General features: G+C 35.9%; 8 protein-coding genes and 1 long non-coding RNA gene across 14 annotated transcripts; 6 read left to right on the top strand and 3 right to left on the bottom strand.

Moving 5' to 3' along the window:
- Nucleotides 1–5,867: 5,867 nt before the first annotated feature.
- On the top strand, nt 5,868–7,259 carry LOC114544809 (probable ATP-dependent DNA helicase RecQ). Its single transcript, XM_028563326.1, has 3 exons — nt 5,868–6,394; nt 6,523–7,024; nt 7,233–7,259. The coding sequence occupies exons 1-3, from the start codon at nt 5,868–5,870 to the stop codon at nt 7,257–7,259; spliced, it is 1,056 nt and encodes a 351-aa protein (XP_028419127.1).
- Nucleotides 7,260–8,086: 827 nt separating this feature from the next.
- Nucleotides 8,087–10,076, bottom strand: LOC114515642. Its single transcript, XM_028534940.1, has 3 exons — nt 10,005–10,076; nt 9,444–9,707; nt 8,087–9,338 (listed from the first exon to the last, which is right to left on the bottom strand). The coding sequence occupies exons 1-3, from the start codon at nt 10,023–10,025 to the stop codon at nt 8,157–8,159; spliced, it is 1,467 nt and encodes a 488-aa protein (XP_028390741.1). The 5' UTR covers nt 10,026–10,076; the 3' UTR covers nt 8,087–8,156.
- A 3,718-nt stretch (nt 10,077–13,794) lies between these two features.
- LOC114515650 (tolloid-like protein 1) lies at nt 13,795–17,770 on the top strand. 2 transcript variants are annotated; one of them, XM_028534950.1, is made up of 4 exons: nt 13,795–13,840; nt 16,022–16,075; nt 17,251–17,390; nt 17,502–17,770. In XM_028534950.1, the coding sequence occupies exons 2-4, from the start codon at nt 16,024–16,026 to the stop codon at nt 17,718–17,720; spliced, it is 411 nt and encodes a 136-aa protein (XP_028390751.1). In that variant the 5' UTR covers nt 13,795–13,840; nt 16,022–16,023; the 3' UTR covers nt 17,721–17,770. The 2 variants fall into 2 exon arrangements, with proteins under 2 accessions (XP_028390751.1, XP_028390752.1); XM_028534951.1 differs by lacking the exon at nt 13,795–13,840 and having other exon boundaries at nt 15,959–16,075.
- An 883-nt stretch (nt 17,771–18,653) lies between these two features.
- LOC114515652 lies at nt 18,654–20,939 on the bottom strand. Its single transcript, XR_003686214.1, has 3 exons — nt 20,793–20,939; nt 20,318–20,425; nt 18,654–19,332 (listed from the first exon to the last, which is right to left on the bottom strand). It is a non-coding gene; the product is annotated as an uncharacterized LOC114515652 (long non-coding RNA).
- Nucleotides 20,940–21,069: 130 nt separating this feature from the next.
- Nucleotides 21,070–23,145, top strand: LOC114515651. The gene is made up of 3 exons (XM_028534952.1): nt 21,070–21,427; nt 22,616–22,849; nt 22,952–23,145. The coding sequence occupies exons 2-3, from the start codon at nt 22,633–22,635 to the stop codon at nt 23,050–23,052; spliced, it is 318 nt and encodes a 105-aa protein (XP_028390753.1). The 5' UTR covers nt 21,070–21,427; nt 22,616–22,632; the 3' UTR covers nt 23,053–23,145.
- Nucleotides 23,146–29,635: 6,490 nt separating this feature from the next.
- On the top strand, nt 29,636–42,138 carry LOC114515645 (fibroblast growth factor receptor 3-like). Its single transcript, XM_028534945.1, has 12 exons — nt 29,636–29,774; nt 29,883–30,078; nt 36,376–36,539; nt 37,294–37,432; nt 37,754–37,918; nt 39,013–39,129; nt 39,357–39,556; nt 39,882–40,007; nt 40,208–40,278; nt 40,848–40,888; nt 41,167–41,263; nt 41,650–42,138. Exons 4-12 carry the CDS (start codon nt 37,327–37,329, stop codon nt 41,807–41,809), a joined length of 1,083 nt encoding a protein of 360 aa, XP_028390746.1. The 5' UTR covers nt 29,636–29,774; nt 29,883–30,078; nt 36,376–36,539; nt 37,294–37,326; the 3' UTR covers nt 41,810–42,138.
- A 2,051-nt stretch (nt 42,139–44,189) lies between these two features.
- On the top strand, nt 44,190–65,492 carry LOC114515639. Of its 3 annotated transcripts, none has more exons than XM_028534932.1 (23): nt 44,190–44,401; nt 49,460–49,549; nt 50,934–51,284; nt 53,090–53,419; nt 53,833–54,015; nt 54,437–54,535; nt 55,005–55,190; nt 55,590–55,682; nt 56,090–56,434; nt 57,049–57,237; nt 57,979–58,074; nt 58,328–58,507; nt 58,684–58,925; nt 59,141–59,252; nt 59,398–59,571; nt 59,666–59,782; nt 60,667–60,860; nt 61,815–61,937; nt 62,977–63,047; nt 63,467–63,507; nt 63,637–63,733; nt 63,857–63,956; nt 64,799–65,492. In XM_028534932.1, the coding sequence occupies exons 1-23, from the start codon at nt 44,341–44,343 to the stop codon at nt 64,910–64,912; spliced, it is 3,588 nt and encodes a 1,195-aa protein (XP_028390733.1). In that variant the 5' UTR covers nt 44,190–44,340; the 3' UTR covers nt 64,913–65,492. The 3 variants fall into 3 exon arrangements, with proteins under 3 accessions (XP_028390733.1, XP_028390734.1, XP_028390735.1); XM_028534933.1 differs by lacking the exon at nt 44,190–44,401 and adding an exon at nt 46,168–46,395; XM_028534934.1 differs by lacking the exon at nt 44,190–44,401 and adding an exon at nt 47,116–47,197.
- Nucleotides 65,493–67,549: 2,057 nt separating this feature from the next.
- On the bottom strand, nt 67,550–69,940 carry LOC114544802 (glycine-rich RNA-binding protein 1-like). Its single transcript, XM_028563319.1, has 2 exons — nt 69,871–69,940; nt 67,550–67,878 (listed from the first exon to the last, which is right to left on the bottom strand). Exons 1-2 carry the CDS (start codon nt 69,938–69,940, stop codon nt 67,550–67,552), a joined length of 399 nt encoding a protein of 132 aa, XP_028419120.1.
- Nucleotides 69,941–71,613: 1,673 nt separating this feature from the next.
- Nucleotides 71,614–103,117, top strand: LOC114515640 (fibroblast growth factor receptor 4-like). Of its 3 annotated transcripts, XM_028534935.1 has the most exons (23): nt 71,614–71,740; nt 73,992–74,081; nt 75,443–75,793; nt 77,611–77,946; nt 78,386–78,568; nt 79,016–79,114; nt 79,581–79,766; nt 80,569–80,661; nt 80,865–81,209; nt 81,838–82,026; nt 85,275–85,370; nt 85,631–85,810; nt 85,986–86,227; nt 86,437–86,548; nt 86,695–86,868; nt 86,960–87,076; nt 88,130–88,323; nt 88,729–88,851; nt 89,052–89,122; nt 89,517–89,557; nt 89,687–89,783; nt 89,908–90,007; nt 102,825–103,117. In XM_028534935.1, the coding sequence occupies exons 2-23, from the start codon at nt 73,997–73,999 to the stop codon at nt 102,915–102,917; spliced, it is 3,507 nt and encodes a 1,168-aa protein (XP_028390736.1). In that variant the 5' UTR covers nt 71,614–71,740; nt 73,992–73,996; the 3' UTR covers nt 102,918–103,117. The 3 variants fall into 3 exon arrangements, with proteins under 3 accessions (XP_028390736.1, XP_028390737.1, XP_028390738.1); XM_028534936.1 differs by lacking the exons at nt 71,614–71,740; nt 73,992–74,081; nt 75,443–75,793 and having other exon boundaries at nt 77,944–78,022; XM_028534937.1 differs by lacking the exons at nt 71,614–71,740; nt 73,992–74,081; nt 75,443–75,793; nt 77,611–77,946 and having other exon boundaries at nt 78,483–78,568; nt 78,811–79,114.
- The last annotated feature ends 4,365 nt before the right edge of the window (nt 103,118–107,482 follow it).

The following is a 107,482-nucleotide window of genomic DNA, read 5'->3' as shown; positions in this document are numbered from 1 at the left end:
GCAGGAAAACGGGTGATTTCACTTCACCTTTACGACTGTATTTGTTTCCGAAAAATCTGAAACATCAGCTGTCGGCTTTACATTTAGGACATTTCATATTATTGAAGGTTAGCTCTGGCTAGCACAGGAAATATTTTGCTTCGTTCGAAATAGCGAGGGGCTGCTGCATGCATGTATTTCTAGTATGTATATTTTAAACTTTCGAGAGATTTAATGTCATCGAAATTTGTCAAATGCAAATTTGAGAGCATGCACAGTCAATCGATTATGATTTTATTTTTTTCAACACCTTATTAGTATAATGTCTTTCAATCACCCGGCCCAAATCTTGTTTATGTATACTCTAAAATAATTATGGGGAAACAGTTTAGGTGCTATCTCTTGATTAAATAAACAAGACGCCCACTCTGGCGTTAGCTTGCGATGCGAATTCTAGGCTGTAGTTACGAACAATATAGCTACGATAGCACCACAATTAGATTGTACTAAGGGTTCGATTACATGGTGCAATTACAGAAGTAGCTGTTGATGTATGGAAATGAGAAATATTGATTCAAAAATGCTGTTTTTCATTTATATTACGTTCTTAGTTTTCATACACCAACAGCCTCTGCGGAGTCGAAATGTCCGCCCAGGCTTAAGGCGGATTTCCACTTACAGCGAAATCGTTCGCTAGCGAAATATTTGCATATTTTCTTTTGAATTTTAACAGCATAAATAAATTAGTGCGACTTGACTGTTTTCAATTCAAAAGAAAATATGCAAATATTTCGCTAGCGAACGATTTCGCTGTAAGTGGAAAATCGCCTTTAGATTGCACCGAGTGCTAAAATAATATTTCGCGCTAATAGACCGCAAGTAGTATTAAATATGTCATGCATGATGATTTATTTGTACGTGGATAATTATATTTAGCTACCAACACCAGATCAGTGACAAACACTAATTATAATCACCCGAAAAAGGAGTTTTAGTCATGAACTACCGTAGTTGTACAGCATACCTTCAGGTTTTGGCGAACAATCTCACCAATAGACCAGATTCACTGTAAATAAACCTTGATTTTGTTGTATGCCAACAAATATATTTGGCCAGCGCGAGTTACAAACTATAGTAATTGTGACGTTACCTTATAGGAAGTTACTTCGTGTGGAGAGTATATACCGCTTCTATTATAGTAATGAGCCCGTTGAACAAACGGCAAACAGCTTCACGATCATAATATATACACTAAGCATATATCGAAATATGTTCACAAGTTTTGGCGTTCAAAAGGCTTAATAAACTTTGAATAGTTATTGCTGTTTTACACATAGTCTAACTGGTGTTAATACGTGGTATACGTGGCCATGCAGTTTTACGATGCTATAAACGTCAATGTAGAGATTCTAATGCCAACGCACATTATTTCCTCTAATGTACCATCACATGCATGCGTAAACAAACGTATCCCACTCCCATAATCCATGCCAAAGATGACAGTTATGTTAATAAATAGAGGAAAGTCACACTACTTCACTGAGCTTCAGTGACTTCAGTGATGCTTTTTTTAAATGATGTATTATACTATACTCTGAATTTAATACACAAAAATACCATGAACTCCAGCAAATACTAGGAATTACTGTACAAATAAATGGTATATAAATATAGAAAGGACTCCGATTGAAGGTCTTTGGTCTGTACAATAAACAACACTATAAACATCAATTGTATTCAGTGCCTAAGCAGAATCTATTCAGTTGTATCGGTTTAACTTTTCCGAGACAAGTTATGCTACAAACTGAATATGAGAATTATAGATCCAAAATTTTACTTTATTCTTCAGCTTTTTTGCAATTAAAATTTTGGACCCCTGTAGTGTTTTTTGACCGAGTGCTATGACCAAGTCTATACAAATAGCACAGCAACTAAATAAGGTAAAGGTACAGAACCAAACAACAACAAATCATGTGAATGCGGATAGAGGCACGCGTTTCAACCAACTTTGGTCATGTCGTCAATGCTCGCTGGCTGAAAGGACATCCGACCAGATAACTGTAAGCCTCCGAACAGACAATTCTATCCATTGTTTGCAAAATGTAAAATCGTGTCGTACAGGGAGCATAGACGTTAGTCTATAGTTAACAAAAAGCCTTTTAAAACGAAGTCCAGTGCAAACGCTTGATGTTTTACAACGACGCATGCGCTCTGTATTACACGCACGCTTGCTAAATGTCTCCCACAAGCTACCCGAAACACAATAGTCACGGTAATATATACGAAGGCGTTACGTATATCTGATGAAAGAATGATGAAAGATCATTAGCGTCGTGTTTTGACTGTGACGGAAGCTACGAAAAACTCCGAAAAACTGACGACTGTATGGTGTGATACTAAATATCCGGGGGGGGAGGTCAAACAGCTAAAAGATGTAAGACTTTTGGCTGAATAATAATCAGTCGCTTGAATAATAATGAGTTGCTGAATAATAATTATACCCCGTGGCCGAGCGGAGGTCTACTATCTAGAACCCAAAAAATAAAAACAAAAAAAAAAAAAAAAATGCCCATTTTAAAGCTTGCTATGCTACGCATCGCAAGCAATTAAACTTTAATGACAAAAACATACATATTTGCATAATAAAGTCCTACCAGGTTCTAGGATAGATATTTGTAATTAATCAAACATTGACAACATGCCTTCATTAGGTTTATCATCTATAACAATACATTCAATATGGAAATCACATGCGAAAGATTATAGGTATTTTATATACTGCATAAACATAGTTACATAAACCAAAGATTATATTAATTTTTAACCTGGATATAGCTTAGTGCAGCATATTAGTTGGCCGGATGTTGTAAGATGTGGAATATTATCACTTTCTACATTATAACTATTTATTTAAAAATGCTATCAACTACTAAAGTTAACTAGGATATGATTGAAGTGAAAACCAGACTTATGCTTAATAAAACACTCCTGATGGTTCATTGATAAAATGGCAAATAAAAATTTCTTATGTATATATATGATTTATAGTTTAAGCACTTCTTGCAATTTATAATTATCTTTGTTTTGCTACCATGGCTCACATATGGAACTGGCATATCTACAAATATATTACAAAAAGCAAATCAGAGTAATATCTGGCCAGATCCATTTCTAAACAAATTCAAATTCAGCTCGGTCAGAGTAACACCTTCATAACAGTTGGATCTAATGGAAGGGAACCAAAAATAAATATGTGTAACTTTAAAAGAAATTTAAAAGATTGCACAGCATAGAAGCTAGAATTTGGTCAACTTCTCCCACATTTGACAATTCCTAACCATGAAGGGCTAAGTTTTAAAACAGTTGTTTTTGATAGTCTCTTGCATTCTGGCACTGACTGGTAACCCCTTCTCTAAGACTGATATAAAGATATCACTAGCAAGTTGCTTTGCTTGGACAAAGCCTACTTCTTCTAACACTGCAAGAATGGTAAGACAAAAGTAAAGAGGTGATGCATGGCAAGAAATGCAGGCCAACATGGCCGCCAAGCATGCGATACCGGTGCAATGCTTGCTCGTGGCAAGAGCCTTGCACCGGCATCTCAATTGCAAAAGCGTAGTAGTTGCTAACTACCGGAGTACCGGTAGTTGACTCATTTTTCATCAACTGTTCCTGGCTTGAATTTGAATTGTTTATAATTCTGCTCGAAATTAAGACCCTTTCAACGTCTTTTGGTTCGTGTTCAAAAATTGGTATCTGACCAGCACTGGTGCGTGTCATGGCTGGCATCGTATTTTTGAGTGGGACAAGTCAAGTTACCAAATTTGGGAAAGGTTTGTCAGAAAATGTTACCATACATGGCGGAGTACCCAAAGGAAGTAAATCAGGACCAGTTTCATTTATTCAGTGTATACAAAAATGGTCTACCATCAGTGTTGAAACAACCTGAAAGGAATGTTGATGAAGATTTGGGATGGATGACGATGATGTAATCACTATTTGTAATTGACACAACAATCTCCGAAATTATATAAAAAATCCTACGTCTAGTGATGACATTGGTATAATGCCACGAGAAATATATCTGAAGTTCTTCCCAAAGTTTTAAAGTCATATCGTGCAAGTTCTGATGAAATAAGAAACTTTTAAATCGTTGTTATCAGGCGAGTCCTCGAATATGGTGCGCAACGGTGTTGCATGGAAGAATAACAAACGACCAATGTAAAAAAATGAAAATATATACAAAAACTGAAAATGGTCTATAAATGCGATGACCACGAGAAAACTGCATATATAGAAAAGTAAAGTTAGGAAATCGACGAAATCGCATAATTATGTGTTGAATTAATCAGGGATAATTATATGACGAATGTGGACGAAAAATTGCAAAATGAAATTGCCACAAACACTGAGGTTGTTAGATCGAGGGAAACTAGATAAAACAGTCAATGTTCTATGCCAATGTTCAAATGTTCTATAATTATATACCAACATCCCCTAATTAAATCGCCATGTAGAGACAATGGACTAAGATATCGTCATCCCGCAATTACAGAGCTTGCTTATTCCTGTTCGCGACGCATACCGGCAAAGTCAAGATATAAGCAAACGAGATGAAGGTAGGTCACTATGTAATAATTTGCCCTGTAGATTTACACAAATGTTACCAAGAAACTGAGTCGAAACATTGGCCATCAGCGTTTTCAGACCCAGCTGAAATAAAGCCAATTTGTACAAATCTGACACTTGGATAGTTCAGCCGTTTTGCTAATGAAAGAAGCTGCCTTCTTTCTTCATGTACACTACCCTCTTTTAGTTTTCATTATACTCGGCACGGTCAGCAATCGGTTTGTCTTGGTAAGGTTGATATAAACCGTCATGTGTAGGCGTACTGTCTCTTAAAGCAACACTATCGCATCGTCTTCAACTTCCAATATTAACAATACATAATCCGGGATGAATTAGATATCCGAATGAAGTTGGCTGTCTAAGTTGTCGGAAGAACTTGACGACGTCGTTTCAGCGAAAAACGAACCAAAAAGTTTATACACAACAATATTTCTATATTTTAAAGCGTGTTTCTTGTTTACAAAATTAGCGTGTTCTCCAATGTACGCCACTTCCGGTGAAAAAAGGGCAACTATAGTTCCCAGTCGCAGCACCTCACGTTCAAACACGAAAAAAGCCAACTTTGAGGCCCGAAATGTACATGAAGATCAAATTTTTGTCTTATCAAATACATATATTGCAAATGTTCTTAAAATCGTCTGATCTATCTAAGTAGGTTATTTCCCTGAGGTTGATATTGGCACTTTTATCTTTTCAATTACAATGCAATACTGAGAAAAAAAGCAGTAATTTAGATGAATAATTTTTTGTTTATCATGCAAGTCATAATCTTAGATCTCCTGAGCGTTTAAAGATTTTAACAAGATCGAAACTGGATCACGCAGTTCTTGGTCCACTATAGTACGATCGCACTTCTATGCATGTATAAAGGCGCTACATTTTGCTCCCAGAAATCAATTTGTGTGCTTCTGAAAACTGAAAATTCGCGTCGCGTTGCCTCATCGCGTTTCGTCTGTTTCAATATTTACGCTACCTGCAGCACATGCTCCTCCTCAACCCACTCGATCTTGTGCCTAAAATATCAATTACCTGTCTGTTGTAAATAACACTAAGCGGTTGCATCCACGTCATGGATTAGACTGACGCAATTTAAACTCGCTATATTTTGAATGACCTTAGCCTGTGCCCCAGTCCATACACGGAAAAGTATGGACTGTGCATTAATCTCAAATTTCGCGTCCGAGCGCTTTCAAGCAAACGGGGAAAATTTATTCAAATTATGCGGAAAATATGTATAATTAACTAATATGCAAATCAACATGGCCGCCGCGCATGAAGGATCGCAAATTGAAGATGCTCTATTCGAAGAAGCTTTGGACTTCATTAAACATGTATTCCACATAAATGAATTATACCATGAGCAAATACAATTGATAAAAAGCTTTTGTAAAGGTAAAAATATATTTTTTAACGCTCCAACTGGGTATGGAAAGTCAATTGTTTTTCAATCACTTCCGTGGATATATGACATGGTTTATGAGCAAAGTATAGGATTTTCAACATTGATCGTTATTTCACCTCTGCAATCGTTAATGGAGGATCAATGCAATCGAATGAAAGAGATTGGAATCTCTTGTATATGCCTATATTCCAAAGAATCCTTGAACTCAATGGCAGAATACGAAACAATTTTAAAGGATGTGAAGGACGGTGTTTATTCGTTGGTATATGCTTCGCCTGAATGCATGCTTGGGAAAAACGAGTGGAGAAGAATTTTGTACAGTGAAGACTTTAGGGATCATTGCATTGGTGTGGCCTTTGATGAAGCACATATAATAGCACACTGGTAGGTATATGATATTAAAGTAAATTTGGCATCTTTGCCTACCCAGTACCCAGTTAAAAAGGTTCTGCATGTCCCACAAGTGTATGTGAGTGCAATGGTTTAATAATATACGATTATTTTTCTAACAGGGGATCAGATGTAACAGGAAAAAAGCCATTTCGAAAATGGTATGGGGAACTCCATGAGTTTAGATGTCTTTTAGCTGAAGAAGTAAAATTTGCTTTATTTACTGCTACTGCCACAAAACAAACAAAACATAAAGTTTTTGACATGTTAAATATTAGTGAATCAGAAACATTTTTTATTGAAAAAAACCCGGAAAGAGAAAATATTAGATACTGTGTTGAATATGTTGAAAATGACAAAGACTTTGAAGATATTTTTCATATCATCACATCTGAATTGCTGGAGAAAAAGGAAATGTGTTCTCGAAGACTCATATATACTCAAACGCGAAAACAATGTGCAAGCATTTATAATTTTTTTTCATCTGTACTAGAAGATAACATTTATATGAAAGATGAACAAAATCCTAGATTTCGACTAGTGGAAATGTTTCATGGTGGAACACCAGAAAGTGCAAAAAAGCATATTGTCAAGCAATTTGCTAATCCCGACAGTTGCCTGAGGGTGCTGATATGTACTGTTGCTTTTGGTATGGGGGTCAATTGTTGCAATGTTAACGAATCTATTCATTTTGGAGCTCCAAAAAACATAGAATGCTATATGCAAGAAAGTGGCAGGATTGGACGTGATGGTACAAGTAGTATCAGTAGAATACTATACAATGCAAAATTACTGAGAGGTTCTGAATCCCAAATGGTAAATTTTATTAAAGGATCCAGTTGTAGAAGACAAGGACTAACAAAGAATTTTGAAAATTATCAAGAAAAACAATTTACTGGTTGTCAATGTTGTGACAATTGTGCAAAGCTGTGCAACTGCTCCAAATCTTGCTGCAAGTGGACTATGATGATCTCAGCTACAAAGCAATTAACTGTTACTGCTGCTGATAAAAAAAAACGGGCTGTTTCAGACCAGCAAAAAACTGAGCTACACACACTCCTTCAAGAGTATAAAATAAACTTCACCAAGGATGCAACAATATCATTGTCAAGTGTTCAGAACGAATTCAGCAGTTTCCACATCAATCAGGTTTTAACAAACTGCGAATACCTGTTCACAACTGATGATATCACACATTATGTTGAGATCTGGCGTAAGGTCTATGCTCATGACATTTTAGTAATCCTAAATAAAGTTTTTAATGATATAAAGATCGAGGATATGTCATCACTTAATGTGCTAAAGTTGGATGAATCAATGGAAACTAGTTTCCATGATGAATGGCTTAGCATGAATGACTCTGTTAATGACAACTATTCATTTTGGGATTCCGACTTGCTACAATCCTTTGACTCAGTAGCTGATTGTTCTTACAATTTGACTGAATATGAGGAAACAAGTATGGATGCTTCAGAACAGTCCTCATTTTGTTAAAGTTGTATATAAATAGGGTTTATATATATTTATTTTATTTTGTATGAAATATATAAAATATATATACATATATATATGAAAATACTGAAATTGCAGCCAGGAGTAATCATTATATATAAGAGAAAAGGTTGACACTGGCTATAGAAACGTAAGACAACGTTTATTAAAAAAGTTAAAAGGCATTTCGGTTGAAAATCTTTAATGTTTTTCATTATGTTACAGGCCATCGCCATGTTCACACATGGAACTTTTGTGAATTATATTAACGTGCCTTTCTTTTCTTAACTGTGTCATCTTTGTGCTGGTTTATCCAGTCGTAAAAGTGGTGGAAATTGAAATCAGCAAGCATGCTTGGCTTGATATTTTTATACACAGCATATTTTCTTTTTGGTTGAGGAACTAAAGCTTTCGAATTCATGAGCTCTTCTACAATTTTTGCTTTATCATTTGAATCTGACCTTTTGTAATGTCGTCCAGATCTTTGTATAATCCCAGTGTAATCATCAAAATCTTCAAGCAAATTCTTAGTAAATCCCAGTGCCTTCATGTACCGCTGCAAAGTATTCTCGTTTGTCTGATTAGGACCAAGTTTTCTCTTTAGTAGTTTTACTATACGTATGTAATGTTCCATCGCTAAGTCAATTGGGATATTACCGCCAAGTCCCGATTTCTTCTTGACACTTCTATTCCAAATGAGTCGGTAGGATTCTCTAGCAGGCAACAAACAATTAACTTGGAACAAGAGATATAATCCCTCTAAGCAATACTTTCTACTCGAAGGACCGTCGGCTTTTAAATACAAAAGAAAAATTTTCCAACAACGTAGAATACGTGCGCCATCTCCCTCCGACACACCATCTTGAAAATTTTTTAGTAGCATAAGATACTCCAACAACGAACATTGATAGTTATACATATCGTCATCATTATTATCAATTGACAGGACTGCTTTCGCTTTTACTATGCCATGTGCTTTCTCCTCATGATCTCTCTTCCTCTTTCCGTTGAACCGAAACGTTTTTTTGCAAGAAGGTTCTTGGCATCTCAACTTTCCATCAGAGGTTGTTACCAAAGATAAACGTTCTTCTTCTAGGTCTTCTTTTACTTGTAACACGTGCGCAAAGGTCTTCTTTTGTAGAATAAACTCATCAACAACTTTAGCAGCTAAATCGCTCAGAAATCTTTTACGTTCTGGCTTTCCTAAGTTGCTCAATCCATGCGGGACAACAGATTCGTCTGGGTTTTCATCCATTCTTTCAATTCCTAGAACTGTTAGTGTTGCTGCTAGCACTCGCGATTCGAGTGATAAGCCTAGAAATTTCTTAGTAGCTGCATAATTTTTCTTCACTTCTGTTACAACATTGCGTCGATTGATGATGACTTTGTCGCTACCCAAAGTGCAACGATCGAGACATCCGCTCTTGTAAAAATGGTCCATGCAAAGCTAAATGAAGAAAAAGAAAACCCTCACATGAATCTCTATTTTTGGCCTTTGACAAAAAATTCAACTGTCACATGAGTAACGTACAGTATAATATATTTTACATACTTGCATGAATTTCATTTCCGAGTGAAAATCAGCAATTTCAAAATGAATGTCGTCGAATCTCTCTTGGGGCGTAAAGCCATTTACCAAATTAAATTGGGCATTCGCTCCTCGTTCCACAGATAGCTGATCACCAATCACTCCTTGCTTATTGTATATTCTTTTCTCATCATCACCAACAAAGACCTGATATTTTTGAAAGGTTGTTAATATTTCATTTATTCCATCCTTGTCGTTTTCGTCGGCAGGTAGTAAGTGAAGAAATGACTAAAGGACAAAAAAGACCTGTCAATGAAACATGGTAATAACAAACACGGTAATGCTTGCATGGCTTGCCAGTTTTGTCTTTAAAATAACAATTTATTTCAGTCCCTTCGATCACCCTCAAACTATCTACGTGAGACCTGGTAATATAAGGCAAACTTTACCAACAACCCGTGATAAGAAATGAATTGATTTTTGAATTTCTTTCCGTTGCTAATTGTCGTTTAAAGACAAGTCAAATGAAATGGAATTTTATAATATGGGGGCGGGGGGGGGGGGGTTGTAGTTTAGTAAACATACCATATCACATTTCTTTGCCATCTCCCTGGAATGTAAATGAATGATATGTTTAGTGACAACATCTTTGAGAGATTGTAGACACTCTATATCATTTGTAATAATTCTTTCCACCAAAACAATGTAATTGTCACGCTGAATGTGATGATCTTCTTGACTACACAAGAAATTGGCGTTGTCAAATTCCATCAGTGCTTGTTGAGGAGCTTCCATCCCCAAAGTGTTATTGTTCACACGGTTGGGCACAAACGAGACTGCACAATCATGGGTGTCAATGTTTTGATTTGCTTCCGTCATATTGTGCACCTTTATGTAAGTGTCGACGTTGTCAAAACATAGCTACAATACAATACAAAAAAATTAAATGAAGTGAAGATAATTATATATGGCAACAAATGTCTAATTTTCTAGATACCTATTGGCAAATACAATAGAAATGCAGTACCTTGTAACCCTTAGAAACAATTGTTTCCACAGGGTCTTTGGCAACATCAGTTTCTTCTGACATACATGTATTTGTGTTTTTCTGTATTGCTGGACTGGATTCTTAAAGGAAAAATGTTCACTCTCAGTAAAGAGATCATGCAAATTATAAATGTATACAAAGCAATAAATATTTATACTATACACTAAAAATTTTATCAGTCCAAATAGATTTGAATCTAACAACATACGAATGCATTGTTTCATCGCTGGTATAGCGAAATCAATCTCCAGGTCAGAGTGAAACTTGTCTTCAATAAGTGCAAGGCGTTGCTCCAATATTTTTTTTGATGCTTCAGACAAAGATGAATTCCCCTCATTATCAGTTTGGTCCTCATTTTCCTCAACACAGTGATCATTTTGTGATGGGAATTTTTCATGCAGACTTTGTTTTTCCAAATCCATCATTTCCATGATAGCATCATCATGACCATGACCAAACTCATCCAACTTTTTGTTGAAAAAAGTGTGTGAAACAGCAAGCCTCATTTGCTTTAAACGAATTAAGGTTGACTAAAATGAAAGTAGTTAAATAGCATCAGACTAATTTTCTAGAAAGTTTCTCAATACAAAAAAAAGGTTATGGTGACCTATAGTATTTCTCCATGTTGGATGAAAAACATTTTGATGAATTTCAAAAGGATGCCATAAATTTCAAAATTTACTGTATTTTTCATCCAAATAGCCATGTGACTCATTAATGCTAGTCACCTGTAAACTTTATTCAAATCAGGGTTGAAGGAACATTTTCGATATTAGGAGGCACCAATGTTTAAATTTTGAACATCTAGATAATCAGTATTCAGGGACAAAAAATACTTAAAAATTAGAGGGACCATCTTTACTGCTTCCCAGCTTTCTGCAATCTTGATTTAAAAGATATAAATAACAAAAGGCTTGATACAAAAAGCTTTAGGTGTTACGTACTTTTCATAAATGTATTAAGTACAATATATTTGTACTTACTGTGTATGATGAATGGTTAATTATCAATGAAATTAACAGCTGTACGGCTGTCATCCTCTGGGATCGATTTTTAAGGCATACGGATGCAGCAGTCACAATTGCTGTGGTTAAATAAATGTCTGTATCTTCTGCCCTAGAAGAAGACATTGATGCAGACTTTAAGATGCTCCAGAATATAGGACACCTTTCCTTCATTTCTGACTCTGCCTTTTCAAAACTGAATGACGATAGGTCTTCCTTGGATGTCCTTTTGAATATACTTCGAACATCCTTTTTGAAAAATTTCTTTTTTCTGTCATTCTCAGTGCCACAACCTTGATCTTTTCGTTTCTTAAATGGAAAAAGATTCCTTCTGCTCTTTGGCTCTGTGGCTTCTGATGTTTGCTCACTAACCGGGACCTTGACACTTTCTCTACACATACCCTGACACTCTTTATTCACCTCTTTTTCAATAAGTGGGATCAGTTGAGCCCTTATTAGTGGGTGTTTCAATGCAAATTTGGCCATGTTTTTATTTTGTGTTCTAAGTAAATATATTCCCATTTGTGTGAGGTCAGATGGGAGTTGTCTGTAGCGTTCACCAGTTGGCCAACATACATGAACAAACACAACTGTCTTCTCAGAGGTGTCGATCGCAAATGACATGTTTGTTTGGGTGGTTTTGTCTGTTTTCATTGTATCATACCGGTCCAGTGTTTTCTCGTGATTAACTCCACACAGGTTATTAGCAACATTCATCTCGCATGAATAACCAGCTTTTAAGTGAAGTTCATTCAGCTCTCTCTCTAGTTTATGCATTTTATCTCGCGCTTGAAACCAAGCCTTTAAACTGGCTTTACATTTTTGGCAAATATATGCCGAATTGCTTTGAACTTTAAAAGGCAACTGGACAATGAAGTCTATCGGCCGAAATTCGCTCGTGCCAGCAACTAGATTCATATCTTTCCTATTAACCAATTCACTTCCACAAATTTTACACGTCTTCATAATGTATATAATCGCAATAGCCTAGTTTAACGATTTAATCCTTTCCTTTGGCATAAAACTGGATACGTCTCTCTTTGCGCGGCGGCCATGTTGATTTGCATATTAGTTAATTATACATATTTTCCGCATAATTTGAATAAATTTTCCCCGTTTGCTTGAAAGCGCTCGGACGCGAAATTTGAGATTAATGCACAGTCCATACTTTTCCGTGTATGGACTGGGGCACAGGCTAGAATGACCTTGACTGCCCAACTTTGAAATATCTCGTCAAAAAAGTATTTTTCCGCGTTGACGAATGTCCGTATAGCAACCGAAAAATGTAGAGCTAGTTAATTATCGGGAACTCACAGCGAGCAAGCATCGAAGAAGTCAACATTTTAATGTTGGCTGGTCACTAACTTTAAGATCGATGCATCGCCATCTTATTTAGGCGTCGATTTTCCGAATAACCTCAAAGACTTAGCTACAAATTTACATTAGCGATAATTGGGGGGAGGGGGGAGGGTAACATATCCATCTATTCTTGTTATATATGAAATTAATAATATTGCACAACATGAATATATTAATGATATGAATATCGGCCATCTATTGCATGGTCTATCGCAGAGCTTATTCCTGTTCGCAACGCAGACAAATTAATTCAAGATATATAAGCAAACGAGTTGAAGGTAGGTCACTTCATGTAATAATACATTATTTTTCTATACAGGGTGAGTAAAAAAAACTGACACCTTTGAAATTCAAATTAGCTGTGAACTAATGGCTGGAATATGACAATTCCCATGTACAATCAACAAAAACGATTTGATAAAACTGTTCTTTTGTATGTACAGAGCTTAGAATGCATTTTAACTCCCAATGCATGGGAACAAACTTTATGTTTTAGGTTAATTAATATGATATGCTTTGTATACCTATGAAATATTTTAAGCAACTTCTATCACATTATTGCCGCTATCCGGCTAATTTGAATTTCAAAGGTGTCCGTTTTTTTTTACTCACCCTGTATATCGTACTTTGGCCTAATGTATGTTTGAAAGTCCGACGGGATCTGACCACGAAAAAACTGCAAATATAGAAAAGTAAAGTTAGAAAATCGACGAGATCGCATAATTATGTGTTGAATTAAGGAGGGATAATTATATGACGAATGTGGACGATAAATTGCAAAAGGAAATTGCCACAAAGACTGAGGATGTTAGATCGAGGGAAATGAGATAAAACAATCAATGTTCTATGCCAACGTTCAAATGTTCTATAATTATATAGCAACATCCCCCATTTAAATCGCTATGTAGAGACAATGGACTAAAAGATCTTCATTCCGCAATTACAGAGCTTGCTTATTCCTGTTCGCGACGCATACCATTAAAGTCAAGATATAAGCAAACGAGATGAAGGTAGGTCAATATGTAATAATTTGCTCTGTAGATTTACACAAATGTTAGCAAAAAACTGCGTCGAAACATTGGCCATCAGCGTTTTCAGACCCGGCTGAAATATAGCTAATTTGTACAAATCTGACACTTGGATAGTTCAGCCGTTTTGCGAATGAAAGAAGCTGCCTTCTTTCTTCATGTAGACTACCCTCTTTTAGTCTTCATTATACTCGGCACGGTCAGCAATCGGTTTGTCTTGGTAAGGTTGATATAAACCGTCATGTGTAGGCGTACTGTTTCTTGAAGCAACACTATCGCATAGTCTTCAACTCCCAATATTGGCAATACATGATCAGGGATGAATTAAATATCCGAATCAAGTTGGCTGTCTAAGTTGTCGGAAGAACTTGACGACGTCGTTTCAGCGAAAAACGAACCAAAAAGTTTATATACAACAAGATTTTGCACTTTATTGTCGCAATATTTCTATATTTTAAAGCGTGTTTTTTGTTTACAAAATTAGCGTGTTCTCCAATGTACGTCACTTCCGGTGAAAAAAGGGCAACTAGTTCCCACTCACAGCACCTCACGTTCAAACACGAAAAAAGCCAACTTTGAGGCCCGAAATGTACATGAAGATCAAATTTTTGTCTTATCAAATATATTGAAAATGTTCTTAAAATCGTCTGATCTATCTAAGTAGGTTATTTCCCTGAGGTTGATATTGGCCCTTTAATCTTTTCAATTACAATGCAATACTGAGAAAAATAGCAGTAATTTAGATGAATCATTTTTTATGATGCAAGTCTTAGTCTTAGATCTCCTGAGCGTTTATCGATTTTCACAAGATCGAAACTGGATCACGCAGTTCTTGGTCCACTATAGTACGATCCCACTTCTATGTATAAAGGCGCTACATTTTGCTCCCAGAAATCAATTTATGTGCTTCTGAAAACTAAAAATTCGCGTCGCGTTGCCGCATCGCGTCCGGTCTGTGTCGATATTTATGCTACCGGCAACACATGCTCCTCCTCCAAACCCACTTGATCTTGTGTCAAAAATATCAATTTTCTTTCTGTTGTAAATAACACTAAGCGGTCGCTTCCACGTCATGGATAAGACAAACGCAATTTAAACTCGCTATATTTTGAATGACTGTGACCGCCCAACTTTGAAATATCTCGTCAAAAAGGTATTTTTCCGCGTTGACGAATGTCCGTATAGCAACCGAAAAATGTAAAGCTAGTTAATTATCGGGAATGCACAATGAGCAAGCATCGAAGAAGTCAACATTTTAATGTTCCGAAAAATCGGCTGGTCACTAGCTTTAAGATCGATGCATCGCCATCTTATTTAGGCATCGATTTCCTGAATAACCTCAAAGACTTAGCTACAAATTTACATTGGCGATAATTGGGGGGAGGGGCACATATTCATATATTCTTGTTATATAAGAAATTAATAATATTGCACAACATGAATATAATAGTTATATGAATATTGGCCATCTATTGCATGGTCTATCGCGGAGCTTATTCCTGTTCATGACGCAGACAAATTAAGTCAAGATAATTATATAAGCAAACGAGTTGAAGGTAGGTCACTACATGTAATAATACATTATTTTTCTATATATCGTACTGAGCACTAATTTATGTTTAAAGGTCCTGCATGAACTTGATATTGACACACTATAAATATTATAAACAGTGCATGTACAACTATGATTATTTTCCATAGTGGATTTAGTTATTCCCGCGCTGTTGAGTTTTTAACACAATTGTGAGCAAGAAACTGCGTCGAAAAATTGGCCATCTGAGTTTTTAGACATTACATAATTTATAGTTAATTTGTATATTACTCAATAATTACGTTACATGTGATTGGCAAGAGTGTTAAAATGGCGCAGTATATCTGAACTGTTATGCATAAAAAAATGTACGAAAGGGAAGTGTGACACTGTCATGGTTCGTGCAACTCATGTGGCAGCTATATATACAACAACATCCCCTTTTATAAGTCTGTTCACACGTTACTATATATATCTTCTCTGATGCAATTCACTTCGGACGAATGAATTGTGCCATTGTCTGGTTGCGCATCCAATAGTATGATAATGTAACACATGAATATATGAACATGTGCTCCCGCAATTGTCGTATCCTGTACACACTTATTCTTTATATTTTTAATATTTTGTAGTGATGATTGCTTTCATAGCGACTCGACTTCTCTGTGGCCTAGTATTCACACTAGGTACGTAATTTTTGCTTCCTTTATTTCTTCTTGTACTTTGTTTGTGCATGAAATCAGAATCTAATATATATGGCCGCGATGTTGCGTTTAGTTTTTGGTCATTTTACCCACTGCTTTAAGGCAAATAACTGCGACATGTTGGCGCCTTTTTTAATCCGTTATGTAATTACATTAAACCATATTTTTTGTCAAGAATAAAAGCCCAACAAGACATCAAAGAAGGCGCATGAGTACAATCAACTTCATATGATTACAGCGCACTCACTAAAGTTGCGTAAATATATATCATGGGTATATAATTATTGCGTAAATATAACTTAGCACCAATGTCTTCAACCAGACAATCGTCAGCGTTCGCACCTGTATGTTCACACAATGCTAAGTTCCGTTGTGTAGTAATTTTGAACTGTAGAAATTTGGTCGATTATTTTGTATGTTAAATGGAAAAAGCGCGTGGGTTGAGTTGGGTCCACAATTTAGATTCGGAAGACGACATTTAATAAAGTTAGAGTGCTTCAAGGTTCTAAAGGAAATTGAAACACGTTCAGAAGTTTATCAAATTATTATTATTATTATTATATATTTGATTTCCCTTTAATGCTTAGCTCTTAAAAGTAAATTGCGTGCTTAAATATCGTTAACATAATTTAAATTCTTAACCTGTTATTCACATTTGATCGAGCAATCAATTTTGACATCACTGATTAATAATTATATAAAATTTATGAGACCTGGTATACACTGAATTATCGTAGTCAATCAGATTATGCATGATCGCAACATTCTCTCGAGTTATTTCAACATCGCGCCGACTTTCCGTTTAAAGATGTTATATATATAGTCTTCAGATTATGTCTTGCTTTGTATTTTGTGAAATTGTCAGATGGCATTGGTTTCTTATCTCGCTTGTACGTCTTATTAATTTATTTTGTCATAGACTCATAGTAAGTAAGCGTAACATCGAGTCCCTTTTTATCAGGATATTAAAGTATACTTCATTGTATGAACTGTAATATAAATCGGGACTTGTCTTTCTTCCTTTAATAAAGGCACCGCCACGTCTTCAACAACACCACGTAAACTCCTATTTTTTAATGAAAAAGTAGCTCATGAAATCAAATCAAACTTGAAATAGCGTTTTCATTGCAATACATTATTTTTCTCTTTTCTTGCAGATCCATGTGGTAATAACCATCTGTATACTCCTGCTACACTTAAAAGTCCTGTTTATCACAGTTTTTACTCTATAGACTGCAACTGGATTATTTCTGCCACCAATGGATCAAGGATTCTGTTAACGTTTTCATATTTTTCGGTAGGTTATAATTAGGTAACTCTTACAAAGCTTGACCCCACCAGTGGAATAAAACTTCCGTTTAATGTACTGAAATACGGCCAACAAATTTTATTTTTGTTTTACTTTTAGTCGCAAAGTCAGTCACGTTGTGATTATAATTATTTGGACGTTTATGATGGTGGCTCCTCGTATGCACAAAAACTTGGACGATATTGTGGAGACGAATCAAAACTAAGTCTGACATCATCTGGATCCCACCTCTTTATTGCATTCCACTCGGATGGTATTATACCAAAATTTTTTTTGAATTTCTCAAATACAGTTGGTAAGTTTTACTTACAAATTTAACGCTAATGGCGAACATTGAAAACGCATACATGTATAAACTGTCTGATTTTTTAATAATATAGCGAACTGTGTTCGATCATGCCCGCATCGATTATATCATTCACTAAATAGACAAAGCCATGCTGTTTTCATAGTAACCGGATTTATAAATTTTTTCTTATCTAAAGACGAGTCTGCATCTTTTAGCGTTTCAAAGGCCATTACATGTAACTGCACTATTAGTGTGTTGTCTTAATGCCGTTATATATACAACGCCTTCCAATGAAATTTGTCATTTTCCAAACTTTAAAATTCCGCCATAATTAGCCAAATTTTGCTAAATTCTGCGGAATTTGATTTTTTTCCGCAAAAATATCATTGAATTACTAAATCCAGCGGACTTCACTGTCAGTTTCATCATAAAAGTCATTTTTTTGCGGATATATGTTAAAATTTCGTTGGTGAAAAAGCCTATTTCTCGCGGACTAAGAAAACTGTGCCCTCGTTTTTACTGTTTTTCGAAAATCTTAGCGGAGTGAACCAACTATGGCTCCAAAATCAATAAAAAGCGAGAAAATCTGAGGAAAAGTTAGTACTTACGAAAACTATACTTACCAGTAGAATTTTTACAAATACACAAGGGTGTCCGAATTTCGGAAACCCCTATATCTCGATGCGAGAGACATATAGGGGTGTCCAAATTTCGGAAACCCTTATATCTCAATGTGAGAGACAAATAGGGGTGTCCGAATTTCGGAAACCCTATATCTCAATTTGAGAGACAAATAGGGGTGTCCGAATTTCGGAAACCCTTATATCTCAATGTGAGAGACATATAGGGGTGTCCGAATTTCGGAAACCCTTATATCTCAATGCGAGAGACATATAAGGGTGTCCGAATTTCGGAAACCCCTATATCTCAATGTGAGAGACATATTGGGGTGTCCGAATTTCGGAAACCCTATATCACAATGCGAGAGACAAATAGGGGTGTCCGAATTTCGGAACCCTTATATCTAAATGTGAGAGACATATAAGGGTGTCCGAATTTCGGAAACCCCTAGCTATATCTCAACGTGAGAGACATATAGGGGTGCCCGAGTAACGTAGTGCACTGTATCTACAATGGGTTAATATAAAAGCTCAAAACAATGCAGTCCATACTTAGGGAGTTTTTATTATTCATATCAGTGATTATTCCTGAAGATAAATGAGTCATTTGAATGTTGGCATACATTTTAGTTAGCATGCGATAATGATATTGAGGGTAATATTCTCCAATGGTTCTGCACTTAAAAATTTAGCATCTTGCGTCTGTATAATTATAGGTACAAGCGTAGAAAATATTTTGTTTTTTAAATTAATCCAGACCCTTAGCCCTTTTAGCTTCCTCCCGATACCACCGTTTTAAATATTTTCTGGTATTTTCTTGGAGATGTCTGTTATCGTCAAGTTCGAACGAGCAGAGAATGACTGAATCTTTTAGAAGAGTGTCTGTCCAAGGTATTTCACCATCTTTGCTCGTAACCATAAAGGGTTGCCAGGTCGTGGTATATGTACCTTTCCAGTAATGCAACTTGAATTCAAAACTTCACAAACCAGTCTCGAGCTAATTCCTCCGAATCATTTTTTACTGAAATATGCGCAAAGAAAATATCTTAGTCCTATTGAAAATTTTGACATATTTTGAGAGTTTTAAAATATTACTAAAAGTTTAGTTTGGCGCGACTGATAGCGTATAAATTATCCGTTTTGTCATTTTAATGAATTTTGGCATTTTGATTTGAATTAAAGATTTTATGTTTATCATGGTGTCCCTGAACTACATGCATTTATCCGCACCCTTTATATGTATAAAATATCCAGTTCTGGGTTTAATCATATAGTGTTAGCTGTTGTTGGTGACACATTTTAGCTTTGTATGTATTGGCGGAAAAACTGCATGTCATCATCGAATTGCAAGTTGACATGCATTAGCAGTGCTTAGATATATACAGCCCCGATTGTTTTATTTTACTTTAAAAATCTAAGCGCGCTTCGCCCGTAATGGAAAAACGCCTTATCCTAAAATCGAAAGTATCCATTCTCATTTACATGGGTATGGTGTTCCATTTATCCCCACGTGTGTCTTTAAAATAATTAATTTAAATGAGTACTCTAGCATGTATGAAGTTATGTGCCAATATAACCAGGGAGCAGCGTGGCAGGGTCTTCAAACGTATAATTCCACCCGAAGTAAAGACCCTTTGAACTTTAGAACTTGATCGAGTGCCAAAGATCATAAAAATCCGCTTAATATTCACTTAAATATTCATGAATATATTGGTGATTGCGTTTTTTTACAGCCTGTAATTCATTGGTTTATATATTTAACAATCTTTACGCCTTTCTGGTCTTGGGGAACAAAATTATAATCTAACATATTGATTCACGCACAAACAAGCGCCGGGAATAATGTAACTGTAAATCCTCAGTGACCAGATATTTTAATTGTTGAGCGCACGCAAAGTCGGCTTGGTATATGAAAATTTGCAGAATGGTGTCTGACTCAGGATACAGAAGTATTATTATCGCGTGATAAAATCACTTGCAAAATATCATAAAAATTTATCGCTTACCACTGCTATCGGTTGAATCGTATTGTAAAGCTCTCTAGACTTTTTTTGGGCTCCTACTTGGTACATATGCTAACGGCGTATCGTGTGGCAAACGATTACACGAAAGATCTAAAATCAAATAACAAAAATTTGCATTCTTATTTCACATAATAGAGCACAAATTAAGAAATCGCTCTGAAACCTGAAACCAAATTTTCACTCAAAAACCAAATATGATAAAATATATAGCAATCGCCAATGCCTTTCTATTTAGATTAGTTTCATATAAGATCATAAAGGATCATAAAGGATCTATTTGCGTCGCTACTTAACCCAACAGAAAATGGTGAAGAAAATTCTTCGGGCAGATCTGTACTAGTTGGGATTGATGAAGGAGAAGCTTCAAGTGAGTTTGAAACTGTATACATAAGATAGGGAAAAAAAATTAAAAGTATATGTATAATTATATGGCATTATTAATTCATGATGCTCTTACTTTTTGCCTCTGAATCATGAGAGGAGATGATTTTTCACTGTCACTAAATCTTATATCAAAACCGGGTGAGCTGCTGGTGGCTGACGCTGGTCCTTTCTTATTCGTAGATAACAAAGACAATGCTGGTGATATTGGTTCATATATATATATATATATATATATATATATATATATATATATATATATATATATATATATATATATATATATATATATATATATCAGTAAATTGCGCCGAAGCTCGAAGGTGATTCCTTGTTGTCTGACAACCTGTTTTATTTTTCAGTCCACTGATTGGATTAGGATATTCCTATTAATTAACTCTCTGACAACGGAAAAAACTTTTCTTTGTTATTGGTTGAGTTTACCGCTTTGACCAGGTGTAATGTTCATATAATATACTTCGCACGCGCGCTCTTCCCACATCCAACATATTGAGCTTCAATTGTCAATGCCAGTAGTTTTGTGAGGGAGTTTATATATATAGATATGCCACAAATGAAAAAGTGGTCGGTTCGCGTAAGGCAAGGAAAGGCGTATGTATATGTTGCTGGAAAGCCGCTAGCAAAGACAGGCGTCGAGTATCATCAGTGCTGCCGGCGTGAAAAATGAGGATAATAAGCCTCTCAATTAAGGTATGTATTAAGTTTCGATATTTTGAAACCTTTTTGATATTAGCTAGCTTTAGGCTTGTCGGATTTATAGTAGGTAGAAAGAAAAAACCCTCCTTTTTAAGAGCAAAGCTATAGGCTGGAAGAAAAATATAGCATATATAAAGGCTTTATTTAAAGGCATGCTATGCACATGTATATATAGTTATATGTGTGATCAAATTGCTTGAGACTGTCGTTATCTATATTTGGTTACCGCTGAAATTCCATTTTCGCGCTGCGTTTTCATTTTGTTTCATTGGCGCTTCGTATATGATCCCTGTTTGCCCGAGAAAAAACGAAGTAGGCATGTCATTATTTATAGGGATTGAATAAAATGACAATGTCGGTGTCGTAGTACGAGTAAAGTACGAGTATGCAGCTGAATGTATGCAGTAGCGTAGGCAGCCCGACGATTTGTCATGCTATGCTAATATTTTGGTGTTCATTGACTGTGAAAACAATGAATTTATAAAGGCAGGAATAATTATAATAACTTGAAATTTAGATAGCGGGACAAAATCTTTAGGCTGGCTACGCCACTGCATGTATGTGATCAATGTATATAAACACTCTCCTTATTATACAAGACCCTTGTCCCGGCGAGACTGTTTTGATACCAATAAAGTACTATATATAAATTAATAAATGCCTTTTATATAGCCTTGCGCTTAAGCGATATGCATACAGGCAATGCGTGAATGCCATGAAAACACAAATTTAGGTTTTTGTGGGCAAAAGGGGAACGTCATGAGTATTGAAAAGTTTTTTGTAAATTAAGGGGCGTAAAAAATAAATTTAAACAGATGATAGTTAGTAATTTGTTAGGCAACCGCCAACCATGTGGTGTGTGTTCCTGATTGTTCCAGTTTGTGGAGTATATATCCACAATCAAGCGTGATTTTTGGCACTTCACTTGATGCACGTAAATTTTAGAGGTTTCGATGCACGTAAAAGCGTAGCCTGCCGGGGACCTATAGTTGACTCATTTTGCTTTAATTTGAATTTGAAGTGTGTATAATTTCACTCGCAATTTCCTGTTATTTTGACAAACACAAGCAGAGCGACTGGCCTCCTTCTGTCCAAACAATGCAGAAAATGTTACTGTGTACGCAATTCATGTAGCAGAATACTGTAGCTAATGGTTAATCGTTGTCCTTTTTCACTCTGTAGGGAATATATTAGCAGGCATGAACGAGACTGTTGAAGGACTTGAAGCATTTGTTGTCTTCATGCATGCTTCGGTATCTGGGCGAATTCTGCCAGAACACTTCAACTTCACGTTTGGCAAGGTCCCAAACTTCATTTGTGTCAATTCGGCAAACAGAGAATTTGAGACATGTTTGCGGCTGGTAGAAATGTTCAGTCACTCGGGTGACTGGATATTGGATGTTAATTTACCCGAAGGTATATATAATACGTTATATATATGTAAATAATATAATACGTTTCCCGCCTGGTACAGTATTGAACATTTATTATCATCTTTGTCAAATCTTTTTCTTGCAGCTGGCGGTGTTGCAGCAGTCACGATCAAACGCAATTGCCTCATTCTGGTAAAAACAGAAGAGGAGGAACGAGAGGCCAGGCGAAAGTTGAAAGAACTTTAGAACCTATAAATCTATATATATATTATATATCTTCATTGTGTGCTGGGTATTCCCGGCTCTACGTGCGAAAACATACAATAACGAAAATTTAATTAAGACAACTTACTTTTTAAATTGTCAGAATATTCCTTTGCAATTTACAAAATATACTTCTAAATTGGTTTCACTTGACCATTGCCCATTCGACTTGCGTAGAGAATATAACCCGAATAATTGTAGATACAATGCACTGCGTAACTCGGACACCCCTATATGTCTCTCGCATTGAGATATAAGGGTTTCCGAAATTCGGACACCCCAATATGTCTCTCACATTGAGATATAAGGGTTTCCGAAATTCGGACACCCCTATATGTCTCTCACATTGAGATATAGGGGTTTCCGAAATTCGGACACCCTTATATGTCTCTCACATTGAGATACAGGGGTTTCCGAAATTCGGACACCCTTATATGTCTTTCACATTGAGATATAGGGGTTTCCGAAATTCGGACACCCCTATATTTCTCTAGAATTGAGATACAGGGGTTTCCGAAATTCGGACACCCTTATATGTCTCTTGTATTGAGAGACAGGGGTTTCCGAAATTCGGACACCCTTATATGTCTCTCACATTGAGATATATAGAGTTTCCGAAATTCGGACACCCCAATATATCTCTCAAATTGAGATATAGGGGTTTCCGAAATTCGGACATCCCGCCTATCTGTTTGAAACCGACTGACAGTGGAATCCTTATACCTCTAAGACAAAAATCCTTTTTATGCGGACAGTGGAGTTGTGTCCGCAAAAAAAGCTATTTTTAAAAAAAAAATTTAAAAATCCGCAGAATTTTGTTAATTTCGCTAATATATGCGGAAAATTACAAGTTTGGAAATGTTCAAAATTCTTTGGAACACGTTATACGATTTACAGGTAGAAACGTTATATAATCTGTATAATATATAATAATTACACTTTCAAGACTCCGGCATTGCATTATATTGCCAAATTAATCCACAAATCTTCAAAGATCATTGGTCGTTGTAACAACTGCCTGTGAGGAATTTCCTTTAACTAAGATTAACACCTTAAGGTGGTACAACACAAGAAGATAATTTCCATATTGATTTATGAAATTTGAAATATTGAAAAAATATGTTGAAGTCGAAATGTCAGATTCACGTGATAAGTTCGCTTCAGCAGTCTTTTCGGGGTTTAGATACACGTCAGAAAAGAAAGAAATTTTTTGCGCAATCCTACCGAAGTTAATTTGAGTATATTGCGGCAAAAACTCTCCCTCTGTTCTACCATAAAACGAAGCTCTCAAACGACTAAAGCATACTTGGCACACTGGTGTCTGTGCTGTTGACTAGACGCTAAAAAACAGATATTAAGTATTTAAGATATAAGAGAAAACATACTCCGAAAATAAACATCTTCTAAACCCAAGATATGAGTTGTTAAAAACAAGACACAATATTCAAGGTGATATTTCGACTCTATTTCAAAGTCATTGTCAAACCTAACTATTTACAAGCAAGCTGCGATCTTTATGCAAATATGTCAGGAAGTAACGATGACGTAAAACAGCGAGTTAATAAGAAATACGAGAACATGGCATCACGAGATATTTGCATGCATATGGTGATACAGTCTAAGGAAAGACTATAAGTTCCTTTGATGCCTTTAAGCCGCTATTGAGTTCTGGCTTTTTAAATTTTATATGCAGTGCCTCGAGGAACAACAACAGATTAGAGTTTGTGTGGTAGACAACAATACTCCAGTCTCTCTACCACAAAACTCTAATTTGTTGTTGTTCCTCGAGGCACTGCATATAAAATTTAAAAAGCCAGAACTCAATAGGGGCTTAAAGGCATCAAAGGAACTTATAGTCTTTCCTTAGACTGTATCACCATATGCATGCAAATATCTCGTGATGCCATGTTCTCGTATTTCTTATTAACTCGCTGTTTTACGTCATCGTTACTTCCTGACATATTTGTATAAAGATCGTAGCTTGCTTGTAAATAGTTAGGTTTGACAATGACTTTGAAATAGAGTCGAAATATCACCTTGAATATTGTGTCTTGTTTTTAACAACTCATATCTTGGGTTTACAAGATGTTTATTTTCGGAGTATGTTTTCTCTTACATTTCGCAAAACTGTCTGCTGGAAAAGGTTTTTAAGTATTTAAGATATTTCGATATTTTCAATTTTATAAATACGCCTTTTTTGGTGTACCACCTTAATAGAAAATATGGTTGGCGCGCCGGTGTAAGATTAAGGCCATAAAATGGTCAATAAAATATTAATATTCCATAATTATATATTAGCACGTAATCCCCAAGCGGGCGCGGAGCGCCTTCGAGGGTACTAAGTACGCTCGGAGATTAAGAATTACACCCGGAACCCGGGAAAACATAGGGGAATCCAAAGTTGTCCAAATTCTATGTCATGGACGGTCGACGTTGGGTGTTTTATTAGTTATGCGCATGCGCGTAATTAACAAACATTCTGATTGACTAAGACAGAAAGTTTATATTTCAATGAGAACGTCAGCAATTTAACCGTCATTTCGTAAAAATTTTTGTAAAAGCGTTTCATAAACTTTGTGCAAAGAAAGTAAAACGAGAAGAAACAGGGGCGCCGGAATATCGATAATAACGGGGGCAGATATTCATATATTCGTGTTCTGCATTATTAACTCCTTTTAAAATCGATTGTTTTTACGATCTGTAAACACGAATATATGAATATCTGCCCCCGTTATTATCGATATTCCGGCGCCCTTGAGAAGTAACAAGATATATGAAGCATGACAGATAGCAAAGATGAACATACATGTAGATACAATCAAGACAAAGCCGTGTAAGAGGATAATTCATAATCTGCAAGCTTATAAATGTTTTCAAAGGGTACATGTTTACTTTGTTTATTTCGTATTTGTTTCGCGGTGTTAAAGAATGAGCTGTATTTGTATACTTTTCAGCTTTGTATGCCGTTTATTTGTTAAATTTTCAACTTTGTATAATTTTCAGCTTTTTATACAAAGGCATAAACCTGTGAAAGTTTATTACACCTTTGCTTCAACTTCAAAAAGTGTTTTTTGAAAGGCGTAATTTGAATTTGGCATCAAAAATACAAACTATATTTATAAAGTATAAAACTTTTAGCCGCGGGCGTCGACTGCAGTTGCAAAATAAAATAAAATTTGAAGTTTTTTCTTTGTCTGTAAAGATTTTGTACTGTTTTATTCCTTTGAAACTTCCATTTTAAACCGTTACTTAATTGCTGGCATGGTATAATGCAGCAAAATATAACGGGCAATGTTTACACTAGCCTTAGGATTATTTTTTTATATTGAATGGGGGGAACATTAGCTATAATATGCTCGATAAATATAATAAGACTGATTTGAGTTTTGTGTCATTTTATAATATAAGTTTAGGTCATGTTAACTCAGGAAACTGTGTACTTGGTTCAAAATGGCGAGGGGTTGCTGCACGCATGTATTTCTAATCTAGTATAATTATCTACTCATGATTACTATGTTTTGGAATTGACTGTTGATCAGTTCTTTTTGACCGCCAGTTTGTAATGTAAATTGTTTTGTTCAATCACATAGGCAAGAATTGTTCCAAAATTTATTATTAAAGCATAGTTAGTTCCAATTGAAACATAGTCAGTATATTAAAACATTTGAAACATATTAAGTACATAGCTAACAACATTGATTTAGATATTTCTGGCTTATATGACAATAAAAACTGGGAGAAAAATTAACCTCGAAAAGCGGGAAAACGTTTTGTAATACCCTCATTTTTAACTGCTTGCGCAAAGAAAATGAGAGGATGAAAATCCAAGTTCATTCAGAGAGGTGAAAGTTTGGACTCTTGTGCAATGTATCACAACCTCGTTTTATTGATGCACAAGCGGTTAAATTTTACAAATCGTCCCCCGCTTTCGAAGTTAATTTTCTGCTATATTTTTTTCTCTCAGCTAAGCCAGAGGATCAGTAAAGTACTTTAACATAAATATATATTTTTGAGATATTTTGATAAAATGATAGTTTTCTGGGCATTTTAAAATCCTGTAGTTTTTTCTGATACACCCTGTATAATCATAAAAAAGGCTGCTGTCGTGCAGGGGCGTAGCCAGCCTGACATTGATTTGGGAATGCTATACAAATTTCAAGTCATTAGAGTTAAAGTGCCCATGTCATAAAATTGGAATTTAGATTTTTAGAATCTTTGTTTGAAATGAGTTAGTAAGTTCTAAATCAAAACTGAAATTGGATTTTTATTTTTCGAGTTATTGCCATCTAAACATTGATTTTGGTGGAATAAAAACTCTGAAAACCGCGCAAATGAGACTGGTGCGAAACAAGGTGTTTGACGTCACAATATAGGAACTCGTTGGCCGCGACAATTTAGTAACTCTATTGCATGGAGTAATAAGTAGAAGCTAACCGCGCAAAAAAGTGGTTGTTCTTACTTAACACACAAGTCTGTATAAAGTGACTCATATTATTATCAAAATGTGTTGTGAAATGGCTTTAATAATTGTACGTTCCTGGCAAAAGTCGTGCAATAATTGCAAATACGCCGTGAGTCATGACCAATTGAGTCACTGTGTTTTAATGTACCGAACCTTTATCTGTTAACTGAAACACTGCAGATAAAGGTTCGGTAAATAACGTCTCAAAAGATGCGAGTGCACAAATTTTAGTAAAGACAGCTAAAGAATGTTGGTAAAAAAGTTGCCATAATAAAAGCGAAATGTACTAGGTTATATTTATATATACACATGATTTGATATGTTTCTTTTGCGCAAGACGTGTTAGATTTTTCAGTTAATATTGATAACTCTCAGTCTCTCATTGAACTATTTTTTTTGAAAGCGCATGGGAACTCCACTCATACTCTAGCTCAGTTGATTTGTAATGAAAATAAACCAGAGAATCACACAGGCATGCGTAACTTAACTACACATAAACACGTTGTAGAAATACCGGCACTCATGAGCCACAGGAAAACCTCAATCATGCTATTAATATAATATTTATATAGGGCAGTAAAATACATTAGGTGTCCGCGTCCGCCTTTTATCTACACTCGGGTGAACTGTATGTGCGCAATTACGAATGACGATCAACTAGGACGAAACTTTAGAATTAAGTTAAGTACAATTGCCAGATTACTACCATAGAATCTATTTGTAATTTGAATACTGTATATCTAGCGTAATGATATTATGTTCTGGGGTCACGGAAAGCAAGTCGCGCAATCAAGATAATGAGAAAACATTTGGTATTTACTGACGCCGACGATCAAGTCTTCGTTGTAGTTTCGATGCCATGATCGTTGCACGATTGCTCCGTTTTGCGATAGCTTTTCAGTTTATCATCGGCATCTGGTTCGTTAATGGACCCTTAATGTATGGTCCGAAGTGTTTTTACTGCCCGACAAGGCTGACATTGACCCGCGTTCATGGTCTTAGCTTTTGTTCTTTCTTAGTATTGCATTGGCAGGAAAACAATTTTAATCGGTGTCATTCCTTTGGTAACTTCTGAATAGCTAAACTTGATGAAGACATATTTCTGCCACGTTTAATAACCGAATTTAGCTGGCATAAAATCGCTTCTCTTGTACTACATACTATCATTTATCTAAAGGCGCAAAATGCGAGTTCCTATTGTGACGTATTACTTACCAGTTTCCGACTGTCGCAGAATTCAAAAACTTTTGCCGTTAAAATTTGAAATTTTCAAACTTTATCGCTTTATTTCTCTGGGAAAACAAACTCAATTTCAAATGTGATTACTATTTTCGTAATCTACGTTTCACGGCGATTCCAATGAGATAAATTCCAATTTTATGACATGGGCACTTTAAATTATTTCGAAATTCATTGTTTTAACAAATAATGAAAACCAAAATATTAGCATGACTAAAATTGTCGGGTTGGTTACGCCAATGTGGTCATGTAATATTTGTTTTCACTCTCATAATCATAATTACACTAAAATATGCACTTCAATTAAACCCAGAACTACGGCAGTGTGGCGTCAATTCTGATTGCGATACCAAAGACGAACCTGTAAATTGCCTGCTGTTAAATCAAACAGTTCGCTGTAAATGCAATGGAAATTTAATTGGAAAAGGAACGCATTGCATAGAACCAGTGAATAGTGAGGAACCTATAATTTATAATTGTTTCCATTGCGGCGACTTTCCGTTTAAAGATGTTATATATATAGTCTTCAGATTATGTCTTGCTTTGTATTTTGTGAAATTGTCAGATGGCATTGGTTTCTTATCTCGCTTGTACGTCTTATTAATTTATTTTGTCATAGACTCATAGTAAGTAAGCGTAACATCGAGTCCCTTTTTATCAGGATATTAAAGTATACTTCATTGTATGAACTGTAATATAAATCGGGACTTGTCTTTCTTCCTTTAATAAAGGCACCGCCACGTCTTCAACAACACCACGTAAACTCCTATTTTTTAATGAAAAAGTAGCTCAGGAAATCAAATCAAACTTGAAATAGCGTTTTCATTGCAATACATTATTTTTCTCTTTTCTTGCAGATCCATGTGGTAATAACCATCTGTATACTCCTGCTACACTTAAAAGTCCTGTTTATCCCAGTTTATACCTTAACTCTATAGACTGCAACTGGATTATTTCTGCCACCAATGGATCAAGGATTCTGTTAACGTTTTCATATTTTTCGGTAGGTTATAATTAGGTAACTCTTACAAAGCTTGACCCCACCGGAATAAAACTTCCGTTTAATGTACTGAAATACGGCCAACAAATTTTATTTTTGTTTTACTTTTAGTCGCAAAGTCAGTCACGTTGTGATTATAATTATTTGGACGTTTATGATGGTGGCTCCTCGTATGCACAAAAACTTGGACGATATTGTGGAGACGAATCAAAACTAAGTCTGACATCATCTGGATCCCACCTCTTTATTGCATTCCACTCGGATGGTATTATACCAAAATTTTTTTTGAATTTCTCAAATACAGTTGGTAAGTTTTACTTACAAATTTAACGCTAATGGCGAACATTGAAAACGCATACATGTATAAACTGTCTGATTTTTTAATAATATAGCGAACTGTGTTCGATCATGCCCGCATCGATTATATCATTCACTAAATAGACAAAGCCATGCTGTTTTCATAGTAACCGGATTTATAAATTTTTTCTTATCTAAAGACGAGTCTGCATCTTTTAGCGTTTCAAAGGCCATTACATGTAACTGCACTATTAGTGTGTTGTCTTAATGCCGTTATATATACGATTTACAGGTAGAAACGTTATATAATCTGTATAATATATAATAATTACACTTTCAAGACTCCGGCATTGCATTATATTGCCAAATTAATCCACAAATCTTCAAAGATCATTGGTCGTTGTAACAACTGCCTGTGAGGAATTTCCTTTAACTAAGATTAACACCTTAAGGTGGTACAACACAAGAAGATAATTTCCATATTGATTTATGAAATTTGAAATATTGAAAAAATATGTTGAAGTCGAAATGTCAGATTCACGTGATAAGTTCGCTTCAGCAGTCTTTTCGGGGTTTAGATACACGTCAGAAAAGAAAGAAATTTTTTGCGCAATCCTACCGAAGTTAATTTGAGTATATTGCGGCAAAAACTCTCCCTCTGTTCTACCATAAAACGAAGCTCTCAAACGACTAAAGCATACTTGGCACACTGGTGTCTGTGCTGTTGACTAGACGCTAAAAAACAGATATTAAGTATTTAAGATATAAGAGAAAACATACTCCGAAAATAAACATCTTCTAAACCCAAGATATGAGTTGTTAAAAACAAGACACAATATTCAAGGTGATATTTCGACTCTATTTCAAAGTCATTGTCAAACCTAACTATTTACAAGCAAGCTGCGATCTTTATGCAAATATGTCAGGAAGTAACGATGACGTAAAACAGCGAGTTAATAAGAAATACGAGAACATGGCATCACGAGATATTTGCATGCATATGGTGATACAGTCTAAGGAAAGACTATAAGTTCCTTTGATGCCTTTAAGCCGCTATTGAGTTCTGGCTTTTTAAATTTTATATGCAGTGCCTCGAGGAACAACAACAGATTAGAGTTTGTGTGGTAGACAACAATACTCCAGTCTCTCTACCACAAAACTCTAATTTGTTGTTGTTCCTCGAGGCACTGCATATAAAATTTAAAAAGCCAGAACTCAATAGGGGCTTAAAGGCATCAAAGGAACTTATAGTCTTTCCTTAGACTGTATCACCATATGCATGCAAATATCTCGTGATGCCATGTTCTCGTATTTCTTATTAACTCGCTGTTTTACGTCATCGTTACTTCCTGACATATTTGTATAAAGATCGTAGCTTGCTTGTAAATAGTTAGGTTTGACAATGACTTTGAAATAGAGTCGAAATATCACCTTGAATATTGTGTCTTGTTTTTAACAACTCATATCTTGGGTTTACAAGATGTTTATTTTCGGAGTATGTTTTCTCTTACATTTCGCAAAACTGTCTGCTGGAAAAGGTTTTTAAGTATTTAAGATATTTCGATATTTTCAATTTTATAAATACGCCTTTTTTGGTGTACCACCTTAATAGAAAATATGGTTGGCGCGCCGGTGTAAGATTAAGGCCATAAAATGATCAATAAAATATTAATATTCCATATATATTAGCACGTAATCCCCAAGCGGGCGCGGAGCGCCTTCGAGGGTACTAAGTACGCTCGGAGATTAAGAATTACACCCGGAACCCGGGAAAACATAGGGGAATCCAAAGTTGTCCAAATTCTATGTCATGGACGGTCGACGTTGGGTGTTTTATTAGTTATGCGCATGCGCGTAATTAACAAACATTCTGATTGACTAAGACAGAAAGTTTATATTTCAATGAGAACGTCAGCAATTTAACCGTCATTTCGTAAAAATTTTTGTAAAAGCGTTTCATAAACTTTGTGCAAAGAAAGTAAAACGAGAAGAAACAGGGGCGCCGGAATATCGATAATAACGGGGGCAGATATTCATATATTCGTGTTCTGCATTATTAACTCCTTTTAAAATCGATTGTTTTTACGATCTGTAAACAGGAATATATGAATATCTGCCCCCGTTATTATCGATATTCCGGCGCCCCTGAGAAGTAACAAGATATATGAAGCATGACAGATAGCAAAGATGAACATACATGTAGATACAATCAAGACAAAGCCGTGTAAGAGGATAATTCATAATCTGCAAGCTTATAAATGTTTTCAAAGGGTACATGTTTACTTTGTTTATTTCGTATTTGTTTCGCGGTGTTAAAGAATGAGCTGTATTTGTATACTTTTCAGCTTTGTATGCCGTTTATTTGTTAAATTTTCAACTTTGTATAATTTTCAGCTTTTTATACAAAGGCATAAACCTGTGAAAGTTTATTACACCTTTGCTTCAACTTCAAAAAGTGTTTTTGAAAGCGTAATTTGAATTTTGGCATCAAAAATACAAACTATATTTATAAAGTATAAAACTTTTAGCCGCGGGCGTCGACTGCAGTTGCAAAATAAAATAAAATTTGAAGTTTTTTCTTTGTCTGTAAAGATTTTGTACTGTTTTATTCCTTTGAAACTTCCATTTTAAACCGTTACTTAATTGCTGGCATGGTATAATGCAGCAAAATATAACGGGCAATGTTTACACTAGCCTTAGGATTATTTTTTTATATTGAATGGGGGGAACATTAGCTATAATATGCTCGATAAATATAATAAGACTGATTTGAGTTTTGTGTCATTTTATAATATAAGTTTAGGTCATGTTAACTCAGGAAACTGTGTACTTGGTTCAAAATGGCGAGGGGTTGCTGCACGCATGTATTTCTAATCTAGTATAATTATCTACTCATGATTACTATGTTTTGGAATTGACTGTTGATCAGTTCTTTTTGACCGCCAGTTTGTAATGTAAATTGTTTTGTTCAATCACATAGGCAAGAATTGTTCCAAAATTTATTATTAAAGCATAGTTAGTTCCAATTGAAACATAGTCAGTATATTAAAACATTTGAAACATATTAAGTACATAGCTAACAACATTGATTTAGATATTTCTGGCTTATATGACAATAAAAACTGGGAGAAAAATTAACCTCGAAAAGCGGGAAAACGTTTCATAATGCCCTCATTTTTAACTGCTTGCGCAAAGAAAATGAGAGGATGAAAATCCAAGTTCATTCAGAGAGGTGAAAGTTTGGACTCTTGTGCAATGTATCACAACCTCGTTTTATTAATGCACAAGCGGTTAAAGTTTTTTACAAATCGTTCCCCCGCTTTTCGAAGTTAATTTTTCTGCTATATTTTTTTCTCTCAGCTAAGCCAGAGGATCAGTAAAGTACTTTAACATAAATATATATTTTTGAGATATTTTGATAAAATGATAGTTTTCTGGGCATTTTAAAATCCTGTAGTTTTTTCAGATACACCCTGTATAATCATGAAAAAGGCTGCTGTCGTGCAGGGGCGTAGCCAGCCTGACACTGATTTGGGAATGCTATACAAATTTCAAGTCATTAGAGTTAAAGTGCCCATGTCATAAAATTGGAATTTAGATTTTTAGAATCTTTGTTTGAAATGAGTTAGTAAGTTCTAAATCAAAACTGAAATTGGATTTTTATTTTTCGAGTTATTGCCATCTAAACATTGATTTTGGTGGAATGAAAACTCTGAAAACCGCGCAAATGAGACTGGTGCGAAACAAGGTGTTTGACGTCACAATAGGAACTCGTTCGACGCGACAATTTAGTAACTCTATGGCATGGAGTAATAAGTAGAAGCTAACCGCGCAAAAAAGTGGTTGTTCTTACTAAACACACAAGTCTGTATAAAGTGACTCATATATTATCAAAATGTGTTGTGAAATGGCTTTAATAATTGTACGTTGCTGGCAAAAGTCGTGCAATAATTGCAAGTACGCCGTGAGTCATGACCAATTGAGTCACTGTGTTTTAATGTACCGAACCTTTATCTGTTAACTGAAACACTGCAGATAAAGGTTCGGTAAATAACGTCTCAAAAGATGCGAGTGCACAAATTTTAGTAAAGACAGCTAAAGAATGTTGGTAAAAAAGATGTCATAATAAAAGCGAAATGTACTAGGTTATATTTATATATACACATGATTTGATATGTTTATTTTGCGCAAGACGTGTTAGATTTTTCAGTTAATATTGATAACTCTCAGTCTCTCATTGAACTATTTTTTTTGAAAGCGCATGGGAACTCCACTCATACTCTAGCTCAGTTGATTTGTAATGAAAATAAACCAGAGAATTACACAGGCATGCGTAACTTAACTACACATAAACACGTTGTAGAAATACCGGCACTCATGAGCCACAGGAAAACCTCAATCATAATGCTATTAATATAATATTTATATAGGGCAGTAAAATACATTAGGTGTCCGCGTCCGCCTTTTATCTACACTCGGGTGAACTGTACGTATGTGCGCAATTACGAATGACGATCAACTAGGACGAAACTTTAGAATTAAGTTAAGTACAATTGCCAGATTACTACCATAGAATCTATTTGTAATTTGAATACTGTATATCTAGCGTAATGATATTATGTTCTGGGGTCACGGAAAGCAAGTCGCGCAATCAAGATAATAAGAAAACATTTGCTATTTACTGACGCCGACGATCAAGTCTTCGTTGTAGTTTCGATGCCATGATCGTTGCACGATTGCTCCGTTTTGCGATAGCTTTTCAGTTTATCATCGGCATCTGGTTCATTAATGGACCCTTAATGTATGGTCCGAAGTGTTCTTACTGCCCGACAAGGCTGACATTGACCCGCGTTCATGGTCTTAGCTTTTGTTCTTTCTTAGTATTGCATTGGCAGGAAAACAATTTTAATCGGTGTCATTCCTTTGGTAACTTCTGAATAGCTAAACTTGATGAAGACATATTTCTGCCACGTTTAATAACCGAATTTAGCTGGCATAAAATCGCTTCTCTTGTACTACATACTATCATTTATCTAAAGGCGCAAAATGCGAGTTCCTATTGTGACGTATTAGTTACCAGTTTCCGACTGTCGCGGAATTCAAAAACTTTTGCCGTTAAAATTTGAAATTTTCAAACTTTATCGCTTTATTTCTCTGGGAAAACAAACTCAATTTCAAATGTGATTACTATTTTCGTAATCTACGTTTCACGGCGATTCCAATGAGATAAATTCCAATTTTATGACATGGGCACTTTAAATTATTTCGAAATTCATTGTTTTAACAAATAATGAAAACCAAAATATTAGCATGACTAAAATTGTCGGGTTGGTTACGCCAATGTGGTCATGTAATATTTGTTTTCACTCTCATAATCATAATTACACTAAAATATGCACTTCAATTAAACCCAGAACTACGGCAGTGTGGCGTCAATTCTGATTGCGATACCAAAGACGATCCTGTAAATTGCCTGCTGCTAAATCAAACAGTTCGCTGTAAATGCAATGGAAATTTAATTGGAAAAGGAACGCATTGCATAGAACCAGTGAATAGTGAGGAACCTATAATTTATAATTGTTTCGATTGCGGCCTTAGTCTGAAAAAAATCAAGTTCATGTTAAAGAAAATTTTCCATGTTGTGTTTAAGACGAAGTTTACAACTAGAATAATTATAGGAATAAAAATTTAAATCCATGCCCCTGTAACAACATGGTGTTGCCACCAAGTGAATTCGAATTAGAAAACTCCATTGCAGTTACATATAACTGTTCTCAATTTTAAATAGTAAAGTAATTATACTGCCCAAATTAAGAAATATTCAGGAAAAACTAAGACGCCTTTAAAATTATTCCAAGAGTTTGTAATTTGTGAAATATTCTTGGAGACTCGTCGCAAATCGCAGGGCAATAATCTGTAATCCATTTTGACTGACACTGCACGCATCTGCCAGTTTTTGTTATACCGGTGCCATGCAATCAGAGTTGCCAGAATTTTGAAAGCCAAACTCAATGGCAATGGCAATGGCCTATGGTCACAATGCCACTTTGTTTTCTTTGTATTTGCCTTTTGTTTTCTTTGTTTTCTTGGCCGTACTAATGATAATTTGCATCGAATATTCACATATCTGGTAACCCTGATACCAATATTTAAGATTAATGCGATTTACTGTCAATTTGCCTAAAATCAGAATTAGCACGTATATCTCCATTCCGAATTTTGAACAATACTGAAAAATTGGGAAAAAAGGTGCAGGACCAAAATACAGTCAAAGTGTACATGTTAATTTTTGGTCGGTCTATTTTAGATATTTTAAATGCGTTCAGCAGTGAAGACAATACAACTAAAGTGGTTTTCGCTGTCGTTGTTCCAACTTTCGTTTTACTTGCCGGGCTTCTCATTGCTTACCGGCTTTACCAAAAACGAAGAAACGCACGGCGACAAGAAGTATTCAATATCCCTATACACGAGGTTAGTTTTATTTACCTATTCTCTATTTTATGTTCACAACACGAGCGGCCGTGTTGCATGGAATATTACAAGTGGACGGCCGCGGGTGTTGTAAACAACTTGTGGAATAGATTCAAGATGGATTTTTTTCAAGATGGAAATTCAAGATGAAATCAAAAGGATTGGAATAAATATGGAAATATGTTAAAAACACTATTGGTTGTCCATTGTATTTTTCCGATACAACCACTCGTGTTTGTAACTGATATGCACATTTATTCAAACTAATATCTATGGGTATACAGGGTGTGCATGTGACCTAATTCACGAAATTTGTCTTATGAATTCACAAACAATATTAGTAATTGAATGCAATATGGATCATCTAGTTACAACGAGAATTTTCAGGCAATGGTTGTCCTCACTTCCCCCAGTTTTTCCACAATAGCTATCGGAAACTTTTACCCCACAATAAAGACAAATTATAGTAGTCCTAATAAAATCATAATGATATATTTCAATCAGATTACAATTATTGAGATGATGCAAAGAAATGATTTCAATAACAACTAGAATAAGCGTAACTATAGACTTGGCATTTTCAATTAAACCAAATTAGTATTTGAAAACTATTTTCCTTAATAATCCGCATGAAATATGAATAAAACACACATAGGGGTACAATAGATTTTTGTGAGATAGGAGAATTAAAAGCTATCTCAGTTGGCCTATCTGATATAATCTTTATTATAATTTTTGGCTATATTCTCAATAGTTAAACAAAGCACGAAAAGCCTCTAAAGATAACATGGACATTGTATTTCCTGAACACCCAAAGGACGTGGACAGTTCCCCAAAGAGAAGATTACCATCCATTCACGAACATAATAGTAAAGAAGAAAAACAGGAAGAAGGCAAGTATATAGTGAAGAATATTGAAATATACTATTATGTCTCAAACAGGAAACTAAGCAACATTCCACAAAATTGCACCTCTAGCTTCCGAGTTTCTAGTTGACTTAAAATTATAAAAAAGACAAAGCTTCAGACTACATCATTGTTCCGAGGAACTAGTGCTGTTTAGATAGTCCCTATGATAACATTGTTATAATTCGGGGCTTATGCTTCTCGCTACTCATGGCCAATTTTAATGGACACAATTTTTAAATGTGTAAATGCAAGTTCTAAAAAACAAGTCGGTAAAATGTCGCAATGAAATGATTCCACATTTCTAGAAATCATGTCTTATATTTGTGTCTTGGACGACTGGGAAATCAAAAAGAATGATCTGACGATTCTAAATAAAAAGTTAGGTGGAGGATGTTTTGGTGTTGTAAAGAAAGGACTGTTCACAAAGAAAAAGAATGATGAGGAACTTGTGGCTGTTAAAATGCTAAAAGGTAGCTGTGCAGTTTAATCATGTTATAAAGTTTTTTTTACAGTCAAGGTGGTACACCACAAAGAGGTCATTTGCATAACATACTTTAACATACTTAATATCTCTTTTTTAAAGTCCAGTTGACAGAACATACATCAGTGTGCCCAGTACGCTTTAGTTGTTTTAAAGCTTAGTTTTATTGTACAACTGATGGAGAGTTTTTGACGCAATATATTGAAATAAAATTCGGTACGATTGTGCGAAAAAATCTTTCTTTTCGGACGTGTATCTAAACTCCGAAACGACTGCTGAAGCCAACTTAGCACGTGAAAGTCTGAGCTGTGAAATAGAAATAGAACCATCATACATTTCTAGTGCAACATATTTTAATATTTCTAATTTTACAATTATTATGCAAATGATATTTTTGTGGTGTAACAGCTGAGGTTGCTTGCTTCGAGCAAAAGGAGCTCAGATTTCCCATTCCAAATTAATAAATGTGAATGTAGGCCCTCATCGGATAGTACAATGGACATGGCACAGTGACGGAGGAAGATCATTAAGTGGGAGCGGGGCTAATATTCATACAATCATTTCAGTAGAATACAAACTAATAATGCTGAATGTGAATCAATTACGAGTACCCCCTCCCCCCCCCAGACACACTTAACGATCTTCCGCCACCCTTATAGTAACTATGTTTGGAAAAATAGGAATCAGACTGAATTTTCTAAGATCCAAAAATGGGGAAAAACGACGATACTGGCGTCGATATCAACGTCCGAAAGTCGACTTTCAGATTTATTTTTAGTCGATTCCAAATTAGAACCCTAATCCAGAAACGCTTAGCTTCCGAGGAAGACTCTAGCTCGTACTGAGTAAGACTCTTCGCGGCTAGTGTGATGTATCAATTCTTTCCATTGATGCATGGTTCGGTACCGCAATCTGCCTTAGGAAAATACCCAACCTTCCATGCTTCACAGGTAGGCCTTTCCGTGGAGCAGCTAAGATACGAATATAAAGGTGCTGACATCAGCACTTGCACTCTCCCCGTACACTGGAGACGAAAATCTTGGAATAGGAATATTTATAATACTATTTTCATACACTTCTAAGACGAACCATCGGCGGCAGACCGCTCGGATCTCTTAATGGAGCTATTTATTTTGAAAGAAGTCAACAGAACTCCACATCCAAATGTCATAAGACTTATTGGAGCATATACCATCGCAGGTATTTCATTGAAAAAACTGAATACTGTCAAATATAGTACTAGTTTAAAATTTTTTTCACCTTTTCTTACCCCTGACTAGCAAATTATCCAACGTAAATCTGTTTTTACTGCAAATTTCTATTTTTGAAAAATAATAATATGATAATAATTATAGTAAATAACGGCTAATCCTATTGCAAATTATGATTTCAACGTCATGAAGATGAGCTTTGTCTTTGTTATGTAGAACCTATCCTGGTACTAACCGAGTTTTGCTCACGTGGAAATCTGCAGTATCTACTAAAAAATAGTCGAGTGTCAGTGACTGATGACAATAACGAGGACATATCACAATACAAAAATGTTTTTTCAACATTAAGCCACAGAAAACTACTTCAGATTGCTGTTGATATAGCATGTGGAATGAAACATTTGGCTGCAAATCAGGTAAGAGTTTGTAATAAACATTCGTTCATTCCAAGCAAGGTCACAATTTGACTTTCACCCTTCCGTGGCCTCCCCAAGCACCCCTGCGCGCTCGCACATCTCAGCCACAGATCTCTATATTACGTTGAATGCAGCCTTTACGTTTTCCAATAAAGCGCCTGGGTACGAGGCTGGTTCAGCCATACGAAGCCTTTAGTATACATATTTGAACCCAATCAGTTGGCCGAATGTAGAAATATCCAAGAAAAGTATTTCTATTACCAAAACGTTGACCAAATAAATGACGGATTTCAATTCATTACTAATAATTACTTGGTGCAATTAGTTTGTTCATAGGGATCTCGCAGCAAGGAACATTCTCATTTCAGCCAACTATGAGGCGAAAGTGTCAGATTTCGGTTTGGCCAGGCCAATCACTGGGGTCGAACAAATGTATATCAAGTCAAACAGAGTACGTAATGTTAGCATCGTTGTTTGTTTGACTATTGATTGTGATTCATAACCGGGTTTTTCTAAACGGAGATCTCGCCTATGAAACTTGCATGGGGTTGAGCATGAAACGCCTTTATACTCTAGTAACGTTTTTCAGGCTTTTGGTATGCAATGTATACAGTCAAATTTTTAGTTTTCTGTTCAAATTTTTATTTTTAGAATTTATTACCTGTGAAATGGATGGCAGTTGAATCACTTACACGAGGAATATTTCGAACTTCAAGTGATGTGTGAGTATTCTTCTTTAAATATCGACCATACGGAGAGCGATAAAGGACTGGTAATAGCGAGTGTATTAGTGCATAATAAGGTTTTTTTAAATATGCCTCTAGTCTACGTCATCAGGAACAATCAAATTGTTGAATGGACTACTACAATTCCTTGCTCATCTGCATGCAACATGGAAATAGGCGACAACTGTTCCCATGCAGTACTGTTTCCACAACTTATTGCTGTTATTTAATAGTCACAGCGCACCAACTCTAGAAAGCTATCAGCACTCATACATTGGTCTAAAACCAGCCTAATCCATCGACGATGGTCGATCAGAAACCGGTCTGTACGTGGGTGGAATATGGTTTATATTATTCTTCACAAAGCGAACATGCGAATATTTGACAGTATTCTGTCATTGCTTCTTTAAATAGTAATTATATCATTTCCTAGTCGTGTAGACAGCTGTCGTTGTTTTCCTATCGCATGACTCTTCTAACGTTACTCAGAGCTTGACCGTGAGCTACAAAACTCTGGTGTATTATATGACAAACCTTTTTTTTTCTCCTTTTTATTTTTTCTAAAGGTGGGCATACGGTATTGTACTCTGGGAAATCACAACATTAGGTATACCATGTTTATTACATATTAATTTATAGGGTGACTCGTGTACACAACATGACACGTACACCACGTCGAATTGCGCGAAGAATTACTGAATTTTTGGAAAACAGTCATGATGCTGTCTGATCTATGATGACTATCCACAACAACGTAATGATTCGCAAATGCGGTTTGAAAAGAGTTCAAACTGAAGTCTTGGTCAAATAACTGGCGTAATAAGATTGAGAGTTTGGGGAGTTAGTACTTGTTATTGATTCTTTTCTATATGGAAACTTTTTCAGGAAGGGAGCCGTACCCCGATATCTCCCCATTCGATACATTCACCTTTGTCACTTCAGGAAATCGTATGGAGAGACCTCCTCATTGCTCAGAAGAACTGTAAGTTGCAATTTTTGTAGGTTTATATGTTCGATATTTATAATTTTTTAGTTTAACTTTTTAATTTCCAATCATTTACTAGCAAATGTCAATTGAACGCCAAAACGACACCTTTTCGACAACCACTTATGTACTTCGGTCTAGAAGATTCTCTAAAACTTTTTTTAAAAAAGCTTGTTAATCTTGCATGCAAGAACATATAGACAGCTGAGATGAACTTCAAATGGGCATGATTCTTTCACATCCCGGTGTTGTGGCTTGAGTCGTGAATACGGCATTCTTACCAAGTATAAATTATTACGGTAGCGTATAGGATAGGCTGTATAGCTAATGAGCTAACAGTGTGTAGTATAATCGCTAACAATTCCACTCTAATACATTTCAAGGTATGGCATAATGAGAAAATGTTGGGAAAACGATCAGAAAGACAGGCCATCCTTTGAAGAAGTCCATGAAGAAGTCAAGGAAATGTTGGATGAGACGGATGACGTAAGACACATATTTCTAATTAAACTTCGTTTTTCAGTTTTCTTTGAAAGGAATTAGCTATGTATTATTGTACTCAAACTGCACCTTTATACTCTTATATCAATGCAGATCACTCATACAATTAGTTGGTCAGAAAGAATGTTTCTAATTATGTCCTGGATTGATAATTATTTGTCTAACATGATATGGTCTTTATTGAGATTTTTATATTAAACTATTATTTTTTGTCTAAAGAATCACGGGGTGCATTTATATACATTATTATATGACACGCGGTCTCGTGACTAAAATGGCGTGCGCTGATTGGTTCTTTGCCGGTCTCGAATCCCCCAGTATCAGACCGTTGCCGTAGTAACGGTCCGACGCTCATATTTTTGAACAAAAACAAGCTTGCACTTTCATTTTTGACACGAAAAATATCGACGGAGAATGGACGAAGAAGGGCATTATTTGGTACATGTGAATATCATATTAATTTTATTCATCTTTGATTTTTGTTTATATTACTCTATCATTCTTATTTAACAAGTAAAAAACAAAGTTTGGGAAGCCACTGAACAGTGCTTGCTTGGTGACTGGCTGGCGAAAGAGCCGGCAAGAATGCTGCAGCGCATTGTATAAATAAATAAACTAAATACTGTATGCCATATAACAAAGTCCCTTATTAACCGAATACGTTCGGTCCGTACTGGAAAAATATCCGATCTCGGTCTTTCATGTACGGACCTCGCTATCTCTCAGTCCGCACTGTCAAGACCTCGGCCTGATATTTTTCTAGTATGGACCTCAAATTCGGTTAATACGTGGTATGTATTTAATATTACACACGTGTAAAAGCAAATAGAATTCTGTTTCATCTATATTCATGCATAATATAATTTCATTTTTATCCAGCGAATGTATATAAATGTGGTTCAGATGACGAGGAAAGTCGCAAAGAATTGAAAGTTCTAGAAGATCGCAGGATCAATGTTGAAAGTATGAAAGACGTACGTTATACCGAAGGATAGAAGAAATTACAAGATATTTTAGTATAATCGTACTTGTTTGAAGGATGGATCGACCCATATAATTGGTTTTCAGATCATTAATTCTATAATACTGAATTAAAGGACTTATATTCGCCAAAGTGTATAAATATATATGTTTCCTTATCTATATATAATGCAATTTTATTTTGTGAAAGCAGTGAGGAAATCTGGGTGTCGAAAACTGGAATATAGCTTATCTTCAGTGTAAAAAATAAATGCAATTTTTAAGATTAACGTCAAACTGTAGCTACTGTGTAACTTGTATCATGTTGTTTTGTTTTGGATATAATTATATTTTACCACGCATATTGTAGTATATACACATTAGTATACGGGTATGTTTTATGTATAACCCCAAGAAAGAGTTGTATTATAATTAACACGAACCTTAAATATAGTCTGTTGTCATGTCTAGCGAAACCAATTCCGTCTAAACGGGGATTTCGTCCCTGTTTACACTACAGATATCCAATTCGCTTAACATACACATTTCGTTTTCCTTAAATTAGGAAGCAATGACTTGTTTGTAGCAAATGGTTTCTTAATATGATAGATCCGACATTTTTCAATCTGTGACAAAAAAATTTTCACTGCCTTTGCTACTAAATTTAGCCTGCTTCGAAAGCAATTTAGTATAGTGTAAACTGTGCCTCGCCGCCTTTGAAATGCAATTAACATTGTTTGTCAAGAATCGCGCCCCCTCGTTATTAAAGAACTTTTAATGTTCGTATACTTCCCACGATCAATAAATTGATAAAGGATCTCTTCTTCGCAAGATATATGTCTACATGCAGGATGTGTACGTCAGAAATTTAACGTAGTGTTTAAAAGCTAAGCATACAAGCCTTGCCCTAAGAAGTTGGCTCGTCACAAGCGCACAAAAACCTTTGTTTTCGGAAAATGATGCAATGGATTCCCCGTTCTTAAATTTTGAATCAGACCTTGCTTTATGTGCGTATATATGAATTCTTTTCATTGCGAAAAGTGAATTTTTCGAAAGATCTACTAAATTTATAAAGGGTCTAGCTTGTCAGCCCAATAGATTTTAACCGAGCGGAATCCAGTATGAATCATGCAATAGTAGAAACCTAGGATTTAAAGAAAAAAAAAGCGCCGCGCGGACGTTTCCTTTTATACTCATTGCTGAGTCAATACGTATACATGCAGCTAATTCGAAAAAGATTGCCTTCTGTGAATTGTGAACCCATGCAATAAAGATTTTCGGGTTTAAACGTCTTAAACACCAATTTCTGCGGTGTCATTCCGAGTCTTGATATACTGTCGTAATTAAGACCTGCGAAGCTAAATTTCTTCCACTGTAAATTATCTCTTGATACGAAAAATATACATCTTAAATAATCTCGGGAATTTAATCGTCTTTGATATTTATAGGCGTAGTTCTCGTATATCGCGCAATCATCGGTGATCGCTATCGTATCGATCAGCAATAACTGACGACGAATGACGTGTTATAGCTTATAAATTATTGGCATCAGGATGTAATATTTTTGAACAATCGTAAGATAACGAGAATTCTAACATTACAAACACTATTGTATGGGATTTCGGAGCTGCTGGAGTGAACGTTTTATACGTCTTCCTATTATGATAAATAGCGGTAAGATTCATTGTAAAACCGCATGTTGTGATTATTGTTATTGGTTGACAAAATTCGACGTCTTTACGTCTGCGCCTCTTATGTGTCTTATTTGAATCAGGCGAGAAAGTTTTTCTAGACACATCGTGAACTATCCTTAGATCCGGAGCTTCATACGAGCGAGAAAAGTTCTGCGTTAAGTTACTGTTACCAACTTCATGAAAGTATTCGTTCGGACAGGAGATTGCGCTCAGGTTAAAACAAAATTATATGTATATTTTAAACTTTCGAGAGATTTAATGTCATCGAAATTTGTCAAATGCAAATTTGAGAGCATGCACAGTAAATCGATCATGATTTTATTTTATACAACACCTTGTTGCTTTTGATCACACACACAGTTGTTTTTGATCATATATGCAGTATCAAATAAAAATTTCCATTTTACTGAACGTAAAATGGAAATTTCCATTGCAATCATTCTTGTTCCCAGTATATAGACCATTTGCACATGACGTCGCATTAGGTATCTGGGGAAAAAATTAACGTAAATAAATTTTGCAAAAACGTAAAATTTTGTACAAAATACACAGAAATATCTACTAGTGTGAGGAAATTTGCTTTTTTATTAACTGCTTTTGACCGCTAAATAAACATTCACGGCTTGCATAACGATTTTTTTTTTTGAAACATGCATGGAAACATCTGGAGGACAACTTTTAATGATTCTGACGTCAGTGCATTGGCTGCATGCATGAACCTGTAAGATCCCTTTAAAGCGACCGTCAACGGTAACGCGCAATATATGTCTATATATATATAATCACCTTAAGTCTGTATCTCAATCATCTGCCACCGACCGTCGGTGATATATGAGAAAATCGCTTTTACATGCACTCAATTTTTTATCAGCACGGCACCACTGAGCTATAATATGGGTGGAGAGAGCAACCATAGATACAGAAATTGAAGCCGGAATTTGCTGCGGCTGCCATCTTACTGTGACCACCTTGAGGGGTGAACTATATGGAAAATGTGATATTTTCCGCCGTTTTTGTCTTGTTAATGCGAGGTAGAGGACTAAATCAAATCAAACATACCATTTCAAACAGCGGAAAATATCACATTTTCCCTATAGTTCACCCCTCAAGGTGGTCACAGATGGCAGCCGCAGCAAATTCAAGCTTCAAATTGCTGTATCTATGGTTGCTCTCTCCATTTATATTATAGCTCAGGCACGGCACACTGGCACAGCTAAATTTGGTGCCCGTGCCCCGTTTTTTAGTGAGCGGGCTACCAATACGAAAGGTGGAGAACGGATGAAATTGTTACGGGTACCCATGCATTTTAGCCGTGGCGTCCAGATCAAAAACTGAGTGTAGCGTAAACTGGGCTGAAGCGTCTAGCCCGAATTACCAGTTGTAGGAAAACGCTATACACCTCATAGTATTTTCTATTGCCCTAAAATTGCTCGTTGTTTGATAATTGATATTGAAAATCCGTCATCAAGTCCCGGCGGAAATATAAGTATTTAATTTTACACAGTACCGTTCACTTTTTGATTTCTAAACTTGCCGAGGGTTGACCTGTTTTGTTAAATTTGGCCAATTTTTGTGCCCTTTTCCGCCGTTAATCTCAGTGTGAACGCAGGGCCGACATGATTTCATATCATCTTCGAATGACAGCGGTGACAAGACTGTCAATGTTTGTCAAACTAGGATGTATATAAAATGCTGGAAACATTAACTTCCTCCCACACAAATGCGTCATGCTATTATTATGCATAGGGCACTGTATAATTTTACGTTTCATTGACTTTCTCCTCACAACTTCAAATGTGGGTCATTGTATGTTATGACCTCGCATACGTTTTTAGCAATGTTTTCATAAACGAAAGATCACTAAACTTGGTATATTAAAGATATATGTTTCAAAACAAATTTTGTCTGAAATAAACTGAACCACTATAAAACTGAACCACTCGCACTAGGAGGAAGTGTTGGTGATATTTGAAGGTAAATGTTTACTTGGTATATATTCGTTCGTAAGAAGACAATATCATTTTTATATCAGCATTATATGCTTGTGAAATCTTGTTACGAAATATCGCCACAAGTCATCATTAATTCTGTAATGATCTGGCCTTTGGTAAACATTAAATTATTAAACCTCTGTGCTAGATTTTTAACTATGACTAGAGATTTTCTTGTACAATATTGGCCAGTGAATCTCGTTGTGTATATGTACTAGGGCAGTTGGCTTAATTGCACTTTATATTTTAGCACTTCCTGGCGAATGTCTTATTAACGCGCAAGGGAAGTTAAATGGGTTGAACGGCTGTCTATATGCAGCGTTAATAATATACATACATAGTTAAATAAATAACAAATCTGCGATATTATATGTCGCATTGAGTGTGTGTCAAAAATGGGACCTGATGGATGTCACGGCTATAACGAGATTCCGTGGCTTTACCGAATTAAGGTTTTTCTTACCATTTTTTTGGGCAATATCTTCAAATTTTGACATGATCCTGCGTCGATGACGAATCAGTAATGCTCGTGTAGCATCGAGTGCACGACTAACGCGTCTATATCATGACACAGACGTAAACACCATGTCAAAATGTTAAACTGCCATAAATCAAGATGACGTATTGAATTTCAATACGTATATTCAACAGAAACGCAACGGGGCCTTGACTTAAAGGAAACCGGTTACCCATAAAGCGACAAGGCGAAATATGTCTCCAGATAACATACCCAAAAACACTTTGTGAAGCAGCGCATATTAAAACGGTCTCTCTGAGTTACACAGGTCAGATACAAAATATAACGACTTTTTATTTATATATTTATATAAATATCTATTCTTTTTAGCTATATTTAAGGTAAACTCAACTTTGTAATACTAATCGTAAACTGTAAAGTTATATTATATTCTTTAGCATAAAACGGGAGATAACAAAGCTGGAGCAATCAGCTTCTTGTTATTAATCTCTTAAGGATGTCCGAATATATTAGCTATATTAATACCAGATTACTGGCAAATCCTCATGCGCAAGAAAATGCTAAAAAATCTAACTAAAATACATTTATTACCAAGCTTATACCTCAGGCTATATATCAGCTTAGGCTATATAATTATAGCGGAGCCAATTTATATTAAAAAGTTAGGGTATATAGCCTATATACATATAATGTATTTTTTATGTTGTTTCCTTATTACATATAGCTATATAGCCGAGAGTTTTTTTTAAATTTACTTGCGTGCGTGCATGCATGCGTACCAACCTTATAAAAAACGGTAGCTACGTGGGATAAAATGGGAAATTATCATTACAAACTTTTTCTCTCTATATTGTATTTGTAATGTGTGTAATGTTAGAAACATATATATCAATTTTATGGCTGTCTGAATAAACATCCTGCACAATCTTAAAACACATGAACAATATAACATTGGCACGCGGCGAGGAAAGGCCAAATATCATCGCAGCGCATTAAAGCAAGACGTCTGAAACAGACCTTATATAGACATACACTTACTCAAAGCTATAATTTTATCATTTGGGAGGAAAACTTATTAACTACTTGCAACGTGTATACAACATGAAGTACCGATAAAAAAGGCAGTAGTTATTGTATAAGCAAATAAATTCAATTCTAAGTCAAGATGTACTGTCATGTATTCAGTAATTACGAACACTGTCAAAGTTTTTCCCGCTTTAGAAAACTGAAAAATTCATAAAAATCGCGTTGCCTGTACTGATCATGTCTACCGGTGTGTGTGGCCTTGAGTGTGATGAAGCTGTTCAACGTTATACGCATGCAGATATCACAAGATTTTCGTGGCTATGATTATTTACATATAGTTTGATATTTGTATAATTATATATTATATGTGTAGGCTACATGTTAAATTCAACACATCAGTGCGAAATTGTTCTTGAAAAAAGCAATCCTATATCACTTTTTATTATATTAATAAGTTAGTTATAATAATAACTGAAAAAGTTAGGACACTTCTAGAACCCGCCATTTCCGACGGGTTAGGCTGGACGAAACGTCGGAGCGGAAGCGTATAGATGACTGGGCATTAGTTTCGTCAACACATTGAAGTGCCTTGTCTGGCGTTTTTCAAATATATAATTCAAATTATTAAGAATTTATGCTACGATTATGACGTGTACTTCATGTTGTACTGATATGAAAGTACCCTTTCTCGGAAGTCTATTTTGGATAATACAGTTTCTACTTTATCATAATCACACCGGGGACGAATATAAGCAATATTTTTATGTAGGCCGCATTTTAATGATCCGTAAAAACCAAGGTTTCCACAATTGAAGGAAATTCCTTCGAAATGACATGAGGGGGAGAGGGATCAGATAATTAAGCATTCTTTTCAAAAGTTCTTTGCCTCTCTCTTTTGTCATTGCTACCCCCCTATGAGGACAGTTATATGAGTTAGTTGTGAAAACCCTCAAACTACATGCACTACAGGTTGTATAAAAAACTGACTCTCCTAACGAAGGCGCTCAGGTCGGAACGTCAAGAAGTGTTTTTGTCTATATCAAGGCAGTTTTTGTACCACATTTGATGCTAATGTATAAAAAAGGCTGCAATAAGATAATATCATAAGACCTTATAGGCCCCGGGGGAATTATTGCGATTTTTTATACACCCTGTGTATTTCAAAAAACAGCACACGCATGTTTAATACACCCTTTGTATTTCAAAAAACAGCACAATTAATTCCCAGTTTTAAAAATAATATAAGATAATTCATTAGATAGCCGCCCACGTTCGATGTACTGGTAGGCGTTCTATAATTGAGTAGACAATATAGATATAGCTAACTCGTTATGTTTATATTGTCGATTTCTAAGGGAGGCTTGAAGCAAATTTTATAAAACGAAGAAAAAGGCTCGTCATACATAAGCAATTACATTCCCTTGACGCTATATATTTCGCACTTATATACTGAAATTTTTAATTTTAACATGCTTCATTTTTCCTAATTACCAACCAGATATAGGCGACTTCATAGCTGAAAGCAGGACTATTTTCCATTTAGTTGACATGGGGGTGGAACATTGGACTACGCTTTTTGTCGTTGTTACAATTCTATTTCCCAAAGGCGTACAGATGTGCGTAAGAAATCCAGGTGCGTGCCAGTTTTAAAAATATACAATATAATTATTTAATACTTTTTTTTTCTTGCATGCAAACATAAAATCAAAATAACACTTTAAGGATTTATGAATTTACCTCTGCTGCTGTTCTCGAAGCATGTATGTATAGTATGTATGAAAAAATTGTATACTAATCATTATGTAAGCTAAAATTGTGCTAATCAAATTCTTCCAAGGAGAATGCCGTTTTGTGTCACATTGCCTGAATCTGGTTAGGATAGTTTTCAGTACTGGCGCCAGCCTAGTACAAAAATCATCATTTTTTCTCTACTGGGTCTGCAGGATCGTAAAACCCAGAGGGCCTAATCACTCTGACAATGAAGAATCAAATTCTGTTTAGAAATAATTTCACAAATATTTCCTTCATCATGGTCAGTAGAGTGGCCAGCCTAAGGATATAAATTATATTTGGTGCTAATATTTTGGTATTCATTGACTGTGAAAATAATAAATTTCTAAACAGGGCCGTAGCTAGAAGCTTAATTGGGGGGCGTTATATTCATAAACTCATCTTATTTCCGACTGATTTTTTTGTTCGCTAATGTTCTTGCTGTAGAAAGGCATGAATATATGAATTTAGTATTTTTGCAACTGTGAATATAACAAATCTTACATATTGATTGGTCAAGTTTGACGTGTTATGCTGTCAGTTATATTCACCTTCGGGGGCCAGTTGTTCAAAAGACGTTTAACTTAACCCAGGGTTAACGCAAATTTTTACATCAACTTCTTTCATCGCTTGTTTATAAAAGTTTAATATTTATAAAAGGTATTTTCTGGTTAAATAGAAGTGATATTTTCTAACGTTTTAAAGCGAACAATGGTTCGTAAGCACATAAACTAAAACAATGGATTTAAAAATTAACCCACGGTTAGCGATAACCGAGCTTTAAACAACCGGCGCAAGGTATATAGCAAAACCGAAATTGCAAAATCGCGGCTAGCCGTTTTGTGGACGTTTCTTACAAAGAGATAAACGAACAAATGCAGTTCTTGTGTCAATTTACTTGTGCGAAAATACTAAAACAATTATTCGTCTTACGCTTAGCGATTATGGGGGAATAGTCCCCGATAATCACCATGTATTCGGCGAATAATTGTTAAATACACCCCCCCTCCCCCCAACTAAGCTGGCTAGCTACGGTCCTGTTTCTAGAACTAAAATAGCGGCACAAAATCTTCATGTTGGCTAAGCCACTGATCATGATAACGTGATTATAACCATGAATGGTATCATTTATGATATTTTATTCCCAACCAGGTGGAGTTATTTGCCTTAATTCACTTTGATTGACCCTAGACCATGATTTCTACAACTTTATTCAAATTTATAACACCTGTACGTTTGTTTTCTAGCCTGCGGTTTTCCCTCGCAGTTTCCAATGGTTACGATTACAGGAAGTACAACTTATTCGCCCCCTGATCCTATAACACTGGAATGCAAGACATCTTCAGATGTGAAAAACATTCGTTGGGACAGATTGAACCGTGCTGGTGAAACAAAAATGCTGAATAGTACACATTTTAATCGCTCTGCCTCTGGTCTCGGCCGGCTAGCTACATTGAAAGACACCCCTTCGCCTTCAGTAGAAAATTTTCCATATTCTTATCGATGTGTTGCAATCACAAAATGCTGCGTGAAATTCAATTCAAATTCTGTTACGGTGAATTTAATGCAACCTACTACAGCAACACCAACGACGAATAGTAAGTTACAAAATAGGATATAATAAAAAAATGCACGATTTTCATTCTTGCAGTATTTTTCTTAGATTTTTTTATAGTAGGTTATAGGTTAAGGTTAGAAAGAAGCCTTCAAAAACAAAGAAATATTTCTTAATACCATGCAATCCATCAGGGTTTCGTTTGCATGTCTCTTTGCAACATTATACCGTTTGGACGTTTGGTTTTGGTATACATGCAGCAATGCTTCTTTGAACTGGGTTATACGTCTCATTTTGGTCGCCGTCCAATTCAATTCAAGCAATGGATAGTTAAGCTTCATTACCATTTCATTATCTATTGTTCGACTTGCATTCGACGCGACCAAAATGCGTCTTTTATCCTGGGCCTTTATTTATTGTTAGCATGATTAAATCACTGGACGCGGATGTGTTGAGAAGAGTGAAGTTATATTTTAATAAAAATTGCACTGTACACAGTAGAAACAGTTAATGATTTTCCTACAATAAACAAAATTGTCGAAATTATTAATTTTTTCTGCAAGCTAGGCAGTCATGTAATCAGCACAGAATCGTAGCCAGACCGCTTAACTATCGTGGGGGGGGGAGGGAGGGGGGATGGTTGTATTCAGTAAAATATATTCCTGCATGTTTGAATATCATAGGATAATAGTGTACGAAATAAATCAGTCGAGCAAAAGAGGAGTAAAATTATACGAATAAGCACTCCCTCAATTAGGCTTCCAGTAACGGCCTGAGTTAGTAAACAGGCCGAAGTGGAAACGAAAATTGGTATAACCCCCATTTACGCTACACTCGACTTATTGTTACGGCGCGCCTCAAATGGATGGGTACCAGTACCATTTTATTCGTGCTCAGCCTTTGTTTTGGTAGCCTGAGCAAAAATAAATTGGGCACGGGTACCCATTTTAACCGTGCCGTGCAAATGAATTTAGTGTAATGTAAACGGGGCTTATATTGTTCCAAAAATACAAAATATTGCAAAAAAATCTGATAGAATTGTGTTTTGACAAGAAACTATCATGCATGCATTAACAATTATATTCTGAAAGAACTCGACCTATATAGCGTCGAAGCGCCCCAAAAATTAAGATTTTATCATGCTAATAATAAAAAAATAATCTTGCGATGTTGATGGGAACACCTCGGAATTATTTGCACATAATTATGCCAAATTGGTTCCTCCCGGCAGATCGTCCAATTCTGCCAAAATTGGTAACTCGTTATATAATCCTAAATTGTACCCGCCATCCCATACAAATGTTCGATAAGGCAGAACTCAGAAAATTTGGACATCCCACAGCAACTTCCCCCTAGTCTAACGCTATATAGTTTACATATAGCTGTGAAGTTGAATTTTTCAGCCCTATACAGCCCTACCCATGAGGGGCCGGTTGTTCGAAAGGCAGTTTTGAAACAAAATTATCACTATTTAATGAACAACAGTGCTAAAATAATTATTTCGTTGTAAATAGTTGAATTTTTATTGGAAGAACATAATATATTTATAATGCATAAGATGTAGTTCCAGTCATTCACAAGATGTCATAAGAGTGTTTTTAAACATTGGCTTAACTACCGTTAAACTAACGCCTTTTGAACAACCGGCCTCAGGGGCATACATCAAAAATTATCTGGGGGAGTTTTTCCCAAGCCGTGCATGGGACAGTATAGTTGTTTCTTTTAAACAGTAGTGTAAAATTTTAGTGGAAAAGCGAATGAGTTACCGAAAACGCAATAATTTGTCTTCTTCATATCTCATCTCCCTTATTATTCTACTTCTCTCACAGAATTGTTTACGTTTTTTAGATACCAAGTCAACTTTAAGCATCTATGGAATAGACACAACATTAGTTGGAAAAAAGTATAATGGTTTCGGCAAAGTTCATGTACATTGCAATGGCCAGGGAGATAATTACACTAGGGTTTATTGGATAGTAACCGCTGATTCCAACGGCAAAAACGAGACTGTAAATTCAACCGGTTCTAATTTTGTTCAGGCAAAAGTATGGCAGGCCTGGTTGTTGTACCAGCCGAAAAACATGACAGAGACTTACGTTTACCAGTGTGTCGTGGAAAACAAATGCTGTGAAAGGCAAATTAAAAGCCTCAAAATTCCCTATTCCCGACCGGCCAAGGGTAATTGCCACATCTTACTTATGATAACAAAGAATGCTAAGAATCCCCCACTTTCCCTTCTTAGAAACAAAACAAGATATTTTTTGGGATGATAAATATCCGTTGAATACATTCTTTTTCTTATCCTGGTCCTCGCATTTGAGCAAGCAAGGAAGGCCGATCTCGACTTTTCGCTAAGTCAGGCGTCTGAGTTCTGATAGTTCGAAACAGGCACATGCTATTTTTGGGATCACACACTACCGCCAGGATCAAGCTCTATTTCAATACCTCAAAATCATCTCCCGCCCTGTTGAACATGCATGCTAATTTAAGCGGTTCATATAAATAGGCCCCAGCCTGAGGATTCAGTGTATATAATTTATGTAGGTGTTGAAACAATTGTAGTTCATTCAACTTTTATTTTTACATTACAGATTGCCCATTTCTTCATAAATTTCTTCATGTAAGAGTAACGCCTATTCCGTCAAAGCGTTCAGTTAGATTAACTTGGATTTACGACCCTGATCCTAAAGATAAAGGTTTTATATTTCAAGTTGAAAACTTTGCTATAAAGGAGTTAAATATTACAACTCGAGAATACGTATTCCGTGGATTAGGTGCGTATGGATACGAATTTTCTGCTATATAATTATTCCTAAATTGCCTGTCCCATTCTTTCCACAACTGTTCAGTGAAGGAAAATGTTGTGTATACCCATCCCATGCCTCTTGACGTTTTCTGCATAATCACACGTAATGTCCATAATTATGGACGTAGCACGCTATGTCCATAATTATTATGACTGTTTATATAAAATGTTCATTATGTTCAGAGGAATCCGATCGAAATATGAAGAACTTGCATGGGTGATATTTTTGAATCAGATCAGCCTACATTGCCATGCATAAACACAAGCGATGCCGTATAGCTGAACTGACCTCATCGTTTTTGTAGAAAGTTGCGCCTTACTTGTAGTGCGATCTAAAATTGCGGGTCACCGTTTATTATAATTTATAGGCCGTATTTTATAATTTTTAGTTCCATTTAAATGGTACATATACAAATACAACATTCGATATGGAGATGATTGCAAATTACCTTTAGATAGTGTCGGTAAATTCCGAACACTGCCCGACAGTAAGTAAATATTTTTTTTATTTTTACATCCTGTGCTAGAACGACGTACTTCAAGCACTTACATTACTGAATTTCATTCCTACCAATTATATCCCTACAGCACCGTAGCTAGACCGCTTAATTGGGGTGGGTGTGTATTCATACATTCATGTTTATCTACTGCAGGAACTATAGCGTACAAATGAAATCCGTCGGGCAAAAGATGCATTTATGAGTATACACCCCCTTCCCAATTAAGCTTGTAGCTACGGCTCTGTATCCGTACCAAATCTATATAAGAGCGTGCAGGAATAGTGTAAGCTACGACGCTTGGCCTAATCGTTTTATATGCCATTCAATGAAACTGGCGCGTACACCAAAATTTCTTCATGCATGCACTAAAGGCCTTCTTAAACAGCGCAATTTTTAAAACTTGCAAGAAAATGCAGTTGTTCTTTTGAAATACATAAATTTTGCAACTTTCTTATAGTACCTAGCGAGGCTCGAAATATTTCATTGGCGGTCAAAGCGAATGCACTCAACGTAACATGGGAGCCGCCAAAATATACAAATGGTATATTCCAGCATTACACAGTACTGTGGAAAAAAACTGGTTTGGGAGAGAAATACGCAGAGAGAAATGTCACCTCCACAAATCTCATTATAGAAAACTTACGTAAGTTTGAATGGTATTCAGCACCCTGTGAGATAAATTTTGAAAATAAACTTTCATGTCACATCATAACAGTATATTTTTCTACAACACGACACTTTCTGACTGACTATAGCGACAAGGAGGAGTTGCGTTTTAGACCAATCAGCAATTTTGTTTACATTTTTAGTATCTTAATCAGAATGCCTAAATATTGACTACTTCCGGTAAAATGATACATTATTTACCATTTCACATGAAGTATTAAAATTTTAGGCATTCTGATTGGATGAGCTTAAGAAATATTCAATGTAGACAAATGTGTCGATTAGCTTAAAACGAAACTCTTCTTTAACTATTTTTCTTAAACACATTTTGATAAGTGATACATATTAATTTAAAAACCTTTCTTACCATTTTTAGTTGGCTATACTTCATATGATGTCAACGTGCGTTGTGTAAATCACGTTGGGACTAGTAATAGTTCGAAACCAATCTCAGCTACAACTGAAAAAGGTTTGTCTAAAGTAATTATTGTATTAAAAATATGTATGTATTTTTTATTTTGCATGACTCCGTTTAGCATTGTGGGTATCAATATTTACAGCTTTAAAGTGAAAGTCAAGTCAGTTCTGCACAAAAATGTGAGATGCGCATCTGGTTCTGCTCCTGAGATGTAAAATTTGCCCATATTTTGCATGTTTTGAATCTATCCGAACGTTCGCTTTTGTTTATATCCATTCAGTAGAGACGTAGCGAAACCTAGTATTAATTGTTATATATCTATATATAGGCATGCAGCACAGCCACATCGTATTTTTTTAAAGCACTTGAAGCTCAGAATGTAAACAACCCGCTTATTTAAATAGGGACTCGACTTCCACTTTAAATATATTCCTTTCCTCTTTTATCTTCATACAAAGGACTTGGACCATACATTCGTATTCAGACGATCAGTTCGCAATTAGTCGCCAATAATTTCACTGGATTTGGTAAAGTGGATATAACATGCACTGGGGAAGGAAATAATAGAACAAAGATCCGCTGGGTCAGAATAAGTAGAAACGGCAACAATATCACTTTGAATACAACTCACTTTGACTGGACTAACAGCGATGGCAGCCGAAGTGGTACATGGAAAGCCGTGTTGTTTGATAATCCGCGAGATCGAGACAAATTTCCTTACAAATACCTTTGCGTTGTGTTGAACCATTGTTGCTTAATGAAAACTTCATCCCCACTAACCATAAATCACACTTTTCAAACAGGTAAATTAAACCGTTATCTTGTCCTAGATTAACCAATAGAAAGAATAGTTTCTTTCTTTATCACAGAGGTAATTATCGCCCTCGTTAAATCCTGGTTGTAACATGATGCCTGAAGAATATAGCAATGTGTATATAATGAATATAGCAATTATGTTTCATTCTCAATCAAACTATGACATGTCTTCTTCTACATGCAACTTTGAAATGAAAAATTAATTTGGGCATTGTATTAGTCTAATATATGCTGCATGGCATAAAACCGCTAATCTATTAAGTATACGATTTGCACCGATTTAAAATCTATTGGAATGGACCCTGTGATATTGTTGCAGAAGGTATGGTTGTAATTGGGAAAGACAAGAATTGCCTAACGGCTAACACGGCTAATTACTGTATATATCTAAACTTAAATATAACGACAATGCGATTTATATTCTTTAAAGGTCTAGGTTCTATAAAATCACTATACACCTGGCACATTCGCGGCAAATGTTGCATAAAAACTGGTTTCCTATTATCCAATCCCCGACTCCTATCAGTGGTATGGACAGCGATTTCAGCAAATTAATTATAGCAATTAATGAAACAAATGATTTCAAAATTATACTTTGCAGCTCACAGTTGCCCAACGTCAGGAGTAACAAAGCCAATACGTGTCGACGTTTTTCCAAATAGACGTTCAGTAAAATTTTCTTGGGAATACCATAATGATCCAGAAGACAATGCTTTCCGATTTACAGTTGGTCAAATACAAACCGAAAAATTGGACGTCAGTCAGCGGGAATACCAAGTTTATGATTTGGGTATGTGGACTTAACATTACGTTTTGTTGCATGAATTAAGTGGTTCATGAAGGCCCGCAGAGCGATTCAGAGAGTGTAAGAACTGAGTCCTAAACGTTCTTTATTTGAATAATTCTGGCTGCCAAAAATATAGAAAACCCCCCGCCCCGTCTCCGCGGTCCATGTTCATGATCTCGAGCGAAATCAGGAAGCGTTGTTAAATAATTCCCAGAGGGTTGTATCAAGCTCGTTTATATAGGTTAAACTGTGGATAAGTCAAAACTAAATAGATCTCTCTTGAATAGGTCAACTTCGGAATATTAATAATTTTACTGGATAAGTAGACTAAAGTAGTTGTGTGTTAACAGTATGGGTCCGGTTGTATGAACGCCGGATAGTGCTATCTGGCCTTGATACAACTGGCCCATGGTTGTTTTAAGGTTTAAAGACATTTAGTTTGCTTGTTGAATAAAACGATAGGCTTGCTTTCAATTAATATTATTAACCTTAACCACCGTTCTCTCTTCAACACTCATGCATGTTTCCATAATTCATATAAATATTTATTCTCGCGGCTAATGCAAATGTTAAAAGTTCAAAAATTAAACAACCAAAACGGTCATGTACAAAATCTTCAAAGACTGAACGTCACACTTTATCTTTCGAATATTTCATTAACGTTGATTCAATATTTCTTGAAAAGTATGATTTATGCTATGTTTTTCTAAATACAGTTCACAGAATATTTTCGTCTTATTTTAGTACCGTACACAGTGTACAATTACAGCTACGGAATACTTTATGGGCCTGGATGCGAAACAAAGACTTTGAGTGGTCAATTTATTACTTTATCAGATTGTGAGTATGCACTCGAACCCCTTTCTCACGATTTTTTTTTGCCGTTTAATTCGTTACGCATGTGATGCCTATGTACTTGTCCTGCATGGATGAATTAAAAATACTGCATGGAAATTTACTCTATTGTTTAGTTTAATTTGTAAGACACTGATTTGTAAGACAAACAGTGATACGTGAAACATTTGCTTAGCTCCATAATATATGTGTCTCACTCTATTCGTGTTGGCAAGATATATTTCTTTTTATTTTTCAGATCCTGGCATACCTCGAAACGTAGTGGTAAATGTCGAAGGAAATTCTCTTTACATATCATGGATGCGACCTGAATACCTAAATGGCAAATTTAAACATTATGTATTGTCTTGGAAAAGGAGCTCTGAAGAATATTCGAAAGTCAACGTCACCTCAACACAATATTTAATAAGAAATTTAGGTGAGTATGGCATTTTATTTGCCAAATCATGGTATGCTTCGCTGCATGTTTGGTATTAGCCTATTTTAACGATTTAGATATTTGGGTAATTCAAGCCAAATCCCCAGATGCTTTCCTCCGAAAAAGGGCACCTTAATTAGGTAATACGTCGTTAAAGTTGTTGTTTCGAAATTTAGATGAAATTGGTGCGTACTCAATTAAACTCCAGGCAGTTAATGATGTAGGCATTGGAAACAGCTCTGCTTCTGTATCGGCAGAAATTGCCGCTCCAGCTGGACGATCTGAATCTCAAAGTTCTAACGCTGGGGCTATCGCAGGTGGTACAATTGCGGCACTACTAGTCGTGATATTTGCCCTGCTGGTCTTGTATCAACTACGAAAAAGAAACTTGCAGAGAGAGCGCAGCAAGTCAATCGAGGTATTAATTTTACACAAGATTATTAACATGACTCGTTGCTCCATATGGCAAGCAGGCGGTGTAGATATTTTAAGCTCGCAATAACGCTCTCTACTGTACTTATTTTATGCTCGTTTAGTTAAGCGAAATATAAATTTTCGAAATATTGTCACATACCTCAGCGCACCTCACCGAATTAACCTTGATGAATGCATTATATCCGATCTATGTTGCAGAAATTTCACTCTTGGCATCTTAATCGTGTCGACAATCCAAACAACAGAGATAGTATGGTCACAAAACAACAATCGTGCAGTAACAATGCTGAAGCATTGCCTGCGAAGCAAGGTGAGTGCATGTGATTCCCGCGAGATGCATTCAAATTATTTGACTTATTTCAATTGCTTCTTTCTTAAATAATTTACACAACTTTTTGTTGGATTTGAGCTAATTTCATCATCGAAATTAAATCATTGATTCGATATACTTTTAGATGTGGAGGAAAGCATTTCATATATTGTTTTGCTTGAGTCTTGGGAGATCGCACCAGATAAACTCAAGTTGCTGGACAAAAAACTAGGAGGAGGGCAATTTGGAATTGTTAAACAAGGATTATTAACAATTGACAAAGGAGATCCTGAGATTGTTGCTGTAAAAGCGTTAAAAAGTAAAGAATCTTGTTTCCATTATATGAATGACGTTTTCAATACCTGATTCAGTCGCAAACAAATTGAATAACGGTTGACTTTCGGCCATTTTAGGTGGTGCCAGTGAGACTGATCTCCAAGATTTGATGACGGAACTAACAATACTGAAGGAAGTGAACAAAATTCCTCACCCTAATGTCATAAAATTAATTGGTGGCTGTACAATAGAAGGTAAGCAATTGGAAAAAAAACAATGCATAGCTTTAATTAATTAAAATCGAGTTTTGCTGAGTCCTAGAGCCTGCGGCTGAATAACATACAAAATTTGGGAATTTGGCTATTAAGCGAATATTGATTAAAACTATAACTATAGGTAGCTAAATATATCAACGAATTTCTCTTTTGCGCTAAAAATTGCGGTAATATGCATCAATTGTGGTAATGTGGTATAACAACTGCCTAAAATATGAAGTATAAATGACGTTTTCATCCAAGAGCCTTTGTCGGTAAGGTTGTTATGAAATAACAAATCGGAAATAGCACATGGCTTTTGAATAAGGGATTAACACCGCAGAAATTGGTGTTTGTGAAGCTTCTTCTGATCACTTATTCACAATTGTTCATTTTGGTATTGCGATCAAAGGGAAAACTATGGAATAACGTTGAGACGCTCCATTTTTTCTTCTGAATTTGCATCGTTTTGTCGGCTTATCATACACATCTGACGGATATCAAGCGGCCAGTTTGAGTTTTAAAGAACACACAATGTTATCAATTAGACAATTCGTTTTTGCCGTGTGCTAGCTTCAGATCTTTTGTGCAAGACATAATACTATTTATTTTGCTTAGTATTTATCAATATTTTTACTTACCAAGTTTGAAGCCTATAAGTAATAATAAATGCTGCTTTTTCAAGATTTTCAAGGCTTAGTTTCAATTTTGTCAATTTCCAAGGAAACGTACAAACAAATTACATTCTCATTAGCTATATACGTTGCCAGATAATGTGATGCGGTCTTTTGCGGGTTAAAAAGAACCGGTAGTCAAGGAGGCCTTGTTTGACAAAGGTGTTATTAGGCAAGGTATGTCATAAATGTTTAATATTTTTTTTTCAGGAAAGCTCCATGTAATTACGGAATTTTGTCCTGGTGGAAGTCTACGAAGTTTACTGATCAACAGTCGAATTGAACGCAAAGAAGAGCACCTTCCATTTACGTATGTTAACTTGGCGTCGACCTTAAATCATCGTCAATTGCTAAAAATCGCTGCAGATATTTCAAGTGGAATGATCCATCTTTCTTCCCAGAAGGTAGCTACATTAAAACTGATCGAGTTTCAGATCGCTTACCATTTAGGCACCACAATTTTGACAGGAAAATGATGTTATAATTAGCCATGGCCAGAAATTGCGGACATGGAATATGCAGATTGCCGTAGCAAATTTGCATATCTGTTCAAATATTATTCGTTTGCAGAACTATAAATTATATTGCGCATTCTTAAATTTTGCAAAATTTAAGAAAATCATTGCATCTTTGCTATTTGCCCTGGTTGTTTCTTGTAACTCGTGTCATATTGAAGATCCTGAGGTAATATTTTGCTGGCAAAGGTTTATGTCGGCTCTGCATTTTTATTTTATTTCTACGCTATTACGGTTTTCGTTTTATATGGTATTCAACGTGATAAATGACCAAAACTTTGTTTTGAAAATGCAGAACGAATATTGATAAAACATTTTGAAATACTATATAAAAATATTAAGATTAACTTGCTCTGCAACGAGCAATTAAGGCAAATTATAATCGACCTACCTAAAGGTGTATTTTTAGCGTTTAGTACTGTGCACATTACAGTTTACTATAAACTCACGAAGCTTTATTTTGACACCATATGCAAATTTAGGCGGAAGTAGAATGTTAACTATGTCCGAATTTTCTGGCCATGTTGAGATAGCGACGTTTTTTGTTTACGTACAAACACCGACCGCGGAAGTTATTTGAAGCGTTATGACGAGAGCCGTTCTTGTTTGAAATCATGCAGGAACGTGAAATCCTGCATGTCTACTGCCGTTGTAGTTTTCAAATCACCGACTGCTGTCGACGCAAGAATGTAGCGTTAAAAAATGTACGCGTGACGTCCGTGTTTTTAAAGTGTCGCTATCTTTGGGGTACAAGTAAAGTATTCTTTAGGTTATACTGCATTTCGAAAGTGGTCGTGACGTTGTCAGAGTTTTTAATGCATTTCTTAATATATATTTCAATAGTTTGTTCATCGTGATTTGGCCGCAAGAAATATTCTTATTGGTGACGATAACTTGGCAAAAGTTTCTGATTTTGGTTTGGCAAGAGATGTTGGTGGCGCTGAGGAATACATAAGAAACAATCAGGTGACTTATGGCCCTGTGACACCGTGCAATTTTTCTTGGAACTTCCAATGCAATTCTGCTTTTAAGAGATGTGATTTAGCAAATAGTCTACAAAATTCTCATAAGAGACTTCTACAGATTTTTATAAAAACCAAATTTCAATGTTTCTTAGTTGCAGACGTACATCTTTAGAAAGGACAATTGCTGCATAACAAATTGCATAAATTGTTTTAAGCATTCATATTTAAAGTGCCTATATCACTTGTGGGATCTTTACGGATTTGAATAGAGCTTGAAAAATTAGTTTATAAGTTCTAAAACCCTTTTTGATATAGTTAAGTAGTTTCGGAAATATTTACATCTAAACATGACGATTTCCTAAATTTCCGTCGTGCTCGGGGGCCTGGGACTCAGGAACCGAGTTCTTGTCAAACATAATATAATAAATTGTAATTTTACTTCGATCTTCCAATAACGTAAAATATTTTGAGAAAAACTCGCCCAGTTGCTACAGCCATACAGAACGCACCGTTCCCGCATTTTTTTCTTGAAAAGCGCAAACTATATCGCCATTGAAACTCTTCACGCTTCCATTACAAAAGACGGCGTGTTTGCAAATCATTCCTGAGTTCCAGTCCCCCCAACCGACGTATTTTCGAAATTATTGAATTATATCAAAAAGGGTTGTAGAACTTATAAACTAATTTTTCAAGCTCTATTCAAATCCGTAATGATCCCACAAGTGATATAGGCACTTTAAGGCAGTATTTTTATTTTCCCTGACAAAAAGTAAAAGAATTTCCTCGTGACTCGTACACATTGCACGTATATATTCTATATTATATTACATGAAGAGAATTACATTTTTGCAACGTAAATTTGCATACTTGGACAGGCCAAACGAGCATGACCAAATTTCTGGTTATTACGGAAAAAGCTTTTCTGCAAACTTTTCTCAACTTACTAATGCAAAATATGTTGGTACAAGACAAAATCGTGTGCCATTTCCGTCTTTGTGAAGTACCCTTTGATTTTGGAAAACACGTATTTTTCGTTGTAGAATTTGCTTCCCGTAAAATGGATGGCTCTGGAAAGTCTCCTTCATGGTCGTTTTACAACTGCTAGTGATGTGTGAGTTACAAGTCTGCAAATGGCAATTTATGTTCTTATATTTGCGCCTTTTTCTCAGAATACCCCATGCACAGTCACCGTTACCAGATCTCTCCGAAACAAACTGTTGCAAATAATTTGAATTATCCGAGCTAACACTCTAATCAAATTCATGCAGTGTTCACAGGATCGATGGATACAATCCTGCTCAGGATAATATAGTAAATTGTATGACAAACATGCTTCAGCTTTGAAAACAAAATCTTTAAAGAAGTCACGATAGCATCCAAAGCCCTTCATGCGAGACATTCTTTCGAAACCAATAATTCTCAAGATATAAGATTCTTGCTCAAAATCTGTTCGTGAACTTCTCTCTCTTTCGTCTTTAATAGGTTTCATAATTTTAGAGGAACTCACGATTTGTGTTCTTATTTTAATAGGTGGAGTTTTGGCGTACTTCTTTATGAAATCACAACACTAGGTACTCGTGTTCCATGTCCAGAGTGCGTGCACGTCTAACAACAAAGTTGAATTTCACATGCATCTACAAGTTTGCACATGTTCTATTTTTATTTTTGAAATATCTGACGTATCTTTCAAAATTTCATAGGAGAGGAGCCTTACAAAAACATTTCCCCTTACAATATCGTTAGCCATGTGGGGTCTGGTTGTCGCATGTCACAGCCGCAACATTGTTCTGATGAAGTGTAAGGGCAACATTTCCTTGTTTCTTGTTTCTTTTCTAAAAGTTGCGTATTCGGCTAATCTCGTATTTATCTTCTTGCAAACTATGACAATCTCGATTTTTACTTCCGGTTGCTTTTTATTAGGTACGAAATAATGTCAAACTGTTGGAAGGTTGAGGCTTCAGAGAGACCAACATTTGAGGAAATACATGAATTGCTTAAAAACATGTTGCTGGATAATGAGGTACAATTTTATAAATCCCTCCATAGCAGATAATGTGCCAAAATTTCAAATTGATGTTGGTAGCGCAAAATGAGTATCAACAAGGTCATATAGCGTAATTACAGAGCACGAATCCCTTACAAATTAACATTTTATTAAAGTTGACATATTAGTAAATTGTATTGATTCTTGAGACTTTGCCTGAGATCTTCATAAGAATCAATATGTTTAATTCAAGTCGCTATTCTAGCATATTTAAGAAGTAAATTTGTGTCCATCAGTTTATAACGAAAATTCTCTAATTTAAACGCGATCGTGTGAACGTGGTCACCATCAACACTCATATTTTCAATGGCGTAATTAGAACGATAATTAGGAGGTGAATATTCATATATTTCAGTTCTGTCAAGCGAACTTCTTTTGCGGCAATTTTGGGTATAAACAAGCGAATATTCTTGCCTTCACGCATTTGCCCAATGTAGTTATTTGTAGAAGCTGAAAAAAATCACTCAGGGGAAATCAAAATTTGTATTAATAAGTAAATTAAATTATAGTGTTAGATATCGGACTGGAATTTTTTAAAAATGCTTTCTGGATAATTATTATAAACTTCTAGGCTATTGATCAACTAGCATCAAAATCCCTACTATTGCCGCAATATGGATTTTCGGAAAAAATTGTAGTGATTGTATAAGCTACTCTTTAAAATGTACTTTTAGTTTATATTTTAAAATTATGTGGTCTTCGCTTCTTTTAAAAGTTATTATTAATTAATACTTTAGAACTTCATATATAAGATTTCGCATTTCCCCACAATGTGCCTGACTGGTGCATAACATGAAAATTTAATCTCACCGTTTCAGAAATCCTACATAAATATTGCTAACGAAATAGCAGACGAAGGTTCACTGAGAAGTGCAATTGGACGAAACAACGGATCAAACAAAGACGGATCAATAAGATACACTACTGCTTAATAAAATTCACAACAAGGACATAGGCTGGAACCTTGGATACAGTCTTTGTTCATGGGTCATTTTGTTTTGTGTTTCCAAGAACCCTTCCACAGTGTTGCAATAATCGCAAATTAAATCACCTCGTTAAATGTAGCTACGACTTTTTTCCAATGCGCAATGTAAACCAAAATTTTCTCGAATATTTGCCCCAAAGAAAAAAATTGAACGAGACTTACGCATTTCTTTAATAGTATTGAAAAAGTCTTTAGCACAACGACCAAAGTCACCCTTGAGCAACTTTTACTGAATATAATCTCAAAGATTTGTCATCACTTGTACCTTTTCTTGAGTTTAGAACTCAGCAATTTAGCAACATAACGGAATTGCCGTTATCAAGTTACAAATGTTTTAAATATCATGAAACACATCATAGTGTTGTCTGGAATACTTCGAATTTTATACAAACGCAAATCTTCGCAGATACCCCAACCACGTTCATACGTATAGTTTATGTAAGCCTTATTAAAAATACATTCATATTATCAGTAGACAATATCTATGTACACTTGTAATGCAATTCCTTCGAAAAGATTATAATAAATTTATGACGTTTTATGACAAGTGTTTTGTATATAATATCTACCGCAAAATAACGACGGTCATCGTCAAGTTAAATCGGAATAGCCATTTCGAAGCTTTGCCAAAAGTTTCTATAAGGGCTCGTGTTATTGCTTGAATCTCAAAAAAACTAGCCCAGAGGCAGGTGCTAAACGACGCGTTTCTGTCGAATATAATTCAGACGAATTTAATTGCTTCTATTTTTTAAATTCGACAGAAATGCGTCGTTTAACTTGATTGAATTCGACAGTTTGAATTAAATTAATTTTGTCTAACTCGCATTATTCGTCCAGCTTGGACGGATAATGCAACGAAAATTCGTCTTCAAATTAAACGACGAATAATCGACAATTATAATTCAGACGAAGCTAATAAATAATTAGGTAAATGATGTTAAAATATATTGAACCAATGAGGATGTTGGATATTTATTGCGCGAAATAATTCGCGCCGCAATTTTTGTAGAGAACAGACAAAATGGAGGAACCTTGTGTTTATTGTAAAACATCAACGAAATATACTTGTATAACGTGTTCTTCGTTTGTTTGCAAACGAGCTGAGTGTAGTTTGGCTGAGTTAGAAGAATCACCAACCGGATGGATTCCTCAGAAAAGTGTTGGATATTGTCTAACTTGTGCACAAGAAGTTTTTTCTGAACATGAAGAGGAGCAACGCAAGAAACTTCGCACTGAGTCAATCGAAGAATATATGCTTCGAGATATGCTTCGTATACCTATGAAATATTTTAAGCAACTTCTGCCACATTACAGCCACTATGCGACTAATTTGAAATTAGTGTCAGTTTTTTTTACTCACCCTGTATATCACAAACGGACAGTTCGGGAGCACAAGCTAGACAATAACAATAGAACTGATTGCCAGTTAGAGACAGGCGAATATGATAGAGATAATACGTTTCATTTCAAGCGCACATTTTAACATGAAAAGAAATTGAAATAGAACAGCAAACGGCCATTAAATCCACTAAACGAAGTTCAAAACGAGACGGACAGTTGACAGGTCTGACAAAGAATATTTATCTAAACCGAGTTTCTAATGACAAGACCCCCAAAGTCAATGTTAAAATGTGCGGACGATCGTTCAAAACTACCGTAGACACAGGCGCAACAATCAACGTCATCGACCGAAGTAATCTCAAATATAGGGAAACGAAGAAAAACGAACATGAAAGCGTTTGCGTATACTGCTATAGCAAACCAGGAAAATTTATCGGCAAGTTTGAGAAAACTATTAAGACTCGACGTCGAGTTACAGTGGAAACTTTTTACGTCGCAGAAACGACAAACAACCGTCATCTAATATCATCAACAACGGCAGACGAACTTGGCCTGGTCAATTTTCGTCTTAACAAAGTAACGGATACAAAAGATCGACGAAGCTACAAACAGCAGAAAATGACTGAGGAAAATGTAAACTTTATTTCCCGCTCCAGTGTTCCGAAAGTATTAATGATAGAGAAAATCGAAGGAAGAAATACCGAAAGTTAGAGTACATTATGGTTTTAAAATGCATGAAAGCTTCTTTTTTTACCAAAGTTTTTAGTGAGCTTGATATTAATCTGCATGCATGTTACGGATGCAACTGTGAAAGTACCTTGAAACAAAAGTCTGAATTACTTCTTTCAATCGTGAAAACATTGTATGTCAAGCCTTGTTGATTGATCTTCCGAAAAATAAGAGTACATAAATTGCATATTATTCTTGCTAGATAATGGCGTAACTAGAACAGTAATTGAAGGGCTGGGTGAATACTCATCTATCTAGTTCCGCCCGATGAATTTATTTTGTACGTCCAATTGCTTACAATGGAAATCCGTCCGTCAGAACTGAAATATGAGTATCCACCCCCCCCCCCCCAATTATCCTTCTGGTTACGGCCCTGTTGCTTCATGATGTACTCAGGGCCGAAACTATAGAGCGTTAACTGGAGAAAATACGTAGATAAACACGAGCAAAAAAAGCCCGTCGTGGAGAACGAAAATATCAATGTGAACACCCTGCTCCAAATTATGGAAACTAGTTAAATCAAAAGTTTTATCTCAACAAAACCATGGATACCACCAGGATATCCTCCTTTATTCAGTTGATTCCTTCCATTATTGAAAGATCCACCTCCTCCTCCACAAGAGTTGTCCAAGGCTACGCCAGGTGCTCCTCCAGAATATCCTCCTCCTCCTCCTCCTTGAAATCCCCCTGCTCCATTTTGTCCTCCTCCTCCACCTCCTCCCCCGCCAAATCCTCCATCAAAAACGCTATAACCATCGCCTCCTTCTCCCCCATTCACAAATGCTTTTCCTCCACCATATCTACTGCTGGGCCCATCGCCATAAAATCCGCCACCTCCGCCACCTAAAAAATGGAATTTCGTATTTACTTCACTTTATCAAAACATTACTCAACAAAAAGGAGATAAATAACTTTATACGATCGCAGATAGTGCATACCTGTTTACATAGTGAATTTCTAATAAATATTGAGGCTTAGGATTCTCCTATACTATTTCCAATGCCAGGCAAATTCCCTAGAATTACTGATGCACTCACATAGTGTGTATTTATTAATATATTAATTGAATTATTTTATGTGATGTAAAAATTCTCCGACGATGTATATAAAAGACAAGTCAGACATGACACATCTATTCTATCGGCTCATATATGGGCGAGTGTATTTCCTATCCGAATTATATCTATAAGTCGTGTTCGTCAGTTTCAGGCATTTCCTTGCGCGTCTACTGGAAACCGCTTAGTGTGCGCGAAACATTAGCGAGACTAGGCACTATACAAGTCAAATAATAGCAAATATATAACAAGAATCACAAGCACACTCCTGGCCACTTTTGCCTAAAATTTGACAAAATCACGCTTGCGCCAGTCCACTTCAACATAACACATCGATCGGCGCGCAGTGAGCGCGTTTAACTGCCCTCTATATAAGCGCCTTAATTTTGACCCTTTTATTAGTAAAACAAACGGAGTAACAATAATGAAAGTCACAAAATGTTGCATAACACTCGTGGTAATAATTTCGACGGGAGGACATGGGCCGGGCATGAAGAATTTCAAGCTCGTATGGGACAAGCTGTGTATAGAACAAAAACATGACATCCATATTCAGGTGTAAAAATAATTTCTTCAAAAATTACGAACCATCGTAGCAAATATTTCTGGCTATGAAATGAATGTTTGTGGTTTAACTTTTAAAAACATCATGTACATTAAAGCTGCCATTTCCATTAACACCTACGGAGATGGTAAAACATCCCACCACACGCGGTCATTATAATTAATACTTTGTGAGAGAAGAACCTTGAATGCCTCTTATTCTATCACAATTCAATGTGTTTTCACGGCTGTTTATTATGCTATGAAATTTTTTTTTGATTGTTTTTTTGCTTTGCGTTTATTCTTAAGAGTACGCAAGTCTCTTAATTAGATGTTTTTATTGCCATTGCCTGAAAACATGTGAGCCAACATTATGTTTATTGAAAAGTTTTACATACATAGCCAAACCCGGCAGGCGTTCTTTCGCCGTCTTCAGTAGCCTTGTCTGATTTTAGGGAACGCCTGCCATGCAGGCTAGGTGGGACATAGAGCCCTGCACAGTTTTTGTACTTTATAACTAATTGTCTTCGCGACGAGAGGTTTTCCAAATTTGTGTTTTATTGATTCATTCGATTGTCAAAAAACAGAATGACATAATTATATGAACTGTTATTGACAGAGAATGTATAAGGCTAAGGAGTAACCTCATCTCTATGTGTTTCTAGAAGTGACTAATACTGTTGCGCTTGTTTAGATCAAATTACCCGTTAATTACTTCATGTTTACCAATTAAGGTATACATGCACCTGCTGTATTATATAGCTTTCATATATTATGCAACGAGTATTTCTTAAAACTTGTCCTAAAAAATTTTCAACTGCACGTGTATACATGCATATGAAGATGAAAGACCGAATTTTGTTCAAATATATAGCTGTCGTTTGTTTATATTTCGGCGTCTATAGCTATAGTCAATGAATTACAGATATTATTTAAAATTTGCATGCGCACACTGGGATATATGTCATAATTATTCAATGAACATTTGTAATTTTGGGAAACAAAATAGATATCACTTTTTAAGACAAGCTAATATTGCCCTACCTTAAAAATGGCTGTGGATGACTTCAAGGATAGATTTTTCTCTTATAAAATACAATATTATATAAACTCAACAATACGCCATGCAGCTGCAATTACCAAGCGTGCATGAGGTTAGGCCTGCTTTAGCTTCGACTAAAACAAGCTTCGTCCACTTAAAATTTTCCGTATACATGCACAAGTTTAATTATCTCACCGCAAATGCCCAGTGGTTTTCCAGCAGCTTCGTTCTCATTAATCGTGAGCCGATTTCTCGCGACGACCATTGAAATGGTCCATAGAGTTTAAGTTAAATATTATACTTAATCTCAGTTTAGAAAATACATTCATCATGACTATACTCGTCCCTAACGCTTTGATAGCAAAACCGTCGTTTTGTTTTGCGTTGTCGAGAATATATATACGCTACGCATTAATTTGTGCTCTTGCATGATCTAGTACTAAAAATTTTTGTCCCATTTTTTGTTACGGATGTGGTATAATTAAAACTTCTTCTATGAAGCCGGAAAATTTTAATTTCATATTTTTTTGTTTATCCTGTGACACAAGTCTCGTAGATGCTGTTTTGCCATTACCAGAAAAAAAATAAAAAATGTGTCTATAACAAATTATTCCAACCGGTTTATTTTTTCGTTTTTTTTTATTTAAACACCCCAGTATAATGAAATTTGGGAAATGCCTGCATTTTTGGCACTATATATCATCGTATGTTCTGAATATCTTTAATAGCAATTCCCAATAATAATAAGATCTCAACTAAAATTTTCGAAAAAATAATTCACAGACAACTTATCCACATTCAATGGAAGCTTACCAAGCAAGTGAACATTGAAAATACCAAAGTTTCTACATGTATACAATCCATGTCTTTTATTTATAATATTTCTGCATCCAATTATTCCGACATAAATACTTTGAAATTGCATGCGCGCGCGTATATATAGCATATTAATTTAATTGTGGGGTCGGTTGTTCAAAAGCTTGTAAACTTTCTCAGGGTTAAGGCAAATTTTTACATCAATTTTTTTCATCGCTTCTTCATAAAAGTTGAATATTTTTACCACGAGTACCTGGAAGAGCGAGGTTTGTGCAAAAAGATCGAAGTGTTATATATATATATAGTGAAGTAGTATATATATATATATATTAATATATATATATATATATATATATATATATTTCTCGGTAAAGACTGAGCAAGCGAGGATAATAAAAGTTTATTATATTGTGCTTTTTTAATTAAGAATTTATCTGTTTTTCATCTCGTAATAGATCGCCGCTAACGCCGGTCCATTACGGGAAAGTAATGGCCGCTGAAAATTCTTCTCACCCAATCATGGAGCTCCATTTCACCGGAAGTGACGCTTGCCATTATTTATTATACGAGGGAAAAGAATGTGCGTATTTATATCTATATAAGTATTTGCATAACAAATATCAGATATCTCTCGTTATAATTAGTTCAATTATATTTGCATCTTAGATATGTTGCTTAGTATACATGTGTATAGATATACCGGGAACCGTTTTTGATTATAACGGATAGAAAACGGATAGCAAACGGTATTTCAGCCCGTTTTTTGAAACCGTTAATGTATATATGTTTTCCCGTGGAGGGTCACAGATGTAAAATGGGACAAACATCTTTTATTACTAGAACACAAATGTGTAGCCTACACTTTCCACAACGCAAAACCACGCTTTTGCTATCAAACTGTTCGAGGCGTATAGTCACGATGAATGTGTCTCCAAACCAATAATAAACTTTAATTAAAATTCTGAGCATATTTCAGTGGTCGTCGCGAGAACTCGGAAAGTCATTGGTTCATTATTAATGAGAATGACGCTGCTGGGCAAGCATTGGACACTTTTGTTGATGCAATTAAATTTGTGTATACAGAAAATTTTCATTTTAAGTGGACGAAGCTTGTATCAGGGAGCTAAAGCACGCCTATATATAACCTTATCCTTGGTAATTGCAGTTGGCGTATTATAGTGTTTCCTGTATTCTATAAAAGCAAAATCCATCCATGAGTTAAAGACAGCATGCAAAGCCATATAATAAGGTAGGGAAATATGAAGCTTCTCCTAAAGAACGTAATATCGATTTTGTTTTCCAAAATTACAAATGTTCATATGAATAATTCTGTTATATATCCGTGTGCGCATGATTTTAAAATATGTATAGCTATCGCACGCCGAAATATTAAAAAAACGACAGCTATATACATGAACAAACTTTTGTCTTCTCATGTTCACGTGCGTGTATATGTTCACGTGTGTACCTACACGAGCAATTGAAATTTTGTACCATAAACTAGCAGCATTATAGGAAAGCTATATAGGGAATAAATTGGCAGTAAGTGCAAGTATACTTTAATCGGGAAATGTATATCTAGTAACGGGTATTTTGATCTAAACAAGTGCAACAGTATATTATGAAATTTATATTATATATGTAGTAATTTCCATCTCTTTAAAGCACTAAAGACATTTTCTTGCGGATTTGCCTTGAACCTTTTGCAGTTTGTTGAACATGAATATTTCGCTATTCTAATATAATAATTAATCCTTGGGTATATTATACCAACTCATGGGCAAACGTTCGCGTTACCCACGTCTCATTTCAGGCATGATAAAAAAATGTGACCTTCCACAGAAAAACATACGTTAACGTTATTTCGTTGGTTCAAAAATATCGTTCGTTATCCGTTTGTTTGCCGTTCAAACGCTTCAAGCGTTCGTTGAAACGATTTTCGAAATCGTTCATCGTTCGAAATTGCCCGTTCGAACGCTTAGCAAAAAACGTTGGAAAATTGTCCCAAAAGCGTTCATCCATTTGATTTACCGTTCGATGAAACGTTTGTCGGAATCGTTTAATAGCATTGGACATAACATTAGATGAAACATTTGCAATGCTACATACAACTCTATAGCAGAAGCGCAGAATGTGTTACACAGATATAATCCTAGAATAGTAGGCTTGTAATGGTGTTATATACAATTCAGTGCATGTTATTATTTCACTAACGTCAAATTTCACGTCAAAAACTCAAAATGCTTTCTTTCAAAAATTTATCGTTTTTTAAATGCCGCGGTAATGCAATTATCACAATCTTTATTAATAGCACTTTAACACTTTATTAATTCTGTAGCTTCCATAAAGACAAAGTTCACCACGCGCATAAACAACGTCGCAAGCTATATAATTATATTAAGCATTACGAGCCATATGCCTTGGGAAGATACTAATTAAATTGCATAATTGTCGGAAGTCTCTAAATGTATGAAAACAGGCAAAAATTAAACCCGACATCAAAATGAATTGAGGGATTTTGCGTGTTACATATTATCAAGCCTGATATTGTCTTACTTGTAAACGATATATTTTTTTACAAAAAAAAGACTTGATCCGGCAGGAATAAATTAAAACTCATGCATTTTTCAAATTTATTTATAGACTTTCTCAATAGCAGAAATTTGCGACATGATAATTTGCATGTATTGCATTTAACTTTCAGCATAATGGGCTTCAACTTTTACTATAAAATACATAAAGTAAATATACAAAACTTAAAAATGCCGTTGCCCTAGACCTTGCCTACTGTTTCCCGACGTCTAGATGGGTAGAGCAGCTGTTTAGAAACGTTTTGGTGACCAAATTTTTTAGCTTGGGCAATTCTGCAATCTGCCAAATCAAATCAAAGTTTTATCCGTGTTCTGTCAACGAACTTATAAAATCGCTCAGATTGATTCAAATATCTCGATTCAGTTACATGAGTTAGACTCTCCTGACGAAGCCGCTCAGGTCGATACGTCAAGAAGTGTTTTTGTCTATATCAAGGCAGTTTTTATACCACATTTGATGCTAATGTATAAAAAAAGCTGCAATAAGATAATAGCATAAGACCTTAGGCCCCGGGGGAATTATTGTGATTTTTTATACACCCTTTGTATTTCAAAAAACAGCACAATTAATTCCCAGTTTTAAAAATAATATAAGATTATTCATTACATAGCCGCCCACTTACGTTCGATGTACTGGTAGGCGTTCTATAATTGAGTAGACAATATAGATATAGCTAACTCGTTATGTTTATATTGTCAATTTCTAAGGGAGGCTTTTAGCAAATTTTATAAAACGAAGAAAAAGGCTTTTGAAGCTCGTCATACCTAAGCAATTACATTGCCCTGACGCCATGCATATATTTCGCACTTATATACTGAAATGTTTGATTTTAACATGCTTCATTTTTCCTAATTACCAACCAACTATAGGCTACTTCATAGCTGAAAGCAGGATTATTTTCCATTTAGTTGACATGGGGGTGGAACATTGGACTACGCTTTTTGTGGTTGTTACAATTCTATTTCCCAAAGGCGTACAGATGTGCGTAAGGAATCCAGGTGCGTGCTAGTTTTAAAAATATACAATATAATTGTTTAATGCTTTTTTTTTCTTGCATGCAAACATAAAATCAAAATTTTACTTCAAGGATTTATAAATTTACCTCTGCTGCTGTTCTCCAAGCCAAGTTAATATGTATGCAAAAATTGTATACTAATCAAATTCTTCCAAGGAGAATGCTGTTTTTTTCAGTACTACGGCCAGCCCTAGTACAAAAATCATCATTTTTTCTTTATTGGGTCAGCAGGATCGTAAAACCCAGAGGGCCTTATCACTCTACAATGAAGAATCAAATTCTGTTTAGAAATTATTTCCCACATATATATTTCCTTCATCATGGTGAGTAGAGTGGCCAGCCTAAGGATATATATTTTATTTGGTGTTAATATTTTGGTAATCATTGACTGTGAAAATAATAAATTTCTAAACAGGGCCGTAGCTAGAAGCTTAATTCGGGGGCGTTATATTCATAAATTCATCTTATTTCCGACTGATTTTTTTGTTCGCTAATGTTCTTGCTTTAGAAAGGCATGAATATATGAATTTAGTATTTTTGCAACTATGAATATAACAAATCTTACATATTGAATGTCAAGTTTGACGTGTTATGCTGTTATATTCACCTTCGGGGGCCAGTTGTTCAAAAGACGTTTAATTCAACCCTGGGTTAACGCAAATTTTTACATCAACTTTTTTCATTGCTTGTCTATAAAAGTTGAATATCTTTTCCATTCGTATTTTCTGGTTCAATAGAAGTGATATTTTATGACGTTTTAAAACGAACAATGGTTCAAAAGCACATAATGTAAAACAATGGATTTAAAAATTAACCCACGGTTAGCGATAAAAGATCTTTAAACAACCGACCCAAGGTATATAGCAAAACCGAAATTGCAAAATGGCAGCTAGCCGTTTTGTGGACGTTTCTTACAAAGAGATAAGCGGGTTCTTGTGTCAATTTACTTGTGCGAAAATTCTAAAACAAATTTTCGTCTTAGGCTTAGCGATTATGGGGGAATATTCCCCGATAATCACCATGTATTCGGCGAATAATTGTTAAATACACCCCCCCCCTCTCCCCAACTAAGCTGTCTAGCTACTACGGTCCTGTTTCTAGAACTAAAATAGCGGCACAAAATCTTCATGCTGGCTAAGCCACTGATCATGATAACCTGATTATAACCATGAATGGTATCATTTATGATATTTTCTTCCTAACCAGGTGGAGTTAGTTTTAATTCACTTTGATTGACCCAAGACCATGATTTCTACAACTTTACCACAGCATCAATAAGCGTATGTGTGCGAGCTAAATCACCATTTTCTTCTTATTTACAACACCTGTACGTTTGTATTCTAGCCTGCGGTTTTCTACCGCAGTTTCCAATGGTTACGATTACAGGAAGTACGACTTATTCGCCCCCTGATCCTATAACACTAGAATGCAAGACATCTTCAGATGTGAAAAACATTCATTGGGACAGATTGAACCGTGCTGGTGAAACAAAAATGCTGAATAGTACACATTTTAATCGCTCTGCCTCTGGTCTAGGCCGGCTAGCTACATTGAAAGACATCCCTTCGCCTTCAGTAGAAAATTTTCCCTATTCTTATCGATGTGTTGCAATCACAAAATGCTGCCTGAAAGTCAATTCAAATTCTGTTTCGGTGAATTTAATGCAACCTACTACTGCGACACCAACGACGAATAGTAAGTTACAAAATAGGTTATAATAAAAAAATGCACGATTTTAATTCTCGCAGTATTTCTCCGAGATCTTTTTATAATTAGGTTAGAGGTTATGGTTAGAAAGAAGATTTCAAAAACAAAGAAATATTTCTTAATACCATGCAATCTATCAGGGTTTCGTTTGCATGTCTCTTTGCAACATTGTACCGTTTGGACGTTTGGTCTTGATTTACATGCAGCAATGCTTCTTTGACCTGGGTTATACGTCTCATTTTGGTCGCCGTCCAATTCAATTCAATTCAATTCAAGCAATGGATAGTTAAGCTTCATTACCATTTCATTATCTATTGTTCGACTTGCATTCGACGCGACCAAAATGCGTCTTTTAACCTGGGCCTTTATTTATTGTTAGCATAATTAAATCACTGGACGTGGATGTGTTGAGAAGAGTGAAGTTATAATAATTAATAATTGCACTGTACGCCGTAGAAACAGTTAATGATTTTCCTACAATAAACAAAATTGTCGAAAATTAATATTTTTTCCTGCAAGCTAGGCAGTCATGTAATAAGTACAGAACCGTAGCCAGATTGGTTAACTATCGTGGGGAAGGGGGGTGGGTGGTTGTATTCAGTAAAATTTTATTCCTGCATGTTTGAATATCATAGTAATAATGGTGTACGAAATAAATCAGTCGAGCAAAAGAGGAGTAAAATTATACGAATATACACTCCCTCAATTGAGCTTCCAGTAACGGCCTGAGTTAGTAAACAGGCCGAGTGGAAACGAAAATTGGTATAACCCCCATTTACGCTACACTCGATTTATTGTTACGGCGCGCCGTTCCAAATCGATGAGTACCAGTACCATTTCATTCGTGCTCGGCCTTTGTTTGGGTAGCCTGAGCAAAAATAAATTGGGCACGCGGGTACCCATTTTAACCGTGCCGTGCAAATGAATTTAGTGTAGTGTAAACGGGGCTTATATTGTTCCGAAAATACAAAATATTGCAAAAAAATCTGACAGAATTGTGTTTTGACAAGAAACTATCATGCATGCATTAACAATTATGTTCTGAAAGAACTCGACCTATATAGCGTCGAAGCGCCCCAAAAATTAAGATGTTATCATGCTAATATAATAAAAAAATAATCTTGCGATGTTGATGGGAACACCTCGGAATTATTTGCACATAATTATGCCAAATTGGTTCCTCCCGGCAGCTGGTCCAATTCTGGCAAAATTGGTAACTCGTTATATAATCCTAAATTGTACCCGCCATCCCATACAAATGTTCGATAAGGCAGAACTCAGAAAAGTTTGGACATCCCACAGCAACTTTCCCCTAGTCTAACGCTATATAGTTTACACTTAGCTTTGAAGTTGAATTTTTCAGCCCTATACAGCCCTACCAATGAGGGGCTGGTTGTTCGAAAGGCAGTTTTGAAACAAAATTATCAGTATTTAACTAAAAACAGTGCTAAAATAATTATTTCGTTGTAAATAGTTGAATTTTTATTGGAAGAACATAATATATTTAATGCATAACATGTAGTTCCAGTCATTCACAAGATGTCATAACAGTGTTTTTAAACATTGGCTTAACTACCGTTAAGCTAACGCCTTTCGAACAACCGGGCTCAGGGCGTACATTAAAAACTATCTGGGGGAGTTTTTCCCAAGCCCTGCATGGGACAGTATAGTTGTTTCTTTTAAACAGTAGTGTAAAATTTTAGCGAAAAAGCGAATGAGTTACCAAAAACGCAATAATTTATCTTCTTCATATCTCATTTCCCTTATCATTCTACTTCTTTCACAGAATTGTTTAAATTTTTTAGATACCAAGCCAACTTTAAGCATCTATGGAATAGACGCAACATTAGTTGGAAAAAAGTATAATGGTTTCGGCAAAGTTCATGTACATTGCCATGGCGAGGGGGATAATTACACTAGAGTTTATTGGATAGTAACAGCTGATTCCAACGGCAAAAACGAGACTGTAAATTCAACCGGTTCTAATTTTGTTCAGGCAAAAGTATATATATGGAAGGCCTGGTTGTTGTACCAGCCGAAAAACACGACAGAGACTTACATTTACCATTGTGTCGCGGAAAACAAATGCTGTGATAGGCAAATTAAAAGCCTCAAAATTCCCTATTCCCGACCGGCCAAGGGTAATTGCCACATCTTACTTATGGTAACAAAGAATGCTAAGAATCCCCCACTTTCCCTTCTTAGAAACAAAACAAGGTATTTTTTCGGATGTTAAATATCCGTTGAATACATTCTTTTTCTTATCCTGGTCCTGGCATTTAAGCAAGCAAGGAAAGCCGATCTCGACTCTTCGCTAAGTCAGGCGTCTGAGTTCTGACTGGAATGCATTAAATTTCGACTGTTTATATCGAAACAGGCACATGCTATTTTTGGGATCATACGCTACCGCCAGGATCAAGCTCTATTTCTAATACCTCAAAATCATCTCCCGCCCTGTTGAATATGCATGCTAATTTAAGCGGTTCATATAAACAGGCCCCAGCCTGAGATTCTGTCTATATAATTTATGTAGGTATTGAAACAATTGTAGTTCATGCAACTTTTATTTTTACATTACAGATTGTCCATTTCTTCATAAATTTCTTCATGTAAGAGTAACGCCGATTCCGTCAAAGCGTTCAGTTAAATTAACTTGGATTTACGACCCTGATCCTGAAGATAAAGTTTTTTTATTTCAAGTTGAAAACTTCGCTATAAAGGAGTTAAATATTACAACTCGAAAATACGTATTCCGTGGATTAGGTACGTATGGATACAAAATTTCTGCTGTATATTCATTCCTAAATTCCCTGTCCCATTCTTTCCACAACTGATCAGTGAAGGGAAATGTTGCGTATATCCATCCCATGCCTCTTGACGTTTTCTGCATAATCACACGTAAGTCCAAGGTACTTCTAAGAATGGTATTAATTTTGAACTGTTTCTAGCACGCTATGCCCATAATTATTATGACTGTTTATATAATATGTTCATTATGTTCAAAGGAATCCGATCGAAATATGAAGAACTTGCATGGGTGATATTTTGAATCAGATCAGCCTACATTGCCATGCATAAACACAAGCAATGCCGTATACAGCTGAGCTGACGTCATGGTTTTTGCAGAAAGTTACGTCTTATTTGTAGTGCGATCTAAAATTGCGAGTCACCGTTTAATAAAATTTATAGGCCGTATTTTATTATTTTTAGTTCCATTTAAATGGTACATATACAAATACAACATTCGATATGGAATTGATTGCAAATTACCTTTAGATAATGTCGGTAATTTCCGAACACTGCCCGACAGTAAGTAAATATTTTTTTTATTTTTTCATCCTGTGCTAGAACGACGTACTTCAAGCACTTACATTAATGAATTTCATTCCTACCAATTATATCCCTACAGCACCGTAGCTAGACCGCTTAATTGGGGTGGGTGTGTATTCATACATTCATGTTTATCAGCCGCAGGAACAATAGCGTACAAATGAAATCCGTCGGGCATAAGATGCATTTATGAGTATACACCCCCTCCCCAATTAAGCGTCTTGCTACGGCCCTGTATCCGTACCAAAACATTAAAAGATCGTGCAGGAATAATGTAAGCTACGGCGCTTGGCTTAATCGTTTTATATGCCATTAAATGCAACTGGCGCGTACACCAAAATTTCTTCATTCATGCACTAAAGGCCTTCTTAAACAGCGCAATTTTTAAAACTTGCAAGAAAATGCAGTTCATCTTTTGAAATACATAAATTTTGCAACTTTCTAGTACCTAGCGACCCTCGAAATATTTTATTGGCGGTCAAAGAGAATGCATTCAACGTAACATGGGAGCCGCCAAAATATCCAAATGGTATACTCAACCATTACACAGTCCTGTGGAAAAAAACTGGTTTGGGAGAGAAATACGCAGAGAGAAATATCACATCCACAAATCTCATTATAGAAAACTTACGTAAGTTTTAATGGTATTCAGCACCCTGTGAGATAGATTTTAAAACTAAATTTTCATGTCACATCATAACAGTATACTTTTCTACAATACGACACTTTGTAACTGACTATAGCAACAAGGAGGAGTTGCGTTTTTCACCAATCAGCAATTTTGTTTACATTTTAGTATGTTAATCAGAATGCCTAAATATTGACTACTTCCGGTAAAATGATACATCATTTACCATTTCACATGATGTATTCAAAATTTAGGCATTATGATTGGCTTAGCTTTAAAAAAAAAACTCAATGTTGACAAAATTGCCAATTAGCTTGAAACGAAACTCCTGTTTGTTTACTATAGGAATATCCTTTAAAATTTTGAATGTTTTTCTTAAATAGATTTTGATAAGTAATACATAATAAATTACATACCTTTCTCAGCGGCGTAGACAGGGTAGAAAATTTGGGGGGTGACCAGTGAGTGGGGAAGCCACAAACTACCTATGGGAGTCGGGGGGAAATTTTGGATTTCTAATGCTTGGAAACGCCATATCCCGCATTCTGACACGAGCTTTTAAAAGTAATCGTTATGTTACAAATAGCAAAATTCTGTCATTATTAGATTAGAACAACGAACAATACACGTGAAAATCTCTTTAGATTTACTAAGTACTCGTTGCTTACCTTACTTGATCCCCCCTCCTTATATTCCGCTGGATTTAAAAATTTCATGAGAACGGTTTTAAAGACCATTTGGGGGGCGATCCTCCCCCCTTTGCCCCCCCCCTTGGCTCGCCCTTGACCTTTCTTACCATTTTTAGTTGGCTATACTTCATATGATGTCAAAGTGCGCTGTGTTAATCACTTTGGGACTAGTAATAGCTCTAAACCAATCTCAGCTACAACTGAAAAAGGTTTGTCTTATGTAATAATTGTATGAAATATGTACACCTTTAAAGTGAAGCTATCTGAGCGTTCGCTTTATATAGGCATGCAGCACAGCCACATCGTATTTTTTTAAAGCACTTGAAGCTCAGAATGTAAACAACCCGCTTATTTAAATAAGGACTTTACTTCCACTTTAAATATATTCCTTTCCTCTTTTATCTTCTTATAGGACTTGGACCATACATTCGTATTCAGACGATCAGTTCGCAATTAGTCGCCAATAATTTCACTGGGTTTGGTAAAGTGGATGTAACATGCACTGGGGAAGGAAATAATGCAACAAAGATCCGCTGGGTCAGAATAAGTAGAAACGGCAGCAATATCACTTTGAATACAACTCACTTTGACTGGACAAACAGCGATAACAGCCCAAGTGGTACATGGAAAGCCGTGTTGCTTGATAATCCGCGAGATCGAGACAAATTTCCTTACAAATACCTTTGCGTTGTGTTGAACCATTGTTGCTTAATGAAAACTTCATCAACACTAACCATAAATCACACTTTTCAAACAGGTAACTTAAATTAACCAATAGAAAGAATAGTTTCTTTCTTTATCACAGAGGTTATTGCCCTCGTTAAATCCTGGTTGCATGTAACTCAGATACCAGCGCTATAGAAATTATTAATTTAACGTAAATCAAGCGCCACGATGCCTGAAGAATATAGCAAAAACCTTATGTTTCATTCTCAATCAAACTATGACATGTCTTCTTCTGCATGCAACTTTGAAATGAAAATTAATTTGGGCATTATATTAGTCTAATATATGCTGCATGGCATAAAACCGCTAATCTATTAAGTATACGATTTGCACCGATTTAAAATCTATATTGGATTGGACACTGTGATATTGTTGCCGAAGGTATGGTTGTAATTGGGAAAGTTAAGAATTGCCCAACGGCAAAAACGACTAATTATATCTAAACTTAAAAATAACGACAATGTGATGTATATTCTTTAAAGATCTAGGTTCTATAAAATCACTATACACCTGACACAGACACATTAGCGGCAAATATTGCATAAAAACTGGTTTCCTATTATCTAATCCCCGACTCCTATCAGTGGTATGGACAGCGATTTTAGCAAAATAATTATAGCTATTAATGAAACAAATGATTTCAAAATTATACTTTGCAGCTCACAGTTGCCCAACGTCAGGAGTAACAAAGCCAATACGTGTCGACGTTTTTCCAAATAGACGTTCAGTAAAATTTTCTTGGGAATACCATAATGATCCAGAAGACAATGCTTTCAGGTTTACTGTTGGTCAAATACAAACCGAAAAATTAGACATCAGTCAGCGGGAATACCAAGTTTATGATTTGGGTATGTGGACTTAACATTACGTTTTGTTGCATGAATAAAGTAGTTCATGACGGTCTGCAGAGCGATTCAGATAGTGTAAGAGCTGAGTCCTAAATATTATTCATTTCAATAATTTTGGCTGCCAAAAGTATAGCAAACCCCCCGCCCCGTCTCCGCGGTCAATTTTCATGATCTGGAGCGAGATCAGGAAGCGTCGCGTTATATAGGTTAAGCTGTGGATAAGTCAAAACTAAATAGATCTCTTTTGAATAGGTCAACTTCGGAATATTATCAAATTTATGGAATAAGTAGACTAAAGTACAGTAGTTGTGTGTTAACAGTATGGGGCCGGTTGTATGAAAGCCGGATAGCGCTATAGGCCGTGGGATGAGCATAAAAAAGATGCAATTCCGTTGCACTCCTCGTGGAACTACGTAATTTTTACATGAATCAATAGATAAAAACTTACTTTATCAGAATCTGTCGCTCCCTAAGTGAAACAGGTGCACAATTGGGAAAAAAATCCCTCCAAAGTTTGTTAATTTCGTGTTTCAAAATATTCGAGCCGCCATTGTTTTAATAGCAAGTACGCATGCGCATGTCAGCCAAAGTCGCACTGCGCACGCTCAAACAGGAAAAATGGATTTTTCCCTGTGGGTTTACCCCGATTTCCCGCGTGAAAACAACAAAATAAAATCACGGAATAAAGATTAAACCTTGTAATATTAACCAATAAATACACACACATCAAACTTAATATTGTTTAAAACACATTGTACATTTTGCTTGCTCATATGCTAAATCACTTCAATTCATTGGCTATTGTTTCAAAATACCGTTTTACCTTAACATCTTAATTCATTAAAAATTGCGTCAGGTAAAAAACCCATCTGTATCAAACAGGATGGAGAATATATGAATATACAAACAACTCACACAATCAAGGGACTAGTTAAATATTTCGCTTAACTATAGCCTTCACATCACTAACAAAGCCTGGAGGAATAGCAGAATCCTTGGATATATTCATCTGTGCAAGAGCAGTCTCATGGCACAATACAAATTAGTGTGACATGCAATGTCCAAAGTCACTCAATAGAAAAATTACTGAGGCTGAACCTGTCAGATCAGTTGTCTAAGTGTCATGGCAAGTGCGATGCTCTTGGGTGTAGGATTCCTTTCCCCAGATGCTAAATTCACAAGGTCTTGTACAATTGATGTTAGTTTGGCACTGTTCTTGCCCTCAATTGGCACGTACTCACTTAAAGTTGGCTCTGAATAGAATCCACAAATCCAAGCCACTACATTAAAATGTTCACAAGATTTAGTTTTGGTATTTCTTGGACCTTTTGGCAAAGAATCAATGCAGCATTGTATAGAATTTATAACTCATTGACTTTAGAATTCCCCTCAGTTTCTGTGAAATTCAGATCATCATCATCAATGGTATAGCTTTCTTCATCAACGTCTACATCCATGTTTTCTGACTTGTTTGACATGTTCCTCAACCAATTTGGAAGAATCCAAATTTTCCACATTTACAATCTCACTAACATTTCTCATTTTCGGTACATAGAACACAAGTTGGGGATAACTTTTCATCAGTCTTTATTTGGATGAAGCTCTATATTTTGATGCATCCACATGCATTCTCTGTGTCCTTAGCAATGATAACAAAGTTTTCCAGCAAATCTTTCATATACCTTATTTGCTTATTTGCATAACTTCAGTGTGGATTACTTTCTTACAGAAGACATCATAAGACTTCTCATGCACTGATTTAGATCTTTAGTCTCCAATTGCTTTTTTGCCTCTCTTGTGAGAAATTTTGTATAATTGTAGTAACAAACTTTGTGATAGAGGACTTCCAGTGCTACACAGTCTTTCCCCCGGATTTGAATGAGTATCCGTTCATCATTCCTTTTCTCCACAGCTGTACGTAGAAGACCAGCATCAATTGTTTCCGCCAACATGAGTGGGGTTCTTCTTCTTTTCTTAGTTACCTGGTGTGAACAAGATATTTTAAAACCAAACTCGAGAATGCTGTGCTACTAGTGCACATTGCAGTAGTATAATTATATCTATCAAAATGACCATGCATACCTTGTCTAGTGAGAACCAAGAGGCGTCTCTTCCACAAACAATGCATATCTCTGGAGGTACGTGCTCGTTTCTTTTAGGCAGGGTCTTATTAACGTCTGCGACTGATTAGCGTGTAATTTTTCGCCTTGGTTCCATTGGTTCCACTTCTACATGTATTTCTTCGGTAGAAGTTACAGTTTTAGAGCTTTCTTTTTTTCGCTGTTGTCTACGGATCTTCTCTTCATCACAAAATCTCTTCCAGTATTTCATATGATGGTGCCATTCTAAGTTAATGTCAGGGTTCTTCCATGTATGAATTGACAGATCCGTCATCGATGTTCCCGTACGATTTCTTAGCTATTTCAGCTTGTTGACATTTAAGTTTGACCCATTTAGACCTACACTCAAGAAATTTTTTTAAGCCTTTGGCGTGGAACTTTGCATAGTTGCTCCGTAACGCCATCAAAATGAATAAAACATGAAGATATTCGAGTTTTATAAATATCTTCAGCCATTATTGTTTTGCATAACTAAGCGTGTTTCCACTTCGAAGCATTTGCGTGCTTATGCGCGTGCGCAGTGGGAGTTTGCCTGACAAGCGCATGCGTATTTTCTACTAAAACAATGGCGGTTCGAATATTTCGAAACGCGAAATTAGCAAACTTTGGAGGAATTGTTTTCCCAATTGTGTACCTGTTTCGCTTGGAGAACAACGGATTCTGATAGAGTACATTTTTATCTATTGATTCATGTGAAAATTATGTAGTTCCACAGGGGGTGCAACGGAATCCGTTTGCTAATCATCATTTGGATGCTCATCCCACGGCCTACTATCTGGCCTTAATACAACTGGCCCATGGTTGCTTTAAGGTTTAAAGACATTTAGTTTGCTTGTTGAATAAAACGATAGACTTGCTTTCAATTAATTTTGAGCTTAACCACCGTTCTCTCTTCAACACTCATGCATGTTTCTATAATTCATATAAATATTTATTCTCGCAGCGAATGCAAATGTTGAAAGTTCATAAATTAAACAACCAAAACGGTCATGTACAAAATCTTCAAAGACTGAACGTCACTTTATCTTTCAAATATTTCATTAACGTTGATTCAATATTTCTTGAAAAGTATGATTTATGCTATGTTTTTCTAAATACAGTTCACAGAATATTTTCGTCTTATTTTAGTACCGTACACAGTGTACAATTACAGCTACGGAATACTGTATGGGTCTGGATGCGAAACAAAGACTTTGAGTGGTCAATTTACTACTTTATCAGATTGTGAGTATGCACTCAAACCCCTTTCTCATGATTTTTTTTCCGTTTAATTCGTTACGCATGTGATGCCTATCTACTTGCCCTGGATTGATGAATTATTTATACTGCATGGAAATTTACTCTATCGTTTAGTTTAATTATTTCTTGTCAAACCATTCTGATTTGTAAGACAAACAGTGATACGTGAAAAATTCGCTTAGCTCCATACTATATGGGTCTCACTCTATTCGTGTTGGTTAGATACATATCTTTTTATATTTCAGATCCTGGCATACCTCGAAACGTAGTGGTAAATGTCGAAGGAAATTCTCTTTACATATCATGGATGCGACCTGAATACCTAAATGGCAAATTTAGACATTATGTACTGTCTTGGAAAAGGAGCTCTGAAGAGTATTCGAAAATTAACGTCACCTCAACACAATATGTAATAAGAAATTTAGGTGAGTATGGCATTTTTTTGCCAAACCATGGTATGCTTCGCTTTTTGGTATTAGCCTATTTTAACGATTAGCAATTTAGATATTTGGGTAATTCAAGCCAAATCCCCAGATGCTTTCCTCCAAAAAAGGGCACCTTTATTAGGTAATACGTTAAAGTTGTTGTTTCGAAATTTAGATGAAATTGGTGCGTACTCAATTAAACTCCAGGCAGTTAATGATGTAGGCATTGGAAACAGCTCTGCTTCTGTATCGGCAGAAATTGCCGCTCCAGCTGGACGATCTGAATCTCAAAGTTCTAACGCTGGGGCTATCGCAGGTGGTACAATTGCGGCACTACTAGTCGTGATATTTGCCCTGCTGGTCTTGTATCAACTACGAAAAAGAGACTTGCAGAGAGAGCGCAGCAAGTCAATCGAGGTATTTACACAAGATTATTGACATGACTCGTTGCTCCGGCCATATGGCAAGCAGTTGGTGTAAATATTTTAAGCTTGCAACGCTATACTGTAATTATCTTATGCTTGTTTAGTTAAGCGAAATATAAATTTTCAAAATATATTCACATACCTCAGCGCACCTCACCGAATTAACCTTGATGAATGCATTATATCCGATCTATGTTGCAGAAATTTCACTCTTGGCATCTTAATCGTGTCGACAATCCAAACAACAGAGATAGTATGGTCACAGAACGGCAATCGTACAGTAACAATGCTGACGCACTGCCTGAGAAGCAAGGTGAGTGAATGTGATTCCCGCGAGATGCATTCAAATTATTTAACTTATTTCAATTGCTTCTTTTTCAAAAAAATCTATACAACTTTTTGTTGGATGTAAACTAATTTCATCATCAAAATTAAATCATTGATTCGATATACTTTTAGATGTGGAGGAGAGCATTTCATATATTGTTTTACTTGAATCTTGGGAGATCGCACCAGATAAACTCAAGTTGCTGGACAAAAAACTAGGAGGAGGGCAATTTGGAATTGTTAAACAAGGATTATTAACAATTGACAAAGGAGATCCTGAGATTGTTGCTGTAAAAGCGTTAAAAAGTAAAGAATCTTGTTTCCATGATATGAATGACTTTTTGAATACCTGATTCGGTGGCAAACAAATTTAACGGTTGACTTTCGGCTATTTTAGATGGTGCCAGTGAGACTGATCTCGAAGACTTGATGACGGAACTAACAATACTGAAGGAAGTGAACAAAATTCCTCATCCTAATGTCATAAAATTAATTGGTGGCTGTACAATAGAAGGTAAGCAATTAGAAAAAAACAATGCATAGCTTCAATTAATTAAAAGCGCGATTTGCTGAGTCCTAGAATTAACTTGCGACTGAATAACATACGAAATTTGGGAATTCGGCTATTTAGCGAATGATGCATAAAAACTATATAGGTAGCTAAATACATCCACAAATTTCTCTTTTGCGCTAAAAATTGCCATTATAATAGGATGAATGGAAAAGAACTTCACGAATAATAGTTTGATGCATGTTCTATACCATGGCCGAGTGTTTATACTGTTTGTTCCACAAAAATACCGTTTTTAGAAATAACTTTTCGGTTGAATGGTACTTTTTTAAAACGCTGTACACTTATTACAATATGAAATACACATATGCATCAATTGTCGTAATGTGGTATAACAACTGCCTAAAATATGAAGTAAAAATGACGTTTTGATCAAAGAGCCTTTGTCGGTAAGGTTTTTATGAAATGAATTGGAAATAGCACATGGCTTTTGAATAAGGGATTAACAACCGTAGAAATTGGTGTTTGTGAAGCTTCATCTCATCACTTGTTCACAATTGTCCATTTTAGTATTGCGATCATAGAGAAAACTATCGAATAACTTTGAACGCTCAATTTTGCTTCTGAATTTGCAACGTATTGTCATCTCATCATTATGCACATCTGACGGATGTCAAACGGCTATAATTTAAGGTTTAAAGAACACACAAGGTTATCAATTGAGACGATTGGTTTTTGCTGTGCGCAAAATTCAGATCCTTTGTGCAAGACATAATATTCTTTATTTTGCCTAGTATTTATCAATATTTTTTCTCGCTAAGTTTGAAGCCTATAAGCATTAATAAATGCTGCTTTTTCAATATTTTAAAAAAATTTCAATTTTGTCAATTTCCAAAGGAAACATACAAACAAATTACATGCATTCTCATTATATACGTTGCCAAATAAAGTTACGCAGTCTTTTGCGGGTTCAAAAGGACCAGTAATCAAGAATCTTGTTTGACAAAGGTGTTATTAGGCAAGGCATGTGATAAATGTTTAATGATTTTTTTTCAGGAAAGCTTCATGTAATTACGGAATTTTGCCCTGGTGGAAGTCTACGAAGTTTACTGATCAACAGTCGAATTGAACGCAAAGAAGAACACCTTCCATTTACGTATCTTAACTTGGCGTCGACCTTAAATCATCGTCAATTGCTAAAATTTGCTGCAGATATTTCAAGTGGAATGATTCATCTTTCTTCCCAGAAGGTAGCTACACAAATTAAAACTGACCAAGTTTCAGATCGCTTGCCATTTAGGCACCACAATTTTGACAGGAAAATGATGGTTAGCTTGAGAGAGCGACGTTTTTTATTCACATACAAACGCTGACTGGAAGTAATTTGAGCCGTTTGTTTAAGATGACGAGAGTCGTTCTTGTTTGAAATCATGCAGGAACGTGAAATCCTGCATGTCCAATGCCGTTTTACTTTTCAAATCACCGACTGCTGTCGACGCAAGAATGTAGCGTTAAAAAATGTACGCGTGACGTCCGTGTTTTTAAAATGTCGCTATCTTTGGGTGCAAGGAAGGTATTCATTTGGTTATACTGCATTTCGAAAGTGGTCGTGACTTTGTCAGAGTTTTTAATGTATTTCTTATATATTTTAATAGTTTGCTCATCGTGATTTGGCCGCAAGAAATATTCTTATTGGTGACGATAACTTGGCAAAAGTTTCTGATTTTGGTTTGGCAAGAGATGTTGGTGGCGCTGAGGAATACATAAGAAACAATCAGGTGACTTATGGCCCTGTGACACCGTGCAATTTTTCTTGCAACTTCCAATGCAATTCTACTTTTAAGAGAGGTGATTTAGCAAAGAGTCTACAAAATTCGTATAAGAGACTTCCACAGATTTTCATAAAAACAAATCGTGTGCCATTTCCTTCCTTGTGAAGTACCCTTTAATATTGGAAAACACGTACTTTTCGTTGTAGAATTTGCTTCCCGTAAAATGGATGGCCTTGGAAAGTCTCCTTCATGGTCGTTTTACAACTGCTAGTGACGTGTAAGTTGCAAGTCTGCAAAAGGGCAATTAATGTTCATATATTTCCGCCTTTTTATCAGAATATCTTACATTCACCGATTCTCCGAAACAAATTGTTGCAAATAATTTGAATTATCCAAGCTAACTCTATAATCAAATACAGTATTCACAAGATGGCTATACAATCCTGCTCAGGATAGTATAATAAATGGTATGACAAATATGCATCAGCTTTAAAAAACCAAATCTTTATAGAAGTTGCGACAGAATCCTGTTGTAAGAATTCTTTCAAAACCAATAATTCTCAAAATATAAGATTTTTGCTCAAAATCTGTTCGAGAACTTCTCTCTCTTTCGTCTTTAATAGGTTTCATAATTATAGAGAAACTCATGATTTGTGTTCTTATTTTAATAGGTGGAGTTTTGGCGTACTTCTTTATGAAATCACAACACTAGGTACTCGCGTTCTATGTCCAGTGTGCGCGCACGTGTAACAACAAAGTTAAATTTCACATGCATCCAAACGTTTGCACATGTTCTCTTTTTATTGTTCAAATATCTGACATGTTTTTCAAAATTTCATAGGAGAGGAGCCTTACAAAAACATTTCCCCTTACAATATTGTTAATCATGTGGGGTCTGGTTGTCGCATGTCACAGCCGCAACATTGTTCTGATGAAGTGTAAGGGCAACATTACCTTGTTTCTTGTTTCTTTTCTAAAAGTTGCACGTTCGGCTAATCTCGTATTTATCTTACTTGCAAACTATGACAATCTTGATTTTTACTTCCGGTTGCTTTTTATTAGGTACGAAATAATGTCAAACTGTTGGAAGGTTGAGGCTTCAGAGAGACCAACATTTGAGGAAATACATGAATTGCTTAAAAACATGTTGCTGGATAATGAGGTACAATTTTATAAATCCCTCCATAGCAGATAATGTGCAAAAATTTCAAATTTATGTTCTTAGCAAAAAATGAATATCAACCAGTTCATGTCGCGTAATTACAGAGCGCAAATCCCTTACAAATTAACATTTTATTAAAGTTGACATGTGAGTAAATTGTATTGATTCTTGAGACTTTGCCTGAGATCGTCATAAGAATCAATATGTCGCTATTCTAGCATATTTATGAAGTAAATTTGTGTTCATCAGTGTATAATGAAAATTCTCTAATTTAAACGCGATCGTGTGAATGTAATCACCATCAACACTCATACTTTCAATGGCATAATTAGAACGATAATTCACCCGTGTCACATAATTGGAGGGTTAACTTCCTAAACATGTTGTGAAGATGTCACATCAATATACCATATGGGTGAAACTGACCCCTGTCTTTAGAATTAAAAAACGTAAATAAAGTCTGTGTCAAATTTCATTTGAAGAATCGCAATTAAGATGTTACAAAGTGAAATTTAAGACAGTAATATGACATATTTGGAAATCTTTTTAAAACCTGATATGCGCGTAGAGTATTACTTTGCTCTTGTGTTGTGAAAAAAAAGCCAAAAGGCATTTCTCGGATTCCCGAGATGTTTTTTAGTTATTTGACATTTATGGCCATTCTATAGTTATTCTATAGTCATTTTTGGCCATTCTAAAGCGTCTGTTCTAGATCACTCAGTTATTCAGGGATAATTTGCTATCAGTTCGAGACATTAATTTCAAGGTAAACAAGACTGTAATTTCTATAAGGATATAGTTCTACATTTTTTATCAATGTTCACACTCCGTATTACTTATTACGCGAAGTTGTTTGTTTGTGGACCCTTATATGATGAGAAAAAATAAGTTCAGAAGAAATTTCCCTCGAAGGTCAGATCAGATTTGCCAGTGAAAATTGCAACTTTCGTATTCATATTGGTACAATGCTCCTTGCTTGTTCCTTTGCAACAGCATCTGAGGACCAAATGAATCAGAATTCTTCCGACCAATTGGTTTCGCTTGAATCATCGAATAATTTCATTGGGGAATAGTGTGCTCATTCTCTAAGATTTTTGATCCACAATACTTACTCGTTCAAACTTGGATATTTACTATCTTTTATACGAGAAAATCAATCATTGGAAGACTATGACAAAACCAAACTATGCAAAGATGTGTTTGGCAAAGTGCCATTAGATTTTCTAAAAACCTTAAATTACCACAGAAGGCCGTTAAACAGCTACTTTCAGCGATTAAGATCTCTTCTAAACAAACGTCAGAAGACTGTGGATCTATGCATGGCGTGTCCGGAACTAGACACAGCCTTTTTTATTTTCTGCAGAAAACCCTCTTTAAAGGGAAGGTTTGTCTGCAAGAAATGCAGTAACTGGGCGATTCATGCACACATGTGCTTTGATTTTTTCTTATGCACCGTGTGTGACAAATATTACTCTAGCACAAAACCGAAATGTGGAAAATAATATGTTTAAATATATCGATATAAATTTGTAACCTGAAACCTTCCGATATTTAATTTTTGCATTTTTATATGTATTGCATTTAATAAATACTGCATTTTTATTCGGTATTTATCGTGATAAATGACTGAAACACATGATATATTTTGAGAAAATATTTAAACTGGAGTCTATGAAATACATGAGTCTACGATGAACCAACCAGAGCCGGAGTTAGGAGCCTTATTGTGGGGGGAGGGGTGCATGTGTATTCATATCATTCGTCTTATGCCAAACTGATCATGAATACTATACATGATTATATCTCCCCCCCCCCAATTAAGCAGTAGCAACGGCCCTGGAACAAATTGACTATAATAATTAACCCTGATAAAAAATTCATCATGTCCATTCGCAAGTATTTTCATTACGTAGTTTACCTAAAACTACTTCGATCGCAAATCGAAATTGTTTTGGTAACTTAAAATTTTCAGTAGCTGCTTCCCCTATTGAAAAATATAATGGTCCATGAGCAGAACGAATAAGGTTCTTACCCGTAATAATGTCATTATGCAAGAATGTGTATGTGTCATCACCTACAAGATCCAACCACTGACCCCGTATTTTGGCCGAGGATACACACTTGGCTATACGCAATGGCTTATCATTCGTACGAAACAGCCAAAATCTTTCCTCTGCAGTCGTGTGTACATGCAGGCAAAACTATGTTTTCAACCTGTCTTGAATGTTTCATGTTATGTCCAACTACTAACCATGCATCAGGTGAAAAATAACCTCACACAAACCATATAAGTTTGCCTTCTCTTCATCACTTAAATACAAATCAACCACCTCAATCTCCTCCTCCATAATTCGCTTCTCAGAATCGGCCAGCACCCTTTGCGCAGCATCTTCCCCAGTAATTTTTACTAGTAAATGTTTCACAACGTTTACAGTTCCTTGTAAATCACCATTGTTACCAGAAACTGCAGTCGGGTAAACATTCAACGGTTCGTTGAGAGGTGGATCTTTAATGACGAATCTCATTTTGTCTGCAGCCTCCATGATTTTCTTTAGTTGCAAGGAACCATAGTTAAATGGTTTCTTAAAAGAAATATCTTCAGGGAGACCAACAACTCCACATTTCGAGTACGGCACCCGGCAGCTCTTTGCAACCGCTTCACCTTAAATTTAGAAATAATTCTGATGTTGTAAACATGTACAATATACTTTTCGGTTATCCAGTCTAGCTCTCATGAATCATCTCATGAATCATCTCATGAATCATTATAGTGTATTGCTAATAATTGTGCAAACCACTGATCATCGGGTGAAGTATACGTATTCATCAAAGTTTAGTTGTACTGTAATAGATTCTTCAGGGCTGGTCGTATAATAAGATAGTTAACCTTTTAACCTACGATTTATTTACGCAACCTATACAACCAGCTGTGATTGTTAAGTTATTTGCAGCCCTTCAAAGTTTAAAAACACATTAGCAGTTGTGAACAATTTTCTGACAAAAGAAGACGTACTGTATTTCTTGTTAAAGAGATCGTGCACATCATTTCTGCGGTACTTCTTAACAGAACTACCTAAGGTCATGATAATGGTACTTTAGTTATAAACATAGAATTCCTCTAAAATTGTCACAAGTGTTAAATAAAATTATTTACCAGTGGCCTGTAGAGAACTTACCAAAATACTCACGAAATTTTATGCCAATATCGGGGTTGCAAGATAAAAAATGATTTCCTTCATTTGATCCCAGTTGGAAAACTGTGCCTACATTGTTGCTCATCAAAGATGAAATCTGAAAGCCCAAATCCTCCAGCATCCTGATCTATGGATAAACACACATCTAATGATCACATAATGATTGCCCTGTTTAATTTTTGTTCAACTTACAGTTTAACTATTGCACTGGCTAGTTTGGTAGTGTGGGCCTTTTTTGTTACTAATCATGCTATTTCTCATACCATTATGATGTATATGTTTCTTTATCTATTTTGGCACTAAACTAAGGGAAATACTAATCTCTGTTAGGGGCCTTAGAAAGCCAGGTGCTCTTATTTCTTGTCCCGTAACCCTACATTAACCTGTGTTATTCTCATTTAGCCAGATCGACAGTAGCCAAGCTTACCTGCTATTAACATAGAAAATTCTAGAAACCAAGATAAATGATAGAAAAATAAAGGGATGGGAGACCTAGTCCTCAACTATTCTAATGTAACAATATTACAAGTGCCAAACCAAATAAAGGTTTCCGCCATGTATACTTCCTCGAGTAGCTTTTTGCAGTGTCTTTCAATAAGCTTTCTCTTTTGCTCATCATCCAACACTGTTATATCAACTGAGCTAAGGGCTTTAGCACTTTCACCATATTTCTTTTTTTCATCCTCATTTTGCAAATTCCACTTTTCTGCAGCTAGTTTATTCCTTTCAGTATTAGACAAGCCTTTACACTCATCTAAATTAACACAGATATAAAAACTATTTTAAAAAACGACTTCAACCAACATTTTTGAAGAACTGTTCTTTTATCTCATCCAATAAGAGAAAACTCAATATGATGACTATACATTTTGCCTAATATTTAGTTCAATTGTTTTTTCATTTTAGAAATTTGAGCAACATATTAGCTACTAAATAACATTTAGACATTCAACCCTTGTTTTGTAATCTTTCCAACTCAATTACCATTTCAATGTATTGAATATAATTATGAAGACTTCCTCCTCTATTGAAGCCTTATTATAGGGCAAGTGAAAACACATGACAGTGCAAAAATTAGGTTTAGAAGATACCACATTAAAATATAATTTGATTGTTAATGCCTGACCTAGCTCCCTGCAATAATTACTGTTAATTTCAAAAATTAAATAAAGACAATTTCACTAACCAGACTTGAAAAACTCACTGCAAAACATATTGTATGAAAGTGGTCCTTTTATAAGGTTTTTGGCCCTGTTCAATAATGTAGATGTTTCATCAAAAGTTTGGCTGTTTGAAGGTTGTTTCCTTTTTTGGTTACCAATCCATTTCTAGGAATAAGCAATATACAGTGTAGTACTTATATAAAATTGTAACCAATATATATTAATATAGTATACAGTAATTAGAAGGAGCACAACAACACAATTTTGAAGTACAAGCATAAAATCTTATTTATAGTTATTAAACAATTCAAACAACTTTTTAAATAAACACTGTTTATGCATGTTTATTTGTCACACTTTAATATATCTATTGAAAAAGACACTCTGGTTAATTCTTTAAGATGCACATCTAATCTACAGATAATCTGGGTTTACCTTAACTTGCGTTTTCGTCAGGCCCGTTTCTTGCGTAGCTTGATCGACTTTGTTGTCATATAAATGACCAGTTCCAACCATTCCATTACCATATAATCGCTCCAGAACGATTCTTTGAGCATCCGTAATACTTTTTTTTGACGTTTTGATGGTTCATATTTTAAATGTCGAAATACAGGGTGTATCAAAAAAAATGTCCCAAATGTAAAATTTCCGTTTTTCAGGATATTTTGCAGAATTTTGCAATTTTTTGTGTTGCTAGAGATAGTTAAGACTTATCTGGTATACCTAGGCCAAGTTTGGTTTTTCATTAACAAAATTATGTTACCGGGGGGGTGGTTCCTTTCCACTGATATTGAGAGGGCTTGCGCGCGAAAAAGTGAAGCTGAAATTGAGATATTATTTAGCTGTCTAAAAGTAGGAAAGCTTTTTAATAAACTGTCAAAGTTTCAGGAAAAATAATGCAAACTGGGAGCAACGCGCGACCCCTAAAAGTGACAAATATTTCATTGCGCGCAGTGGATTAAATGCATGGTTGATTTTAGCGTGACCGATCTCATGCAAGGCTGGGCAAATGAATAAATTTAAGCGAGAAACCGAACAAGAAGACGAAGCGATTTAATAAACAAGATTTTTATTCTTGATGTTAATCCTCAACATTTCTACTATTTCTTTCTAAGCAAACTGCGGCTCGTCTGAGTATGGTAAACACTGAACGGCGAACCACATTAGTCTGTCCTGCCTCAAATTATCCATTTCGTTCGAAATTCTTTCTTGCAAATCGCCTACGCTACCACCGGCAAATCTAGGCGAATGGAGACGCTGTTCAGTGTTCCGTATGCTCAGACAAGCCGCAGTTTGCTTAGAATGAAATGGTGGACTTGCTGAGGATTAACATCACGAATAAATCGCTTTGTTTTTGTGTTCAGTTTCTCGCTTTAATTTATTCATTTGCCCACCTTGTATGAGATCGGTCACGCTAAAATCAACGATGCATTTAATCCAATGCGCGCAATGAAATATTTGTCACCTTTAGGGGTCGCGCGTTGCTCCCAGTATGCATTATTTTTCCTGAAACTTTGACAGTTTGTTAAAAAGCTTTCCTACTTTTAGACCGCTAAATAATATCTCAATTTCAGCTTCACATTTTCGCGCGCAAGCCCTCTCAATATCAGTGGAAAGGAACCACCCCCCCGGTAACATAATTTTGTTAATGAAAAACCAAACTTGGCCTAGGTATGCCAGATAAGTCTTAACTATTTCTAGGGACACAAAAATTTGCCAAATTCTGCAAAATATCCTGAAAAACGGAATTTTTACATTTGGGACATTTTTTTTGATACACCCTGTATATCAAAATAAAACTAAAATTCTATCGATGTGCAGTCGCGACGAGTAAACAAATTCGAAAATTAAACGAAACGTACCTGAAAGTTGAAGTTTGATTGGAATTCTATCTTGTCATCAGTCCGGAACGAAAGAGTCACATGAGAGATGCGCATGCGCATTGCTGGTCAGTTTTTAACGTGAGTAGTGCATGAGGGAGGAACGAAGGATCCGGGTGGGTTGGCCAGTGGGCATGTGACTCCTTCGTTCCGGACTGATGTCAAGATAGAATTCTAATCAAACTTCAACTTACAGGTAAGTTTCCTTTAATTTTCCAATTCTATCATGTCATCAGTGCCTGTCACGAAGAAGTCCCATGAGATTTTAACTTCATGTACTGCGAACCACACAGGTTTAATAATTCCCCGTTTAATATCAACAATTACAACAATTTTGACTTTTAATTAATAATACATCTGTAACAAAGATTTGCTAAAGTTTATTATCTTCCTTTCTATAGGTTTGTTATAAAATCTAGCAAATGTTCCTGCATTTGTTCCTGCATTGCAGCCCCTTAACTCTGCATTTGGACGTTGATGCCGCACGAGTACTGTGTGGTGAATAGCTATCCAAATCTATTCCAGCTGAACTTAACACTTTCTTTACCCATCTGGATAGAGTTTCTTTTGTCGCCGGTTTAAAAGGCTTAACATAACTTAATAGTAACTGGGTATGACCTCCTCTATACGAACTTGTTCTCTTTAAGTATTCCTTAAGATGTAGGGACAGTAGGGTTACACTAAGTTTTGGCTCCTCTGGGAAGTTCAAAAGCTCCAGTGGTTTTAGATGTTTTCCTGGTTTAGTTTGTTTTAACTTTTCCTGGATTGTAATCCTGTAGCCATTCGGTAGCTCTTGTATGTAGTTTACATTTATTAGGTGAATTGTTTGTCCTCTCTGCCCAATGGTAAGGAAAAGTAATATATTGAGCTTAATTGTGAGATCCTTTATTGACAGTGACGTTGTTTCCGCGAATGTCTTCAAATAAGTTAATACAAAATTCACATCCCACATCTGGGTGTACTTTGGTAACGCTGGTCTAAGTTGGAATATTCCTTTGATATATCTGCATACTAAGGGGTGTTCTCCGAATTTGATCCCATTTTCCATCATTAATATTGTTGATAGCGCTGATCGCGCCGTATTAATGGCATTATACCCAGTCCTGATGTATATAATGAGACTAAAAATTCAACAGCATTCTCTATTCCAGGTGCAAATCTATCTAAACGACGTTCCTTGCAATATTCTTGCCATTTACTCATGTATGTTTGATATTGTGTGCTTGTACCTGATCTCCATGAGGCTTCAAGAATATATTTTGCTGTCTTTCATAATTCATATCTGTCTAGGCTTTCCCGGATAATCGACACACCATTAGATTTAGTTTCTGCCATATTGGATGGATCTCGTTGAGGTGGGATGGTAGCTAATATTAGTATGGTTTTGCTTCTCTTCAAGTGGACGGGTTTTTGCTTCATTAGTTTGTAGGCCTTTGCGTACCAACATTGGGTCGGCCAATCTGGTATTACTGCTATTCCCTTTGCCTTGTCCTTTTGAATTTTGTTAGTATTTCCGGTGTCACACTAAAAGGTGGGAAAGCATAAAAGTTTAGGTTCTCCCAATTTAGTGAGAACGCATTTACTGCCTCCGCATCAGGGTCTGGGCGGTACGAGACAGATCTGTTGAATTGTTTGTTTATTCGAGAGGCAAATAAATCTATGTTTGGTGCTGCTTTGAGATTTTCCAAAGCATCGGACAATGATGCTTTATTTAGCATCCATTCTGACTCTTTTTTATCTCTACGTGATTCAATATTCGCTACCATATTATTCTTGCCTGGGATATGCACAGTGCTTATCCATATTTTCCTATGTATGCACCATTCCCAGATTAATTTTGTAAGTTCATTGCATGGGTGTGAATGGCTAGTTCCCATATGATTTAGGATACTAACGGCACTTGTATTATCGCACATAATTCTGATATGCAATCTTACTTTTTTAGATAAAAAGGTCTTCAGACCTAAATAAATTGCTAACATTTCCAGATAATTTATGTGCATTTTGGATTCTGCCTCTGTCCAGTTCTCCCCAGTCCCCATTCCCTTGAAATTCTACACCCCATCCTGATAGTGAAGCATCCGTATAAATTGTGCTTTGGGGAGCTTCCCTTTCAAGACTCTGGTAGGCTGTAGTTACATTGGCCACCCATCAGTTTAATTCTGATTTTGCTTTTGGAGAAAAACCATATGTGCATCAAAATTTCCTTTCTAAGACTTCAGTGCTTGGCTTTTGTCTCTTTCTAAATACCGGTAGTACAGAGGTCCGTACATTACCCAAGGAAAGCTTGCTACAATTTTTCCATTTACCTTGGCAACTTCCCTGATAGGTTTTGATTTTTCTGATTTAAGAAGTGTCTGGCACTCGGAGAGAGTCGGATTGTCATTTCAAACGAATTTATAAGGAAACCTAGAGTTTCTATTTCTTGTGAAGGGGTTAGGACAGATTTTGTTGGGTGCACAACAAACCCCAAAGAGTCAAACAATATGACCGAATCAATCAAATTAACTATGCATTGATCATACGTTTTTCCCTGTAAATAACATTCATCAATATGCACTGTTGAGATATGCCCCATTTTATGCAAAGTAGCCAAAACTGGTTTCAATATTTTAGTGAATGTTCTGGGTGCACTTGACAGACCGTTTGGTAAACAAGTGATTTGGTATTTTATTCCTTTCCATTCAAATTGTAGAAATTTTTGGTCATTTCTTTTTACTGGGATGAAGTAATATGCATCCTTTAAATCCAAAGTAGCCATGTAGCAGTCTTTTTCAACTAATCTTATGATTGTTTGTATTGAGTCCATTTTGAAATGTGTATATACAACAGATTCATTGAACTGTTTTAGGTTTAGTATGAGTCTATGTGTCCCATCTGTTTTTGGTCTTAAGAATATTTTTGAAACATATTGCGCCGTTGATGGGGTTACTTCTCTTACAACATCTTTTTCGACTAGCTTAGTAACAGCTTCGTCAACTAGATGGAATTCATGAGGTTGGAACTTTGATACTGGGGCTTTGGTTTGGCTAGGTAACTCAATCAGATCTATCTCCACACTCTGAAGATTCTTTAAAATCTCTTTGTCATTTGTGATGCCTACCCAGGCATCCATATGTTTGGCCACTTGGCCAGCTTTGAATACTTTGCATGAATAGTTAACATAAGTTAATAGATAAGTTTGCATATTGTTTCTTGTCTGGAAGTGGCTTCCATGATCTTTTCTTTTTGTTTGCCTGGTTTTGAGGGGCCTTTTGATGGCCCCTCCACTGAAAATCCTTCTGACTTTTGGTGTGATGTGCACCACTCCCTTGCCAATAGGTTCTTTTATATGTTTTCGTGTGGTGTTTGACAGTTGAGCTGATGTTGCTTGATTCTTTTGCTTCCTTAAGGACTTTGGGTAAGTCATCCCCAAACAAAAACTTACTCTCTTGGTTTTCGTCCAATGAGCAAATTGCTGAGTACTCTGCCTTCAGCGATGGTCTGATTTGATTTTTCCTCAGTTGTGTCAATTGTGCATGAGCATGTGCTAACATAGCAAGGGAATTAATCGATTGCCCCATTAATTGTGCGTGGTCTGTACCCAGATCGCTAAGGACTAGGGTACTGGTTGTTTGTAAGGAAGCAAACACTGCTTTAATGATTGTTTCTTGTAGATTATACAAGTGAACATCAGACTTTTTCGTGGCCTGACTTAGTGTGTTCCAGATTTGCGGGTTGACTTTTTGGCAAATTAGCGATGGGTGCAGTTTCCCGGTGTGTTATTTTTATCAAACAACCCTTTCAATTTTTCAGGGGTCAGTTTTTTGCCCCAACGTTTTGTGATAATTTCAGCCAACTTTGGCTGTATATCTGGACTTTTTTCGCGAGTATCATCGCAAAAGGACTTCGCTAAGTCATCTAGTATTTGGGATACGCCGTCGGCGTTACCGCCCCCATCATCTCCTGCGCCTTGTGGCTGCATGGACGCTGTTGATTTGCCAGGTCGTCTGCGCTATCCCCAGCGTAAAGACTGAGTTCATCCTCGGAGTATGTGCGACGTCGTCGCTTTCTTTCCGACTGTGAAGTCGACATTTCTGACTCCCAATGGCCTTCTCTATCGGAGTCGTCAGAGACCACATTGGTTCTCTTTTTGCCCGTCGGGGGCTTGCCTCGTGGAGGCTTGTTTGAGTTGTTTTGGCCAGTTGATTCACATTGGGTGTAAATTTTTGAAAGAATACTGGCCATCGTACTCATATTTTTGTTAATTTCTACTAAAGTATCATCTATATTCGATCTTTCACCTTCTATTGTTGTTCGGTTGTCCCGCGTGGGACTGCCAACCTCGGAAGGCGGTTGTTGTTGATTTTCGTTCATTTTTTCGGAATAGGAACCTATATTTTCCTAAAATCCACAACACAATTTGCTTACACTGTTTTTACCTGCCTTCCCTTGCGATTTCTGGTGAATAAATCTATCGGATTGGTAGTACAAACTCAGGATTTTCTCAAAATACTCACTTTCCGTGTTTTACTTTGCAGCAAACGCTTTACACTGACCAGCAATGCGCATGCGCATCTCTCATGGGACTTCTTCGTGATGACATGATAGAATTAGGGACTGATGACATGATAGAATTAGCATAAACACAAATGCGAATAGAAAAGCACCGTTTATTGGATCAAATGTATTTGACCTTTGCCCTTTGCGCATAGCTTGCCATTGAATGATTTAAATGATCATTTGGACTGGGTTAGACCTGCACTTCTCAATTGAGAAATCTTGGGTTACAGCTGCTGAGAATATGTGACACGTGTGGATAACTATGGGAGGTGAATATTCATATAATTCAGTTCTGCCAAGCGAATTTCTTTTGCGATTGTGCAATACCTTAGAATGGAAATCCGTCGGGCAGAACTGAAGACATGAATATTGAGCGATCTATTATCGTTCTACGTAGTTACACGCCTGAATATTTCTAATTGTAGCGGCAATTTTGGGTAATAAACAAGCAAATACTCTTGCCTTCACGCATTTTCCCATGTAGTTATTTGTAGAAGCTGAGAAAAATCACTCAGGGGTAATCAATATTTGTATTAATAAGTAAATTAACTTATAGTGTTAGATATTGGACTGGAATTTTTAAAAATGCTCTCTGGATAATTATTATAAACTTCTTGCTATTGACTAGCATCAATATCCCTACTATTGCCGCAATATGGATTTCGGTAAAATTTCTAGTGATTGTATAAGCTACTCTTTAAAATATACTTTTAGTTTATAATTTAAAACAAGACGCCTGTTTTGGCGTTAACTCCGGCGCTCGTGCCAGTTTCAATATAGAGCTTCTGAACATAAACAATACCGTTCATATTCGCATTTAAATGCCTTGCGAACCTAAATGTTTGATCGCGAAATTCAGAAGCACATCGTACAATAAAAAGTATAAAAGTTCAATTGTTCAAAAATGTAAATAAACCACATGATATATTCGCTTTGTCTTACACTTTGCCTTTGAGATTCGCGCTGATATAGTTATATTATAATATTAACAATCCTGTGCCAACTACGACGTGTCAACGCGCCCATACACGACCACATCATCTTGTTAAACGGCGAAATAGCAGCGATATTATCAAAATATGACCAGAATGTACATGTATGAATTATATTCTTACCCCAATTCAATCTAAACTTAGTCGAAAAGCATGAAAAGAACGGTTTATTTGTTGCTCTTGAAGGAATTGCCGTATCATGCGAGCGAAATGGAATCGCGCATCGGAAAATTTACCAAAGCTGTGCACCACAACTCTTGGGAGACAAGACTGGAACGTAGATAAATACGGTCACATACACATTTTAAATAACTAATATATTTCGCGCCATTACAGACTTGCGACGACGAAAAATAATAAAACAAGACGCTCTTTCCAGCGTGTAGCCGTTGGGCATATCTATTTGTGACAAAAAGAAAAGATACACCAAAACGAAAATTATGTACAAACCTACCTACAGGCTTTATAGACGGCAGTGAAACCAGGGCGCTTATATATAAGTTATAAGTTATATATAAGCGCCCTTAGTGAAACGTTCCAAAAGACCAAAATGAAAATTGTGTACAAACCCACACGCTCCATAGACGGCAGTGAAACGTCGTGATAACTTTATGGGGAATCTTAAATCCCAAAAGAAAAAACACAACTGAACAAAAATTTATTACAATACGCTATAATTGGCGTGCGTACAAAACTATAAATTGTGTATGTTTCATAACATGGTCGCCATTTTGAATTTTATTTCGTAAAAATTACGTAATTTGAATGACGTAATTTGTCATTTTGTGAACTACCAATACCGAAACCTATAGTCGTTGGCGCCGCAGGCGGCCCAACGACTAAAAATAAAAAAAAACAATAACAAAACAAAACCGAGGCGAATTTTCAACTCCATCGCTGACGCCAGAGTAATTATATATTTAGTCTTCACTTCGTTTAAAAGTTCTTTTTTATTATTACTTTAGAACTTCATATATATGATTTCGCATTTCCCCACAATGTGCCTGACTGGTGCATAACATGAAAATTTAATCTCACCGTTTCAGAAATCCTACATAAATATTGCTAACGAAATAGCTGACGAAGGTTCACTGACAAATACAATTGGACGAAACAACGGATCAAACAAAGACGGATGAATAAGAGACACTACAGCCTAATAACATTTACAACAAAGACATGGCCTGGAACCTTGGATACAGTCTTTGTTTATGGTTCATTTTGTTTAAGTTTCCAAGAATCCTTCCACAGTGTTGCAATAGTTGCAAATTAAATCACCTCGTTAAATATAGCTACGACTTTTTTCGAATGCGCAATGTATACCAAAATTTTCTCGAATATTTGCTCTACAGAAAATAATTGAACGAGACTTACGCATTTCTTTAATAGTATTAAAAAAGTCTTTTTAAAATAACTCATTTTGCATAACATAACCGAATTGCCGTTATCAAGTTGTCTGGAATATCTCGAATTCTATACAAGCGCAAATCTTCGCGCATACCCCAACCACGTTTATACGTATAATTTATGTAAGATTTATTACAAATATATTCATTATCAGTAGACAATATTTATGTACACTTGTAATGCAATTCCTTCGAAAAGATTATAATAAATTTATCACGTTTTATGACATTTTTTTTGTATAATATCTACCGCAAAATAACGACCGTCATCGTCAAGTTAAATCGGAATAGCCATTTCCTTTGCCAAAAGTTTCTTTAATTAAGGGCTCGTGCTATTGCTTGAATCTCAAAGGAACTAGCCCTAAATAGGACAGAAAGAAAGAAAGGTAGTCAGGGAATCCCTAAAGACAGTGCCGATAAGGTTTTGATTGTTTTTGCGTGTTAGAACATAAACATCTTGTTTCTTGAGACTCGTGTGTACATGCTATATAATTTACAATGACCGATTGTTGGGTTCACCTACTACGAGGCATCGGCCACGTTGACGAGCACTTAAATACAGGAATCTTTTTAAAGAGTTCAAAGTGAGGGAGTCAATCATTACGAAAAAAAGACCTCTCCCAGTTGCGATGAAGTATAAATATTGATCGAGGTAGAAGGGGGTGTACTTGGAAAGGGGTTACTTGCCTGATTTTAAAATGATATGCAAATTAATACCTTTTCGCGCTCGACAGATGATATTAGTGAAATTACATTCCACAAAGTTTGGCTTGCAAAATACAAAAACGCTAATATATTGTCGTGAACTAAAGCAATCTTTTTTATCAATCTTTTCCTTACATAGGGAATTTTTACTGGGTGATCGGAGGGGCAAAAATACTTATGGATGAGGTATAAAGTCCGTTCTGTGCATATATTCCGCACAGCAACAAATTCCAATAGTGGGGGAGCAACTTTTAGAATGTTAATGATATGCGATATTAGCGCGTTGTATATCACAAACGGACAGTTCGGGAGCACATGCTATAATTTTTTATTTATAGCTAATTAGGCTTGGGACAATAACAATAGAACTGATTGCCAGTTAGGGACAGGCGGATATATAATAGAGATAATATGTACGAGGGCGAAGGAGATTAAAAACAGGCCGTGTAAAATATCATGCAAAGTAATCTAAATTTTCCAGGGTAAGTAAAAAAACTGACAACTTTCAAATTCAAATTATCCGCGAACTTATGGCTGGAATTTGACAATTCCCATCGTGTACAATCAACAAGACGTGGTTAGTTAATGCGAAAGTGCTTAAACCAATTGAACTAATTCAACGTCACGGTGGTGCGTGCATGTGCTAGAAAAACAATTTGATAATACTGTTCAGAATGCATTTAAGCACATTTCAAGCGCACATTTTAACATGAAAAGAAATCGAAACAGAACAGCAAACAGCCATTAAATCCACTTAACGAAGTTCAAAACGAGACGGACAGGTCTGACAAAGAATATTTATCTAAACCCAGTTTCTAATTAGAAGACCCCCAAATTAGTCAATGTTAAAATGTGCGGACGATCGTTCAAAACTACCGTAGACACGGGCGCAACGATGAACGTCATTGACCGAAGTAATCTCAAGTATAGGGGAACGAAGGAAAACGAACATGAAAGCGTTTGCGTATACTGCTATAGCAAACCAGGAAAGTTCATCGGCAAGTTTGATAAAACTATTGAGACTCGACGTCGCGCGAGTTGCAGTGGAAACTTCTTACGTCGCAGAAACGACAAAGAACCGTCATCTAATATCATTAACAACCGCAGACGAACTTGGCCTGGTCAATTTTCGTCTTAACAAAGTAACAGATACAAAAGATTGACGAAGCTAAAAACAGCAGAAAATTACCGAGGAAGATGTAAACTTTATCGCCCGCTACAGTGTTCCGAAGTACTAATGATAGAGGAAATCAAAGAAGCAAAGAACAAAATAATATAAAACCTTTGGAGAGGTTCGGGCAGCTATATAAAGCTCAGCAAAGGGCACTATACGAGGAATAGTCAAGTCATATAAACAAATAAAGAAGAACTTGCGGTGACAACAAAAGGCGTGGTTTCTCGTATCACTAGTGATACCAGAATCGCTACAGCAAAGTGCAGTTGACATTGTGCACTAAACCTATCATGGCATCACCAAAACGAAAGCATTAATCCGAGAAAAGATTTGGTTTCCGAATGTGGATATAATGGTGAAAGTAACAATCGAAAAGCGCATCCTGTGTCAAGCGCCGCAAGAGCCAAATATCAAAGACAACAATACCAAAAGGACCACAGGAAACGATACATTTGAATTTCTACGGATCATTTTCTTTGGGAGAATATCTTCTGGTCGGAATTGATTGCCATTCCAGATATCCAGAGGTTGAAGTAGTACGCTTGACAAATGCTTCCTTCGGCCGTCATGATATCCCAACTATCAAGACAGAAAATGAACCGCCTTTCAATATAGGGCAGAATAATTATGATCGTTATTGACAGCTCTAGGCTATATCTTGGAATTAAAGATACCCATTCAACATCTAAATGGCCCCAGGACAATGCAGAAGCTGAAAGACTTATGCATGCCTTTGGAAAAGCAGTACGAGCCGCTCGCATTGAAAGAAGACCCTGGAAACATGAGCTACACCAATTTTCTGTTGCAATACAGGACAACATAACGCTCATCCACGCGAATTCCCCCAGCGAAATCATCGTTTCATCGTTTCATCGTTTTTATCATAGTTTTCAGGTGAGGGAGTTCTGCCTTTCAATTGAGGCGTTTTTGTGGTGTTTTCATGAATCTTTTCGGCTGCTTTCATCGGGGAAATATGGAAAAGGTCGATACAAACTCAGGTAAAATTTTTTTTCCAAGCTATTTCGTCAAAAGCTTTGAAAATGTATTTCATTTTTCTTCCTCTTATTTGTGCAAATTTTGGCGTTATATGTTTGGTGCAAAATCTATTTTTTTGTGACAAAAATTATTGAAAGTCAAGGTCGAACAAACCACCATGTTCACATTTCTCATTAAAAATTTTTTTGTACCAATCTTATCGATCGATTAGCTGTAATTTTATAGCAATTTTACGGCATGACTTGGATAGTAAAATACCTATAACCAAGACATAATATCGTTGTCTATTTTGAATTGCTATTTCCCGCGATATTATACTATAAAGGTTGCCACAATGCGCGCTGCAGCGTTTTTGAAGCGGAGTTCGCAAGTATTTTTCCGTTCACGATGGTGAACGGAATCCTTTCCTTTTCAAGTATTCCTGGTTAATCCTTATTAAACATATATTTCATGGTAGTAGATAGATAGAAAGAATAGTGTTTTGTACTGACACAAATGCAGAACTCAAATGCATTCGAATTCGACTTTTAAATAAAATTCGGCCTTCAGGCTGGCATGCAAGCTATGCACCGTCTGTACTTTATTGAAACAAAAATACTCAAAAATATTTCAGTGATTTACTTTTGACCATTTTTACAGTACTACTGTGGTATAAAGATGAAAAAAATACAGTGATATTTGTGAATAAATTTAAATAAATGAGACCATTTCAGAGATCAGGTGTGAACATTATATAATCTGACTGTCACTTTTCAATAATTTTTGTCACAAAAACAGGTTTTTGCACCAAATATATATCGCCAAAATTTGCACAAATAAGAGGAGGAAAAATCAAATAAATTTTCAAAACTTGAGACGAAATGGTTTGGAAAAAACTAAATTTTTACCTGAGTTTTTGTCGGCCTTTTCCATGCATGTTTCCCCTACGAAAGCAGCCGAAAAGATTAATGAAAACACCACAAAAATGCCTCAATTGAAAGGAGAAACTACCTCACCTAAAAACTATGATAACAACGATGAAACCAAGCTTAAAGGCATTGAAAAAATGTGTAAACCCAAGGCGAAAACCGGGATGTTACCTGGCGAATAACTTTGTACTGCAAAAAAAACAAATATTCTTTTTGCATAATAACCCTCTTTCCATGTTGCGCGAAGGCACGGTTACTAAGTTTCGCAATTGGTCTATAGCTTTACTAAAATTTGAATTTCGGGTTCTCACATAAAATTTTTGGAAAAAATGTCTTTTCTCTTTATGGGTGATTTGAAAAAAACTGACATATCAGCTATGCTGTTAAATGCCGCTCAATTGCAACTTAATCATTGCTGTTTACCTATAGCCTATATGTGTGTAACATCACTAAAAGACACAAACGGACATTTTAGGAAGATTTATTATGGTAGACATAACTGGCATTTTTATACA

The sequence above is a fragment of the Dendronephthya gigantea genome, unplaced genomic scaffold, assembly GCF_004324835.1.
Source record: "Dendronephthya gigantea isolate DGI-Jeju-01 unplaced genomic scaffold, DenGig_1.0 000004F, whole genome shotgun sequence".
Lineage (NCBI taxonomy): Eukaryota > Metazoa > Cnidaria > Anthozoa > Malacalcyonacea > Nephtheidae > Dendronephthya > Dendronephthya gigantea.
This window is presented reverse-complemented; position numbering and strand designations above follow the sequence as displayed.

What these genes read in the sequence shown, in the direction of transcription:
- LOC114515639 (XM_028534932.1), top strand. Translation starts at nt 44,341, where the DNA reads ATGGGATTTCGGAGCTGCTGGAGTGAACGTTTTATACGTCTTCCTATT. An exon ending in ATACCAAGTTTATGATTTGG is followed by an intron (nt 57,238 to 57,978) that starts GTATGTGGACTT and finishes GTCTTATTTTAG; the next exon opens with TACCGTACACAGTGTACAAT. An exon ending in TTTACAACTGCTAGTGATGT is followed by an intron (nt 63,048 to 63,466) that starts GTGAGTTACAAG and finishes TTATTTTAATAG; the next exon opens with GTGGAGTTTTGGCGTACTTC.
- LOC114544802 (XM_028563319.1), bottom strand. Translation starts at nt 69,940, where the DNA reads ATGGTCGTCGCGAGAAATCGGCTCACGATTAATGAGAACGAAGCTGCT. An exon ending in AAAACCACTGGGCATTTGCG is followed by an intron (nt 67,879 to 69,870) that starts GTGAGATAATTA and finishes TCCATTTTTTAG; the next exon opens with GTGGCGGAGGTGGCGGATTT.
- LOC114515651 (XM_028534952.1), top strand. Translation starts at nt 22,633, where the DNA reads ATGAACGAGACTGTTGAAGGACTTGAAGCATTTGTTGTCTTCATGCAT. An exon ending in GGATGTTAATTTACCCGAAG is followed by an intron (nt 22,850 to 22,951) that starts GTATATATAATA and finishes TTTTTCTTGCAG; the next exon opens with CTGGCGGTGTTGCAGCAGTC.
- LOC114515645 (XM_028534945.1), top strand. Translation starts at nt 37,327, where the DNA reads ATGGACATTGTATTTCCTGAACACCCAAAGGACGTGGACAGTTCCCCA. An exon ending in AGAAGAAAAACAGGAAGAAG is followed by an intron (nt 37,433 to 37,753) that starts GCAAGTATATAG and finishes CCACATTTCTAG; the next exon opens with AAATCATGTCTTATATTTGT. An exon ending in GGCTGTTAAAATGCTAAAAG is followed by an intron (nt 37,919 to 39,012) that starts GTAGCTGTGCAG and finishes TACACTTCTAAG; the next exon opens with ACGAACCATCGGCGGCAGAC.
- LOC114515642 (XM_028534940.1), bottom strand. Translation starts at nt 10,025, where the DNA reads ATGGCAAAGAAATGTGATATG. An exon ending in TGGCAAAGAAATGTGATATG is followed by an intron (nt 9,708 to 10,004) that starts GTATGTTTACTA and finishes TTTGTCCTTTAG; the next exon opens with TCATTTCTTCACTTACTACC. An exon ending in CGGAAATGAAATTCATGCAA is followed by an intron (nt 9,339 to 9,443) that starts GTATGTAAAATA and finishes TTCTTCATTTAG; the next exon opens with CTTTGCATGGACCATTTTTA.
- LOC114515640 (XM_028534935.1), top strand. Translation starts at nt 73,997, where the DNA reads ATGGGGGTGGAACATTGGACTACGCTTTTTGTGGTTGTTACAATTCTA. An exon ending in ATACGTATTCCGTGGATTAG is followed by an intron (nt 78,569 to 79,015) that starts GTACGTATGGAT and finishes TATTATTTTTAG; the next exon opens with TTCCATTTAAATGGTACATA. An exon ending in TGGTGGCTGTACAATAGAAG is followed by an intron (nt 87,077 to 88,129) that starts GTAAGCAATTAG and finishes ATTTTTTTTCAG; the next exon opens with GAAAGCTTCATGTAATTACG.
- LOC114515650 (XM_028534950.1), top strand. Translation starts at nt 16,024, where the DNA reads ATGATTGCTTTCATAGCGACTCGACTTCTCTGTGGCCTAGTATTCACA. An exon ending in TGGCCTAGTATTCACACTAG is followed by an intron (nt 16,076 to 17,250) that starts GTACGTAATTTT and finishes CTTTTCTTGCAG; the next exon opens with ATCCATGTGGTAATAACCAT. An exon ending in TAACGTTTTCATATTTTTCG is followed by an intron (nt 17,391 to 17,501) that starts GTAGGTTATAAT and finishes TTTTACTTTTAG; the next exon opens with TCGCAAAGTCAGTCACGTTG.
- LOC114544809 (XM_028563326.1), top strand. Translation starts at nt 5,868, where the DNA reads ATGGCCGCCGCGCATGAAGGATCGCAAATTGAAGATGCTCTATTCGAA. An exon ending in GCACATATAATAGCACACTG is followed by an intron (nt 6,395 to 6,522) that starts GTAGGTATATGA and finishes TTTTTCTAACAG; the next exon opens with GGGATCAGATGTAACAGGAA. An exon ending in ATCCCGACAGTTGCCTGAGG is followed by an intron (nt 7,025 to 7,232) that starts GTGCTGATATGT and finishes ATTTTATTAAAG; the next exon opens with GATCCAGTTGTAGAAGACAA.